Genomic DNA, 114,248 nt, shown 5'->3' with positions numbered 1-114,248 from the left:
AGGCGTGTGTGTGCACACGTTTACCCACCCCGTGTACCCATTTCCTCAGTGCAAGTGTCTTGAAAACCAGCTGGCAGCTTGGGTTTGTGCCTGCAAGGCGCTGTGCCAGGCTGCCATTGCACACTTAGTGTGTGTGCGTGCAAATACACGCTGCTTTTCTTCCCTACCAGCTGAGTGCCCAGGGACCTGCAGGGCATATGATGTCCGGACAGCAGCTCTGTGCTCATGGATGCTGTGAATGATACAGGCGAGCTGTGGCAGTTCTCAGCAGCTCAGGAGAAGGCCCTTAACTCGCACGGACAGACGGTGCTGGGGGCAGCTGGCAAGGGGCTGGAAGCCAATGCGCTGTGACAGCTGCTCTGCCAGAGGTGGTTGAGGGCTTCTCTCTTCTTATCTTCCCCACAAACTGGTTACCTAGCATGAGGCTAATAGGGCCGCTGCTAAATCCAACAGCAATGGGATCTAAGGGGATAAGCACAGAGTGCATGAGTAGAAGAGCATCAGGGAAGCAAAGCACTCAAGAAGTGCACGCTTTCTGGTTCATGCCCTACTGATACAAAATACTCTTCTCTCATGCTGGCTTCTTTTCCCAGGACCCTTCTTCCCTTCCATTACTTCTATTCTTCCTCCCCACCTCCATCACATCCCTCTTGCCTTTTCCCAAGCCCCATGGCCCCACTGAGCACCCACTCAGGATGCTGTCAAAGCGAGAGCCTCTGGCGCGGCTTGGAGTGCTCCTTGGGTTGCCATTTGGCTGAGAAATCTGAGAGGGGACTGCAGCGATTCCCCTGCTGTTGCTGCACTTTGTTCAGCACCCCTGGCCTTAGCCACTCTGGGAGCCCCTGAGCTGGGCAGTTTGCCAGTTATCACACACAAAAAAAAATAAAGTAAAAAATAAAAAAAATCTTGGTCTCTGCTTCCCAATAGGCTCCTGACAGCACTGGTGAGCCTCATATTATGAATAAAGGAGACAATAATAGATCTGAGCCTACTGAAGATATCCAAAGGGGCTACAATACCTCAGCGTAAAGCCCATTCTTGTGGATGGGTAGAGGTAACAGGGAAAGCAGAGCAAGCAGAGAAATCCTAATGCTCTGGATTTCTCCTGAAAACCATCCTAAGTCTGCTTCATGTCTTTCTGTCCCCCTTATGTCCCATACTGATCATTTTTCATGCAGGATCTTTCTTTTCCTTCAGTCCAGCGCAGGAATGCTGGTCTTTTCTCCTGTCTCCTCCAGCTGGAGGAGCTGGTGAGGCCCCAGCTTGCCAGCTCCACAAAGGCTGGGAAAGAAAGACAGGAAAAGAGCACAACGCGTGACTTGGCAGGGAGAGCAGCTTTGTTGCACATCACCCCATAAATCTCATGCCTGTCAGAGTTTCTAGTGCTGGAGTCACTTAAAACCACAGCACATTATTGGGTTAAATTGATGAATGGCACCAAAAATGGGGACAGCCTAAAGCACTGGCTGGGGACTCTGCCAATGGCAGGCTCCCTCTCTCGTTCACATTCTGCTCCCTCTCTCCACTAATGGAGCCTCATCTCTTTAATCAGAAAGTAACTGCTCTCCGGGTTACTGCCTGCAACATTCAGAGATGCTCCTCGGGGAGACCTGGAAGCAGCAACGCTCGGCTTGGAAACTCTTCAAGCAGGGGAGGACAAGAGAAGGGAAAGGACCACCCAGTGCTGGAGGTTGCATTGCTGGGAGCAGGCTAAGCCTTTCTCAGAAGCTTTCTTTGAATCCCTGTGTTCATCCCTTCTCAGTCTTGTTCACTGATCTAAGGGAGAAGAGTTGCTGGAGGTATCTTGCCTGGCTTGGTGGTGTTTCCTCCCCCAACGCGATCTAAATGCAAAATGATGGCAGAACATCCCACAATACCATGAAAATCCTTTTTTTTTTAACTTCCATTCTGGGATCAGACACTTTGGCATGCGGACTCTGCTCTGTCACCTGTGCCTGCACAGCACCAAGTGTGAGGCCTTGGAGTTGCCTCACTTGTGTTGTTATTTTGGCCCTTTCTCTTCCACTCTTACCCCTTGCCTCCTCCTCTGCTCCTTTCACTCCCAGAACCCCATCCCTTGCTGTGCCACTGCTCCTCAGTGTCTGCCTTCCTCTTTACCTACATTTTCACCCCTTTCAGATCCCTCTGCTACATTTTTCCCAGTTTGCTCCCACTGCACTTCTTCTCTTGATGTTCCTCAAGGAAACCCCTTCTGTTCTTTGCATCGCTGTTCCTGCAGGTGCAGGACTCATTAATTACCAAGAGCATTAAGGATGCCTCCTCCATGGTGGTTAGGGATACAGGCTTTTGGGGGCACCCAAAGGGTCCCAGCCCAGACAGGCAGCAAGAACACAGGGATTGCAACCAGAGCAAGCTTTAATTGAGGACTGAGCTGGAGAAATCCCACCCACTCATGGGGGCCATGAGGGTGTCTTAATGTGGGGTGGAGAGGGAGGGAAGCGCTGAATTATTATCCTGCAGGTGCTTCAAGGGAGATCTGGGAGAATAGCAGCAACGGGGGACTTGTAAGGCTCCTCGAGAGCTCTCAGCAGGAAGGCTGAATAGAGCAAGGAGCTGTGCTAGATGTGAATGGCAGAGGGAGGAGGGCTGGAGCAGGGAAGAAGGAGGAAGGAGTGCGCGGGGAGGATGGCTGCTTGGCTCCTCTGCTTGGCTGCTGGCAGGCACAGTGACATCAGCCCTCCCGCGGAGGGACCCGAGGACAGGATAATTTCAGCTGTGGCATTTTCTAAATGCTGGCTGTGCGGATGAGCAGGGCTGTCGTGCTGAGCCTGGCCGTGGGAGAGGGAGGGAGCACCATGCTTTGGGACAGGAGGAAGAGAGGGTGACTTAAAAATCTCCTATCTCCTCTGTTTCAGGTGGCTGCTTTGGAGGATGGGATGGCAGGTGAAGGCAGAGCCAGAAAGGAGATGCTGATACACATGGTTCCTGCACGTTGTCCTAAGGTTTTGGGCCCCAGTGTCCTCCCTTTTGCTCTGTTGTCACTCTCCCTTACGCCAGCAAGAGCCCCATCTGTTCTGCAGGCAGCGAGGGACTCCTGCAGCCTCCTGATGCATCATCTGCCTTGCCCAGGGGCTCCTCAGATGGTTCCTCGCTCCTGCAGTGCAGAGAGGGGTGGGAGCAGCGCCTCGGTGTGAGAAGGGACAGGGCAGGGCAGGGCTGCTGGCTCTCTGTGTGCTATGTCAGAGGTGCCTTCCCTTGCTCCCCGTGTGCCTGTTCCGTTCACTGCTCTGATCCCAATGAAGAGAGAGGCAGGATGGGAGGATCCCAGCCCTTTCCAGAACCAGGATCGTTTTCCCTGACAGCAGCAAGAACATTTGGCTCCCATCTCCCTGCTCCTTTCATCTTCTCCTCCCTCTCTCTCTGCACTATATTTTCTTTTCCAACGAGGGCAGCACCTGCTTCCCAGCCTCATTTGAATCCCTGAGCAACATTCCCCAGTCGCAACAGGAGCTCACTGATGGAGTGGAAGGACAGACAGACACCACTGGAGGATGGTTTTGGGTGCGGAGGGTGAGCCACTGCAACAGGAGGTTGCACGAGCTGCTGTTCCTGCAAGAGGCTTGCAAAACTCAAAGGCCCCCAGCGCCAGCGGCCCCGCTAAACCTGGCAGCCCTGCTAATTGGGAGCAGAGGGAGAGGGGCCGAGCCACGTCAGGGGAAGATGGAGTGGCTGAGCGAGCAGACGGCAGACGGCGGCATGCAGAGACAGTCGGGGGAGAAGGGGAGGACTGTGTGAGAGGCAAGGCAGGGGCTGAGGAGGAGGAGGAGGAGGGGAAGGAGGGGCTGAGCAAAGCAGAGCGGGCGAGCAGGCGTCAGAGCTGCAGGGGCTTGGGGACGGTGTCGCAGGCAAGGCTGAAATATAAATGGGAATTCTCACCGAGACAGATTGATGCCATATTGGTGAGTGAAAAAGGGAGGCTGGAGGAGCGAAAGAAGGCAATACAGCCAGGGCAGCCCATCTGGCACCTTCCTGGGCACCCTCAGTAGCTTTGTCCCACTCGAGCTGGGGACTAGGCAGCCAGTGGGGTGGGTAGGGAGAGGGGGCACCAAGTCATTAGTTTGTTTCTAACAAAGCAATAAAGAGAATGAACAAAGACACACAGCCAGTTTTGCAGTTTCTCGCTCACCTTTTACCCTCTCCCACTCTCTCTTCCTCACTGGTCACTGTCTGGACATCTCTGGTACACACAGCAATCAGACAGCCCTCCTTTGCCCAACAACCCCTACCCCAGCCTCTGCCTCCTACAGGATCTGGTTTGTTTATTGGCATTTCTCCCTTGGGCTCCATTGAGGAGGAACCCATCGAACACGGAGCTGTTACAGCCCCAGGTGCTAACGCACACATGCATCCCTTAATAACACAGTTGCTCCTTCCACCCATCTGGTCCGAGAGGGCTGGAGATGCCTGGTCAAGCAGCTGTAGCCAAGAAGGTTAAGGTGAGATGAAATGGGAGGATTCAAGGGCATGAGCTCTTAAGTCAAAGGTGCTGTAGTGTCCCTTGCAGGTCTCTAACTCCCCTAACTTTTGCCGTTGTGCCTTGCTCATGTCCATGTAAATTGTTTAATTCTGTTCTCTGCTTGCCCAAGTGCCCTGGCCAGACACAGCTCCACACACCCACCAGCCCACATCCCACAGTCACCTCATTTCCCTATGTCCCAGGAAGAAAGTGCTGAGGCTCCCTGTGGCATACCATCAAGCCACATACCATCAAGCCTGGATCCTCTGTCTGACACCAGTTGTCCTCTGCTCACTTGGGCCAAAGCTGCCAAGGAAGAGATTTCCTATTTGCCCCAAATCTCTTCGGCATCCTTGACCCCCACCTCCCATCCTGAGAACCGAAATATCTTCCCACCCTGCCCAGCACCCTCCCACCCCTTGCCCTCTCCCACCTCTCCACTCATGCACATCACAGCCAGTTTCTGTGCCAATGGAGCTGTTTGTTTCTCCCTTGATTTTTCATAAGTGATTATCCAAGTCAGAATTTGTCACCCACACAATGAAAGGAAAATGAACCTTCAATCACAGATGCAGATCTACCTGCTGAGAGAGAGAGAGAGAGAGAGAGAGGCAAGAGAAGGGAAAAGCAAGGAGAAGAGGGACATATGAAACAGAGAGAAGAGATCGTGAACAAAGCAGCCAAGAATGAAGACAAGATACGCAGGGAAGGGTGGGTAGCAGGACAAAGAGACTGGTATTTGGAGACTAAATGAGGCAGAGCAACTAAACCCAAAAGAGTAAAAGACAACATGAAAAACAGAGGGGCAGAGTGACAAAGGAGAGCACTGTAGCTGGAGACAGAACAAAGAGATTTCTTCATCCTCCTTTCCATCCCATCTCCCACCTTACCCAACCTCTCTTTCCCCCCCTCCCCTCCCATCTCCTCTGTTTCCCAGCAGGACTGGTCTCTCCTTTCATGCTGTGGGGTGATTTTGCTTTTCTGGAGCCTGCACAGGGGCAAAGTAGCTGGTACAATCTCTCTCTTAAGCAATGCCCTGTCCTTATCACTGTCCTTAAGCATGCGCATGCACACACACACATACACACACACTTGCACATGATTATTCACGTCTCTCAGTTGGGAAGGATGGTTATCACACATCCTCTTAGTCATCACTTAGTAGAGCTAAACATATTTAGTGTTTAATCTTCCCTCATCAATCAGGCCTTCCTTTGCCCCTCTATCTGCTGCTCTGTCCTGAATATTCCCTATTTTCTCTCCATTTCAGTTAATAAGCTGCCCAGCCAAGCAGAGCCCTCCCGAGAGGGGCCAGCAGCCCTCAGCTTCAAGGATAACCATTTCCTTCTGCCTCCTCTCTCCTGCTCTGCTCCCCCTCTCCAAACAGCAGCTATGGATGTTGTTTTGTAATCTTTACCCTTCCCTTCTGCATGGCTTGTGCCAAGCTTTCTACTTTGCTTTCAGGTCTCTCAATGGCTGCTCTCCTTTAAAGAACCAATTCCTTGTGTCAGATGAAGAGGGAACAATGCTGAGCTCTTGAGAAGTATATTTAAAAGTGTATGTGCTTCTCTACAACAAAAAAAAAGGAAAACTGGCTGTGAAAAGTTTGGCAATAAGAAGCCTGTATACAAACAAAGGTGCATCCCTACTGGAAAGGCAGGGTGGAATCCAGGACAGGGCTGTGCACGCCTGCCAGGGATGAATAAAAATGATGCTGCAGGTATAAGGATTGCTAAGGAGCCTGCATTTGCTTATGGATAAAGATGGATGATCTGACTGGATTTTGAATAAGTTCTGCTACGATCTGATCGAACGTCCTTTAATCATGTGGATTTAGATGCTGTCGTTGTTTCAGGTAGCTCCGGGATGCTATTAACCTCCTCTGTGAGGCAATGGTGGCCATCACCTACACACAGGCATACATCACTGCCCAAAACAAAGATGTATGTGAAAGGAGAGTATGAGAAAGTATTCAAACAGTGGAAATTGCAGCCTGATAAAAAGAAGAAAAGAAAGACATCAAGTGAAAAGGCACTAAGAACAGCCTGAAGAAATTTTGGGGGGGCATCAGAGTGGCTAGCATCAATTTGGAGTTCTAAGCAAAGAAATTGCCTCCTAAATTTTGGCTCATCAAAGGAACAGTTTCTACTTCCTTGGGAAGCAGAGGCTGTCCCCAGAGAACTTTCTAGATCCATAATTAATTTGTCTCCTTAGCGGAAAACAACACACAGGAGCTTGAACTTCAGCCAACAACTTAACTGAAAAAGAGGCAGCACAGTCTCTGGGCGTAAGTCTAGAGCAGGGACCCTATAATGTACATCTGCTCACCTTACCACACACCTCCCAGCAGTGGGATTGCAGATTGTGCTGGGTCTGTCTGGGATGGAGTCATCTTCCCCTGCAGCAGCCCACACAGATACATCCAAAAAGTGTGCGTTCAACGAGGAACTGGGAGCTGCTGGTGCCAGTGATGATTTATCAATATTTATCTTGACCACCTGTACATCTCGGGTCATCCAGATTTCCCCATATTTGTGTAACAACAAATACTAATAATAACAGACCAAGATTTCAGCTGAATCCAGCAAGGAATTGTTTACCAAACAAAAATCTGTGCTGCTGGCAGGGTCTGAGAAATATCAAAGTGTGAGCTCTGCCCAAGGGTTTCTAAAGACAGGGAACTGACTCCTCCTTCCTGGAGCATAAAGGCAGCATCTTGGTACTTGTGTCTGTCCTCCACCTGCCCTTGTCCTCCTTCGGCACTCCTTCCCATTCTGTTTGTCTATCCCCTACTTTCATCTCTCCTCTGCTCTTAGCTAGCCCCAGGTCAGTGGCCGGGAGGAGCCCTGCTCTTTCTCTCTCTCCCCCGCAGCACAACAGGTCAGCAGCAGCCAGGGAGCAGACACAGAGCTGCCTACGTATCCATCCCTGTATTTTGGATGAGCAAAGAGAAAAAAAAGGAGATGACTGTAATATTTGGAAGGGATGGGAAGATCAGACAGACCCTTGCCATTTCTCTGTGCACCGGCTTTCCTATCTGCCACCTCCTGCTCCACTGGAGCCAGAGGGATGTTTTCCCTGTTGACTTCAGTGGCAGCGGGAGCCAGCCACTAATTAGGAGCCAGTATGACAAAGCACGGAGTAGCCTGACACCGCTAGACCACAGGTACCTAGAGGCAGAGGAGACAGCGCCTGCCCAAGGATCAGTTTCATTAAGACGAAGAACATCAAACAGCTCTCCCCGAACTGACATCCATCTGTCAGAGGAGCCAGCAAAGAAAGGCAGAGCTGACAGGGGCCGCAAGGAGAATCTCATTAGGGCGGTTTGAGAGGGGCCTCTTGATGAGAGAGTGGTGGGAACTATCTTCTCTCTCCCATCAGGGCTGGCTCGTGCCTGTCAGCTTGTTGTCTCTGTGCTCAGAGGCTGATGGGGATGGACAGGTAATAGCGACGGAGGGCACGGGCACGGGAATGTGACCAGGGAGCAGGCACCGGGCAGAGGGAGAAGTAGTGGAGGAGGGCACCAGAGAGTGAGTGCACGGTGGGAACACTCAAGACCACAACTCAGGTTTTGGCTCCAAGGAGAGGAGATGCTGTAAAGGGCAAGCTACTGCAGCAAGCACCCCAGGGAGAGCGTGGGGGCTGTGAGAGGAGCACCTTACCTCTCCGTGCTCACATGCATGCTATGCGGAGCTGAATACGGATAGCTTGCCTGATTTATTTTTTTTTTGTTTGGGTACAGCTTTTGCTCCAGGGACACTTCTGCATATCCCTACAAGTTCATCAAAATCTCAGCCCAGCTGAATTAACCCACGGCCCAGCCTGACAGGTAATGATGCTGTTCCTCTCTTGTGGCAGTGGTGATGAGGAAAGACTCCTTCACCCCATGGACAGCAGCAACATGTGTGTTTGGATGGAAGAGGTGTAACCCAGGGACATCTGGCTCTCCGGGTGCGAGGTACAGAGACGTAGATCTTACATAAATCAATGATTTCTGGAAGGCATAGAATCAGGCATTTATCTAGGACCACATCTCTCTCCCGAGGCACTCCTGCTGGTAGCTGCATTCAGACACTTGCCCTGCAGTACAGCGAGAAGGCAGGAGCGCGAATTCCCCAGCTAGCTCTGATTCAGTAATCATAACAAGTGTTCATTAGTGCCATCATCGTTATTCAGAGTGGTCAGCTGGGCATTGCGCTGCGCTCAAGTGGATCACCAGTCTTTGGTCTCTAGCTCTGACCTTGCAATTGACTGCAAGCCGGTGACATCATGCAGCGTCTCTGGAGGCTTGCATGGGTGATGTGGCTGCCTTTTATTAAAAGTTGCTTCTTGGAATCTCATACTGCAGATTGAAGGTATGATGTTGTCTTTCTTTTACTTAGAAAGCTCACACTGATGGTCTGTCTTTCAGCCACCCTTTTGGGCTGACACACATGACCTCTCTCTTTTTTTTTTTTTTTTTTTTTTTTCTAAAGCCCATAGGCTGGGTATGGCCTGCTCATGTGCCTAAGACATATCACAGAAATGTGGCAACACAGGAGACACTCCTTGCTCAAATCAGAGACTTTGCATGTGTTGTCACGGTCTCAAATCAAAGATACAGCTCACAAACCATGTTCCCAACCAGACCCAAAAGCCACACGATGTTTTCACCTTGTGCTACTGCTGCACAAAGATAAGACACACGTGAATTTGTGACCAGCTAAAAAAGTGTTGGAAAGACCTGTTCTGTCCCCAGGAAAGAACGGGCTCGTCAGCCCTGCACCAGGACTTTGCAGTGATGACATCAGCCAGGCTCTGAAGAGCTTTTTGGGATGATGTCACATGGTGCCTCTGCAAATCTGCAGTGCTGATGCTGGCCCTGGTTTAAAGGGTTAGCAGAAATGATGTCAGTCAAGGAGTGAGTCAGAGGCCCCCAAACTGGTGTTCGGTGCAAGGTCACCTACCTGGCTTCGGTTTCTCCTCCAGAATATCTCCCACTTGTCTTGCGTGGCATTTGCCAGTCCTGAGCAAATGTTTCAGATAACGCAGGGCACTAAAAATGGACCTGGGAGCTAGAATCTCACCCTTCAGATCCCTGGGGCTTGCAGCAAAGGTGCTGTCTGCCATCTACAGAACCTTGCTGGGATGCCTTTCCTTCATTTTTAATTCTCTTCTGAGGACAACCATTCAAATGTGGAGGGTTGTTCCCACCACCTGGCTCGTGCTGCTGTTCCTCCAGCTGGCACTGAGCTGAGCTGCATTTCCCAGTGCATGAGCACTGCAGAAACCATTGTTTTGTCACCACGCTTAAGTTTCCCTTGCCCTTGCAGGGTTTGGGAGGGATCTGTTGCTGAGCCCTGACCAAAATGAACGAGTCCCTGAGCACCAGACTTGAATCCTTAAACCTCCATGAGCTGTCAGCACTGGCAGAGAAAGAAGGACCAGAGCCGTGCCCTGAGTGTGACCTCTGTCCATCATCTTCCCTCTCTCTATCACCTCTGAGTCCTTGAGAACTTCTATCTTTGCATCATATACGCTGGGGAAGCACTGGGCTGGGAAGGTGAACACAGCTGCCAACACACCACTAACTCGCTCCACGGGCTGCATCAAATGCCTGCCATTTGTCTCCAGCTTCTCCCCAAAAAGGTTTTCTCCCTCCACATCAGTGGGTGGTCCAAGGCAGACAGTTGGTATGCTCAGAGGCTTGAGGGGCAATGCTTCCTTCCTTTCATCTCCCCCTTCTACCCTGCTTTCTGCCTGCTCTGCTCCCATAGGGTCTGGGATGCCTCATGCAAAAGAGGATCATTTTTCAAGGTGGGACAGATTTCTGAGCTTAGCACTGAAAGACTGGCCCTCAACATCTTGAATACCATGTGCAATAATTCCTAACCCCATCCTTATCAGCAGTGCAATCTGACTGGGGAAAAGAACAGACCCAAAAGGATGGCAGGCAATCATCTCTGCAGGGGCAACAGGAGCAGGACAGATGATGTGCTCCAGCCCAGCAGGTGCTGGGAAGGAACATGATGCTCCCATCTCCCAAACACCAGGAGTTTGTGGTGAAACAAGGCTGGATCTGCCAGCGGCAGGACCTGGCTGTGCTGTGCTGGCCATTTGGCCCTGCAGAGGAGGCTCCTGCAAGCAGCACTTCAGCTCACCTCCCTCCTTCTGTCTGCCTCTCATGCTCCCCCTCACATGCATGCTGTAGCTGTCTTGGGCTCTCTCACACAGTCTGTCTGTCACGCACGCAGCTCTAACACAAACACAAAAGATATAGGATATGTGTCTCTCACACATTGTATAGGATCCTGCTCCTTCACAGTGTCTCACACACGCTGTCTCTCTCCCTCACACCCATGCTTGCATGAACCTCTTTTTCTACTGCCTCATCTTCTTTCTGGCATTGGTGGGAGTTTGAAGGAACAAGGCTGTGTCTTATTCCCTCTGTTCACAGCATCTCACTCCCTGTTAGTCTGTACCATTTGTTTTGATGTATTACTACTAGTTCCTTTGTTTAGGGCTAAGTTCCCTCCCCTTACAAACTCTTATGGCTTAGCAAGAAACATGTCTCAGTTCCTAGGATTCACCAGACATGCCCTCATTTGCAGGTGCGTGAGGGTTTTGCTGTAGAGTCGGGTCTGTTTGGCTGTGTTACCTACCAGAAAGCGATGCTCACAGCATGTGCCAGGTTCATATGCATCAGCCTGAATGCCAGATTGACCTAAAGAGCAGCTCTGAAAGACCGTGTCAAACTGCAACTCAACTACCTGATAGAAGAGATAACCCTCTTCCTCCTTATTTCAGGTGTGGATTATCACAATGGGTACCCATATGCAAATGGATCATCAATCTGCTTCCTTTTCCTTCCAGCTCATCAGTCAGTGTAGGGTATGTTATTGTTTTTACAGCCAGGTCTCTGCAAAAATAAGCATTTATATTTTAACAGTAGAGCTGCTCTAAGTGACAGAACCTCCTATGTTCTGGTTTGCACCCATTGCCCCTTGCCCTGGCACTGGACACCACCGAGAAGAGCTTGGCTCCATCCTCTTTCTTAGTTCCCTTCAATTTAAACACACTGATGAGATCTCCCTCAAGCTTCTCTTCTCCAGGCTGAACAGTCCCAGCTCTCTCAGCCTCTCTTCATAGGAAAGAAGCTCCTGTCTCTTCATCTTAGTGGCACTTCTTGTCCCTCATGTGCCTGAAAATGCTTCCTGGGATTAGCTGCTCCATCATCATCCCAGAGACTGGGGGCAGGCTGACTGACCTGTAGTTCCCTGGGTCCTCCTTTTTGCCTTACTTGAGGATAGGAGTAATGTTTGCTTTCTTCCAGTCCCTAGGCACTTCTCTCAGTCGCTGTGATTGTTTAAAGGTTATCAGGAGTGACTTCAAAATTACATCAGCCAGCTCCTTTTGCTCTCCTGTGTGCATCCCATTGGGGCCCATGGACTTATAAGCGTTCAGTTTGCTTAAATATTCTCTAACCTGATCCTCTTACACTAGAGTTATGTCTTCCTTGCTCCATATTGTCCCCCTGGTCTCCAGGGTCTGGCATTTCTGAAGGCCAGTCTTGCTAGTAAAGGCTAAGGTGAAAAAGGCATTCAGTATCTCAGCCTTTTCCACATCCAGTATCACCAAAGCACATTCCACATTCAGCTCACATTTTCCCAAGCATTCCTTTTGCCACTTATATACTTCTGCATATTTTTGTCAGCTTTAAGGTTTTGGGCAGCCATGAGAACACACCTGGAGGCTTACTCAGATATTCAGCACTGTGTCCCATAGGCAAGTAGTACAGAGCACACCTACCATCTGCTCAAGAAAGGATGAGAAGCTGACTGCAAAGTCGTTAGCACATCTATCATAGATCTTCATCTCCCAGGATCAATCCCACAGGAACTTTCCTGGCTTCAGACCAATCTTGGTTCAGAAGGGGTCATGGATATATGTTTCCTCTTCTTGTTCTATTTTCACCAACAAATTCCTGATTTCTTTACCTTTCCACTCCACCCACACACTCCAGTGTCTTTCATTGTCAGCAGTCACTGACATCAGCTTTCTATCACAAGGCAAATTTTGCTGCTAGGAAGATTCCCAGTGCCATGGCTCTCCCCCTCTCACATGATCTGGCATACCTGGCCTCGGTCACAACACCTGGCAAGGTGCTGGTGAAGGTAATTGTGAAGCCTCTGGTGCCCAATGTCTCCAGGACTGTCCTGATTTATATGGCTTTATTGACAAGAAGCTGAAGCTTCATGCAGCTCACTTTCCCATTCATTTGATTGCTGTCACGTGCATTTAAGTTTTTGTTTGTTTGTTTGTTTGTTTGTTTGTTTTCTATCTGAGCATCCCACTTGCCCTTTCAGTCCATGCCAAGTGGTTGCAAGGCCAGAGTTTTATTCAAGCACTTGCTGTGTCCTGGGAGAACTGTCAACAGCAGCTGCAGAAGCCCTGTTCTGAAACCATGAGTCTCACTGCTGCAATGCTGGGAAGCTTCAGATGCAGCTGTTTTTCCATCAGGTCTGTCAGATGATCTTAGCATCAGGCTAAGAGTTATCTAGCATTTCAGACTGCTGCAGCAGCCTCGCTGGATAGACCTTGATACAAGGCTGCCAGATGTTGAACAAGATGTGTAGAAATGTAGAAAAATGAATGTATTGGATCAGCATGAAGGTATATTTGTCACAGTGTTCTGTCTCTGATGAACAGGGCATGAGCCTTCCCTGTTTTATTTTCCCTGATTCTGGTTATCATCAGTTTAAAGACTTCCAGACATCTGGTTTAAAATTCCAATTGAATAAATTCATGGGAAAAAGGAAAAAAGAGAGAAAGAGAGAGAGAAGGAGATAAAGAAAGAGAATGAAAAGGAGAGAAAGAGAGAGAAAGAGAGAAAGAGAGAGAGAAAGAGAGAGAAAAAGAGAGAGAGAATGAGAGAGAGAGAGAGAAAGAGAGAAAAAGAAAGAGAGAAAGAGAGAAAGAGAGAAAGAAAGAGAGAAAGAGAGAAAGAAAGAGAGAAAGAAGGAAGGAAAGAAGGAAAGAAAGAAGGAAGGAAAGAAGGAAAGAAGGAAAGAAGGAAAGAAGGAAAGAAGGAAAGAAGGAAGGAAAGAAAGAAGGAAAGAAAGAAGGAGAGAAAGAAGGAAAGAAGGAAAGAAGGAAGGAAGGAAGGAAGGAAGGAAGGAAGGAAGGAAGGAAGGAAGGAAGGAAGGAAGGAAGGAAGGAAGGAAGGAAGGAAGGAAGGAAGGAAGGAAGGAAGGAAGGAAGGAAAAAGAAAGAAAGAAAGAAAGAAAGAAAGAAAGAAAGAAAGAAAGAAAGAAAGAAAGAAAGAAAGAAAGAAAGAAAGAAAGAAAGAAAGAAAGAAAGAAAGAAAGAAAAAGAAAGAAAGAAAAAAAGAAAGAAAGAAAGAAAGAAAGAAAGAAAGAAAGAAAGAAAGAAAGAAAGAAAGAAAGAAAGAAAGAAAGAAAGAAAGAAAGAAAGAAAGAAAGAAAGAAAGAAAGAAAGAAAGAAAGAAAGAAAAAGAAAGACAGACTACACTTTCAAATACATCTCTCTGATTTGGGTATAATTCAATGGACAGCCTATTATTTGCCCTGTTCTAATATTCTAATACCCTTAGCCTCTGCCTTTGTGCAAGACAAGATACTGGACTAGTTACACTTTTGTGCTGTTAATTCAGCTGTTATAATAGTACATTAGGTTGCATTCATGCCATCTTACTTAGTGGTCACCACTGGAATCTTTGGAGCCTGGCTTCAGGGCTCCTGCAAGTGAAGCAAGAAAAAGTCCTGGTTAACCTATCCATGAACAAGCTGCTAAAAATACCAGAATCACGTGGGATTAAGCTCGATGCAGAGACGCGTTTGTTTGTTTAATAGATCACTGCAACACAAGAGTCTGAGGGAGTCATTGAGATTTTCTTTCTCTGCCCACCAAAGCTACTCTCCAACTGAGCTATTACGCATGGAGTCAAATCCTTCTCTGTCCTTCACTATAGACTATAGGTGCTGAGTGACCCCTGCTTGTAAGAATTACTTCCTCTGCTTCAGCTGTTTCTGAGGTGATGCCTTTACTCAAGTCTGTTGACTTCCTCCACGTTGTGCCCTTTGTATAGAAATTCCAGCCTGTGGGTCTTGCAGGGGGAAGTGCCTAATCCCTCATGGAAGTATTTTCCAGGGAAGCTTCCTGGTTCTGATGGGATGGCACTAGGATAGAAGTGGCCTGCCCCTGCCTCCCCTACTGTGCAATCAAGGCCATTACTAGTAGTGTCACAACTGGGGTAATTTGGGCAGCAATGTAGTGACCTTGAGATTTACACTCTTCTGTAGGAAGATTCACCAATATGCTGGACTGATCACTCCAAAGGCTGCTAGCAACAAGACCAATTCCATATTTCTCCAAGAGGGTGCAGAAAGGCCAAGCTGGCAAAGGTGACCTCTTCAGAGGGCCCCTACATGCCAACAATTGCAAGTTGAAGAGCTTTCCTTTACAGACAGGCACAATAGGGCTGGGTAAAGAAGTACTTTTCCACCATACCCACAGCCCCAGGTAGCCTGCTCTTCTCAGAGGGGCAGGAAAGACCCCGACCCCTTCTTACAGAGGTGGGATCTGCATGACAGAGCAGAGCTGCCACCAGCAGCAGTGGGTGACCAGGTGCATTTCAGGGCCTAGTGAAGGTCACTCAGGCCTCTGTTTATATGTGCCCTGTGTCCAGCCTTGCTTCTCACCCTTCTGAGCAGCTTGCTCTACCACAGCACCTCCAATGCCACTAAGAAGCAGGACTGCCCTTTTCTTATCCTCAGTGCAAATGCCTTTGGCAGCTCCTCACTTCTCCCCTCTGCCCCGATGGCACCATTCCATGTATCGGCCCTGAAAGGATTGCGCCATTCTCATGGAGTATGGTAACAAAGCCCTGTAAAGCCTCTAATTAACCCTAATTATCTAATTCACCACTTCATCCTGGCAGCTCCTGCCACAAAGTGCTCAACAGACAGTGTCAAAAATACCAATTATCTCCCTGGCTGCCACTTGAGAAGCAGAGAGAAGGAGAAATGGGTGTCACAGGCAGGAAGCCTGGTGGATTACAGTGTCAGAAGACAGACAGAGAAAATGTATTGCAGGGAAACCGAGGCAATAGATCTTTTCCCAGCTTACAAGGAGGGGATGAGAAGCTGGCATCTCATGCATCTTCTGGACCACTGCCCAATCTGAGCAAAGCCCTGCATGAAGCCTGTTTTCCTCCAGATAGTATGAGAATAAGCAGCCATTTTCCTTCGACTGAAGCCCTTCAAATACATGTACAGCCTTTTCAGCCTGTATAGCTTCAGCCTGCTGGGCTTAGCACCTCCTTGTCCTGACGAATTCACCTTATGACATAGCTGGGCCATTTTTGTTGGGTAGCTGCATCACTGTCCTGCAGCTCAAGACCTTGGTTGGACAGCTTGTGGGCCATTTCCAGCTGTTAGGAATCCCCAGTCACACCCTTACACCAACCTCTGGATAAACACCAGCCATTTGAGTAGGGAAGAAGAAAGCCTATGGAAATCCCCCTGCCTGTGTGAGCAGATGACAGCCAGCAGCTGCGGCTGGCTCATGCCTGTTTGCTCACAGGTCTGTGGGCAACCCTGGCTCTTCCTCATTCTTCCTGCCTAGCTGTGCTTCTCCCTCCTTCAGCCACTTCACACCAGAGGTCCTCAGTTCCCCCAGCCCTTTCTTCAAGCTCCATCTTGTTATTCAGGTCCCATTTGTCCCTCGGTACTCATGGCAGTGCCTCCACTGTCTTTGGAGCTGGAGCAAGACAAGCGGGACAAAGCATTGGGCCGGAAAATTGGGTGCAGAAGTTGCAATGAATTCTTAATGATGCCCTTTCTGGCGACATATACAGCGAGATGGAGCTGAATGCTTTTCTTTTTTAAGTGTTTCTTATTTAAAAAATGATGAGGCTTTTGATCCATTTTCCACAGTAATGTTGGCTGGGCCCCTGCTTACTTCTGCCTTGCTCAGCAAGAGTCACCGGGACAGGTCCTCGGACTCACTTTCAGTGATGTTCCTTCCTCCTTTGAAGATGTGTACTATCAGTCCCTGACTAGTCTGGCAATTCCACTATAAGAGGCATCATATAACCATGTTGTGAGAGACAGACCCTGTCCCAGGGAGCTCGATGAGGGAAGGGAGGACACAGCCCCTCGTTTGATGCTTGGGAAGCCAAGGAATGGAGCATCATTGTAAGTACGCATGTGAACCTTGGGTATTCAAGTGATCCTTCCATCCCCCTTATCCCTTCACTCCTAAATCTTTCACTCATACTGTTCATGTTCGCCTTCTCTCTCTTTGTGCTTCTTCCATGGATGAGGAAGGAGATGTACAGGTTGTTCAGTGGTACCCTCTGTTCCCCTGATAAAGGGTGAGCATAGCCTGTGCAATTATTCTCCCAAATCCCTTTGGGTTCTATACAGGTCTCACTCTATCCTCCAGCTCTACAAGACCCATGGCTTTGTGTGTTAATTAAGAGCACACCCAAGACCTGGGGAGAGATGTGGGCCTGACTGTTCCACAGATTGCAATACTCTCTTCACTCTGAGGAGACAATGCATCAGCAGTGGGACAAATATCAGCAGTGTGACCCTCATACCCTCATGTATTTTTACTCATTGCCCTTCAGAGATGTTAGTTACTGGTTTCACTGAAGCTGACCTTGTTTGGAGAGGGCAGGTTCCTCATCATGTTCCCTTAGACCTCACCTGACCCCGAGGTGTCATGATTGCTCAGGGTGCCCAGGCACTGGTGCTCCAGAGAACAGAGTTAGTCCCCAGCCTGACCTGGCTATAACAGCCTGCAGGATGTGGATAGAAAATCAAGGTTCAGAGAGGACATTACCCTTGCAGGGAAACAGAATTCATCTGTCAAGCTGCAGTTCCACCAGTGGTGCTCTTCCAGTCCGGACAGTCAGTCCAGGAGAGGGCAATATTGCCCACATGCCTGTACATTTCACAACACATACTCACATGTGCGCACACACAAAGAGATCCCAGCAGTCCCATATGATTTCCAGCAAAAGGCTCTGTGGCTTCCTGTGTTGCAGCAAATGATTGCTTGGATAAGTCACTGAACTTCATGGGGATGATACAGAACTGAGATAGCATGAAGCAAGCACATGACAGCAAGACAGCAGGAACCAAGCACAAGATGTCACAATATGGGTTTCCTGAGTCTGCAGCCAGCCTAGAACATGGGTTTATAAAGCTGCAGTGTTTTTCTCAGTGAGCTCACACTGGCCACCCAGCTGACCATCCCTCACACTGTCTCCTGCAGCCACTTCACTGCTCCCAAAGGCACTTGGGCCTTTCTCCCACTCCTTGATGCAGCTGTCGTGGTGCACCAAGTGGGCTCAGGAGGCAGAGGTCAACGTGGTTTGCTGCAGGGACTGCATCAGATAGACACAGTCATATTCAGAGGCACTTGAGAGAACAACACAGACTCTCAGAAGCCGCTGACACCTTGTCCCTTCCCCAGAGGCACACAGTCTGACACAGCGCTGTGCAGAGCAGAGGAATCCCAGGGTCTCTGGAGTCAGCCAAAGGCTGTTTAAATACCAGCACTGCTTAACTCTTTCCTTTTGACCCAGAGGGCTGACTACTGTCCTTCAATGTTCCCCCAACACAGAGATTCAACAATCTCTGCCTGGCTTCAGGACATTCATGACTTCTCCAGCCCTGACAGTATTTCCTTCCCAAAGCTTTCTGCTCCCCCTACATGGCAGCTGCAAATACATCTTGTCCTTTCTCATCCCTGTGGCAGAGCAACCAGATGAAATGCAGGGACTGTGGAGACAAAATTGAATTTAGCAACAAAATAAACAGCATGGGGGCACTCTACTGATTAGATTACACCAGTTTAAAAGTTGTTCCTCTCAAGGTTTGAGATTCCCTGTCTCTGACAGCCCAGATCCCTGCACTGCAGAGGTGCAGGTGTCAGGAATTCCTCTTTGACCCAAAAATCCAACTTTCCACCAAGCACTTGAAATTCTGATTAACCTTAGCAGAGCTCCACTTTGTTACGCACTATTGTCCATCCCCGAGAGATGCAGAGCCCAGCACCATCCCTTCCTACACTCAGACATCCTTCCCAGGACCAAGGAAGAACACATTAGACTGTGAAGCATCTGCCTGTAGTAGGCAGCTGCCCCCAAGGCTGCTCTAAAATCAATTCAAGCATTAATAAGTGTTGCCAGCTTCTGCGGCATATATATCCAGGAGCTGAAAGTCACTGTTGTGTCCATATTCACATTCACCTCCCCACCCCCGACTGCTTATTTCTGCCCTTTTCTACTCCAGGAACAGAGGCTGCAAACAGCTAGTCCCAGCAGCTGCCTCCAAGAAGGAAGCTCAGAAGCCACAGTTAGACGTGTTTGATCAAAGCTGGACATGCACGGTCAAAAGACATAAATCTCTGAGCCAAGCAGCACTAACACTCTTGGAGAGACTGGAAATGAGAAAAAATCAGGAGCTGGAGAAGAGAGAAGACATTTAAGAGAATAGCTGCTATGTCACCATGAACAAATTGGCCTAATTATGTGTATAAATGCACCAATACACACAGATTTGCTAGCTGTATCCTTGCCTTGAAATATTGATGCTTAGGAAGAGCTGAGATCAGGATATCTGCTGGTGGATTAGGTTACAGATTGCTTAGTCACTACCCATGGCCAAATCACCTGGCTTGGAGTGTGTTTCTCTGGACAGCTCTGGAGCTTGGCAGAGGATGCCTCTTACCACCGGCTGAGGATTTGTGGTGTAGTTGGTAGGTGAGGAAGCTCTGCCCTACACCCAGGCAGTGCTGTATGCATGCCTTGGACAGGATGTGAGCTGGGTGCTGAGCAGTAGAGGACCAGTATCATGGCAGAACTGAGGACTCAGCAAAAACGAGGATGCATCCACACAGTGCTCCACAATGAGATAACCTCCAAGTGCAGAGAAAAGTGTTTTAGTGGGACGCAGATATCCAGAATCCTTCCCCCACACCCTCACCCAGCTTTCTCAGTTTCCCCCTTATCCCGTTCCCTCCATCCCATCCCACCTCCTGTGCAAGACAAGGCTGGGAAAAACGGACTCAGAAGCAGCTTTTCATATTTTTTGTTTGTTGTTTTTTTGGATTTTTTGTCGCTTTTTTTTAAATAAGAAATTTATTGCAAATATAGAAATTGATTTTCTCCATACAGGAATCTCCGAGTTGAGGAAAAACGATTTCGTGCCATTCAGTTTTAAAACAGGAAAAGAAAGAAGAAAAAGAAAAGAGAGAGAGAGAAAGAAAAGGAAGAGAAAGAAAGAGAAATCCAAAAGAAGGAAAGAAAAACAAAAATAAAAGAACAGAGAAAAGAACATAACTCCAACTCAAATGTGTCCATACACAACCGGGGGGGGTCACAGGGTTGTTGCGGAAAGAGGAACACCAAAGAGGCCACAAGGAGCCAGTCCCAGCAGCTGCCTCCGAGGCCCTTCTTTACATTCAAGGGGAGCCCCCCCTTGGCTCTTTGCCCCCGCAGCTGCCCACCCCTTCCCACCCCCTCGCCCCAGGTGCTGTGCTTGTGGATGGACCAGCGGTACCAGCCCCGGTGGACCTCGCCTGACCCAGCCGGCTCCTTCTTCCCCCCAAGGAGAGGGGGAGAGCAGGCGGTGGGAGCAGGCCACCGAAGAGCAAGGCCTCACAGTGGCGGTGGTGGTGACGGGGAGGCGAAGGCCAAGCCAAACGCGCGAGGATGGGGCGGACAGAGGGGGACCCGTGAGAGGGGGAGAGAGGAGAAGGGTTGAAGGGGGGTGGGTTAGAGCTGCCATGGCAGGGCTGCATGGGGAGAGGTATAGGGAGAGCTTCCCACAGCAGGGAAGAAACGGGGAGGCAGATCAAGACAGCCCCTCACAGCGCAAGAGCAAAGTGGCTGGAGGGACAGGGTGCGTGTGTGTGTATGGGGGAGGCAACAGACACCCCCCTCTGCCCCTTGGTTGGGGAAAGACCCCAAAACACCTGCCTCAGCCAGGGTAGGGAGGGGGCAGCTGAGGTGGGGTAGGCTCCTCCAGCCCTACGAGAGACCCTCGTAGCCCGGTGGAGGGTGGCGCTCAGTGTCCTTCCCACACCGAGTCACCCCGAAGATGCTCCCTCCTGCTCGGGGGGTGGGACATCAGCAGCAGGCTGGCTCCCGCAAGAGGACGTGGCTCCATGAGCGCAGCTTGTGCTGAAGGAGGTGGTGGCGGTGGAAGAAGAGCGTTCTCCAGGTTCCCAGAGGCCTTGTGTGCTTCCAGACGCAGCCGAGCTCTCCGGTCAGCAACAAGCATGGCAAATGTGCTTTCGGGGCCGCGGCTCCAGCTCCTGCCCGTGTGGCAGCTGCCCGACCTGTTGCGTTGAGCTCTGCCCTACAGAGAGCGGCCACAGCTCATCATGAAGTCATTCCAGCTTTTCTCTTCAGGCACTGACTTACTCCCCACCTCCTCTCCCCCTGTGCATTCAGTTCTTTCTCTCACTGGTCCTTTCTATCCTATTCTTTCCTCTGCGTCCATCTCTTCCCCTGTTCCTTCCATCCTATCCCTCTTCTCTGCTCCCTCCCTCTCCCTGTTTCCTCCTAGCACCCTCCCCATCCCTTGGTCCTTTCAGTACGGCAGACCCTGCTCATCCCTGCTGTCTCTGCCCCTTCTTTCTCTTCCTTGGCTCCTTTTTTCCCTCCTGCATCTCCCCCTCCTTCCCCCAAGCCTTCCTGGCAGAGCCTCCTCCAGGAAGGCAGGCTGATTAGCATTGCAAACACACAGAGGCCTCCTCAGCCTGACATAAATCTTCATTTGTCAGTCATGAATATTTCACACCTGCCTCGGGAGGGATTTATTCAGCACGGAAGAGTGGGGAGCGGGCGAGGGGAACGTGGCACTGGAGCAGGAGCTGGGGCAGCACCCGCAGGGGTGGGGAAGGGCTCTGCACCACGGGAACAGCACACCTAGGGTCTCATGTTCACCTTTCTGGGTGTGGGAATCCAGTCCAGCTCCCCTGGGCCTGTTCTTGGGAGAAAGGGCAGGTCATCACCCTTCCTCATTCCTCACCCTCTGCTCTTCTCAGGGAGGCGAACTAAACCCTTGATTTTCCCTGTCGGGAGTCACCAACCCAGAAATAAAGTGTGAAGGGGGCTGGTCCTGGTTCTGCCCCATGGATTCACTTTGCCCAGGGGTGAGCCTGCCATAGAGGGCTTAGGGCTTAGGGCTTTTCTTTGGGCCTTTTTCCACCATGGTGGTCTTAGAGTTGTCATCGGGCCCTGCCCTCTGCCAGGGCCACCCACAGGAGAGGAGGAGTAGGACAGACCTAACCCAAAGCCTCCTGCAATCAGTAAGAGGAAGGTAGTGAGAGGTCTTCCAGCGACCGCAACAGGCTCCAAATCAAGCTTTTTCTGTGACAGAGGTTTCTCTTCAGGTGAGGTAGTCCTTGCTCCCCCAAGAATGGCCTTGCTTGTAGATCTGGGGAAGGTGAAACCAGGGCAGATGGATGGTAGTGACCTTTTCTCTTATGAGATCTGTCTCGATGGACCTCACTCCTTTTTCTAAATAATTAGGAGAAATGATGACCACTAGAAAGAACAGGCCTTTGGTATATAACACATCCCCCTTCATACACGCAATCCTGAAAAGCAGCTAAGAGACCACATTTAGGGCAAGGGGAAGGGGCACTGAAAAGAGGAGGGAGAGTTTTTTCTGAGGCTGATTGGGTTGGGATCTCTTGGGGTTGTGTTCCCTCCCAAACTGGTAGGAGTCTCTCATAAAATCACATCGGGGATGAAGGAAAGGAGCACGGAAAACAGGGACAAGGATGGGTGAGACATTGTGGGGGGGGAGGTTAAATTCCAACAAACTGGCACATACACAACAGGTGTTTGCTCAGAAAAATACAGTAAAATCATCATGCAAATATAACGCTAAATCTGCTTTCCTCCAACAGGGCTGGCGTCACTTCGTGAGCCCTCATCCCTGGGGAAGGAGCAGGACAAGGAAGAAGGGAGGAGGAAGGAAGGTGGGACACTTTGTTCCCCTTCCTTGCCCTCTTCCTCCCACAGAACAGTCCATCTTGTGCAAACTTCACCCACTGGTTTGGAGTGGGGGGCTATACTGGGGAGAGAAATGGCTTATCCCCCACACCCAGCCTTACCCCCACCACAGGCAAAAGAAGGGCTTGATGATACTTGTATTCCTGACCATTCTGCCTTGCTGGGGTGATGAGCAGAGGGAGCAGAAACCATTACAGGTCAAGGCTCCCCAAAAAAACCTATATGAGCAGAACTCATTACAAGACCATAAAGCAGAGGAGAAGCACAGGGAGGGAAGAGGCGGGGAGCGGAACAGGATGCCATCCCCCTGTGCCTGACATCCTCCTTTTCCTGTCCAATTCTGTGCCCCAGCCATTAGCCTTTCCTGGAAGAGCTGCCGCTCTGGAAGACCACTGGGCCTGTTCCACATGGCAGCTGGAGAGGTCCCTGCTGTGCCTAACCACCTCTCACAGCATTTGCCTGCCTTGACTTGCTGCATTGTCCCAACGTGGAGGAACACCCGGCAGCAGCGATGTCCTTCATCATTCTGCACACACACACCCCTTCTGCTGCCTTGCACTGACTCTTACAGGGTGGAGTCAGTCCCACAGATACCTCTGGACTCGAGGCAAAATGATGCTCTGGCTGCGGGGGAATGTGGCTGACAGTGAAGGAGGCTGAGGCAATGGGATCCAGAGCTGGTTTAGGATTGTTACTCTCAGCATCCCTACAAAGAAGGGATGCCAAGGATCTTCACAAGGCTTAGACCTTGAGGTGTACCACTCTGATTTTTGCGCACCAGGCTCTGCCTACTGCTGCTCCTCACGTTTAGAAGATGAAGCTATGTTACCTCCAGCACTGAAACCAGCTGTCAGAGCTGGCAACACTATGACCTGACAGATACTGTGCAGGCAGCACATAAACACCTCCCAGAGAAGGTACTTCACACCCATCCTTTTCCCAGGGCCCCCAAACACATTGGAGCCCCAGAGGAGCACCTCAGAAAGGAAATAGCCACTTGGGAAAGGCCAACACAACACAGGCCCTCACTCTCATCCTGGTAGGTGTGAACGATAGTCAAGAACGATTGGGGTGTGCAGCTCATGGAGAGGAGGACCACAATGCTGCATAAAAAGTGCACTATGGATGCACGAAGCAGGCAGCCACCCCTGCCTGACAAGGAAACTGGGAGAGAGGGTGCCAGGATTGTGCTTTGTTGGGCTGCTCAGAAACAGGGTGAAGTGGAGAGGGCAATATGCTCATTCCCAACACCGTGGCAGCTCTTCTATCCAAGGGAGAGAGGCTGGGACCTAGCAAGGAAAACTTGTGTTGTGGTTTTTTTTTTTTTTGACAAGATGTTAAAGAGTCCCTAAGAAAAGTCTGTCACAGCTAACTGTGAGGAGGTGGAGGATTTAGGAGGTGGTAAGTTTGTTCTGACTCTTAAGTATTAAGAGCCTCTTAAGTATTCAGAGGAACACTGTTATCCAGAGGCTAGTATCCTCCTCTACCCCAGCACACCATATGGCTGCACACTCAAAGGCAGCTTCTTTTGGAGCAAACCCTCCTGGGCTGCTCCAGGGCCCACTCTCACATCCCTTTTATTTCCTGTGCTTTTGCCTTCACCCTACACTATCTCCTATTCATGCCAAAGTATCCAAAGCCTATGCAAGTGGAAGACACTCGGTGTCTTTTCTATGAACCCAGTGCTTTCTAAGCAATAGAAATCCTATTTTTGCATTCAGCTCTCCTGAGGAAAGCAAGGAGGATGTCTGATGCTCCTCTACCCCTCTCCCAACATGATGCAAGTCAGTCGGGAAGCTCTACAGAAGCTTTGCGTGCAAGTTGTTCTGCTTAGCTCCTCTCCACATCCCTTTCTCATAATAAGGGAGGCAAACCAGTGTACCAAACCTGCTCCTCAGGTCAGCCTCGGCATGGGTGTGCATAGTGGGAAATGGTAGGACCCAAATGGTGGGAAATGGTAGGACCTATGACACCCATGGAGACATAGGAACCCCTCGCACCTCTGAAAGACTGGACTTTCATGACTCCTCCTCCACCTTTCCTTGAGGACCTCACTTGATGTGCAAAAGAGCACAGACATACCCCCAGATAACTGGCTCTGAGCAGGCCTGTCACTCCGGGATCGCTGGTGTTCAACATCAATAGCATGGTGGGAGAAGGGGAGAGGGGAGAGCAGCAAGGGCACAGAGCCTGTTGTGTGGTAAGTCTACCTCCTGTCCATCACACTCTCCTTCCTCTGAGGATGATGGAGGTTCCTGAAATATCTAGACGAAAAGTGCAAGCCTAGGGAGATGGGTAGGGAAGAGGAAAAGGAAAGGGAGTGAGAGAACTTCTTCCAACAAATCCCACCTAACTTGGAAGGGGACAGAAGAGAGAGTAAAGCCTCAACTGCCAAAGGATATGGGGGGAGGGGGAAACTAATGTGACAGAAAATTTGGAAAAGTAGGTGTATGAAGTGGGCAGAGAAGCTCTCTAAACCAAAGTTCTCCCCTCCCACCGAAAAGAAAAATCATCTCTCAAGCAGCAAGAGGAACAGAAAGAGCAATAGTTCACAGCTGAGTTCCATGCCTGGTGAGTGTCCGTCCCTGCCCATCCCCTGCCACCACTGCCACCCCCTCCCAGTGCCACCCACCCGCACTCCAGCGCTGTTACCACAGTGTCAGAGCAGGACTCTCCTCCCAACCATCTGCAGGCAGAACAATGGTCCCCGTAACACAGTAGAGACAATTCGGCATATGTGTGTGTGTGTGTCTGTGTGTGTGAGAGTTTTTCTGTTGTTGTAAACTTTAAGAAACAATTCTGTCAGTTTTGTATTTGTCGGGAGTATTTTGTTGTTGGTTTATTTTTCACAGTCAAGTGGCATTTTTTTTTTTCTTTCTGGTTGTTGGGGGAGGGGGTCTTGTTTTGTATTGTTTCCTTGGAAAGAATAGGGGAGAGTCACAGCTTCTGCTGAGCAGAGACTCCTTTCCAGTAATCCAGGATGTCATGCAGATCCTCGTCCTTGGCAAACTGCACTTTCTTCCGCAGGGCATGCCCAGCCGCCATGTAAACCTCCTCCCTGTGGTGCTTCTTGTAAGGCCGGAATCGCTCCCAGATCTTGTGGGTGCTCTCCGATGAGTACTCAGGGCTGGAGGAGTAACCCGAGAAGTAGTGTCTGGGGGAGAGCTGGGAATAGGTGGAGTCTCGCTTGGAGCGGGAGAGTGGCTTGAGGAACGACACGCGCTGGCTCAAGGTGTCAGCACTTTCCTCGTAGTACAGGGCCGGGAAGGAGTGTCGGTGCTCGCTGCAGTGGTACGAAGGCTTGACCTCCAAGTGGTGGATGGCGCCCGGGGACACCAAGGGAAGACGATCCAAAGGGCTGTTGAGCGGGCTGCCCTTCTCGATGTATTTGGAGTCAGACTTGCTCAGTGGCGGGTGGTCAGGCACATCCAGGCTGAAGACCTTGGCGCTCTTGATGGAGCCGCTGGAGGAGACGCTGCAGGTCTTTCTGGCCACGGCAGCATCAGCACTGAGCTGGCGCTGCAACGGGTGGTGGGAGCTTTCCTTGTAGGGTGGGGAAAGAAAGCTGGGCCGCTCTAGCCCACCCGAGGAACTGGCAGGTATGGACTGGCACTCAAAGGCCATGTCTGAGTCTACGCCAGTCCCACCACCCAGGAAAGAGGCCGTGTCCAGCTTGAGGGCATCAATACAGTTGTTGATGATCTGGTTGACCTTGTCTACCTCCTTGGCAATAGTAGAGATCTCAGCAGCTGAGCCTTGCCCATTGTCAAGCTCCCTCAGGTCCTCATCCCGCTGGGTCCGTTCCAGACCATCCCCACCACCAGTCCGCACCTCAATGTAGTTGCCTTTAGTGGTGACTTTGGGGGTCTCCATACCAGCCTCCATTGACTTTGGTGGGGGCAACTTCTCCCCAATCATGGAAGGGATGGAGGACATCCGTGAGACGGGGATCACTGGTGGCTCACCCAGTTTCTGGGAAGGATGGACCATGGTACTGGTATCAATATCTGATCCATAACGCATTTCCAGGATGGTCTTTTTGACATTGAGGGACTTCTGTTTCTCTTCCTGCATCCTCCGCTTCCGCAGGCAGTAGTACACCACCCCCAGGACAATGACCATCCCGAAGAGGCAACCCAGGGTGGTCATGATATAGTGTGTGGTGGTGGAAGTACTGGAAATGGGGTCCTCCCTGCCTTTGCTCCGGGTTGCAAAGGTCAGGCAAGTGTGGTTGTAGCGCCTGTTGTTGCGGATGGAGGCCACACAGAAAGTGTAATCAGTGTGGGCCTTCAACTTGTTGACAGTGACGTACTCCTTCTTGCTCTTCAGTGTCGCAATGTCAGACACATAGCTGTTGTTGTACTGGACCAGCACGTACATCTTACTGTAGGGCATGGGGATGGTCACCATCAGGATGGCTGAGGTGATGGTGACATCATGGAGCTTGATGCTGGGGCTGAAGGAGGAGTCGGTGGTGGAGGAGGCTGGAGGCTTGACGGAGAGGAAGTCCCCGGGGCTGATGGCTGAGCCCTCATCCAAGTCTCGCTGGGAGTCAGGGGTGTAAGGGGTGGGGTTGACCCTGGAGAGGGAGGGGATGGTGCCACCTCTGCACATGGACTGGAAGATGGTGATGGCATTGCGGTTGTGGTGAGGCCGAGGTACCAGGAGCGGGTACCCGGCAAACTCCCGCGGCGTCTCACACTGGAGCCGGTCGTAGTTCTTGGTGACGTTGTTGAAGAGCGCCAGCCAGTTAAGAAAGCTGTAGAGGCTACAGTCACAGTTGAAGGGGTTGCCTGCCAGCTCACACACCATCAGATTGCTCAAGCTGGTGAACGTGTTGCCTTCCAGGCGGCTGAGACGGTTCGACGACAGGTCGATGCTAATCAGGCTGGGGCACTCGGAGAAGGCAGTAGGGGTGACCAGCTCTATCAGGTTGTGCTGCACGAATAGGAACTGGAGCCGGGCCATGCCCCTCAACATGCCCTCTGTCAGGTTTGTGAGTTTGTTGTAGCCCAGCTGCAAGACCTGGAGGTTTGTCTGGCCCATGAAAGCCCCATCCTCGATGTAGGAGATCTCGTTCTTGGTCAGGTTCAGGTCGGTCAGGTTGCCGAAGCGGTTGAGGGAGGAGTACAGCACCACTTTGAGCTTATTCTCGTTGAGACGCAAGTCATGCACCGTGCTGTTGATGTGCTGGGGGATGGTCTCGTACGGGGGCTGGTTCTGGCTGCAGATGGCCAGCCACACATAACCTTTGTCCCCCTCGATCAGCCAGCAGTCACCTCGCACAGTGCCGGGGGAAAACAAGCAGAGCAGGGCAGCTGCCCACAACCCCAGGCACATCATGGTCTGCAGTGGTGCCCTCATCAGGCCAAAAAAGAAAAAGGAAAAAAAAGGAGAAAAGAAAAAAAAAAAAAGCAACAAAAAATACAAATTCCAGGACCACAGCAAAAGGAAAATTGGGGGCAGAGGAAAGAGAAAGGGGGTAGTAAATAGGGGTTTAGCAACAGAAGTCCATGAGCACCCCAGTCCTATTGGGTGTCAACGCCATCATTTCTTCTTGCCCTCTGGGTCAAGCCAGGAGCATGGAGCAGGGAGGAGACATGCAGTTTGCTTCCAGCACACCCAAAAGCTGCCACCAAGGATGAGTGGTCTGGAAGGGATCACTTTGTGCTTCTTTTCTAAACAGAAATTCAGACTGAGGACAGAGAATCTTCTTTGATGCTCAAGAGCGACTGTCCCACTTCTTCCACTGTCCTCCCTCCCACCCACCCCCCACCCACACCAAACCCACCCCAAAACGAACCCAAGCCCTCCCCCCTCTAGTCTTCCCCTGCCCCTCCACGGTGTGATTTGGAAGAATAAGGCAGGGCTGCCTCCTCTGTCGCTCACGCTCCCTCCGTTCCTCCTCCTCCTCCTCTTCCTTCTCTCCCGGGTTCCCTCGGAGAAGCTTCAGAGCTTCAGATCAAACATGTCGAAAACAAAAATACAGAGAGGGAAAGAGCGAGCGCACATGAGAGAGATCCATCTGTCACTGGAATCTGGAAAAGAAAGCACACGGGAGACAAGAAGAGGCATCAGTTGGGGGATCTTTGTGATAAGAGTGTAGATGATGAGGTTTGGTGAGGAGGGAGATGGAAAAGAGACAGCACTGGGGGGGTGCAGGCAAAAGGAGGAGTGGGACCAGCTGCCTTGCTGATAAGCCTTTGAGAAGGGAACCCTCAGGACATATAATCTCATACTGGGGGTACGCAGAAGCGTACCCGAGCTGTGTTATGCAATGTAATCACAGCCAGGGGCACGGGGGAAGGCAGCGGAGTGGGGGCAGGAGGGGAAGGGAAGAGAGGCTGGGGAACAAATGGCTGCTGTTGCGCTCAGCTCAGAACTGCTAGTGTAAACACAGGCAAGCCCCAAACACAGCCAAAGCCAAGGATTTTCGGCTGCCTGAAAGCCATGTACACAGAATGCATGAAGCAATGAAAATGCAAACAAGCCTTCTTCCCCAACCCCCTCCCAAACAAAATTAAAAACAAAGCAAAGCACTTTTTAATTTGTTTCCTCCCTTCCCTGATGCAAGAGGGATAAATAATTCAAGCCACGTGTAACCACTTGTGCTCTAAACATTTTTCCTGCCTCTTGGTGCAGGGATAAGGCTGTTGAGGTGAGCCAGCCTGGTCGGAGCAAGCAGGGGAGCAGGACGTAGGCAGCGTATCAAATACCAGCCCCCAGTCTCCCACCCAGCAATCCCAGCAGTACCCAGCTTAAGGACATCGCCCACCTACCCCACCAAAGTGACATTTGCCTTAATGCATCCCTGGGATCTGGGCAAGCTCCTGGTCCTGACCGGGAAGGGCAGCTTGGAGCACCCTTCCCTCTGGCCATGGCTTCAACCCTCATCCCAGTGTCCTGAGACAGGAGCCTGGCAGAAGCGCCCCCAAGCAGCGTGGAGAAAATCATTTCATACAGCAAAGAAAATATGTGGGCACTGGACTTTTTTGTTTTAACTTTCATAGAAAATATATATTTTTAAAGGGATTCTTAGTTGTGAAGAATAAAGATCCCCTCTAGCGCCTTTTTTTTGGGGGGGGAGGGGAGGCTGCTTGCTAAAGATACTGCTGAAGCTTTTGCTGCAAAAGCTGAACCAATTTCTAGCACAGAGACACAAAGGGCAGAAGTAAAATGAAGGAAGATAAATGGAGGAGGAGTGAGTGAACCCTTGAGGAACAAGGCTTACGTCTGTGGAGAAATCTGAGCTGATTTGGGTCTGTGGAATTACCAGGCCAGCTGGATTAAGGGATCAGAGATAGTGTCACAGAGAAACACTTAAATATTCAATAATCCAAAAAGGAAAGCCAAGACAGAGAAGGGGAGGGGAAGAAGAGCTAGACCAATGGAAAAGATAAAGTCTCTGTTCCCCACAGCTTGTTGTCCGAGGCCGCCAAACTCAGGCCGTTTGTGATTGTCATATGGTGTCCTCCAGCTGCTGCCTCGTGCTCAGCTTTGCATCAGCCAGCACTGAAGCAGAAGGCAGAGGTTTTTAGTCCCTTGCTTTGTTTCTCAGCCCTATAATCCAATGAGAAATAATTTCCTGACACTGCCTCCCCAGATGCATCAGACAGGAGGCACAGCTGGCTCTCCACAGGTGGGCACCCACAGAGCTCTGGCATTCCCCAGGGTCAGTCCCCTGCCTCGTCCCACCTTTTCCCCAACCATCTCTGCCCCTTTGCCTTCCTCTAATGTTCCTTCACCTTGCCCAGTCTTCTCTGCAGAATAAACGAGCAGCAGACACATCTTTTGGCACGTTGGTACCCAAAGTATGTCCACCCCAGGAGAGGCCAGGGGCAACCCCTGAGCAAGTAGTGAAAAATTTAGCCTGGGTTTCTCTTGCTAGCATCCTTCTCTGAGCATTACCCTTTCGCTTTATCCTCACCAACCCCCCAAAACAATATCAAGCGACATACAGAAAGGTCCCAGTCCGTTTGCTTTGACTCCTTCTGGCAGCACAGGCTGTTCTAAATGCTGTTCTGAAGTTGTTATTGCCTGCTGTGGCTTGTTCGTGGTGCACAGGGAGCAATGCTGAGGCCATGACCACATTCCTCTGCAGCAGCCCCAGCAATCTCTGAAACCCATCCCCACAGAGAGGGCTTGGAAGGAGAAATGTTCTAGAAGCCTGGAAAGAGGTGGCTGGGTTCGGGGGTGGAAGGAAATGAAGGTGGTGTTTATCCTTGCTATGTGCCAAAAACACAGGGATCATGCAGAGAAGTCCTGCTTCCCATCCACCTCCCACCTCTGCAACCTTGCCGCTGCTGCAGGCCAAAGAAAGGGCCGAAATGTTCCTTAAGTCAGATTCATCGGTCCTTTTAGGCCCTCACAGACACTGTCATAGAACAAATATGCAAGCCCTTACCATTCCCCCAGCAGCTCCTATCTCCCCTTTATCATACAGGCTTTAAGAACCCTGACACCAACCTAAACTGGGGCCTCCCTGGTGGCTCCCGTGGGCCAGGACCCCATTTCAGCTCAGCCTGGGGCCTGAAGTCCCTGCAATTTTCAGAGATCCTAGTGGCACAGTACAGACACTAGTTGGATGGCCAGCTATGAGGTTGGGTTAAAATACAAAGACTGAAAGCGTGAACGGGGATGGTGTGGGGAATGAGGACAACTTGGGGGCTGGGGAGGGGTGCAGGGGTTGGGTGGGCCACGACTGAGGGAGGATACAAGGTCTAGGATATGAGGATATGAGGCTATGAGGCCTAGGATATGAGGTCTAGAGGGCACGGTGTGAAAAGGCAACCAGAAAAGCCATGCACAGCAGCAGTTTGGGCCTGCAATCCTGACCTTGCCAACCTTGTCCTCCTGGGGCCCAGTGCTCCGAAAAAGCCAGCACTTAATTCTACCATTGCTTAAACGGTGCTAAGAGCCTCACATTAGAAATGCATGCATTAAAAACCTGCCAAACACTCTTGGCTCCTCTGGGGACACCCCGAAACCAGGCCAAGGCTCCCGCTGCTTTCTTCCACTTTGTGCTGAAGCTGGGAATCAGCCCTCCCAGCTCAGCATGCTGCCTGCAGCCTGGAGGCCTCGGGGTGCAAATGCCACCTTTAAAATGCTCTCCCGTGTTGGCTTCAGAGCCCTTCTGAGATTTCTCTAACTGCTTTCCAGAAAAGGGGAGCTGCCTTTCCCAGTGTGTTTGGGTTTTTTTTTTTTTCATTCACTTAAAGGAATTCTCCACGGCTGCCAGATAATTCCTGTAATAGCTCCTGTAATACCGGAGGCACCCCAGAAGCCCCGAGAAGGTTGGAACTAGGAGAAGTGGGAACAGGAAGCCTGGTGGCCTGTGGATTTGTGACAAATCCAAATGGAAGACATTTGTGAGAGAGAGGGAGAGAAGAAGTATCTTCCACTGCAGCTTCTCTGATGTCCACCAAGGGTTGAGCTCACACAGCACTCTTTTTTTTATTACCTTATATTTTTTTAAAGAGGCTCTGTGAAAGTTTCTTACTCACTTTATAAAATCACAGAATTACTTGGGTTGGAAGGGACCTTAAAGATCATTTAGTTCCTGCCCTGCTGCCATGGGCAGGGACACCTTCCACTAGATCAGGTTGCTCAAAGCCTCATTCAACCTGGCCTATGAAGAGAAAAGAAGATAGACTTTCCCTCTTATCTATTCTATCCTGCTATTTTCACAAAACACAAGTTCTCAGCATCTCTGAGATCCATACCACCATCACATTTGTTGGAAATTGGCCCTATAGGTTCAAAAAGTCTAGAGGACAGACGAGCCGATTTAGGCAAAAGCATAAAAAGAAAAAAAGGCTACAGAGCCACCATGGAAACTTGTGCATTAAAAGGCATTTTCATGTCACTGAGCAAAGCCATCACCTCTTACAGGGTCTGGACTTGTATCAATGGGTCCTGCTGAATGGTGGCCGCTCAGTGCTAGAGTCTCTGCGAGTTTTGGCAGAGTGCAAGAGAAATATTGTGGTTCACCCTCAGGCTGGTTCATCTCACCGTACAAACCCACAGTCCCTGCTGGGGAAAAATGATCCCTCTGAAAGCTGGGTTGGAGGAAGGGAAGCTCCCAGACTCCAGTTGTCCCCATGACACGAGGAAGCCTGAAGCACTGGGACCCCAGCAGGACACCGAGGTAGGGAAGCCCACAAAACCACACACCATCTCAGCTGCATGAAGGGCAGGGGATTGCCAAGGACATGCTGCTCATCCCTCCTGTCCTTTGACCAGTTTGGGGTACAGGAAGAATGCGGGCAACCCAAAGCAACGTCCACCATATGCACGCACCCAGGCTCAAACAAATCCACACACTGATCCCAAACCTTTGCTAGGCCAAACAGATTAAAGGCTAACCATGAACACATCAGCACGATGCTGGAGAGGGACCACCCGCGCTCCCATCGCGCCCTCCCAGCGGCGATTAGATGCCTAATTTGTTAGGCAGCAAGAAAGAGAGAATAGGAAAGCTCAGGGGAGGAAAATGAAGCAGCTCAGAAGCATGAAAGAAAAGAGAGAGCTTTAGAAGGATAAATCTTATTTTAGAGCGATAAACACTGGCAGAAAGGTCTTTCATATGCCATTGCTTCCCTGGCAGGCCAGAGAGACACCTTTGTTTTCCAAAGGGAGATGGTTACCTTTTATATTAATATGATTATTGAAGATTAAGTGGGATTTGCATGAAGCCAGCACCACCCAGACAGCCTACAGCAGCAACCCGTGCGAGCACATGCATGGGGTTAGGCTCAGGGAACAGCCTTCTCCAGGCAGAAGAGGACATCAGGAGATCACAAACTCCATAAAAATATTAACAGCCATAAAGCCACCCTCACTGCTTGTGATCCAGGGGAGAGGGGACATGGGAAACATCGCTCCCCTTGGTGCCATCCAGCGAGCCCAGACACCAGGCGGTGGACGGGCGTAGGAATCATTCCTGCTGGCAATGGGCAGGGAGCGTGGGCTCCGTGTGTCTGTCCGCACGGATCTGTCACGTGCAGGACATGTTTGTGTGTGTGTGTGTGTGTGTGCTAGTGCATCCGTGTGAATGTGAGTCACTGCGTGAGACGGCGGCGGTGTCGGCTGCGGGGTGCGAGGTGGATGGGGGCTGCACGTGGAGGAGTGGCCGTAGGTGCCCCAGTGGGTGTGTAGGTGGGCTAATTGCTATATGAAGCCGAGAGCGAGTGCTGGCTGCTGGGGGGAGGCTTTGCCATGGGGAAGCAGGCAAAGCGCTGCTTGGGAGGGTCTGTGCATGAAGCAGGGGTGGGAGGGCTGGCTGTGCGTAAAGCGCCGCGAGGAGCGGGGTGGGAGCGCGGGGCGCGCGTGGGTGTGCGTGGAGCACGGGGGCCGAGCATTGCTGGGTGAGCGAGTACATGGCAGAAACGCTGCAGGAAGAGGGAGGGAAGCACAGGCTCTGGATGTGTGTCCTGATGTGAATCCCTGCAGGGGATGGCACCGTGCACATGTGTGTGGGCGGGAGCTGCTGTAGGGAGCAGGCTGGGAGCGCTGGCTCTGTTGGTGTGCAGGGCATGGCTAGAGGGGAGGGCAGCATGTCCTATACGAAGCTGTGAGAAATTCACAGCTGTATGGGATGCCCCTGAGAAGGTCCCCATCCCCTTAGGGTCACCTTGGCTCCTCTGCTGTCCTGCAGTGGCTTTGCTGCCCTGTATCATACAACTGCAGCTCCCGGTTTTCACTGAGCTGGCTGTGAATGGCAGGTCCATGAGTAATTTGAGAGATGCCCTCATTCAAGTCAAACATCCCTCCGGTGTTTCTGGATGCTAAATGTGTCTCCAGCCACCCTGATGCCAGATTGGAGTGCCCCCAAACACGCTACCCTGCAGGTGGGGCAGGGAAGGGCAGAGCTCACACTGGAGCTCACCACTGTCTTTTGCTGGAAGGCATTCAGAGCATAAGGAATGACAAAAGTCCTGGGCTGGCCGAGGACTGAAATCACTTCGCAAGGTGCACGGGCAGCCAGTCACCCTGTGGAGAATACCTTCGCACCAGCAGCCTCTCGCTGGGCATTGGCATTCCAGCATCCTTCAAAATGCTCTCGGCATCCAGCCAGCCTTCCCCTGAGCGAGTATCAGCGAGGCTCCCTCGCTGGCAGTGACACCTTCTCCAAGTAGGACAAGCAGCCACCCCGGTACGACTCCAGCAGGAAAAGTCCAGAGGCTGAGCCACTGCTCCAGCAAGGACAGGCATGGGGTGGCACGGAGAAGCTCCTGATGACCCAAGAGTGAAATGCTGTGGCAGCACAGTGGGGACACCGCAGCCCCTCTGAGCTCTTCCTCTGCTCATACCCAGCTGCAGTAGCACCACGCTGGACAGGACGTTACGTTTCCACTCGGCTGCTTCCACCTCCCCTCCTTCCTCCACCCCCAGGCAATGGCACAGCTCAGCCCCACGGGGAGGGACCCTTCTCCCCGGCCAGCTCGCCCACCTATACTTCAAGCTAACAAGTGACATGCATTTTGACACAGCCGTGCCTCCCCTCTCTTTTCGCCACTACCTTGCCTTGTTTAGAGCCTGTTTTTTTCTTCCATTGCCAAAACACAATGACTGTTATAATTAACAGATTATCTCAGTGCGACAGCTGCAGTCCTTTGAAAATTAGGTTGAATAACAGGATCCTGCCGTATGGTAATTTCTTTTCATCTCTCAAATATTTTCTCTCTCTCACTCTCGTTTCCACCTCATTTCTTTTTTTCCTTTCTTTCTTTCCTCTCTCCCTCCTCCCACCTTTCACCATTTCCCTGCCTGCATGAGTGTTTTTTTTGGGGGGTGAGGCAGGCTGAAGGGCTCTCTCTACCTCCATCAGCTGTTTTCATTCTTCCTCTTTCACCACCACTCCTTGCAGAGAGGCACCATTTGCAAGCAGGATGGCAAGCACACCAGGAAAAAAAAATGCGCTTTTGTCCCACCAAAGGCCATCTCCACAGCCGCTGTGGCTTGGAGAGGCAGCTGCAGGAACTGCATGGGAAGGGGACAAAGAGGGATGCAGCAGCCTGGATTGTGGGGAGATGAAGTTGGCATGGCCAAGCAGCGTGTGCCGAGTCGGACAGGGTGCTCTACCTACCCGCCGCCTTCTTGCTGACTCAGTACCTGCCCCTGACTCACCACTTGCTCACTGAATGGGGACTGGCAGTACTTACACGGCATCCTTCCCTCTCGCGAAGGCAATAGTTCTGCCACTCACCACCCCCTCTCCCCATTATCCACCTACATCTGTCTCTCTACAGACTTAATCAACCCAAGCCAGCCAAAAAAGCAGATCACTGGAAACTGGGGGGGGTTTGCAACCAAAATATGGACTGGTGCTGCTCCCAGCTGGACCCAAACCACTTAAGACCTCCTCCTCCAGGAGTGGAGTTCCCCCAGCCCCTGCTGCAAACTTCTTGGCAAAGCATCTCAGGCTGCTGGGTTGTCCTACAGGACTGGTCCCTTGGTGTGGTGCCCTGTATTTGGCGACCAAAAGGTTTTGAGTTAAACGTGTTCTGGGCTCTAGAAACCCACAACTTTGCCGGTGAATACACCAGGGGCATTAGTCAATTATCCTCAACGCCTGGCTTGAATTCACACAAAATGCCTCAGTCCCGCGCTGCTCATTTCAACAATGTCCGTAATCTATACAACGCTGGCTGTTATAATTAAAGGCTGCCTCTGCCTCTGGAAAAGCTGGCTGTGTGCACGGGGAGGTGTTCCTCCACACCTTTCATCCCACCCAGCCTCCTGACCTCACCCACCTCTGCAGAGGCCAGCTCCAGCTGAGTCCTGGGCCTCCTCCTGCCTCCTCAGCACAGTCATTTCCTCTCCCCCCATCAAGTTCCGCCTCATTTATTTCCTTAATCCCGGCTCAGTAGAACAGAAACGTTTTGTCACCATTATTCTGCCAAAAGCCAAGTTGAGTCTTTTCACGAACCCTCATCCATCCCATTGTATCTCAGCAGACTCCAGCAACGTTACTCCTCGTCTTCCACCATCACTCCCTTTTCATCCTTCGCCACCCTCACCCTCCCTTTGCTTTTGCTCCAGTCCCTGTGTTGGCTCGTGGCACATCTCCTCATTCATTCTCTGTCACTTATCCAAATGCTACCTATACTTATTAATACTTTTTTTTTTCTAGTAGCATCCCTCCCCTTAGTGCTTTGTACAGTCCTACTTACGTATCCAATAATAGTATTTTCCCAATGAGTGAGTCATATACCCCCTTGCTGACATTTAGAATTCTCCTTGTTCTTTGAAACACGTTTATTCATTCCCCCTCTCTACAATTATATACGTCGACTCGTGGCACTGCATTTCCTACAGCAGCCGTGCAGCAAACAGATGATCCCTGCAAACCCCCCATAATGCCTGTCTTTGCTGCTACCTTGTCATCCTCCATTTTAGTTATGTAGGCCAGAGCTAAATCAAGCTATGAAGCAATCAAAAATAGGGAACGATCTGATTTTAAAAAGACCCCACCTTTTTCTTTGTTCTCACTCAGTTCAGTTTTCAATCCTTTTTTTTTTTTTTCCCTTATTCCCTGCTCTGCCTCTTCTGATACTGTTAATAGCAGGGTGCACAGAGGCTGCAACTGGTATTGGGCCTCTGGTTTGCTAGGTGCTGTCAACACGTTCAGTGAGAAATGAACTTTGCTCCAGACTGTTTCCAAGCTGAAAGGACAGGGGAAAAAAAAAAAAAAAGAAAAAAAAAAAAGTAATATCACTGAGCTACCAGGGGCACGAGGGTGTCTTCCCCACTAACCCTGGTAGGGCAAGCTCTGTGACCAGGACTTGAAGTCTTATCCCCCTAAATCTCTCTCCAGAGGCTTCATCAGACAGCCCTAGTCAGCAATTCATCTGGAGCCGCTCCTTGTTCCTTCCCATAGCCCTTATTCCTTCCCCCACGCTGTTCTTTGCTTCTCTTCCAGCCCTTAGTCACCCTTGCATATGCCATGTTTTATTTATTCCTTACTACTCCTCTTAATCTGCATAGGCCGAGCCCTAAAATCTGTAGTCACCCTGACTCATTTCCTACCCAGGAAAAGCAGTGATTTCTGTCAGTGGGAAAGCCTGTGATGTCACTGGGGACAGAGACTGATGCTGCACGGGGACTCCCGCACAGTTATTTCTTGCTCCCTTTTCCTGCATCCAGGTCTCTCCGTAGTGATGTGCTTAAGCCTGCACCCAACTGTAAGCCTCGGCGAGTCCCATTCAGCTTCTCAATCACTTTCTCCTGCAACATCTGTGTTGATGGTTCCCACATCTTCCAAACATAACAGATTCTCCTTCTGTGCTTCCTCTTCCTAGCCTCTTTGTTACCCACCCACCAACATCCTTTCTCTCACTTTGAGAAATTGAGACTTTTCCTTTTTTTTTTTTTTTTTTCCCCTTTTGCTTGTTTGGATTTTCTCGTTTTCACTGCTGCCCAGGGACTCCAGCTTGTAATTTCACCTCCCTTTTCCCAAGACTGCTGTGTTGAATAAAAGGCTGACTTCCCCGTCTGCTCTCCAGTATTCTGAAATGCCGAATGGGCCGTTGAGGAGAAAAGCAATTGGCCAGGGCTGCTGTCTGTGATACTGAAACAGAGCTGGCAGTAATATTCACAGGCTACTTTGAAAGCTCCAGGGATGGCTTGTTGCCAAAAATGATGATATCCACCCCCTCTTTTTCTTTTTTTTTTTTTTTTAATGATGTCTTCCTATGACTCAGTCTGGTCCATAAGTCAAAATGAGATTTTTTTTAACCACTCTCCCTTCAAGCAATGAGAACAAGAGCCTAAGAACAGAGCGCTGTAGCATCACAGGCAGGATGAGTTACGTCACGGGTAATGCAACTTGGGGTGTCCTTGGTGGTTTTAAAAGAAGCAGAACAAAAGGCACACGTCCTCCTTCCGGGGAAATGAGCTTTGGCAGAGCTAAACAGACAATCTCCTGAGTTTTTGAAACTTGGTTTTATCCGTAAGCAAAGCGGAGACACCATGACCTCGGGGGCTCGTGACTCCCCGGGCTCAGCAAGGAGCGGCCGTGCCCTTTGTTATCCACTACCGCACGGAGGCAGAGGCTGGAAAAAAAGGGGATGGTGCAGGGGGAATGGTGGCAGGACCACAGTGTACCGACATGGCCTGCCCACGCACCCTCGCCTATGTCCCTAACTATCCAGCCTGCAGCAGCAACCAGTCACTTGTTCAGGTGGCTGATAAACGAGCAGTTCAGCTGGGGACCGCTTAATTTGCTCCTTGCCTTCTTTTGTCTGACGATGGTGGCAGGGAATAATGCATGTTTGGAAATTGGTGGTGCCACGTGTAGCATTACCAGGCTGGAGTTATACCGACTGCTAAGGAAAAAAATATAGGAGAAAAGGGACGAGAAGTAGGGGAGAAGGGTGGGGTGGGAGCTAGGGAAGAAGAAAGGAGGAGAAATGAGAGGGTATTGTATCCAAGGCTAGATACGATGATGATGGGGACATTAAGGATATGATAGATAGGCACGAAAGGAAGGCAAACAGACAGAGGCAGACACTGAGAAAGAGACAGAGACGAAGGAGGGAGGGAGGCGGGGAGGGAAAGGAGAAGGAAGAGAGAGAGCCAGAATTAATTTAGGAGGAATATACTGAAAACATAATCTTCTCAACGGGGGGAAGAAAAAAAAAAAAGAAAAAAAAAAAGAAAAAAATTAAACAAACAGCGACAGGAAACTGGGAAAGAATAACTTTTTTTTTATGAGCTTGTTAACATTTGTGAAGTTAAGTAACCCTAAATTTATGCCATTAATTTGCATGTATTACATTTTTTTCTCTGCTGCCAGTTTATAGTCTCTGTGAAACCTTTAAAAAGTGGTTCTTTTTCCTCCTTTTCCCTTCGCTTGTGTTAATTAAAGCTTGTGATATATGTATATTTTTACACTGCTGCTGTGCTCTAGCATTTAATCATCAAATGGCCCTCTTTGCATATTCCATGGGCCACTCCTGCCTCTTCTCCTCCCTTCCACGGAGAGACGAGAAGGACTCTGAGTCCACCCAGCCACATGGATCTGTGAGCATGCCTGGAGCCAGGCTGGGCTCCCACCAGCCATCTCCCTGTGCAAGAAGCGGCTGTCACAACACAGAGAGGTGGGGATGCTCTTTAGCTGCCGAAGAGTAAACAACTCCAATCCACTTGGGCAATCACATCGCCATGTTGAAGCACGCTGTATTTACACATTAGCAGTCGCCGGGGAGCCTTAAAATCGGACTCTTGGGGGAAAATCAGCCAAGGAACACAGAGGTTCCTAATGAAGCTGCTGGAGGCCAGAGCTGAGTGAGGCACAAGTGATGGATCCAGTCTAATTGCCTGCTGGCAGAGAAGGGGATGCAGGTCATCCTCCAGGGCTGTAATAGCACCCAGACCTAGGTTGTCTGGTGTAGAAAATGCATGTTTGGCTTCCCTCTGCTCTCAGAGGGCTGATAGACCTATTCCAAGGGCAGCAGGCCTTCCTTTCCTCCCAGTGCCTCTTCTTTTTGGGCAGACACATCTCCTCTCCTAAGCACATCACCGACTTTAGAAGTGCCCAAGGCCAATGCAAAGCGTAGCTGGTGGAGCCCTTTTGGCAGCTGTCCCAGCGAGCATATTTCTGAGCTCAGCTGGACAGGAGTCCTGGTCCTAAATGTGCTTTGATTGCTTTGCTCCTCTCCAAAGGCTCTGCCTCTCCCAGCTGTAAGCAGAGCTTGCTGAAGCAAGAAGCAGGTTGCTAAGCCTGGTTTGGATGCTGTTTGGTCTCTAGTGGAGCTGACGGGCCTCATCTTGTTAAAAGCCAGCTGAGCTGAGACCGCAAAGGCTGAACATTGATCAGACCTAAACACCCCCCTGTGGGAGACACAGCAACCAGAGCAGGGAATAAGGGTGATTGCTGGTCACAGCGAAGGTGGTGTTCCCTCACTCCCTGTAGAGGAGGCTTGTCATCTCCTTGGGGCTCTGACAGGCATGTGACAGGTCTCCGGAGAGCCTCTGCTGAACTGGGGTTGGGAAGGAGAAGCAAGGGAGGCAGACCAGGCTTTCCGCACTGTCACTATTATTTTGCCATATGGGGGTGTTGAGCACTGGAGAGGATATTTTGATTTACTCCCTGGCTTACCGTTGCTGTGGCAACGGGAGAAATACAGGCCAAACCAGGCTGCATCTGCAGTGTGGTGGTAATAGGGAGTTTGGGTTCCCATGTGTTTGTTTGTTTGTTTGTTCGGCTCTTTGCAGGAGGCACATGGTATAAAAACACCGGCGCGATGAGAAAAGGGAACGGGGCCTGAATTGTACCCAGACAAATGTGCCCTTCCCCTTGAGCAGCACCAAAACATGCCTGCACTCACATTCATGGCACTCGGCCCAAGGAATATGAGCACATAGACATGCACCATGTGCACACAGGGGTCCCCTGGCTGCTCTCCCACCGTCTCAAGAAGCCAGACTTCTTGTTTTGCAGACACAAAGCCCCTGGGCCCCACACACAGGGCTCTGAAGCACAACAAAGGGTCTGGGGCCCATCAGCAAAGCTTTCCTCTGCCTTTTGATCCACACACTCCAGTTAGCTATGATGCTAAGGGGTCACAAGCCCCTGCTGAGAAAATATTCCCCACTGCAGAATGAAACAGCCTTGTCTCGACAGCCATGTCTCCAGCTGGGACAGACGACATCCACTGCCAGCATCACAGCAAGGCCTCAGGTCATATAAATTGGCCGGCTGCAGATGCCACCCTCCAACCTGATGCCACCAACTCGTGGGTCTGGCAGCATAATTCCCGCTCCAGAAAGGAAGCTGCAAAGCTGTTTTAGGCATTGCTTCCTTCTCTCTCTCCCCTCCAGCCTGCTGGGACCTGAGTATTCCCAACTGTAACCGTGGCTTTTGGAGGAAAGCTCAAGGTCCAGCATAGCCCAAGGTCCAGCGTATCCAGAGCACTGGTCCCAGAGGTATCCTTCAGATCAAGTGGAAGGAAGGAGATGATTTTTCTGTTGCCCCTCACCAGCTCTGAGCTGCTGCCTGGAGAACTGGAAGCACAGAATAGCCTTATAGCAAGGACAAGTTGCTCTTCAGTCACATCCTGATCTGTTCTTCCTTATCCCACAGCCCACTCATCATGACAGACTGAGGCTAGCAAGGGCACGGAGGAGAAAAATTTCACAAGGCCTAATGTCAGGGCAGGAACAGGTTTTGGCTGCCCTGGCACACAGGCCTTGGTGTTCCTAGAAGTCAAACACCTGTGTTGCAACTTTTGGAACAGGGAGCCAAAGTCCATGGTAGAAACAGACTTGAATTTCCTCAGCCTGGCAGCGCAAGACCCTCTGAGGTGGGATGCCTCGATGAAGGCATCTTTGAAATAAATTGAGGTTAAAAAAAAAAAAAGAAAAGAAAAAAAGGGTCAAACCAGGAGATCTGTGAGCTCACAGACTGCCTGGGTGCCCAGGGCCCATGTGTGAAGGAGAGGTGAGGTGGGACATTGATCCCCCTCCCTTGAATCCTGCCTGCCTTTTCTCCCATTGTTCCTGAGGCTCCAGCTGGCTCCATGATTTTTTACACACATACATCAAAAAAAAAAAAAAAAAAAAAAAAAAAAAGAGAGAGAGAAAATAAGCACTTAATTTCTAACCTAATCAGCCTTCCTCTCACTAATTAGCACCCTCAGAGCACATCCACAGGCTGCAAGAGACACTCTGGGGTTGATAATGACCCCCAACCTGCACTCACATATGCTGGAGGGTCAGAAGAGCCAAGAGCAAGCCTGGACGAGGCAGGGAGCAGTGACCTTTGCCTTTTATTTTTTCTGTTTGGCTGGTTGTTTTTTCCTGTTTTCTCCCTCAAATCTGAGATGCTGGAAGGAGGGTGGGGGGGGTCTCTTTTTGGCAGGATCCCTTGTGTGTGTGTGCGTTTTTTCGGTGGGAGTGTGTGTGCATGCGTGTGTGCTGAGAAGGGGGGGAAGCTGGAGAGGTTTCGAGGGAGGGGACTGGAACAAAATTCTGGCGCCGAGCCCAAGCCTGAAACACACGCCAATTTGTGCCTCTCGCTGGTGGTAATGAAGGGCTCCGTTCAGGACACGCGGGACACTAATTAAGGGGCTTCAAAGGCAGCTTTCTGCGGCGTGCTCTCAAAAGGGGGGCTGAGGGGAGGAAGGAACACAAGAGGGGGGTGTTCTCCACTCAATGGAAGACTTCTGGCTCCGGGTGCTGCTGGGGAAGGCACTTTCCTTCTCTCCCTGTCTCCCATGGCAACTCCTACCCATGAGAGCCGAGGAGGTGCAAGCATCTGGCAGCTCCAGCAAGCCAGTAGGCCTTGCAGGCCCCGGCGCCATGCGTGTGCTGCCATGGGGAGCACAGAGCACACGGGGGGAACAGGGGAAATTATGTTGGAAAGAGGAGAAGGAGGACATGGGGCAAGGCAAAACAACAGAAGGAGCTGGAAGGCAAGAGGCCGTGGATCAGTGTTGTTAGTCAGCAAAAGTAGTGCCTACAGGAACAGAAGTTGCCCTTGGTCTGCAGCCACACCGTGACTGAGTCATGGCAGCCGTACCCCATGGGGTTATTCCTCATCACAGACTAGATGGTGCAAACGTTTTGAATAGGAAGGGCAGAAAATGTGCCTCCTATCTGTCAGTCCAGGCACATGGCTCCGGGCATAGCCAGGCACCAAAGAGAAATAAGCACCCAAAGAGCTCTAACCCACTTCCAGGAGCTTCACGGGCCTTGTTTTTACAACCTGGAGGTGCTGCAGACTCATAGCTGCCACATTCCTGTGTTGGATGGAGAGAATCAAGCCCTGGGCTGGGTGACGTGACTCAGCCGTGACCACCAGTCTCGTCTCAGCTCCCCTGCTCCCTGCACACACCTGCCCACCCTCCCTCCACGCGAGTAAGCATGAAACAGCAGCTCTGGTGGAAAACAGGCCTGTGCTAAGATTGATTAAACGGGGACAGAGTGTGGGAGGAAAGAGAAGAATAAATTGGCAGAGAGAGCAACAGAGAGTTAGTGAGAGACGGGAAGAAAGAATGAGTGAGAAAAGCGATGAGGAAGGGAAAGGAGAGCGGAGGGTTATGCATGGATTCTATTCACTGGGCCGTGCATCGAGCACAGGAAGAAACGAGGTGATATGAGCACAGGAGGAAGAATAAGCAGTGAGAAGAGACTCACAGACAGCAGCAGAAGCAGCCAGATTGAGAGAGGAGCAGCGTTTCACATGCTCCTACCACCGTTCAACCCTCTAGAGAGTGGTCCACATGCTGCCACTGCCCCACAGCTCAGAAGGAGCTGCATTCTCCACACCAGGCTCTCGGCACCATGCATGGCTCACCTGGCCATGGCTGTTTGGGAGTCAGGACCAGTCTTGTCCCAGCGAGCCATGGTTACATGATATTTAACCGAGGTGAAGCAAAAGGCTAGCTGAACTCCGTAAATCCTCCAGCGATCCTCCACAATTGTCCAGACCTGTAGTTTTTCTGACCTTTCTGCCCTCTCCTGTTCTCTGCTCTCCCATGTACCAACCAACACTTAACTGCTTATTCCAAATGACTTGCTTCATGTCTCTGGTGTTCAGTGTCACCTGGCCAAAAGCACGGCCGCCAGCAGCCCAGAGCAGAACGGCAGAGCTGTGCCAGCCCCTGGAGACAAGGAGGAAGGAGGCTCTGGAGGAGCACCTGGGGTGAGACAAGCAGAGGTTTACTCAGGCCAGTGAAATGCCCAGGGCAAGGAAACCAGTGCAGGATGGTCCTTAACATCAGCTCTTGGGCAAGAGACTTCACAAGCACATCCAGCATTTACCTGTCTACCTGCCTAGTACAGCCCAGCTATGTCTTCCTGCCCAGTCCAAGTGATTTCTGAGATGTGTTCAGGTTTCTAAGAAGACAGAGTCAAAAGGGTTTGGATGCAGAAACACATTATGGTGTTGGAATCAACCCCAGAACGGGTCTTGCAGCTGCCTAGGCTGGGGAACATCCTGGGGTCTGCTAGGATCTGCTGAGAACAGATCTGCCTCCAGGAGGTACAGACACAGTCACAGCCTTGGAAATGCTTAGCCCCATCACTGCCTTGTCTCATGTGAATGCAGAAAACATGGCACAGTCCAGACAGGTCCAGGGAACTCACGTGTCCTGTGTCCTTCCATCCCACAGACCACCAAACACTCTCATCAGATGCCAACTGATGCTGAACCTTTAGTAAGAAAGCTACAAAAGGTCTAAATCGAATGGGAGAACAGGGCTGATCAACAGCCTCTTCTGACAATGGGTTGAAATAACAGCTGGGATTTTCAGGTTCACAGAAAGATAGATAGTTTCTATGGAGAGAGGAATCAGGGACACCTTCCAGGCTCCCTTTTCCTCTCCCATTTCTCCCTTCTCCCCCCATTTCTCCTCCCCTGTGATATCCAAATTGGATGCCATGCTGAGGAAAGATAAACAGGCAACTAGTGAATCACTCTTATTAAGTTTGAACTGATTATTATTAAAAAAAAAAAAATCGAAAGAGAGGGAGAGAGAATCAAAGCTGGGATTACAGGCTTAGCAAGCATGAGTGCATATTCAGCCTACACTGTTCTCTTTGTGGCTCTGTCACACCGGTAGACTGCTAAGAGAGTTATACTATTACTAACATGACAGCATTGTCCTACCCAGCCTGGATTAGAAATCCCAGTGGCTGCATGGAGGAGAAAAGTCCCTTGGCAGTGGCAAGCACTTGGCCTCATGATGCCTTCCACTCGCAGCATGCCGGCCAGGCAGGGAGAGGTATTCAATTATCAGCCAGGCTCTGCCTTTTCCTAGGCCAGCTTTCTCCTATTGTCTGACAGCTTTCTCCCTGGCCAGTGATGCCTGATAAGTCTGTCACGCAAGAGGAACTCAAGATGGTCCGGGCAATTCCTGAATCAGGCAGGCTTCTCGCGGCTGCCCCCCTCCTCCTCCTCCTCAGCAGTACACGGACTTCTCCAAGTACCGACAGGATGCTCAGTCAGCAGGTGGTGAGTATCTCCTTCACGAACACAGGATCTCTAACAACTGCCTGGAAAACTGGATATCCCCTTTCCCTGCTGGGCTGGCAGCATCGGCCAGTCGTGATTCTTTCATGCCTCTCTGCTCTGAAATCATCCTGCAGCCCGAGACTGATTGCCCTCGTTGCTTTCACTTCTTTAGCAGGACCCCACCGGTTTTTGCACGCATTAAAGATGCATGTGTTACTCTAATGCAGTTCCCAAACATCTTTGTTTCAAGTAACTCCTCTTGTAAGCACCACTCAAAACATCACAGCAATCATGTCGCCAGCCACACGCTCATCCACGACTCATACCCCACATGATGTCCCTGCGGACTGTGATCCTTCATCGGCCCGGTGCTGTTAGGGTGTTTCTGTGAGCTAGGATGGACAAACAACAAAAGGCAGGTCACAACAATAAACGCATCACCCCTGCCAGGATGCAGAAAGAGGAAGGGTTATTGAGGAACACGTTCTCTCATCGCCCTGGCAGCAGCCAGCATCTCTGCTGACGTGGCCACCAAGGGCTTGGGGGACAAGTTTTGGTAGCACTCAGAGAAAATGAAATGCGTGCTGTGCAAATTGACTGTGTCAGTCCCCAGATCTCCAGAGAGGGAAGGAGGAGAAGGAATCGGAGTGGGAAAGGCAGTGAGCTGAGAGGAGGAGAGAATTGGGTGTACAGTGCCTGGAGGGTGAGGGTCAGGACCAAGAGCAGCAGAAGGAGCTGCCTGGGACAGCTGCTCACCCAGATGGTCCCCAGTCTGCAGCCTTCAGATCTTGCCTCAGCTCCAGCCCTGTGGCTGGTGCTTGTGGCCTCATCTCCCCACAGCCCTGCTCTGCAGCCAGTAAAGGCACTGGTGGGGCTGGCTCTGGACCACTGCATGAACTGGGGCAGGGACTCTTCCCCATTCATGGTACCCCAGCACTGTTTTATCCATCCCAAGCCAGAGAGTCAAGAGAATTAACATATTTTACCTTTCCAGAGCTGTCCCAGGGCTAGGCTATACCATTTTATGGCCCAGTTCTTAGCCCATTTGCATTTTGTATTTTTATTTCAACTGCTGTTTGTTTCCAGGCATTTGGGATGCCTAATGATTTTCAAAGCACTGTTTATTTTAATCCCTCTAATTTATTAATACATCGGTTGGCCTCAAAGTGCTTGGGAAAGGAGAGTAAGGAAGTTGTACCCAGTGCTTTGAATAAAGCATCAAACTGTCAGATGATCACATCAAAGCAACAACAGGCAGCTCACTTTGTTGGCTACATCATGATACAGCCTCACAGGTCCTCCAGCTCAGTGTCAGGTTTCCTCATCCATGTCACCCCGCAACACAACCGGGCTCACCAACTCCAAAAATGAAGCAAAATTAGCAGTGCCCAAAGGTGGTTCCCCATGAAAAGTCTGCCCCTGCTCATCCTCTCACATGTTGTGAGAATGTAACGTGCCACCACGGTGCAGATAATACAAACCACCCACATGGATTTGCAGGCAATATCATAATCCTACAATCAGTTTCATGCACTGGGCAGTCCCTGGAAAAATGGTAAGCGTGAACACTGCTAATTATGCAAGCGAGGGGACTTTGAATCTATGTTAGTCACTCCCAACAGGGGGATGTCAGATTTCCTCAGCACCAGAAAGCAACTGACAGGTCCTAAAAATCCTATGGGCTGCCCTCACATAACTTTTCCCACCTCTACAACAGAGGTGAGCGCACCCCATCGCTCATGACAGCTTCGTGGTGTCCTTACAGCTGCCAAGCCCGTGTGCTCTCAGCGGTCCCACTGAGCTGAAGAACTCCTTTCTCCCCTCTCACACCCCTCAGCACAGCTCATGATTGTTAAGATTATTGGACCAGCACTTGCCGGGGACACATCCGTCCCCAAAAAGCAGAAACCTTTCTCTTCTGTGGTGGCAGGGCTTCCTGTACGTGTGTGCGCGTCTTGTGCTAAAGGGCTGGGGTGATTCCACAAACAGCTCTGTGAAAGCAGCCCGGAGTTGCTGCTGGTTGTCACGACGCGTTAGCTGTGCTAGATGTCCTCCAGAAGCGGTGTTCTGCCTGGGAATGCACATCGCCTGCTGTTTACAGGGGGGAACACGTCCCGCCTGAATGAGCTTATTACGGCGGCCAGCGCGGCCGTCTTGCAGGAGTGGGGGCACCTGCGTCGGTATTCTCCACGTGGACAGACAGATGGAAAGCAAGGTGCCTCGAGAAGGACAGCGGTGGCATGGAAACACTTTTATCTGGGTGCAGGAAGGATGAAAAGGCTGCAAACCCCTTTCTGGAGAGGCTCCCCTTGCTGAGATGCGCCGCTTCTGCCTGTGCTGATGCAGACCGCGCAGCGGCGTGCCCCAAGCTTGCTGTGTACCTATCCGAAGGCAGGCGCCTGCGTGCCCAGCAGCTCAGATGTGTTTGCAGGACAAACATATCCTCAGCAGTGCCAGGTCAGACACCTTTCCCTCACCCCAGCAGATTTCCTCACGTCCCCGCTGCAGAGTAGACCTGGACCTCCAGGGACAGCTCCAGTTCCTGCCCAGACGTCACCGCTGATCACTCGCTGCTCACTGCTATGTCCCCACTCACCACATTAACATTTTTGCTTCTAAATCCTGTGCTTTATTTCAAAGACGCCTTTTTCTTTCCATTCTCAGCTGATGAAGGGGAGCCTCCGTGCCCGGGGAAAAGGGCTGTCTGCCACAATGCCCACTGCCTCCCTGCTGCTTCACGGGGTGCCAGCCTGCAGCAGAGCATCCCACCTCCCTGCCCTCCCTCTCCGGCTCCTGCTGACACACAACAGGGCCCCCCGGGGAGGCACTGAGACTGCTCACCCCTTCTTCTGTCCCTCCTTCCTCTCTCCTGCCTCTTCCTCCCCCTCTGAGGACCTCCTGAGGGCATCTACCCACGCACTGGGAGGGACACCAGAGGCATCCAGCCTGCCCTGTCCCTGGCACACAATACCTGACACCGTGTTTCGAGGCCACTGTCACCCACTCTATGAGCCCTTCCCTCCCTCCCACCCCCCTGAAGCCATCAGGCAGCCACCCGTGGTGTGTAGGAAGAAGAGGGGTGGGATGAAGCCCAGCTCTGTGCTGTGGAGAGGACATTATCATCACCCAAAATCCAGGGTAAGCCTGCCCTCGGCATGATAGAAGTGGTGCTTGTGAGCACTTGGCTGATGAAGTCCACCACAGACAAGGCATCCTGCCACCAGGGATGTAACTGTCGGGGGGCATCTCACTGCCAGAAGCCCAAATCCTTCCTTTCCCTCCCTGCGTGTCCCCATTCTCTCTCCCACCCATCCCCACCAGGGCAGGGAGCTCTCTGTTTTAGCAGATCCGCATCTCCCAGCTCTCCTAGGCTGCGAGGGGAGAAAGATGCTTGAAGCGGGATCTGAATTGACTCCTCAGCTTGATGATGTCCCACTTAAGGAGAAAACCAGGGTGAATTAACCCTCATCTCTGCTCTCAACAAAACGCGCCAGCAAGTGGTGAGGACTTTGGAGAGAAATAAGAAGAGGGACAGCACACAAATCGGCTCTCAGAGCTGCCCTGAGAGGAGCACAGCCAGCTGATGTACTTAAGGCCCAAACCCTTCTCACTCTCCCTGCTGGTCTCTTCATGTCTTTTCTGCTATTGACTCTGTCATCTCCCAGCAAAGAGCGCCACAGCCCCAGCAGAGAAGCCCAAGAAAGAAAGATCCCTCAAGGATCACACCTTTCTTACCTAAGAGCACAGACGAGGGCCGTATGGCCCCAGGATGCTCCGTGCCACTGACGTCTTGGAAAAAAAGAGCAGAACCTGGCAATGATCAGTGGAGCCTTCCATCTGAACCAGCTGACAGCTGCTCTCCTGAGTTTCCTGGACACCAATAATGTTTTCCCTTTTCTAATCTCCCTGATGTAAATCCATTCACGACGAGCGCCTAGAGACTTTTAATTCCATCGGCATTAAACGCACTAAAACCTCTATTACCAAAAGCTTTTAGGATTTTCCCCAGAATCTACGAGTCAGGTTTGTAACATGACAGAACTCCACCTCTCTAGGGCGTGTGAGAAATTAATTTGTTCTTTCTAAATGCCGGTATCGCTGACCAGACACTCGGTGTATTCCCTTTCCTGTCAGTAAGCTCCAGTTGCTGATATGACATGGCCATTCCCAGGTGCTGAACTGGCTCCTGAAGCATCCCTAACAGTGTGAGAAGAGTCCTCGCCCTGTAAAATGCAAGAGGAGATCGTCTGCTGTTGCAGAGCAGTGCCAGGGGTTCACAGATGCTGAGATGCTTACTGCAGTGGTCCCTTGCTGCTCTCGCAGAACAAAAGGGTAGCACATGCGTCACCGCGCCGACGTTCCCCCGTGCAAGGAGGTATCGGGGTCTCATCCCGGTGCTGCAGGCAGGCAGGGACTGCAAAAGTGCCGGGGATTATCCAGCTACACCTCAGCTTTGACGGTGGCTGGGTGCCAAAGACAAGTTGAAGGTGGTGGAGGGAAAGGGGGGGGGGGGCAGGCAGCTGTGAGTCAGCGAGCGAGGTTTCTGAGTGCCGTAACGCTCCGGAGAGGGTGCCATTTATCCCTTGGCCCTGGAGGTTCATCGGCTGCTGTAACGGAGCAGAGAGATGCAATCATCTCCCGATCCCAGAGGTCTTTTTAGGTGCCGTAATGGAGTGGCGGTGATCAAGCCGTCTCTCGAGCCGTGGGGTTGCTGGCACGCCGCAGGGGTGACGTCAGTTGTCTCGCAGCCCCCGCAGCTCCTGGGATGCAGGAGAGGTGCTGGAGATGTCGCTTCAGCCCCAGAGAAAGGCTGCCAGAGCTCCCCCCGGCAGTGCAGGAGGCTTTGTCCCCGTGGAAAGGTGTGACAGTGACCCCAGGTTCCTCGGCACCAGGATGAGCCCGGCTGCCCCCACTCTATCCGTATCAGAGGCAGTGGGTGTAGCTCTGAGCCACCTCCCCCCCAAAAAAAATCACAGCTCTAAGAATACAAGAGATCGCAGAGATCCAGCCAAGAGTGGCACACGGAGCTGCTCCTCGGTGTTTGTTTTCCTGGCTTAAAAACGTTTCCCAGCACAAGGAGTCACTCCACTCACACCTCGTGGGCTGCCCAGGAAGGAGACATACTAAAGAGGAGCCTGAGGTTTGTGTGTGCTGCACACAAAGAGCTAAAAACCAAACTCTGTGTGTGAATAGGCGCAGTTAGCCAAGCTGTGAGTGACTTCAGCATCCTAAACCCAGTGTTCAGTAACAAACCTCTACAACTGGGACCATGCTCCTGGGCAGAGAGCTCTGTAGGACAGGGAGAAGGTGCTTACAGACAGCTCTTTGCACTGAAGTGGAGAGGAAATAATCAGGTAAGGTTTCAGAGCTCCTATACACTCAGAGATTTCTCTCCTCCCCTCACCCTCAGCAGAATTTGACTGCTGGGCCTGGCAAATGGCAAGTCTGCAAGTTCCTCTCTGAGCCTGGGGATGCTCCCAAACACAAGTGATGCTAGGAAGAGTCAGGCCATAAGAAGCTCTCTACTCACATCCCAGCCAGTATTATCAAGGTAAGGTGTACCCCAGGGAACAACCTTTTCAGAGATACCCACACTGAGTCTGATGGAAGTCATCACCATTTTTTTTAGGTGGAAAAAATCAAGGCAGACAATTGAAGGACAACGTGCTCCTATTTTCATTTTCCCATCGGCCGCTAGGAATTACAGGTTAATGTAGGCTCTGAAGATTGAACCTGCAGGTTCAGGCTGGGCTTGTCCTTTATTAAAATTCATTTGTGTATCCCTGCTCTCTACAAAAATATACAAGCCCACTATGGACCTTGTTAAATTCATCGTCCTGGCAATATTTCATGACACAGAGCTCCATAGACCAACTACGTGAACCTCAATGCCATGCACTTTGATTTCACTCTGCGTTGCCTTGCTCAGGTGTGATGCGAGTACTCATAAATCTCACTTTGATTCATACAACAGCCACTCCCAGCCCACTGTCTAACCCCGTTTTCCCCCATCTCTTCACTCAGGGGTGTCCACAGGCTTTCCATCTCACCAAGCACTCTCTACACACCACCTCTGCCGCCAACAGCTACTTCACCTGCTCAAGGGCAGGAGAACGTGGGGCAGCGAGCTCCCTGACATATGCCCACGTATGTACACACTTGATTCGGGACCTTTCGGGGTGCCTGAAGGGGCAGAGAGTCTGCCCTGCACCATCCATGACTTTTGAAGGTATCATCCCTGCGTTTTGTTCGCCAGAGAGCAGCGCATCCATTTAACGAAGCTCTCTCCCTGCCGTTCCCCACAACCCTTCCTGGCCGCAGCTGACTTAATAACTCGGTCTCATGTGCAGATTCTCACACAGCGTCTCTCTCCTCCCACCTTTCCAAGTCATTAAACAATGCACTAAATCACATGGGATTTGGAAGGGAACCTGGAGGCCACATTAACCTCTTGCCACGGTGAAACTTGGCTGTTTAATCCCCTCATTCTTTCAGTCTCCTACTCAGTTTTTTGATCTATGTCAATATTTTGTCTCTCACTGACTGCTTAGCTTCTTCAGTAGCTCTTGTGTAGGATCTTTCAAAAGCCTTTTGGAAGTCTAAACACATTATATCAATCGGTCCTCCTTTATCCATTGCTTTATCGACACATTCAAAGAGTTGTAGGAGATTAGCAAGACGCCGTTTGCCTCTGCTGAACCCGCGCTGGTTAGGCCCTATCAGACCACAATCTTCCAGATGTCTTCTGTGTTGTTTTTTAATTATCGTCCCCACCAGTTTACCAGATACAGATGCAGAGCTTACAGATCTATAATTCCCCAGATCATCACTGGAGCCTTTTTTTAAATATAGGTACAACATTTGGTCTTCTGCAATTCCCCGAATCAGTAGCTTTTTTTTTTTTTTTTTTTTTTTTTCCACAAGAGATTGCATATTTTTGTTAGCAGCTCAATCACTTAAGCTCCTTCCAAACTCTCAGATTTAACCATCTGGACTTGATAACTTATTGTTCAGGGAAGCGGGGGAGGTTTTGTGGGAGGGTTTTTTGTTGTTATTTTTTTTTTTTTTTATGATTGGCTTTGTCCCAGCACCCTTTATTCTACCAGCATGGTTTCCAACAGTTCCTTATCTAAGCAGATATGGGAAAAGAATCTCACAAACACTGTTGGTAGGAACGACTGATATAAGAGAAATCATAAGAGAATTCGGCTCCCCAGCAACATCCTAAAATTGGAGATACTGAGTCACTTTAAACACAGGAGGTGACTGGAATTGATCAGTGTGAGTTTTCTTGGATAACTTCCACCCTGTTCCGACCGACCAGGCTAGTTTTGCTCATTTGTTTGGGTCTCTTGCTGAATAGTGATTTCCACCTTGACCCCAGAAGATTCAGGGCAAGAGCAGAGCTAGCTTGATTATACACAGCCCAAGGTGCGATAAAAAGAAAGCGACCTCAGTGCTGGGGGATGCGTGAACCTGGGAGGAGATGAAACCCAGCGAGGATGAAAGGAAGTAAATCAGAAGGTGAGCAGAACAATGCTGGGCTGTTAGCTCCATTGATTGCCTTTCAACTGTGAATAAGCCCCAAGACATGAAACGCGATGGGAAATGCTGGGGAACTCAAATAAGTAGCCCCATTATATGAGTGTTTCTCTCTTTGTGCCGGGCTGGTTCTCGATAGCTCTCCGCATGCGGGCTGGCTTTAAAAGGCACGGCAGTTCAGATCAGGGCACAGCCCGATGGCCCTGACACCGCTGACTTCAGACCCATGGGTCCTACAGCACAGGGACAAGGAAAAGGCTCAAAACAGGCCACCAGCACCTACACGTCCGTGTCCCAGATCCACCACGATGAGCACGTGCCCAGCTGGGGGCACACATTCACGCATTTCACCTGCAAGCCAAGACGGGCGGCGCAGCTTCTGGAAGCCTTCTGCAGACTGCCACGCTGCCACCAGAAATCACTTTTGGGTTATTTGTAAGAAATCTGCCCACGCTCCGTGTTAGAGCTGGCATACACGCCCTACCTGATGCACGTCTACTCAGGTATACTCTGCAAAGGGGGAGAAGAAACTTCCCTAAACCTCCTCTTCTTCCCTTGCTGCTATTCCAAAGTTAAGAGAGATGCTGGTGGGGCACCTGAGGAGCAAGCTCAGCCTCCTGCAGCTGGTGAATTCACTTCTTGTGGACACTGCCTGCGTGAGGTAATTCGGCCATAAATATTTCTCAGAGGCAGTCTGAAGACACGTATCCCGGACAGGCCACCTTCCACCACCCAACACATGGCCGGGCAGGGCCACCCGCCTGTCACAGCCCGTGCCAGGGTCCCCTTGGCTCCTGTGACACCCAGGCCGACGCACGGCGTGGCTGCTCGGGGGGGCCCGGCCCAGGAGCCTGCTGAATCCCCACTCTGTTTCCACAGTGACGAGCCACAAGCTCCCTTTCTCCTCCCAGACAAACGGAGGCTTGAGCGCATCACCGCCTCGGCCCTGGCACACGGCACCCCAGGCATTACGGATTCTCCTCCAGCATCCAGCCCCCCGCGAAGGCCACAGGCTGCATCTCCCTTTCCCCACAGCGTCCTTCCCTGCAGCCTGAAGCGGTTTCCCCACTTAATGTCAGGGGAAACTGAGGCACAAGGATTTTAGGAGCCCCCTGGTAGCTCATCCTGCTGGACTGTAGAGGAAAGCATGCCGCAAAATCTGGTCGGTAAATACTCCTTGTCAGCAGGTTGAACACGTCCACGCACAAGCACCAGGTGAACCACTCATCCCCTACAAAAAAATCGACCCCTCAGCAACCAAGGCAGGACTGGAAAGAGCCCCTGCAACACAACAGCAAAGGTTTGTGCCCACCTGTCCCCAACAGGGCTGTCCTGCCCGCGGTGTGCCCCACTTCTCTGCCACCGTGCTCCCAAGGAACGATGCTGCCACTCCAACCCCACACACGGGCCATGGTGGGGTGCTGAGGAGCTGGGTGGTCGGGGTGGGATGGGGTTTGCTCGCTGCTAATGCTGCAGTTCAGCCCCTTTTCCAGACACCTCTCCCAGCAGGAGGGGCTGGAGCGGGCTGGCTGCCGCGTGCCATTGCATCTGTCAAATCCTCCAGTGCACACACACTGTCTGCAGCGCGTGCCAGGTGTGGAAGGACAAACAGCACCGGAGCCAGCATCAAGCCCGAGCAGTGCAGGCGTGTAACGCCCAACGCAAGGCAAAGCTTGCCAGCATGCAGTTAAGCCAACTTTGTTTTCTAAACAAATATGAACCGGCGGCGGAGGGAGTTCACGTTGGATCAGCGTTTTCCACCACGTAGCCGCAGCACTTTTGACCTGATACCGAGCTCCCTAGAGCTGGATTTATTGTCTCGTCCGCCCCAAGTCCATGCCAAAGCCGTGCCCTGAGAGGGCTGAGGGATTTAACCAGCGCCAAAAAGGCTCCATCCGGGAGGAGCCTGCTTTCTGCAAACCCCCCAGTAACAACGCCGAGCGCAACCGCGTGGTCACGAGGGAGGAAGAGGAGTGGAGAGGGAGGGAAGAAGGGGTGCTGCTGAAGGACGGACAGGCAGCACAGAGGCGCCCCAAAAAAAAGGAAGAGGAACAGCCAGCGCCACCGGATAGGAGTGGAGAGGGAGGTGACGGGGTGGCCAGAGAGGGGACACCATCACCAGACATCTGTGGGGGGCTAGTGGCCCCTTCCCCAAGGAGAAACGGTGCAGCCCCAAAATCTGACTCAGAAAAATGAGGAGCATCTGCGCAGAGCCTGACACCACAGCCTGCCAGGTGTGAGCCCCCAAACCTCCCCTCAAAAAGCCCCTCCTGGGCCTTTCCAGGCAAGGTGGAGAATCAGCTGCTCCTTGCTGCCTTCCCTTCCTCATGCCACAGCACAAAAACACGGCGTGGAAATAGCACAGCTGATCACCCTGCCTTCCCCCATGGTAAGGGGCACCACGGGGCTGTCCTGGTGGTGGTGGGGCTGCTCAGGTGCCCCCCCCCGAGCTTTGCACCCCAAACTGGGTCAGGCTGGGCACAGGGCCCCTTTGCTGCCTGTGCAGGGCAGGTGGCGTTGCCGGCTTATGAAACACGCAGGCTCCAGCACGAAAACATCCCTCGCAGCCAGGCAGGAGCACCGGGGGACAGCAGATAAGCAGGGACAAAGAGCATCCGAAAGCAGTGCCAGGCTGGGCCGGGTACCAGAGGAGGTACCGGGCAGGGAAATGGAGGCCAGCTCCCTCCGTGGGGAGTGGGGATGCCCAAAATACCCTGAGCAGAGGAGGGAGGGGGCCCCCTGCCTGCCCCACAGCCGGCAGCGTGATGCCCTGTGCGTGCAGGATGTGTCCCCAGGAGGGAACCAGGCCCTGCTGGCAGAGCCCGGCCGTTCTGGGTCGGAGCATCCTCCTCCTCTACCACCTCTCTGCAGCATCAGCCCGGCTGCCCGTTCTCCCCAAAACCCAGGAGGAAAAATCTCGCACGGGGAGAGGAGCAGACAGGTGTGTGCGCAAAGAGGAGGGCGAGGAAGGAGGGGAAGAGGCTCAGGACCGCGCGCAGCCACCCCACAGCGCTTCCATCGCTAGCCTCCCCGCCCCGCAGAGGCGTGCGGGGGGGAAAAGGGAGCCGGAGGAGCTTCAGCCGTGGTGTGGCAGAATCCCCTGCCTCTCCCCTCCCTCGCACCTCTGGGGAGCAAGCAGGAGGGAGATGGATGCAGGCAGCCGAGCCGGGGCTCGCTTACCTGGCGGTGCTCGTGCTGGGGGGAACGCAGGGAGGTAAATCCACGGCTCTGCTCGCCTCTCCGAGCGCTGGCGAAGGCCTCCGTGCAGTCACATCGAGGAGTGGCCTGCGGATAGGTGCTCCAGCTCACCGCTCGATCGAAGCTGCCGGGGATTCATCGCGAAAGACTTCGCCTTCTGCGAGGAGAGGAGAGGAGAAAAGGGAGGAAAAAAAAAGAAAAAAAAAAAAAAAGAGAGAAAAAAGAAAAAAAAAAACACCAGCTTAAGACTTGGAGGGTAGATTCACTTCTTTCTTAGGTTTCCAATGGCAACTGAATATACCACAGATGAAGATCCAGGGTGTGTGTGTGTGTGTGTGTGCGCGCGAATGTGCGTGTGTGGGAGGGACGGAGAGATGCACAGCTGCTGAGTCCACAGGCAGCGTGGGGTGCGAGCGAGCCGGGGCGGAGGAGACGGTGTGGGAGCAGGCAGCTGGACACGGGCAGACAGACCGACGGAAAGGGGTTTGGAGGATGGAGACGGGGGGGGGCAGGCTGGCAGACACACAGCCTCCCCCCCGAGGTGCCCCCCGCAGGCTGTGCTCACGCTCCAAGTGCTGCCGCTCGTGCCCCCCAGCATCCCACCCCTGCCACGCCACCGTGCACGGATCCCCCACCAACTCAGTCCCCAAAAAGGGCAAGGTGTTGGCTTCTCTCCTTCACGTGTGCCGCACCGACGGGGCTGCACAGCTGCCTGGGCATGCCTCTGACCTTTCAGACAACCACCACGCAGCCACATCAGCTACACGCAGCCCCGTGCCGCCGCTCCGGAGCAGGCAGCAGCAGCATTTCTGCGTGGCGGAGTCAACGCTGGCCCCTGCGTGCTGAATTCCTGAACGGATCTGCCGTCCACAAACCCTGCTCGCTTATCCATAATTTTCACCGCACACGTACACACCGCTTCATAAACCCACCTCTGTAGCAACGAGCAGAAATACTGCCATCTACACGCACGCACACGCATCCATATCGCGGCAAGCGGTGCACCGCTATATCACAAGGCGCCCATCAATAAGAAAACAAAAGCACATAAAACACCCCGGCACATTTAGGAACATAAGTCAAGCAAGCACCGCTGGCTGCATATCACATACTACGCTTACAAATTGCCTGCAGCACACGAGCTGATAGCAGCAGGCACTGTTACCTACCTACCTCAGCCCACACAGTGGCAAAGCGTCCTTCTGGATCCTAAACGCTAGCCCCAGCATCATCAAACACCAGCCATATTCTGTCACATGGAAAACACAAATACTCATCAACATCCAGCGCAGGCAGGCAAACACAAGCGACGCATGAGACGCAGACAGCCGGCATCGCTCACCAAAAAAATAACAACATCCTTGGAAGTTGGGAGGCTGGAACCCACTTTGGAGACAGCTGCATCGTGCTGTGCACCTGCACGCGTGCACACACGCACACCTACCGCTTCCATCCCCCAAATCTTCCTTTTTTTTTGCACTTTCTCTAGTTCTTCCTGCTCCACCACCTCTCAAAGCCCACGTTGCTGTCCCCTGACATGGGTTGCAGCTCCTTCGGGTAAAGTTGGTGGAGCAAAGAGCTTGAAAAAAGCATCCATGCTCATCCCTTCTCCCTTCCTCTTTTTTTCTGATGTGCGTAATTGGTGTGCAAAGAAGAGTGTGAGGTCCCACCAGCCCTGAGTGCTCTGAAACTGGCTGATGGTGGCATCAGGTGACACAAGTGCAAAAGCTAAGCACGGTGAAGGAGGACGTACGTGCACAGAATAAACCCCTGTGGGATGGAGAGACCTGGGAAGGAAGGAACCGGCTTCCCCCAGGTCCATGGAGAGGCAAGGAGGTGCGTGAGGTGGGCGAGGAGGAGCAGAGATGGGGCTGGCACTAAGGTGGGCTTAGCCACACAGCACCGTGAGCAGTTGGAAGAGTGAAATTGGGGCTAGATATTGGGGTCAGCGTGTGTCTGGGGGACAGGGAAGCACCGTTTGTGCAGGGAGAGGCTGGGAAGAGGAATGGGAGAACGATGGGAGAGCATGGGCTGGTTTTGGGGGAAAAGCAGCCGGGTGCGGGTAGTTCCCAGGAGCTACCTACCCTCATACACACACTCACCGGCTTCCATGTCTCTTCACAAAGCATCCCCCAGCCTCCTCACCACCCTCCCCAGCGTTACTCAGCCACGCAGGCTGCCCAGAGTCACCTACTTCACACCTCCCCGGGCGCGTTCCCACCTTCCCACGCACGCCCTGCACACACCGCTCACACCTGCGAAGGAGCCAGGAGAAAAAAAAAAAAAAAAAAGCTCTGGGAAGCCCCCAGCACTGCCTCGACCCCTCCAGCATGCCCCTCTTCCACCGCCACCATCTACCTTTGAGAAGTGCCTGCAAAAGGGCGAGTATTTCCTCTCCCTCTTCTCGACTTGGCCCACGCAGCCGGGGCAATGTCTGCCTGCTAGGGCTGGCATTCCCTCTCCGTTGTGCTCTGCTGTACCTGCTCGGCTCTGCCCACAAACATCAATTGTGCATTACAGGAGATGAATAATGCAGGCTGAAAGGGGACAAGCGAGAGCCTTTTGGGCCTCAGCAAGGCACGTGTGCAGAGCAGAGCGGAGAAGGAGCTGCCTCATTTTGTCAGAGCTAACATGCGCTGCTGAACCTGGAAAAGCCACCGCGGCCTTAAGTGCCTCTCGGGTTAAAGCGCTGTCAGGAGGGTGATTTAAAGAGGGCTTCGGCCTCGGGGTTTCTAATAGGAGCTGGGAGGTGACACGGAGGTGCCGCGTGTGGGTAGGCAAGGAGGATCTTCATCGCTGAGGTACTTAGCAGCTGAAGAGAGCTGTTGGTGGAAAAGGGAACCATCGTCCTAAACTGGCCTCCAAACCATCTGCTCCTGCGCTTCAGGGGCATGAAAGCAGCACCACGATGGGCTGAACAAGCAGCGAGGGAAAGAGGGAGGAGGGTGAACAGGAGCAAGGGGGATGTGCACGAGCGTTTGCACATGCACATCTGCATGGTGTTCGTCTTGTTCAGCTCTAAAGGATTTATTTTGCCTCATCCTCGCTTGCCTGCTTTGTGCTGGCGAGCAAGGAGACCTGGAAGGTGCAAAACTGTGCATCCATCAGTGTTTCCATGAGCGTGAGCCAATGCTGGAAGGGGACAAGAGGGACAACGTGGCGCCACGTGTGCACGTGGGCGTGCAGGGATCGGGCGGAGTGGTGTGACCGTGTTTGTGCACATGTGTGTGAGCATTTCCTCCAGGCAGCACCTCTATACTAACAGTATTAGTGTACCTCTGCAGCTTGAGCATCCTACGAGCGTGCACAGAACTGTGCCATGTGCCCCCTCAGATGCGCTCACGTCCGCAGAGGAGGGATCCCACCTCTCCGGGTAGAAGTCTGTCTGGCTCCTGCGCTGCCTCTCCTCCGGGTCTCTGCCTCTCCTTTCTCGCCTTCCCTCGGCTCCCCTCGCTCGCTGGCAGCAGCGTGCTCTGCCCCGGGAACCGACTCCCACACAGCAACACACAACAAGGGAACTCCCTGCCTCGCAGTTCCCTGCGATCTTCCCATACCAGGAGCCAGAAAAGGGAGGAAAACCTCGCCGGGCAGCCTGAGCTGAACCCATTCCCTTGCCACATCCTTGGCCCCCAAGGAACTGCATCACAAACCTTCACCCGAACCCCAAACTTCCACCACAAAGCAGACTCGAGGTTCACATCCAGTCCTTGGGCCATCTAAAGCTGAGACAGCTCAGGTAAGACAGCCCAAGGTGCAGTTAGGATCTCCCCGGGTGCTTTTTGTTGTAGTTTTTGGTTTTCTCAGAGAGGATCCCTGCATGCTGAGGCAGTTTGGGTGACCTTTTCACTGCTGGCAATCACAACCAGGAAAAACAGCACTTTGTGTTAAAATTTAACACAACCAGTGCGGGCCAGCCCCAGCAGCCACTTGGGGCTTCCCAAGTGCATCAACACCATCATTTCTGCTCCTCTCTCAGCCTGGAGCTCCTCCACCATTTGCCTCAGCTCTTCCCTCACCCCAAGGTCTTTTCCCCCAGCCCTGCACCCCTTTTTTCCCTCCTCATCCTCCCCCCTTTCCCCGTGAGCAGCTCCTGCCCATGCCTTTCCCCATCCTCCAGCTGCAGGTCCCCGCTGAGCAGGCAGAGCAAGCCCCTGATTACCATTCAAGCTGGATCCTCATTAGGCAGAAATGCCCCTCCAGGAGATCCATTAACAGTCCATAAGGTTAACTTAATCCAGCCAGCCTTGTGTGGTCTCTGCCCAAATTCCCTGCTACATTAACAATCTCGAGTCTTAATTAGCATGTGAGGCAGAGGTGGCATTATTAATGGAGATAATGCAGAGCGTTAAGAATAAACAGGCCCGGACGGCTCTCCCCCACCATGCATGCAAATCCTTTTCTGTGCAGGAGCTGCGGGAGCATCCCCCATGGGCAGCACGCACGGGTTGGGGTGCTCTCTGCTGACAAAAAGCCCCAGGACACGAGGCCAGGCTGGCGCAGGAGGGCCGTGGAGAGGAAACGAGGGAGAAGAAGCCAAGCCAAGGAAGACGGCTCTAATGACAGGCTGTTTTCCGTGCCCCCAGCCTGCTAATTCACACCTCCAGCAGTGCCGGGCAGGCTGGGGACGGAGTGGGAAGACCAAGGCCCTGAGCAGAGCCCGGCCTTCCCATTTCCCAGCACAGCCAGCTCCCGCTCCCTCGGGCCCACCAGCCAGCCCCTGCCAAATCCATTTGTCCAATCTTGCGCTTTCTACTAATCCTGTTGAGCCATCCTTTAAGTTGCTCTCAGGCAGAGATAGAAAATGCGGCTGATGCCTTAAGATGCTTCCCCCGACCTTGCTCAATTCGAGATAAAGGGCTTTGATTTAAAAAATTACAGTGGGGGTCTGTCACTGATCCATCCCGTGGATTAAAGGCAAGCAAACAGAGGCACGGGGTGCAGCCGGTGTTAAGTGAGCAGGCAGGAAAGGAAAGAAAGGTTACAACAGCATGGGGTATCAGGCAGAAGAAAGTGAAGTTAAGAAGGGAAATGCCTTCTCCCTCGCCATCCCCGCTCTTGGCTACTGGGATGAGAGCCTTACACATACCTGGTGAGGTGCAGCGTGTCTCTGCACTTTCCCTGGTCTGTGAGGAAGAGGAAGAGGAAGGCTGCACTGCCCCGTGGGGCTGATGGAGCCGGAGACGAGCTCCCTGCCCCACAAGAGGTGCCCCACAAGGAGCAGAGACCGAAATCTCAGGACATCAGTGGCTGCTACAGAGATCTGCTTTGCTCTGTCCCCAGCCCCTCACTGCTGTCTCTCCTCCTGATGCTGCTCAGACCTCCTTGCATTCATCTCTTGCCCGCATCAAACCTCTCCCCTCATCCCCAGCTTTCCTGGCGTTACCATCCCTCGGTCTCCCCACTGCCTTCCCCGGCCTCGTTCCCATCAGAGCAGGCTTCCCACCACTCACCTCAGTCCCCCACAGCCCTGAATTCAAAGCTCACTCAGAACAGCTTTCCTTGGCAGATGTCCTAAGGGCTACAGAAGATACCTTCTTCTTTCCCTGAACCCTCCAGTCCCAGAAGGTTGTTTCGCCCTCTCCCAGACCCTTTTTCATCCCAGCATGAGCCCATTTCCTCCCTCCGAGCCTATTTTCTTTGAAGAATGACCACAAGATGGCTGGTGTTCCATTTTCATTTGTCTTTTCTCCATCAGCTGGCTGAGGGTCTTGGCTAACCAAGAAATAAGAGAAAATCTTAATTTCAGTGAGGGTTTTGTCACTGGATCTCTCAGTCTGCTTTACAAAACCCTAGTGCTGACCTGGGAGATGACTCTTGGGCATCTCTTTCAAATGGGTCAAGGCCTCCCTGTGCTGTGCTTACGTTTGAGAGCTTTCTCAGATCTGGTCCACGTCCTCTTACCCTCTCCTCCCACTCTCCTTCACTGAGCATCACACCAGCACCACGTCCAACCTGTATTTTCCCAAGACATTTGTGTCTGCAGGCTGACCCACCATCGGCCATCCCTTTCCTCTCTAATCTCTGATCTGAACAGCACCTAGTCATGCTCAGATCAGAGCCCTAACCAGATCTCCATCACCCCTGGCCTGTCCATTCCCTCACCTGCTCCACCCTGGCCAGTCCTAGCTCCTGTCTGTGCTGAACTTCACAGCCCCTGCCCATAGAAGCCGTCCTGAGGTCCACTTCAACACTTTCCTTCCTATTTTTTCCAAGCCTCCTAGAGCCCTGCCCAGTCCAGTCTTTATGGTCTGGGGCACCCTTAGCTGGTTCAGAGCCCTTGCCCAGCTTCTTCCCCTCCTCTACATCGTGCCCTGCAGCTGACATGAAAACATTCACCTCTGTGGGACCTGGAAAAGAGATGATAAGAGACTGCAACATGAGAGAAATCTATAAAACCCGCACGGGAAGGTTAGAGGGGACAGGTATTGACTGTCTCTTCCCACCCAAGAATGAAGGGTTGGGAAATCAAACAAGAATGTAACAGGTTCAAGACAAGCAGAAGCAGTTTCATTGCACTCTGCATTTTTAAGTTGTGGAACTTCCTGCTCTAAGTTTCTGTGGATGTTAAAGCTTGAATTGACTTCAAAAAGTGGTGGAACAAAGTCATGGAAGAAAAAAATCCATAGAGACCTAAGAAGTGTACAACAGACCTTCCAGCACAAGATTTCAGCCACACATCACTAGAGGCTAAAAGGGAGGTCAGAGGAAGTGTTCCTACACGGTTGTCCTGTCCATATGGTCTTCCCTCTGGTCATCCTGTGTTAGCCACTGTTGGAGATACAGGGCTAGAAGGACCTCCAACCTGGATCAGAAGATCCTTCCTACATTCCCATGGCTTTCCCCAGCCAGACTGACCAAGAAGTCAAGGACAAGTAGGAGCTGTGAGCACTGATATCGTGTTGGTGCATGAGGTCTTCCTGGAGATGGATGGACAACAGAACAAGCAGCAGACCCCCTTCCAAGAAGGGCCTTTTCCCCCTGCCCTAAAGCTGGAAGGAGGCCTGAGGTCATTTCAACCACTCATCCTAGTACAGATCCTTGCTGGGGGTAACATCTGTGCCTAGTCCCTTCAATGCGTTGTTCCAAACTTTGTGAGACCAAATCCCCTTTCCCTGCTGATAAACACAGAGCCCTTTCAGCAGACCATCTGTAACGGGGCCAGCCCCCCTTGAACTCCCTTCCATTTTCCTGACCTGTCTATCACACTATTCACGGCAGCCTCTCCACACTAATCCTTTTATTATGATCTGACTCAATTTTCCTGGCCTGTGAGTGCAACGGGGGAAAAAAAAAAAAAAAAAAAGGAAGGGTGTTAATCCTCCTGACCTTGTTGTCCCAATTCTGGGCCATCTGTGACTAGGGAGTCAGAGGAGAGAAGCCTGATCCTCCTGACCCCACTGTCCCCACGCCAAACCATCTTTGCCTGGTAAGAGGGAACCATTAATTTTGGAAAGCTTAGCCTGTACTTTTCTAGAAAGCTGGTGTGGCAAAGCCTGTTTTTACCCAGGGCAATTCCCACAGGACTGCTTCCTAGACTACCTCTCCAGGCAGAAAGCATGGGGAGAAGGAGGAAATAATTTCCTCCTCTTCCATCAAACTCTATTTACGCCTTCCTTCCGTACTACCTCTGTTCTCCCTCAACAACGGTCTCTGCACATTCTCCAAAGCTTCTTCTCCTTGCTCAGCCTCATCTCATCCTTTGCCCCCCAAAATAATCTCTTCCTTTCCTCGGTGTTTACAGTCCTCAAATACATGTGAACCACTGTCGTGTCATCATCTAGCCAAGCTCTACATATTTAGTCCTTTTAATCTCTCCTCGTAAGTCCCTCCAGCCCTTTCATCATGTTTTGTTTCTCTTCTCTGAATTCCCTCCAATTTATCACCCTCCTTCGGCTAGAATAGCACCCAGGTTTGCATGCCAGGTTTTCCAGACTGGTCTCGCTACAGCCTTGGAAATAACATGAAGCACCTGCCTCGTGCTTCAAGGCTTGATGTTTCTGGATGTACTCGAGCACACAGATGTCAGAAAAGCTATCTGGCTTCATACATGTGGCACCAGGGAATACAACTCAGGACTATCTCCAAAGGCACAGGACCTCTCCCCGGGGAGCTGAAGAAGAGTTAGGGACAGGGGGAGGAGAAGATACATGGGCAGGGAGGATGGATGGCATCCAGCTGAACATGGCACACAGCTACAAACACATACTCACAAACCTTGAGAAGAGTGATCAAGTCCAAGACGTGAAAAAGGTGCGTTACACACATACTCATATCAGAAATAAATGCACACACATGCAGGTAATACAGATGAAGCCATAAAGAAGGGAATGACTGATGGCCTCATGCAGACTTTGTGCACAAACACACGTAACCTGTGCATGCAAGAAGGTGGGACAGACAAAGCCTAGCAGAAACAGCTGCTTCTCTCCCTGCTCACACATCCATGTTCTCATGCATAGGCTGACATTCCCAGAGAAAGGAGAGCTCACAGAGCCCTCGTAGTAACCTAAAATACACAGGCAGCTCTGACCCATCTGGTCCACAGACTGAGCTCATGAGCCATGGAAAGAATGAAGACAAACATATGACACCTTGCCTTCAGGCAGCTGGTAGCCTGTACATCATCCTGGGACACAGCCTGCACGTCCACAGTGCCTTCAGTGGTGATGAGCTTATCACCAAAACCCATTCAGAAGCCATGTGGGTGCTGAGGAGCACAAAGGGGAAGGGATTTCCCCACAAGCCAGCTGTGGCAGAAAGAGGGATCCTTCTCCATCCCTGTGCTATCCGAACAACTGACACCTACAGGAGTCAAAACCACCCATGGCTTCTTGCAAACTGTACTTCCCCCATGGCATACCCACTCAGGCAGGTGTTAACTTCACGTGTGATGCCACAAAGCACCCCCCGCAACTAAATTATGTGCCAAAGGGCTGGAGACGTGCTCATGGGGTGGCCGCGGGCAGGAAGGCCTGGCCCTGGCACCTCGCTTGGGTCAGTGCAGGAGGGTGGACGGGCCTGACCTTCACAGACCCTTCTGCTCGCTCACCTGGCTCCTAGCAGCTTGTTTCCAGCCCCTCGTAATGCCGGGGAGAGAGTGACAACCGCCCTCCCCTCCTTCTGTACCTCAGCTGGTCGGCTGGAACTGGGCTTCCTCTTGGCTTGTCAGTGCTGAGCAAATGAGGTCATTTCTCCTCAGCAACAGCAAATTATTTGGTCGGTCCTGCTCACGAACAAAGCAGTTCATCTCGGGCAATGGCTGGGGACCTCCGAGCTGCCAGGAGACCCAAAACCTGCTGTGGGGTCTGCCCTATTGAAGAGGAGGCCATGGGTCGACAAGCAAGGCGCAAAGCTGCCACGCTGGGTGGGGAGCACGGGGGCACGGCCGCAGCTCTGCCAACGTGAGGCAAATAAATATATATATATAAAATATACACATTTGGGCTAAGAGGGAGAGCAGCCAGGTCTCTCTGTCTCAGCAAATGTAGTGATATTTTCTGCCACGGCTGCCGACGGCAGGCCCCGAAGTGACCACGAGCCCTGCTCCCAGGTGGGCAGCGCGCTCCGCCAGGCGCCAGCGGGGTCAGGCGAGGCAGCTGCTCCCTGCCCGGAGCTGCAGCTGATTTCGGACACGACCCAGGGAGGAACGACCACCATCACGGCTCTGCCGCCCTCCCTCCTCTCTGCCTGCGGTTTTACCTTTCCGATTTTAACCGCAGGCTGCCCCACAGCCAACACCACACCTCGCAGCATCCCCCCTGCTGCCCCAAACGCCCTCGCTGCCCCGCAAGCGGCTCCTGCTCCACGGCGTGGCTTTGCACCAGATCTGACCACGCACCCCCAGATACCCGCTTCTCCCAGAGCTGGGCAAAAAGAGGGAAAGGCCACACATCCGCGGCTGCCGGCATGGTTTTTGATGGGGAGGGAGAGCAATGAAGGCAGCTCCCCGCATCCCGGCAAACCTGCCCGCTGCTGGGCTCGGTGCCCTGAACAGCGAGCACGTAGCAGGAGGGGGAAATAATGGGGTGAGGATGGTGGCGGGTGGGAAAAGGGCTTGGGGGGGAAGGTTTTTAGGCTGGGGAAATCGGTGGGGTTGGAGTGGTTGCTTCTCACCCCTGGCACCGCGGCAGAAGCCCTCCGGTCCCTGCAGTTCCCTCACCGCTGCTGGTACAGTCTGCACGGAGAGGTTGGGGGGGGTGAGGCGGGAGGGGGGCTGTATTTAAATAAATTAATAATGCATGCTCCATGCAAATGAGCCTTCCTTGGAATATTGCATTAGTGATGCTGCTGGGCTGCGTGTGCCCGGAGCCAGGAGTGGCGGGGTGCGTGGGGACGGGGTGGGGGCAGGAGGGAGGGGGTCACCCCCAATCCCCCCATACCCCAGCACAGCACCAGTCCGCCCCCTCCACCCGGCACCCCCACATCACACACTCCCTCTTCCTCCCACCTCCCCGTGCATGACAAATACCTTGGCTCGCAGCAGGCAATGCAGGCTGCCTGGTCCCCCAGGCCCCCTCCAGGGATGCGGGCCCCCCCCCCTACACATCCACACACGCTCCCTTCCCCTGCACATCACCATCGCCCTCCTCCTCCTCCTCCAACATCAGCAGCGCTCTCCCCGTCCCTGCTTCAAGATAGCTCTCTACCTCCAAGGTGGGCAGAAGGCTTGTGCTCTCCAGCCTTTAGGAAGGGGTAAAAAAAGGAGAGGAAGCAGCTCCTGAGCCTGGCCTTGCACATGTGCACCCACTTGGTGTGTACGCACCGGCCCCCGGCAGCAGCAGGCGCCTGCGTGAGGGTGCAAACGGAGCACGGCTGCAAGATGCCTGCGCCCGCAGCGCCCGAGCGGTGCTCTGCTCCCCACCACCTCCTTCTCCAGATGCTCACCAGGATGTTTGCAGGCATGTTTTTGCCCGTGCACAGCCTGCTTCCCGCGTACACAGGCGCACACACGTGTGCTGGCATGCATGCCTGCGGACAGGGGTAGGGGGGGAGCGACGGCAGCACACGCACAAGAGGGCATTACGCAGAGCAGCTCCCAGATATGCTGCCTGCTGCAGCATTAGCAGATTTATGCTGCCTTTCCCCAACCAGATCCAAGCTCTGGAATGGGAACAGCAGCAGCTGTGCACTCCTGCCTGTCCTAGGATGAGAATAGGATGCGTCTGTTCGCCTTTCTCCCCCACCCCCACGCCTCCTCCTTCCCCCTCCTCTTGCTCCCATTCATTCATTCAGCTTCTCCTCCCCCCATCCCATGCCCCAAAGCAGGAGGATCCTTATGCATAAAAATGTGGGCACGCTTTCCCCGGCGGAATAACCGGGCAGGCAGACACCCTGCAAGCGATGCACATGCACATACGTATGCACCCGAGGAGCTGTCCTGGGCCCCTACGCAAACAGCCGGCTCCCACCACCACCACCACTGCCACCACCGCCACGCACACGCACTCGCCAGACGCCACGCAATGACTTTTCTGCAGCCAGCCAGCCTCCCAGCAGAGCGGTGTGAGAGCAGAGCAGAGATTTACTCACTCCCCCTGCATCCAAACCAGGCAGACGTTCACGCAGCGCGTGCACACACACACACACACACATACGCATGTAGGAACATCACCAGCTGCAAAGGCTCCCCGACAAAGTTTGCAAGGAGGCAGGGGGCTGTGGGGTGAGGTTGTGTTTTTCTCCCCACCAAAATTGCGAGCGATATCCGTAGGTGTCTGCACATCTATAGCTATATCTATGGGGGATATGCGTGTACCTATGGATTTATTTGTGCATACAGATGTATATACACACACACACACGTACATCCATCACACGCACGCATCCCCTCCTCTTGCAGAGTCTGAACAGAAGCAGAGCACTCAAGCCCAGCTGCAAGCCCTGGACCTATTCAGCATCCCGAGCCCCAGCACTGCACACACACACACACACACACACACACACACACGCAGAGGCACGCACATTGAAGGGGAGCACCTCTCTCCCTTCCCATCTCCCCATGTGGGCTTTTTTTCCCCCCCTGGCCGCTTCTCCTCCCCACCTCCTCACACTCACCCCTCGCCTTCATCCTCGGGTGGGAGGCGTCCACCCCACCTTGGGGCTCGGGTAGGGGGGAGAAAGCCGTCCTCCCCCCTTCTCCCTGCTCCCCCTCCGAGCTCTCGGAGAGAGCGAGAACAGGGGACACGCCAGCCAGCCTCACGCCCCAAATGTGGCACACGCACACGCACACGCACCTACCTGCTCCCGCAGGGGCGAGCGCTCCCGGCTCCCACGCGTGCCATGCCCCACGAGGCGGCAGGAGCCCCAAAGCCCTGCCTCGAAGCCACCTGCAGCCCCTCGGAGGTGGCCCCCCCAGGCCCGTGACCCCCTCCTTCAAGCCGTGTTTTCCCCTGCCCCGCCGCCCCTAGGCAGCGCTCCCAGCCGCGCAGGCACCCGGGCGGCACAGGCGGGGATGGAGCATCCCGGGCAGGGCGCGCACAGCCGGGGGATTTGCTGCTTTCTCCGCAGCCGCATCACTTGGGGGGGTGTGGGGGAAGAAGGAAATTAAAAAAAAAAAAAAGGGGGGGCAAAAAGGGCCGGATCGGCGTTTAAAAGCCGAGCGCTGCCTTCGCTCCGCTCTCCATCGCTCCCCGGCTCAGCCCCGCTCCGGTGCGGGAGGGAAAAGGGGGGGCTGCCCGCGGGGCACGGGCGGGCATGGCACGGCCTCCGGGGGGGCTGCGCGCCCCCGCACAGGCGCGCACACGCGAGGCAGCGGCTGGCCGGGAGCGCGCCCGCAAGCAGCGGCCGTGGGGAATCGTGCGCGCCCCCGGCGCGGTGCAGCTCCTGGGGCGAGCTGCGGGGAGATGCAACAGCTGCGGGGGGGGGCTTTAACTCCGGGGGGGGGTTAAATGCAACAGCTCCGGGAGGCAACGCACAAGCAGCAGCCCCGGGATCCCACGGGTAAATGCAAACTGCATGCACAAGGTGTGCAAAAAAAAATAAGCTGGGTAAAGTGCAGCGCGGTGCGTGCCGCTGCAGCGTTTGCGCATCCCGGACATTTCCACGCACCTCCGAGGGAAACGTGCCCTCGTGTACGCGTGCCAAACGCACGCCTGGCATCATGGATGGAGATCTCACCTCCAGGAGGAAATAAACTTATTTAAACAGGAGCGACACCGGCTTGGAAACCATCTGAGAAATGACCCAAAGCTCTCCCAGTAAGCGTACGGGATGGCTAGAGGTAAATCATCTCTGCCTACAGCCTCCTTCACAGGCACGCAGCCCACGACTGAGGGGAGTGCCCAGTATCCCTCGCACTCACTGTGGCTGTGGAGGGACGGTCTGTCTCACCCAACCACTCCACAGCTGCCAAGAAACTTGGGCACACAGGATGCCAGGTGGGAACTGGCTTCCTGGGATGGAGAATCCAACCTCCTGCTGTTCCAGGCAGCCACATGGCAGGGCCATGCTTAGAAATGTCTCACGGTCCATCCTGGAGGCTGTTCTGGCCCCTGCTTGCTCTGATGATAGAAACCTGCCCTGACACCTACATCTGCTCATGACCGACCCGTGTCCACGCATTCCCATGCCAGACGAGTGTGTCCGTGGCTCAGGCACACGTGGAGGTTGCAACATCAAAGGAAAACGCTCCGAAAGTTTCACGTGCAGCTGAGCAGACACTGCCTGCACCCCTTCGTCACACAAACACAAGCAGCTGGGTGAAGACATTCCCCTGAGCATCAATGCAAACATGCTTGCAGCGGCTCCTGGGAAAGCAGATGCTGGGTTCAGCACAGGCATGCACGCTCATGTAACCTCGGATGGGAAACGAATGGCTTTCCTCGTGCGGTGTGAGGTATAGAGAAATCACTCTGCCACGCACACCTGGCTGCAAGCAGCACTGTTATTAAATACGTGATGTGATTTCCTGCTGCAGCTCAGGAATCGCAGCTGTGGACCCGCTCCTCATCCTCCTAGGTGCTATAGAAATACAGAAGAAACTTAATTACCCTGTCTCACGCTTGCAAACCTTTATGAGGGGTGGGCTCCTTCAAGCCCTTGTACATTTTTATCACTGTTGGGAGAGAAATAACTTCACACAGCTCGAAAGCCAGCAAGGATGGGGCTGCCACCGACCTTCTCACATGCGTATGGTGGCCTCAGGGACTGGACAGCAAAGCCAGCCCCAGGCCTCACACCTAGACAGCACCAAGAAATGCTTTGGTCCCTTAGCTACAAATATACAAGGGCATCAGAGAATGATGGGCAGGAAGCTTGTTGCTTCCTCTTCTCCCAAAAAAATGGAAAGCCAAGTGGGAAAACACACGCACACTCCCCAGAGAGGCAGCAGGGTTTGGAACCAGGTGATGGGATCTTTCCAACCCAAACCATGTCATGGTTCTGTGAGAAACAAGAGCTGGGCAGCTCTGAGGATGCTTCTGGGTGCTCCCTGGACCTTCAGCAGATGTCTCTTCCCAGTGGGTTAAATGTCCAAGCTATTTGCTTGACCTGAGATGAGAGGAGAAGGAAGCTTCTTACGGAAACTACAGACTCTGCTTTCCTTGCCTTGATCATTTTCAGGGGTTATGACTGTGGGTTGCTTTCCTCCAAGCTCATTTAAAGCTAAAAAATGAAGGAACAAGAACTTGCTTCCGTCTTTTTTCTTTAAAAAAAAAAAAATACTTCTCCAAGAAATACTTTCTGATCTTGTAGGGTGTTGAAGCTGGAGAACAGGTCTCCAACTCCAAATCAATGTGGGATGTGCTCCCAGCTGAGGTCCTCCAGGACCATCTCAGAGGCTGTTCGGGATGGGTCTCCCCCAGGCTCTGCTGCTCACCCAGATGCCTTCTGCACTCAGAAGTGCTGGGAGAGGACCCTTGGGATCCACGGGGGTCAAACTGTCCTTGTTTACACTCCCACTGACCCAGGAACAGCTCTTGAATCAGGCAGGACAGAAGAGCACCAAGACACAGACACCAGCACCCAGTGGTGTGGGGCACCTGGGTCCTCCCTCTGATCCAAAGCCGGACCCACAAAGCTTATTCATCCCATGGCAGATGATCAACCAGAAGGTAGGGGAGCTCGCCCCCGTGCTTATTTTGCAGAGGCTCTGTCCTTGTCAGCAGCCCTGAAAAGGCTCTGTTGTTTGTTACTTCACAAGGAAAAAAAAAAAAAAAAAAGAAAGAAAAAAAAAAAAAATCCTTCACCGGGAAAAAAAAAAAAAAAAAAAAAACAAACAAACACTAAAGTACGTCACAGATACTTTAGTGGAAGTCAGCTGCAGAGGTGCTCCGCTCCCTGGCCAGCACTACAGGAGAATATTCACCTCCTAATTCTTCTGTGCCAATGCCACCGAGACCACCACCCTCTGCCCCCTTAACAGGGCTGGAAACAGCCCCAAGAATCGCCCTGGGGGAATTTCTGCCCACGTTTCTGCCCAGCTGCTGCTGTGTTGGGCTGCTACACCCCATAAAACCGGAGCTCCTGTTGGGGTGAACAAGGGAGCTGACCCTGTTAGAGCAATTCCCCGGTGTGATGCCAACATATGCCGGGGAGCTGTAAAATCCCAGAACAGCCCAGAACGTGGGAGTCGGGAAGGTGACGACAAAACTCATGCTTTAACCCCCTGCTGCCAGGCTGGGGGACACCCGAGCTGATGTTCAGCATCCCCCATCTCCGGGCGGTGTGCGTGGGGAAGGATTGTAGGGCCAGCTGATCCTCCCTTCTCCCTCTCTGCCTCTTCCCCTTTCCATCTCTCTGTGCCCCCCCCAGGGGTGCAAGAGGGTCCCTCGGCTGGGGAAAGAGGTCCCCGGGAGGAGGCTGGGCTCTGCCCTCGCTGCAGTCACCATCTCTCCCCCGATCTCTACTGCGGTGAGAAGTGACAGATTGATTTTACAGCTCCGCTTGGAGCCGGCCGCTGGCCCTGGGCTGCGGATGAATCAGCTTTCTCTGGGCCTTGGCTTTTATTTCATTATTTCCCTGCAACTTCCTCGCAGGCAGCGAAAGAAAGAGCGAGAGGGAGAGACACCGAGCTGGCAGATTTCCTTCCCTGCTCGTGGAGCAGGGAGGGGAGGGATGGTTTTGGGGAGACTGACAGCTGTCAGCTACAAAGGCAGGAGTTCCTACAAAGGCACAAGTTTCTCCATCGGTTCCTGTGCCGTCCTGAAGAGCAAGAGTGAGCTCAGCCAAGGCTGGAGCAGCGAATCCCCCTATGGCAGAAAGGCTTTGGGTTTTCCAGGGCTGGTGTGGAGCCACGGTGGGGCAGTTCAAGCCCTCAAAGGCTCCACTGGCAGAAACCAGGCTGGAAAAACCAGTGTCCCAAGGAAGAAACGCAAAGCGCAACAAACACGTTTGTTTCTACATCCCCGGACATCGTGTCACTGGCTGCCCCGGTCCCACACGTATCCTTTCTCTCTCCACCTGCCTCTGAGCAAGGATCAGAGAGCAGCCTTGAAGACGTTCGAAGCGTCAGAAGGCAAGGGCCTTTTCATCTCAAAAGATCAAGAGGTGGGAGGGGAAAGGGGAGGGGAGGGAAGATGGGGAAAGCCGGAGCCAGGTTTCCCAGAGGTCTGCCCCAGCAAAGTCCATCTCATCCACTTTGAGTAATCTTTTAATCTCTTGGGTTTTAATCTCTCACAGCAAGAACGAGACACAACATTACGAGGAGCAGAAATCCCAGTGGGAAGGGAGCTGGGGGTGATGAAGGAGACAAAAAGGTCGCTTGTTTCTAGGTCTTCTACACTGTTCCATTTCTCTCTCCCCCTCTTCCTATTTTTTTTTCCTCTCTGCTTACAGTGATAATCTAAATAGTGACCTGGCCAGCACAGAAAATTGCAGGGAGCCTGGAGAAAGGGCAGTGCCATGGGCTCGTGCAGGGCAGGTCAAACCCTCCCGTGGTGACCGCCTGCAGGGCATGGAGGCACGAGGCTCAGCACCCCACAGAAAGCTCTTTTAGAGCCAGAGGTGAACGCTACCAGCTAGGTCTGTCCTTGACACAGCCGGGGTGCCCCAAAGACGCCAGCTCACCCCTCGCTGGGAGAGGAGGGATGGCTTACAGGAGGACCAGGGGGGAACCGGTGGCACCGCTCGCCTTGTCCTTGTCTCAGCTTCCCCATCTGTCCAATCCCGTGGATAATAATCCCCACCTCGGAGGGTGATGGTGCGAGGTTAATGAATTAGTGTTCGCCAAGGCTTCAGATAAAAGGCGAAGGATTATTCCTGTTGTTCTGCATGGAAACTGCTCCTAACGAGCACTTCCCACCTCCTCCCTCCCGCGAGCCTGGGGGATCGTCTGACACAGATCCAGCCACACAGGAGCTCCCCTAGAGATGGGATTACAGGGAGAGGAGCAGAGAGGGCTGCCGGAGAGACAGTAAGAAGGGGAGGACAAATCGGGGGCACTCCAGCAGCCAGCAGCCCACGCCGGGCTGTGGGGCCAGGAGCACTCGCTCTCTGACCAGCAGTGACAGCTCCATCCCACTCCCACCGAAATTCATCAGGAAACGGTCTGCTAACTTCTGACCACAGCAAGCCAGCCCCTCCTCCTGACTTTCCACGGCTATTGACTGACCCGAGATACTTGCACAAGACGCATTTGCTTTAAGGGAAGCTCAGTCCCGAAAGGAGACCTCTGTGCTGCTGGCTTGGGGCAAGGGGAGAAAAAGCAACCCAGAAACACACTCCCTCCACAATCAGGGGAAGAGGTCTGGCTGGGAGAAGATTTTGGTGTCTTAAATCTTGTGCACGATGTTTTCCAGGCTGGAGACGGGAACTAAATCTGAGCAGGAGTCTTAACTTTATTGTGTATCTCTGCCTTATACACAAGCATAACCTCAAGAGAGCAAAGCCCTCCCTAACTCGCCTGCTATAAATACACTGAACCACTTAAAATGGCTACATTAAAAGAGAGCTGGTAATTTGATAGTGGTCTCCACTTAATTAGATTAGGCTCTTCTTGAACTCGAGGGCTGCAGGCTGCTGATCTGGCTTTCTTTTTCAGTATTACCCTGTCGTCTGCCATGCTGATGTGGCCATCGATCCTCCCACCGTGCTTGGTCCTCAAGGGATGCTGAAAGGGGGGGACCAAGAGCTGTTGTCAGGCAAGGACCAAGCAGAGCACTTAAATTTGTGTCCCTACCCCTGCATGAAGTGCCACCTTGATGGAGCAGGGCAAAGCTTTGGGGCAGCTGGGATCGGGAAATGCCACTGGGATGAACTTTCCAACAGCTTCTGTTCACTGGTCAAGCAATGTTCTTGGCCTTCCTTGCCACGTGCAAACTCTTTCACCTTCACTTTCCACAATTTGTGTGTCTATAGCTCGAGGAAAAGCTGTGCTATCATGTCTGGGGTAAAAGGCAGCCCCTCCACGCTGCAACGTGTGGGCATTTGCGCCTGAGCTAGGCAAATAGCCAACAACACGGTGAGTCTCCCTAGCAAGGAAGAGCAAGGGACCAGAAGACAACACTACCTTGGTTTGTCCTCAGGAGACTAGAGCAGATGTTAACAAGACACAAACACAGCCAGAAGCTTTTTCAAGGTACCTTGTTTTCACGATTCCTCCCTTGGAGAGAGGTGACCTGTTTGTAGGTTACTGGGGCTAGCTGTCGGAGGCTGTAGCTTGAGCATCGCTGCGAAGAAGTCACCTGGAAGGGAGAGGTGAGCTTGTTGTGGTCCTGGGGCAGGGGATGGACCTGGCGAGCTCTTGAGGGACATGTCAAACCTCCCCAGAAATGCAGGGAGCCAGCCAGTACCTTTAGCAGGAGTCCCGTGCTGCTCTCCCTGGAGCCTGGTCCAGTTCTCACTCGAACCCAGGCTAATTGTGGCACTGCTCTCAAGCTGCCCAGTTGGCTTGACACCTTTCCCACCCAGCTCCTTCGGTCCCTGCTCAGTGACCTTTATTCTGACCCTGTCCTGCACGAGATGCCCCCTCCACCCAGTCTGGAGAACTACAACCCCCAGACCTCGTCCTCTCCACCAACAATGGAGGAAGTTGGCTTTAATGACAGACAATTTGCCATTCAATATGTTTTTAATTAATACTAAAATCTGTGTCAGGTTGTTTTGTTGTTGTTTTTGGTTTACCAAAAAAAAAAAAAAAATCCTCTCTCTCTTTGTTATTTATTCGTTTCGATTTTTTATTTTACCTCGTTAATGTAGTGGTGATTTAGATGCAGTTTCCTCTCTCTGCTGCACTTAATGAGTCGTCAGCTTTATTCACTCTCACCCGCATCCTCATGGGAGCATGCTTTGATTTTCTAGTGGGTGCATGAAAACACAGATTAAAGCAATTAGACAGAAATAATCTTAGGGAAAGGGGAGAGAGATCCAGAGCGCCTAATTATACCATTTTAATCAAGACACAATTATGCAGAGACTTTTATAGATTATAAATTAACCAAACTCCAAAGGCAGAAAAAATATCATTTTAAATATGGTTCATTATGCTTGTTGTTTCTGCCTTGTGATCTCTCCCAAACTGGACTTCAGGGTTCATTTGGAAGAAGTTCTGGACGGAGTTTGGCAGAAATGGAAGAGAAACAGGCACGGGAGACCCTACCTGCTAGGACCGGGATCTGGCAGTGGTGTCTGGGGGAAGGCAGGGAGCCACGTCGGAGTTTCACACTCATGGATCTCACCTGTCTTTTCCCAAAAAAAAGCACATCTGCCCGTGGGCCAGGCTTGGCAGATCTCCAGCTGCCTGTGTGGCCAGGTAAGGGGACCCCATGGAGACGTCTGGGTTTTGTTTTGCCCTGATGGACTGTGCCAAACCGGCGGTGAAGGACTGTGGGTACTGTAGTCTGAGAAGCAATTTCCCGAGCTGCAAACATCCCAATTAAAAACACAGTGAGTGGGCAAACAGAGCACATCAGGCTGGATGTGTTTTCTTTGGAACCCTGGAGGAACTTCAGCCAGCTGCTCCCGATTTATCGCTGCTCCAGATTTATTGCAGCACGGCAGCGAGGCGCTCAGGCTCTCCGAGCACGTAGGAAGGTGCTCGGCTCCTGTCGCCTCTGCAGAGGAGCCAGGAGACCACCCCCCCCACCCTCACCATCCCCCAAAATCTCCAGGGAATCCCGGGTTCCCAAGTAGCTTCTGCCAGGCACCTCGCCTCCCTCGCAAGGATGCTTGGGCTTCACCAGACCCCTCTCTTCATTGCTGTGGCCGCCCCACACCACAAGCAAAAGAGCCACATCGCACCCATGGTCTCCGAGGGAGTGGAAAACCCATGGGGAGCAGGGGGGTCCCTGGGACATGTCCCCTTTGCAGCCTCCTCACCCATTTCCCCTTCCCCTTCCAGTACTGACGGGCACAGGGCTGCAGGCTTGCACGTTGATCCCATTTGCTTCTTACACCCAGAGCAAAGCCGAGGTGGGCTACAGGGCTTTGGGGCTGGCCCCATTCCCCGGCCCAAGGGCTGTGTCCAGCGGGCGAGCGGCAGTATCGGAGTGCCCTCTGCTGGTCCCATTTCTGGACTGGCTGGACTGTCCAAGCCTTCCACATCCCCAACCTCACTTATGTACATCCTCGCCGCTTCAGATGACTTTCCCCGGTGCTGGAGCAAAGCATCCCGGCCATTCGCCCGCTGCAACGTGCACGCCTTCATTCTTCACCCTGAATTCTCCTCCAGAGCTCCCCTGGAGATCTCCCCGTGTTTTGGCGACCCCAATCTGCCGCACAAAACGGGCAGGGGAGGCTGGGCTCGTCCCACAGGACGGCCACGCGCAGACCTGCCTGTGGGGTCCCAGGTTGTGCCAAAAAACCTCCTAGGACTACGCAGGCAGAGCAGGGGTCTGACGTGCCTGTGGGTCTGTGCTGATTTACACCAGCAGAAAACCTGGCACGCTCTCTCTCTGGTCTCCAGAGCTACAGAGGTGACCTTCTATTGCTATCAGCATAGAGGAGAAGGAGGGAGAGATTACAATCCGAGGAGTTCAGGGTCTTCTGTGGAGCTGGTCACTTTGTGCCTTGGTATCGAAGCCATTCAAGCAGGATAACACTGACCTGACAGACGAGACGGGAGCTAATTAGCAGTTCTCTCTCCAAATTCCTTCCCAGCTCCGGCGCTGCAGAAGTGCTGAGTCCCGGGTCTGGTTACCCCCTAGAGAGATGGTTAGCTGGGAACGGGTGGTGGAAACTGGGTTACCTGGGGAGGTGGCGTGGGTTTGAGGCCGGGGTGCCATGCTGAGGTTTTGGGGAACAAAAGAGGGAGAGGTGCAGTGGGGTCCCAGGTGCAGGGAGTGCCAGGGGGTCTGGAGGAGCTGAGGGGATCTCCAGGTGAGTCCTGGAGGAGGGTCCCCGAGAAGAAAATTATTCCCGTGTGTCACGGGTAGGCAGCTGAGCCTGGTGAGGCTACTTGTAAATATTACGAAATAGCAACAACAACAACAAAAACGCACACAAAACAAACAAAAAGAAAAGGGAAAAAAAAAAGTCACACACACGCACATAGGCAGGGGAAGGAATTTGTTTTTAAAAGAGCAAACAAAGGTGTTCTGCAGCCTCAGCAAGTGGAACCATGCTGTGAACTGCCCTGGAAGAAGACACTGAAATTGCTTAGGCATGCAGGCCAACAAAAAAAGCTTCCACATGGGCCTGGCACATGGTGTAGCCACCCTCACTGAGGCTGCTTCTGGTCCTGAAATTCAGCTGTCTGCCAGGAAAGGAGCTAGGAAATAGCGTTCTTCCCTGGCCTTGCTGAGTGTAATGCATGAAAGTAAACTATGATGGCATCAAAGGTGGAGCGAGAACTGGGCTTTCCATCCCCTCAGCTTTTCCCCAGACCCTGCTGAAACCACTGCCCTCTCTCCCCTTCCCCCAGCCATCTAAATATTGAACCCCCAACAGCATTGAGCCATCCTCTGCTCCTATTAACCCAAAATGTTGGAAGAATCACAGGCCAGAAAAGGCTTTGTCTGGTTAAAAACGAAATGTCACTTTACAGAGGACAACTCCAGCCTGACAGAAAGCCCCTTGCCCCTTCCAAACAATTTGTGAGCTCTTCTGGGTGATGTAGTGCAGCTTGGAGAGGGACCAAGGTGGAACACAACTGCTGTTCTTCCAGACCCTTCTACAAAATCCCAACTTGCTGTAGTCCTTTTACCCTGTCCAGTTTTAAAAGGCAACAAAACAAGTGAAAGATGATCAAAAACTCCTTCCTTTCTCCTCCCTACTGGAACCCAGATGCTTATGGTGCTGGCTTGGATCCCATCCTCCATGCTACCCTGGCTAAATCCCAAGCAAAGCAGTGTCAGACTGGGAGTTCCCTGAGATCCTGTAAATTAAAATGGCTTTCTGCAGTTGAAATTGATATCCCTTTATCCCAGACTGGATCACTTCCAAGTATCACAGAAGTCCTCGGCAGGTTTCTTCCCCTTTAGGTACCAGATCCTACCAAAAAACATCAATGCACGTTATTGGTGTCCTGCAGCAAAGTGTTGGGGACCTTCTCTGGGGAGATCTCAGGGACACACCAGCCTGCAGAGCTCCCAGGGAGAAGCCACCCGGACTGGACTCTTAGGACAAGAGCAGAGAGATGGAAATCTGCACTGGGTTAGTGGACTGCATCTGTCTGCAAGCTCCCTCTTCCCTCCAGGCCTTCTGCCCCGTTCCCATGTTGGTGGGCACAGACTGTGATGGAAACGAAGACCAGAGTTCTTCTGAGACATGGGAACTGCTTTTATGAGAGCCCTACGCCATCAGCCAGTGATTCCAGCTGCCCGTGTCTTTAATTCCTTCACTGTGATGGTTGTTTGCCTCCACCACCCTAAAAGTTCCTCCTTACATCAGCTGGAAGGCAAGGGGAAGGCTGTGAACCAGTTACGTGCCCTGCAGAGGATCCCAAGTTTTCCCTCAGCTGTAACGGGGCTCCCCAAAAATAAGCACCAAAAATACACGGGTATTTTGAGCTTAATCTCAACATGCAGAACTCCACGGCACAGCCAGCTCTCTGATACGCTCCCAGCGTTGTGGAAATGAGCACAGAGAAACCAACAGGAGAGGGAGTGGAAAAATAATCACAATAAAAAGAGAGGAAATCAGTTGAATACATACATTCGAGGGCAGCGGAGACATGAAGAGTACTGTGGAGATGCAGAGCAGGGAAAAAGAGAGCAGATGAAATGATATTCACTGAGAGCTGGCTATGGGAAAGGAAAGGGGAGGGAGAAATACAGAGGGAAGGGCACAGATGCAAGGAAAGAGAACACAGGGCAGAAAGAGAAGGGGGAAGTCAGAGAGGGAGAAGGGGAGGGATCTGGAGGGATTGCTTGATGTCAAATCTGATAGAAAAGAGGATTTATCTGCAAAAAATAACCCAGATCTAAGCTACAGTTTCAGAGCAGCTGCACACAGAGCTGTAGCGCTGTGCGCTCGTTCTGAAGTGAGGAGCAAAAAAAAAATAATAAACCAAGGGGGCTGGTGCAGGTTGAGAGCCAAGGCAGAGCCGTGCCACACCAGGAGGCTGCCCGCCAGCCTGGGCCAAAATCAGGAGAAGGAGAGGGAAGGGAAGGCAGGGGAAGGGAAGATGAGGTGAGGTAGGGGAAGACAAGGCAAGGCAGGACCAGGCGAGGTGGAGCAGACCCGACCCTGTCCATGGTGCTGAGCTGGGGGCTGGCTCCGTCCCAGGGGCCACGGAATCCCAGGGAATGAGCCGAGCAGAGGGGAAAGAAACATGTCATCAAGAAAAACATAAAAAGTATTTTTCCTCTTCCTCGCTCTGGCCAATAATTTTGGGTCTGGGCTCGTTAAGGGCAGGGCTGGGTGAGTGGGGGTGAAGCGTAAGGACCAGACATCCTACTGTGCTTTTGGTGAGGAGGTTTCTCTCCGTGGCCTTGAGGCTTACAAAGGGTTTAGCCTGAAAAGTGACTATGAAACCTCTTTATTCCAAAATCAACCCGGTAACAACCTGGTTTTCCAATGCGACACCAATAGTCTGTAGCAGAACAGTGTGGTTTTGGTTGGAAGAACATCCATCAGAAGGGTTTTAAGGTAGCTGGCCCTGCTGCAGCCCCTTGTGTCACCAGACTAATAACAACAAAACCATTTCTTTTCTCGTGGTTTTGGCTGGATAGAGTTAATTTTCTTCGTAGAGACCCGCACAACGCCGTGTTTTGGATTTTTAATGAAAACAGTGCTGATAACACACCAATATTTTTAGTTATTGCGGAGCAGTGATTGCACAGAGCCAAGAGCTCTGCTGCTGCTTCCACTGCCCTGCAAGTGAGGAGGCTGGGGGTGCACCAAGAGCTGGGAGGGGATAGGACCAGGAGAGCTGACCCAACCTGGCCAAAGGGTTATTCCGGACCGTATGGCATCGTGCTCAGCAATAAAAGCTGGGGCAAAGAAGGAGGAATGGGAGGGACGTTGGGAATGATGGTGTTTGTCTTCCCAAAAAAACATTACATGTGCTGAGTCCTGCTTTCCTGGAGGTGGCTGAGCACTGCCCAACACCTGCCTTGTAGTGGGAGGACGTGTTTCTTCCTGCCACAACTCTGTGACAGCAAGCACAGTGCCATAATCCCCCTTCTTCTGCACCGCGGAAGGCAAAATGCTGGGTCCAACTCCTGTCATCAAAGCAGACCAGGGAGCCTCTATCCCACATTTCATAGGGATGTGCAAGCCGTCCCCATTCGGGGGGATGCTTAAAGCAAGGGAAACGCACCAGGAGGAGTCAGATAATCCCAGCACGGTCCCAGGCCAGCCAGGATGAGCCATGAGCCTCGTGGCATCCCCCCCGGCTCAGGTCTGCTTGGCTGTGCAGTGCCCAGCAGCTGGCTGGCTGAGCAGCCGCCCCTCTCCTGCGGGCCAGCACCGCGTATCTAAGTCAGAACATTATTTTCCAGTTCTAGGAAATTGGATTAAGGGTCAGAGAATCCCGACTGTTATTTACCTTTGATTAAAACCAGCCCTCCTCCTCCCTCCTGGGCTGGAGAGGCCAGCATTGCTGTTATTTACTCTGCTGCCAAACCTGGAGTTCAATCCCTGCCCTGCGGCACTCAATAAAAGCCAAGGCGGAGGCAGGGGGGTGTGCGGCAGGCGGGCAGGGGGGGGCTGTGTGGGTGGAAGGGGAGCGATTATCCAGGCCACTAAGTTCAGGTTGTTTCTTTGGCAGGCAGGCTCTGCCTCAGCAGCACCCAGGGCCAGGGGTGCTGGCGGTGCCTGCCCTGCTTGCCCCCGTGCATCTCTCCTGGTCCTCTCCCCTCGCCGCCCTCCTGCTCTTGCACAGCTCCTCGTTTTCCTTTACCTCCTTCTCTCCCTCATCCTCCACCTTCATTTTCATCTTCCCGCTCCCCAGAGCTCTTCCTCACCTCCCTGCCTCCCTTTTCCTCTCCCCCTTCCCACCCTCTCCCCCCCACCTCCACTTTTCATTCCCCTCCTTTCCCTTTCCCCCCCCCCACCCTCCGAGCCCGCTATTCCAGGACAATAGAGCAGATGGCAGGCTGTTTGTTTTAGATGTCCCTTTGGAAAAGCAGCTCAGCTGTTGAATCTGCCACTTTTTCTAAAAACAGATACCGGCCAACATTAGCTGGATGCTGGGAAAAAAAGAAAAAAAAAAGAAAAGAAAAAAAGGAGGGGGCCCTGCTCCCCCTACCAACCGCTCCGAGACCTTGTCTGCCTGCACCCCACTGCAGGTCTTTGGGATGCTGGTCTCTGAGAGCTCAAGGAGGAGTTTTCTCTGCCCAGCATACAAAGAAAAAACACCACAAATGGAGAGAGTTTGGCCAGCCTCCGCAATCAGCCTCGCTGCAGCCAAAGCTCATTGCAATGTGGGAGAGGTGGGGTGATGACTAAGGGCCAGGGTCTTTTTTTTTTCCTTTTTCTTTCCAGTTTTCCCCATTTTTCATTGAACCCCTAGTTCTCAAGTGCCCAATCTTCAGGCCAGCATTCAACACTTGCCATGGAGAGGGCATAGATTTCCTCCCCGTGTGCTTATCTTCAGCTCCTTCATGGCATTTTTGGATGGAGAGGGACCTTTGTCCTCGATCCCTGCTCCTCCCTATCCCAAACACCATCTCGTCACCCCTGCTCTGCTGTGGCAATACTGTCCCATCGGTCCCCTAAGCCTTCCCCACCACATCTCTGCTTCTACAGGCTTAGGGCAGCCCTGTTTCTCTCTCTGTCCATCACCAAGAACAAGCTGGCCTTGGCTCGTGACCAGGGCTGTTGGATTCTCTGCAAAACAACAGAGATTTTGTGGCATTTTCTCCACGGGATGCACTGCAGCCAAAGGCACCAGCTGCAGGTTCTCCCTTTGCCCCTCTCCTGGGGGTGGCATGGGGAAAGCAAGGTTTCAGCATAACAGCATCCTCTCCCCATCCAATTTCCCTCTGCAGTTCCACTTCTTTTTCTTGTGTTGGAGAAAATCAACACCGTCTTCTCTTCAAGCAGCGGCGGAAGGGTCAGGGCCATCAGATCCACACACAAAGCGCTCTTTTTAATTTGTTCTCCAAGTTCACTGTGAATCAGATGCAGCTACCAGCAAAAAACCAAGGGAGGCTTGACCGAGGAGCAGTCAGACACAACATCTGAAGAGGCTCCTTAGCCTTGCAAAATCCTGGAAGGCAATTTGAACACGAGAGATAGGCAAGCAGCCCGTTCTCGGGGTCTGTAATTAATCACACGCAGTTCAAACCGGGAGACAGATGAGTTCCCGGCTTTCTTGGAGTCCAAGCTGGATCAAAGAAGAGCGACAAAAAGCCCAGGCTGTCAAGGAACAGCCTCCAGGAGGCAACGCCAGCTGAGCCACAGCGGCTCGGCCCTCCTAGTGCAAGCAGCACCCTAGGAAACAGAGATTGTCCCCACCGGGCTCCCTCCTGGAAACTTCAATCTCTGACTCACAGGTATTTTGGGGCAGAGGGATTTTACCAGCTCAGACAGAGCCTACCTCTCCTCACCGCGAGTCTCGGTGCCTCTAAGCAATGCAAAGCAGTGACTGACACCTCGCCCTGCAGCAGCGAGTCCTGGGGTTGAGTTGCACGTGGAGCCCACTGTTCACGGAGGACAATAAAGGAAAGAGTGAGCCATAGAGCACAGACATGGGAGTTTTGTCACTATGGATACAGAAACGGGAGATCAAAGCATTTTTTTTCAGGTTCAGCTGAGAAACGGGACCCAATCGCCTCGCTGTAAACACGAAATTAGGGCCCGGGAGTCAAAAACAGGTGTGCAGAGCCCTGGTGGCCAGCGGTGCAAAAGGACAAGGCAGCCGTCTTGTGGGGTTGTTCGGGGAAAACAAAAGACATAAATGAGTGAAAAATGCTGTTGATCCCACCCCGGGACTGCCTGAAGAGCCTTCATTGTAAGTACGGGCACAGGGAGACTCAAAATTAAAAGGCCAAATCCTCTGCAAGGAATTGAGTATAAATGGCAGATGAAAGCATGTCAGCTTCTCATAAATAAACAAAGAAAAAGAAGAAAGAGAAGAGGTTTGGGGCCAACCAAACCAACTGTGGGGCCAGGTCTCCCTTTTCCCACTCTTGCTGGGCAGCCCCCAGATCACCACTTTCAACGCACAGCTTCCATTCCCATGTCCACCTCCAAGGCTCCTCTTGGTGGCTCCATCCCTTCCAGTCTTTCCCCATGCCCATTTCTCACCTTTTGGCTTTTGTTCAACAAACCGTTAGTCTTTTGGAGGCTGAATCTTCAGCAAAAGAGGCCTGGGGAGAGAGCTGCGGCTGCAGCCTGGGTACAAGCCTGGTACATCTCGGAGAGGCACAGAAATGTGTTTTCCTTCGGCAGCAGAGCTGTTAAGAGGAGTTGGCACCAGCGAGAGAAGCATTGTCTAGCATTGCTATTCTTCTCCCTCTCCCCTTCAAGCCTTTAACAACAACGGCAGTTTCCCACCTATTTCAACTAACTTCTCTTTTTCCCCTGAAGAAAGGAGAGTCATTAGCATTTTTTACACTGTCAAATAGGGGTTCCCTTATAAAAATTATTCACAGCTAAGGGGAAAGCATTAAAAAAAAAGGGCATTGTTAACATGAAAGCCTCACTTAATACTTTACATTTCAAATACTGTAACTAGCTTTTTTTTTTCCCCTCCTTCCCCTTTCTCTGAATCTTCCGTACACAGCTTAAACATCATTAATAGCATTCGTTGCTATGGTGTTGGGCAGGCTGAGGTCTCTCTACTTGAAATCCTGAACTACACTTAATGCTGTACAACAGCTGGGTCAAGCCAACACCTTTGACTTTGACCCCTTTTTTTTTTTCCCCAGTAAAATCAAAAGACCACTTCTCCATCCCTGTTAGTTCTTGGGATATATATATATTTTGTACTGCAACGAGAAATGGGAATGTGAGAGAGGGAAAGAAAAAAAAAAAAGGAAAGACAAAAAGAAAAACACAACATTTTAATTGGCTCAATGGAGCCTTTCCAAAAACTTTGACTGTTACATCAGAAAATCATGAAGGAGAATAAAAAAAGACCGTCCCCTGAAAAGTTTCACAGAAGATTGTTTCTCATTTTCCCAAGCAGCTAAACATTTTAATAAACTAGGAAAATGAGACTGTAAAACCACAACATCTGACAGCAAGCCCCAGGGGCAGGAACCATTCCTGAAACTAATTTTAACTCAGGTTTTAACGTTGATCAGATTTCAAGAGGAGAATGTCCCCTTAAGCTGTCTCTCTGTTCTTAGAGAAACCCTGGGTGGGTTGTGCTTTTTTTTTCGCCAACTCTGAGAAACAATTTTCTTTGCAGCACGTTGTCGTCACAGGCATAGCAGGACTTTTCTGTCAGTTGTTTCCCTACAGCCCAAGAGATGTCCTGCCCCAGACAGATTCTCGTCTCTTCTCGGTTTCGTTCTGAGACCTTTCCCGCAGAAGTGGCATGGCTCCAGCAGCAAAGCCTGGTCTTAAACCCATCCCCATGTGGCTGCTCAAGGACCCGACCCGTTTAACATCTGATCTTCAGCCGTGCAGAAGGCACCAGGCCAATTCAGACCAGCTGAGGCCAGGATCAAATGCAAGCTTCCAGTTTCTTCCCAGGGAAGCGAGTGTGCTGGACCAGCTTCTTCTTCCCCAGGCACCCGAATCTCATTGTGTTTTAACCACCATCAGGGCATCTACAGATAGGGCTGGCATTTTAACGCCACAACTCAATTAACAACACAGTTGTGAACTTGAATGGGCAAAAAACAAAACATCCAAGTAGTGTAGGTTTCTCTTGAAGACTCCCATTTCTTCTCATGGAAACATTTTTTGTCTTCTGGATAAGCTCAAACAAAATCATTCGCCCTTTGGGCGGGACTTCTTTGTGCTGCAGCTTCCTTCTAAAACCCGGCTTGTCTCTATTTTGAGCTCCATTTCACGTAGCTGTGTGAGCCCAGTGCTTTGCAGTTTTCCAGGAATGGTCAATGGCATCAAGTAGCCCCTGCCCCTGCTCAGCATGATTCTCCAGTTCAAAGGCACGTTGTGCAGGAGCAGAAAGCAGAGCTCTCTGCTGCTTCACAAGCTGCCTAATGCCCGCAAGAATGACCAGGCTGGAAAACAGCTCCGCAAACGCCTGCTTTCTTCTTCGCCAGTAATTAAAGTGCTCATTTATTTCTAGGTCCCTCCTTGCTGAGGTAGAAGGTATTTCTGATGCCTTACCTTTAAGCTTTGTGCGTGCTGTGTAGGGGATGCTGTTGTTTGGGGGGTGAGGGTGGGATGGGGTGACAGGGTGACCCGTTTTTTGCATGGTAGAGGCACAGCCAGAGTCCCCCTTGGCTCCTCCAGCCCACCAGCAGGCTTAGTCAGATCAGCAGCATCAAAGCCGAGCAGCTCTTTGGAGAAAGGGCATTTGTTCTTTCATCCAGAGATTACAGGAATCTCTCACAGATCCCAGCAGCCTGTTTTGAAACACTCTTTAAAGAGAAATACCTGTTTGTGGTGCCACCTGCCATCTAAAGCAGTCTCTTCGCCCTCCAGCTTTCCTCGCAACGCTCTCCCCCAGACATTTATCCGTGTGTCCAAGGACAAAATGGTGCCAAAGTTCATTCCCCATCGAGCAGAATTGCCCAGCTTTTGTGGCAGAGATGAGGGCTCCCCGTAAATGTGCCAGAGAGCTTGTAACCTATTTGGGCCGGCTCCTTCTCCCTGTTGCGCTCAGCAGGGACAGCAGGAAGGCAGAAAGCAGCTCTTAGCATCTGGAGGAAAGAAATGCAGAGATAAAAAGCTCTTTGCCCTGCTGTTTCCATTCCTTCATGACTTAATTTTTTTTCGGTCGGGGCACAGAGAAGATTATAAAGCTGTAACCTCTAATCCGCTCCTGAGCACTCCTTCTCCATCTCTTCCTTTCTCCTCTCTTTCAGCCAGTTCTAATCCTCTGTGTCTCCTCTCTCACAGGTAGGAATTGGAGTCTAATCTCAGACGACAGGTTGGTAATTAGAGCAAAAGATTATCCTGACCCCATATCAGGAAGGTAAAAAGAGAGGAATAATGCAGGGCCATCCAAGATCAAGCCTTCAATGTTCAGTAGAGGAACCATCCTCATTTCTGCCTGTCCTACTGTCTTCCCCATTCTGCATCCTCTCCCTTGTCCTAGCCAAGGGGGATTCCTGATTTCTTGTATTTCCTGCCCATCTCCCCTCAGCCAGACAGGAACTGTGTTTTTCCAGCACTCATTCAGCACAGAAATGGTCACATTTTCCATTTCTGAAGGGAGGGCAGAGTCAGAGTTTAACTAGGCAGAGACTCGGCCAAGGGGCTGTGGCTGGGAAAAGTGGGAAATGGGGAAAGCACAAGCAGGTACAGAGGAAGGAAGCCTGCTCAGAGAGGCTGGAGCCAACGTATGCTGTCAGCGAACCCCAGCCTGGCACTGGGTACCCTGACCCAGGGCTTTTATAGTCCAGCAAGATGAATCCACAGCAGCCGTGCCCATCTCCACCCAGTCCTTGTTCTGCTTTGGCACTGATCTCTCTTGTCCCGTATCACCGGTACTCAGCAAGGACCCAAGACTGCCACAGCAAAGGAGAAGTTGGGAGCGCTGAGCTTCTTCCATGTCTCACCCCCTACAAGCACAAGGTCGGCAGGACCCACTGTAGCTGGGGCTTGGGCATCACCAGCCAGCAGCCTGCAGGCACCAGGAGGTGTCGGGGTAGAGGTGGCAGTGGAGCGATCGAAACCTGCTGGGGAAAGAGTGAAGGAGGATCAGGAGGCAGTTTTTACTGCAGGGCAAAGCTAGAGAATGGAAGACTTCTCCCTCGTGCCACATCCCACCCACACCAGATTCTGTCCCTGCATTACAGTGCCCCAGGACTGGCTGTTCATCTCACAATGTCTCGTCTTGGCACAGCAGGGCAGCCAAACCTTCCTCCAACACCTCAATCCTGCCCTGGACCTTGTAGCCTAAGCCCATGGATCACCAGCCCCCACTGCATGGTTTTCTGGATGCTCTTTTCATTGCCTGGTGGCTTCCTACCCCTGCTATCTCCAGCCACAAACTTCTTACCCATGCTCTGCAAATAGCAGCTTCAGGTTTATTCACTCAAACCAGAGAAAGTAAATCAAAGAGCGCTTTTGTTTGCGGTCATCCTGAAGTAAACCTTTTTCTTTTCTCCCTTCAATTTCCTCAGCAAAGCAAAGTAAAATAAAGCACAATTTCCTCTCCTGAGTTTAGAGGAACATTTCAGTTCCTGTCCCAGAGGTAAAAGGTTAGCTTGTTCATTCTCAGTGTGAAATAAATGGTAAAACTTTTGGCTCGGTAACTGTCCAAATAAAATGTTATGACGCTTCTTTTCTTTCCATTCACCCGATAGGGTTTTCAAAGTTTGTAAGTGTTCACAAACATCTTAATGCTGGTGTGCTCCTCACCCGATAAGCCATGTGACTGCAAGTTTTCTGCCCCTCACTCTAGACCTCCTGCACCCCATTTAGCTGCCTCCCCTTCCCAGCCTATTGTCCGACATCTCAAACCACGGAGTGGCCCAGATCACTCATGTCCCGTACCTTGAGGGATCTTCCTGCAGTGAGAAGGGACCACTGAGCTCGATAACGTTGAGCTTGTTCTCAAAGACACCATAGCTGAGTGTGACCTGCAAAGAGGGGTGGGGAGAAAGGAGCAGGGAGGGTGAGGAGGTGAGCTCAGGAGCAAGGAACTTGCTTTGGGTAACAAAAGCTCGTGTTCTTTTTCCTTCTCTGCTGGCTTGGCCTCTGCCTTCCACCTCTCCTCTCCTCCTGCCCATAATGGTCCATCACTTGAGTCCTTGGCCCTCTCCAAGCCCCCTACACCCCTTGTTATCTCCCCATGCAAGGAGGATGTGGTGCAAAGCCCCTTTCCCCCCAAATCAGCATTTCTCCACGTCCTTTTGCCATGTTCCCCCAGTCCTCCCATCACTCCCTGTACCCGTGTTCCCCACCACTGACCCCGGGCCACTGTGACTGTCACCTGTGCTGCAGGCAACCTCTGCTCCTCACTGCCTCTCCCCTTCCTCGCACACCTCTCTCTCGTTCCGTTTTCCCTGCTCACCTGCTGCGTGAGGCGGGAGGTGGGGATGAGCTGCAGGTTCTCCAGGTGGGAGTGGAAGAGCGCGTTGGGCAGCAGCTGCCCACCAACTTTGCACTCGATGATGTACCCCATGGTGCAGTCATCCGGCAGGCGGATGAGCTCTGAAGTTTTCAGGAAGTTCCTGCCGCTGGAAGAGAGCAGAGCTGGGTGGGTTAGGAGAAGAAGGTGGGGAGATACAGGCAACCACTTCACAGAAAACCGGAATAAACCTCGGAACAAGGCAAGAAATCCCCCAGTCCCACCTGTAGACGTAGGAGTGTGTTTGCTCTTCAACCACACCCAGCCATGCAGTCCCACCAAGTATTTGATGCTGTCCCTGATATATATCCTCAGCGAGGTGATTCAGAGAGCTGGCAGAGGCTGTGCCGAGTTAGTTCTCCAGCTGTTTGGTGAGCTGCACTGAGTCATTCAGGGGTCAGACAAGCCAGCACAAGAGAAATGGCAGGACTGCATGGCCAGGACTAGGAGGAAGAGGGAACGGGACAATCTTTCAGCTGAAATGAGCCGCTCGTTGGCTTCACCCTATTGCAGCACCACAGACTTGCTTTGATGACAGGGTAAACCTAGCTTCAGGGCTCTTGTAACTGGAAGCAGCCACATGACACAAAGCGCCGTCTACCCTAACACACCCCTCAGCTAGTTCAAATGGGTTTAAAGCCTCTTAACACAGTAGTGGCAGACTTGATGACAGATTAGGTGTTTTCTGTCCATGCCACTTTAATTTTACCCTGGATCACAGACCATTTTCCTGTCTGGGTCTAGCACAGCACATGTATCATGGCCTTCAGCTAAACCAGCAAAAACAGGACCACCTGGTGTACATCAGGTCTGTCTTTCTGGCTATGCAAAGATCTGGTTAAGGCTGGCACAGATGTTTCCTGTTGATACATGCACATACAGCCTGTTACACAACCTAGGGCATCCTGGAAAACATCTTCTTGTAGGCTGGGCTAACACAAGACCCCAGGACCTGTTCTCTGTGCATCAAGATGAGGAAATGACAGTGGCCACTGTAAGAGGGTTTGGGGTGGGGAAACGGAAAATTAGTTCAGGAGGGAGGCAGAGGAGATTGGAAAGAGGAAGAGCGAGGGGAGATACACAGACAGGGAAAGCACTTAGGAAAAGAATCAGAAGAAGCTGAAATAAAAGGGAAGGAGGGTGGGGGAATAACCAAGAGCTGAAAGGAGTTGGGGAGGAGGGAGTGCGTCATCCTATGATCACGTCTGCTGACGTGCCTGCTGTTGTCTCTTTTTAATCAGGTGGGAGACCCACCCACTACATCCTTCCTCCAGTCCCACATGCTTACAGATTTGAAGCGTGTGGCACTCTGCACCCTTGCAAACATCCTTGCAAGCATCACAGACACAAATCCAGATTTGATGCTGCCAGGAATCGCTGTGTGTCTGTGTTCCTAATCCCCAAAGGCTCATATACCCACCAGCTGCACGGCTCACCTGGCCCAAGGCACCATCTTGCTTGCCAGCTTGCGGCTGATGCAGAACCCGGCCCCTCCTGTGGCAAACCAGAAGTGCACGGATTTCTGGAGAGAAACAGCAGAACAAATCAATGGCAGAGGCTCAGAGGAACATCATGCTCCTGGAGATGGGAATGCTGGAAACCCAGCTTTGACACAGAGATAAACAGAGCCTTATTGTCACCCCAAAACTGCTGCCCAGAGGGACTTGTTAGTAGTACAACACCAATTTTGATCTCACATGGCTGGGAAGCCAGGATGAGCAAGGCTGCTCACATGGCACTCTGAGCTCAAAGAGAAAAATGAGCAAGCAGAGGCGGAGAGACCACTGGCCAAATCACATCGTGCATGCTAAGGAAGGCTAGCTGGAAATCCAGGCTGAGTTCTGCCAGCCTGCAGGGCTGATCCATCCCAAGGCAGGCTGATCTCCTTGCAGATGGGTACCCAACGGAGCAGCAGCACCATGAGACATCACTTTCCCTTCCTCTAGGTAGACTGGAGTGAGTCAATGCACGTTACTGCGTTCAGACAGGACCAGCGTGTTCTCAGCTGATGTCTCTTGCTCCTGGGACCTTTCATCAGGGTACAGCTGATGAGCCACAGTATTAAATAAAACATACCGTCTGGTTGTTGGTCAGCGTTTCGGAGGCCCGGATGGGTCGGTTCAGGCTGGGTTTCCCCAGGTAGACATCCCGCGTCGGGGAGTAGGAGGACAGCAGCTGCAGGAGGGCCTGAGGGTTCAGATAGTTGTCGTCATCCAAATGGCAGAACCAGCTGGAGGGAGACGGGAGCGAAGACACAAGAGGATGGCAGTAAGGAGGTGCAGGCAGCCCCGTGGGGTTTCCCTCAGGCAGCAGCCCCAGCTCACCTCCGGCCGCTGGCCAGGAACGCGTCGAACTCTGCGGCCATCTTGCAGGAGAGGGCCGGGTGGCTGTGCTCAGTGGAGCAGTTGGTGAACACCACATGGTCACCTGCGGGGAAAAAAAAAGGCTGGGGCTCAGGGCTGGCCCACATGGCCACGGAGAGGACCTCTGGGCAGGAGGGAAGAGGTTTGCTCATGCCCAGCTTCCTCTCACCCCCCCAATCCAAGCCTGCCATGGTGTGGGCATCTCCCACCTGCTCGCCTCTTCCCCCATCAACCCCAAGTTCACTCCACACAACCCTTCTCTGAGCTCTAACCCAAACCATTTTGTGATTCTTATAGCTAGACTCCACCCCACAAATGGTACAGTAAGGACAAGAGCTTAGTCATCAGCTCAGCACTCTACTTTCCCCTTGCCACCACTGCACCTCACAGAGAGCAGCTCCCTTATCACCACCTCACTGTGGCCCACAGCCACAGAAGTCCCATCCTTCCCCCGACCTAGGAAAAGAAGCCAGGAGAAAGCAAAGCATCTTGCCCAAGGCTAGGTCCCCTGCTAGCTGTACTTCCACCCTGCCCATGACCAGACAAGGTACAGGGTAAGGTTTTCTCCCTGGGTGCTTGTCCTGCATGCCTAGAGCCAGCCGTCTTGCCAGCCAAAGGCCATGCAAGCTTAGAAACTGAAGGCAAGAAGAGTGAGGTGGTGATGTGGGAAAGGTGGTTACCCATTCTCCTCTTCAGGGCATCATCTTCTTCATCGGTGAAGACGTACGTCTGGGGAGATGAGAAAAGGAGGTTAGTGCCAGGCCTGGAGCTGGTGCTGCTCCTGGCCACCCACCCCAAGGCAGGCCTCGCTGCCATGTTCCCATGCCAGGCACCAGGCAGCAGAGGAACAGAGGGACAGGAGCTGCCCCACTGCTCCCCCTTCCCAATTAAAGCTCTCCAAACCCTCACAGGAGGTGCACACAGACCCCAACACTGCCCGTCGTGCCCTGCTGTTGCTTCATGCTGCTTCCTCCCCATGCACAGGATGGGCTTTGCAGGGGCTGCTCACTGCCCTGAGCAGGATCAGTGCTTCCTTTGCCACCCAACATCCCCCCGCCAGCACCATCCCTGCTCGTGTTGCTTTATTTTTCCCCCTGAAGCCTTGGGAAGAGGGACGAGAGGACCTGCGACACCAAGCAAGGGGTTGAGGGAGGCCTGGCTTTGGTGTCAGTTGCAGAAAAAATGCATGCATTGTGGTTGAACGATGCTCGAGTTGAAAGGAGAACATCTGTTTGTGTGATAAGTGTGCACAGCCCCCTGCTGCTTGCCTGCCTCCTCCTCCTCTTCCTCCACCCCCAGGCTCTCTAATCCCCCTCTCTGCCATTATGTGGCGTGTCTCCCCCTCCTCAGGGCCAGCCAGGGATCAGGGCTCGGGGAGAAAAGCTTTCCTCAGGCAGAAAATGAGCTTTCATGAAATCAAAAAGGAGGCACAAGCCTTAAACAGTCTCTCCACCAGCTGCCTGCAGGCTGGTTAAACAGCACCTGGGCAGGGACAAAAGGCACAAGGCAGATGGACACCAGCTCGTAGGAGCTGTCATTGCTCTGATGAGCTGAGTTTCTTTCCCTCTACACCTCCCTGCATCCCATGCCCCCACCAGCGAAGTGTGGGAAGAGAAATGATCGAAACATGCAAGGAAGGCAGTGAAGGACCCTCAGAGATCACCCAGCCGAGCAGAGATGGCAGGATGGGCTCACAGTCTCAAATGTCTGAGCTGCAGTGACTCGGTGAATTCCCCTCCCACAGCTGACTGCAATAACTGACCGTGCACACAGTCCTACCTGACCCCAGTGATAGACCCGCTTGGTTTAAGAAATTTCCAAGGTAATCAGAGGACAGGAAGCAATTAGCAAAGTCTCAGTGAAGGAGTTGCACTAGGTCAGGCAACTGTACCCTAAGGTTCAGGCACAGCAGGCATTCACAGTGACACGGGATTTCCCTTACCAGCACATTTAAAGGCAGAAATTTCCACCGTGACAAATAATTCATCTTAAGAAAACAGTTCCGAAACCCTTGAAACTTCCTGATGTTTTCAAAAAACAGAAATATTGTTGCTAGAAATGACTTGCTTACAGGTATAAAACCATCCAGAAATCATGTGCCTAACCAACGTCATGTCTGACTGACTTAAAATGGGGATCTGACCCTTCTTCTAGGTTTTCTATTTGTGAAAACACCCCAAGGCTCCCACTTTCCTCTTGATGTGAGGTAGAGAATGCTGTTTTAGAGACACTTGACATGCTCCTGCAGGAACCCAAGGCTGAAGGAGCATCATCACCATGGGAAATGTCAAACCCTCCAACAGAACTGGAAGAAAGGGGCTACAAGTGTGGATGCTGGGCTGGAGAGAAGCAGCCCCTCTACCATATCCACCCTCCTGTGCTCCACCAGACCATCTATGGGGCCGTGCAGGAGCAGAGAAGATGGCTGGGTGGGAAAGGGTGTCTGATGGACAGAGGTGTTAGCAGTGATAAGGAGCTGCTGGTGCCAAGGGGTTTGGACCGGCAGCTCTCCATGAACATAGGTGCCCACGTCATGGATAAACACTAGATTTTGAGGTTTCCTCAGCCCAAAATTTAGAAACAAACAAATAAAAACTAGAAAAAGGGAATAGACATGTGGAACCTGACAGTCCAGGGTCACATTAATCTCCCAGATTATCCCTTTTCCAGGAAGAAACGGCCTCCAAAATGCAAATGTGTGAACAAGGTTAATGGTGTGTCTGGGCAGAGGAGAGATTCAAAATCTACACTGCGTTCACAACACTGAAAGTGTGAAAAACTTTTGAGGATGGGTCATTCAAAGTTTTCATTTCCATCAGCTGGATGTTTGGCTTGCTGTAAGGAGGGGAGGTTGCTAGAATTCGTTTGTGTTACTGAACGAAATGCCATTTCAGACCAGAAACCGAGACTTATTTTCATCCAAACCACAAGGGCTAAGAGTTCCAGCCACTTCAAGATGCTGTCCAGCCCTAACAGCCATCAAAACTGACACTTCTGCTTAGATGAAGCCTTTTCTCAGTAATGGGCTTGAAATGATTTCTACAGCAAGTTCCAGCGAAAAGTTTGCACTGGATTAGTTCTCAAGAGAGAGATCACGATCTGGCTCCTGGAAGAGCACCCACCCTGTACTTCCCTTTCCCCACCTCCCACCAGCTGAACATCTTCTGCTTAAGCAGTGCAATTTCAAGGGAAATCCTCTCTCTCTCATTATACCCCAACAGAGTCCAACACAGAAGACTTTTAATTTGGCTCCTATGCAATCTCTCCTAATCATAAAAGGCCACAGCTGGTCCTGCCTCCTGACGCAGTCACCTAAGCCTGGCCTTTGAGGGTTACTTCCTTCAGGAGGACACCGTGCAGGTAACCAGCTCTGAAGCCAGGCTTGGCATCAGGAGCACAGCCAGCTGCCAAAATTTCCCCACTGGCTACCTGTGGAGAGGGATGCGCTGAATCAGTCTCCAGCGATGAGTTAGAGCCAGCGAGAGAGCAAGGTGGCAGGTCAGCCCTAGAAGACAGTTCCTGAACATCGGTGCTTCCAAGACCTGGGTTTTAAAGCCTATAAAAATTCATTAGTAGGAGCTCTAGCAACCTGTCCATGGCCACATGGCAATTAAATAACCTGTGCAAACTGAGAGCTCTCTCTCTCTCTTTTTTTTTTTCCTGCTGAGCAAGGGTTTCTATGTTGTCAATTTTTCAGAACTAACCCTTTCCCCTACCTCCAAGTACAACCCAATAGTTTTTTATTTGTTTGTTTGCTTGCTTGCTTTTTAAATAAAGGAAAAAAAAAAAACTTTTAGCTTTCATGTATCTCTCTTTGCCTCTCTCCTCCTCTCCTGCCCGTACGCCCATTTAGTAAAAAAAACAGAAGAAACAAATGGAAAATTTGGGGTGAGGCGGGTAGGGGAAGCAGACAGGAGGGAAGGAAAGCCCTGAGCTTCCAACAGCATCTGATAGCAATGGAAAAGCACTTTAAAAATGACTGACCCTCCCATTCAACGCCTCACTTCCCATTCTCCTGCTCAGCTCTTGGAGCATTTCCTACTGGGCTGGCAGCAGCACAGAAAATTCACCACCTCACCCCAGGCTGGGACTTCATTTGTCTGTCAAAAAGAGACGGCCAGGTGAACATGGGGGAGCTGCTGTCTGATTCCTGCCATCTGCAGGATGGCCAGACGTCTGTCTGTCGATCACACGAGGAGGGCAAGGCCAGGGGCTCCTTGCAAACCTGCTCCAAAAGCCCTTTTGGTGGTGTTTGATGCCGGTGTGGGCACACGGTGTGGTTTGGCTTCTCCAAAGAGCTGTTGGGGCTGAGGAACGGGTGGGTGGGGAGGAGAAGTGCTTCTGGAGGAGGAAGCAGGGTATCTCAGATGCTAAGATGGACGCGCAGACAGGAGAGGAAGTGTGCCCGAAATAGGACACAGCTTCCTGTGACAACCGCAGCAGACCAGACGGTTGCAGCACCAGAAAGTGGAAAACCACCCTTACCCAGAAAACCCTGCCGTGCTTCGAGCACTCTCCTACCCGAAAACCTCCACCCCCGTCTGCCTTCTTTGCTGAGGCCTGAATTCACCTCGTTAAACCAGGGGGAGCCTCAGCGCCAAGCCTCGCAAACCCATGGCACGAGGAGGCAGAAGGCCACCATTTCGGACGGCTCCTGGAAGACCTGCGCTCCCCCTCTGGTGCGGCTGGGGCCGTCTGCGGTGTCAGTGGTTAAAGAAAATGAAAGCAAATCCCCGACACCTCAAGCCAAAAGAGTCAGGATTAGGTTAGGGGATGGCGATGCTTGCTGAGAGAGCCCACACAGGCCCTTCAACCTCTCTGACCACCACAATCTGGCCCCCAGTGGAAGCTCTTCAGCTTCTCTGGCCACCCTCCCCATCAACCAGGTACCAAAGCAACATTTTGCAGGGTAGCACCCACCATTCGGTATGAACAGAGGGGAGAGTTAGGGAAAACGAGGCAAAGGGTGGGACCGCAGTGCCCGATTTCCCCTTCCATTGGCTTTGTCCCTCCCCACGGACACCCCGTCCCCAATCCCACCGCCACGCACCCCCTCTGCAGCCCAAATCCACACGCTCACCTGCTCTCTTGCCCGGGTTATCCACGTGTCCAGGAGCAGCTCCATCCTGCTCTGGTGAAATCTCTTGGTGGTCTTCACTGCTATGAAGACGTCTCCAAGGGTCAGGCTTCCTTGGGTCCTGTATTCCTCCGGAGGCTGGATCTGCAGGTTCTGCCCCCTGCCTCCACCTCTCACGGCATCTTCTGAATTTTTTTGTGTCCATCGCTCCGGGTTCTCCAGCATCCCGTCTCTGAGCCGCGGGGATGTTTCCCCAGATGTTTCCTCAGCCCCACGGTGCCGTACGGAGAGGAGGGCCACGCTGACCAGGAAAACTGCTGCTCCAGACAGACCACGGAGGAGCCGGCGGCCCATGGCTGACGTACCTCCACCAGAACCTGCCCACGCTTCTCTGAGCCTTCTGCAGGGCAGGACGAGCCGAGAGCGAGGAACAAACAGGCTGAGGCCGAGGACTGGGGTGGGTGAAGATCCGAAATCCAAAGCGACAGCAGTCCCTGAGGAGAGAGATGAAGCGAGGGGAATTTCCACAGACCGAGGGGGGCTTGATCACCCCGCAAGGCAGGGACGTGTGGCAGGAAAACACTCCGGGGCGACTGGCGGGTGGCTGGTACAGCTCGCCAGGAGGAAAGCGAGCATCCCTGCTCCTGGTGGAGAAGACGAGGGTCCTGGGCTGGGGGTGGAGAGGGTGCCAGAGGAGATCAGAGCCATCGAGGGGGAGCCCGGACCGAAGACATCAGTTCCCCAGAAGACCCCAGCCTGCGCACCCAAGCCAGGGGCTCTGTGGTGGATGCATGGAGCCGGAGCAGGGCTGTGGGAAGGGGCTGGGTGCCATGCGAGCAGCTGGTCTGTCTGTCCGTCCACCTGCTCCCTCAGTGCAGCTCAGTCTTGCTCCCTGTCAGCCCCGGTCCCGCCTCCGGGCATGGGGCGGAGCGCCAGCCCCGGGGGAGGAAGAGGATGGAGGGTGGAGGATGAAGGGGGGCAGCCCCCAGCCTGATAGCGGGGTTTGCTTCGCCTCACCCGCTGTGCCAAGACCCCAGGCTGGGCCCTCTCGCAGGTGGCGAGCAGCTGATGTGGGGGGACAAACCTGTTGCTGTGAAAGCCCAGCTCCCCGAGGGGCTCCCAGTCCAATTTGGGGGGCCCCAAGCCCTGTTTAATGTCACGGGAGGAGGGAAGTGGGAAGGGGTGTAGGTTCAGGTGAGCTGTTGTTGGGAAGAAACATGTTTTTGCACAAAATCCCCCTGCTCCAGAGCTTTCACCACTCAGAATCCCTGCCTTTTTACCCCACATTGCCTCCCCAAACAGGACTCTGGGTCTCCTGCTACCCCCCATACGCCCTCTCTAAAGAACCCCAGGCAAGTCCTGTAGGAAACTGGCACATCCAGCTCCTTCCCCATCTGTCCCATGGGGCAACCAGGATGGGGGGGGGCTGGTGCCTGCACCCCCACCCCAGCTTCGGAGGCGTGGGGACAGGAGGAGGACAGTGCTCTACATAAGCTGCTGAAATCAGGGCGCCTCCTGAGGGAGCTGCAAGCTGTGGGCATAGCCAAAAAAAAATAAAAATAAAAGGGAATAAGATGAGGGGGGCACGGCTCGCAGGGTGTGCCGTTTGACAAAGCCTCCCCCCAGCCGTGCACATGCCAGATGATGGGATCCTATAAAAGAGGGGCAGGGCAGGGATCGGGGTTCCTCTGTTCCACACTCCCACCATGTGGCGGGGACACAGGGGAGACCTCCCCACCTTACCAAAACCCAGTTTCCTCAGGCCTTGTACATACGCTTCGATCCCAGCCCTGCCCCTGGTTCCAGCCTTTTCTTTTGTAAGGCAGAAATCACCGAATCTGCTTCTATCCTCTCTTCTCATGTGTTTCTCCTATCCTATAAGCCCCCTGGACTTCTCCTGGAGCAAGAACATCTTCAGAGCATCTCCCATGCCCTTTCAGAGGGTCCCTGCAGGCTTTATTTTTAGGCACATTTGACTGCTGAGGCTTTCTTACACCTATTTGGGGCAGGGGGTTGTCATTCACCTTCAGGCTTCAATTTACCACAGGGACATGAAGCTGGCACGACCGAACCACTGCCACCACACCAAATACTGGGGTTGCTCCCATGGCTAGCCACTGCTCCTGAGCCAGAAATGACCCTTTCTGAGGATTTTGGCCACCCAGATGAAGCTCCAGGCAGCTTCCACGGCTCCTAAGCATCCTGCAGCACCTCCCATCCCTATCCCGGGTCTTCTGGGACAGAAAAGGGGGACACAGGTGGAAGAACCCCAAAAGAGCCCTTTGGGGGCTGCAAGGCTGACCCCAAATCAACCTTGGTGGTTTTGGGCAGCAGAGCAGGTCAGACCTGACCACATACAAACCAAAACACTCCTAAAACGAGAGGTGACCCCATGCTGCTGCAGCTCCCTGGGGACAGCGTGGAGAGGGCTGGTGACCTCCCTCGGGGACACACCTGCCACTAGGCCTCTGCCCTCCCCAGAGGGAGAAAATTTGCTCTCGGTGACTTTACAAGGGGGTTGTACAAGGCTCTTACAGCTGGTAATTGATGCCCGGGGCTGCTAATTGCATTCTGCCCGTTTACCTAACCCGTGACTCATTCCTCAGAGCATGCAGCTGCCCCCCCTGGGGACAAAAATGAGGTGGGCTGGGGTGTGCAGGGCAGGGGGGCATAATGTTTGCCTTGGAGCCCTCTGCCCCGTTTCTCACCCGTGTCCAGGACTAGTTGGAGCTGGATTTTGGAAGCCTCGGGGGAGACGAGCCGGATAAAAAGAGGACCTGAGGAAGGCTGGGAGCAGGCAAGGCAGTGCCGCCTAGCGCTTGGAGAGCCAGACCGTGCCGACCTGCCTCCCAACACCACCTTTCTGTGCCTCAGTTTCCCTCTTGGCACCAACCCTGATGGCCCAGCAAGGTGTGTGGAAAGGTCTGGTTTATTTTTTGGGGGGTAGCAGCTACCCAAAGTGCGGGGGGCTTAATCTTAATCCCCTCCCAACCCTTTATGGCCAGGGTCATAAGGCTGGTGGTGGCTCCAGAGCCAGCAGGGGTAGGAGGAGCTGTCAAGATCAGTGCCTCCCGGGGCGTGTTTCCTCTGGGTACTCGAGCACTACTTTTTCCATGCTAAGATGCAGGCTCCAGCCTCCTTCCCCTGCAAACCCATCGCCTGGGTGGAGGGGGGGGCTCGCTTTGGGACCTGCCTTCTCATCAGCTCAACAAGAGCAGCGCTTTGTTTGCCTGCAGGGCACCCACCCTCCCCAGGCAGCTGTGCTGGGATGCTTCCACTCAGGAGCTCTCAGCTGGAGGGAGCTCTGTTACACCCGTCCCCTCCATCGCTGCATTGCTCCAGGGCAGATCTGGGACTTTGCTCTACATTTCAGTGACTGCAGGTTAAAGTCTTTTCTTTTTCCTTTCCTCCCCCCCCTCCTTCCCTCTCGTCCTCGTAAAAGACACAGGCAACTGGTTTAGAGCCTGAAATAACACCTCACAGGGGACCCCTGAAGTTAATCTTTGCTTGGAGCTTCAGAAGTGCATGGCAGTAGCAGTCCCCTAATTGCAGGGGTGAGGAGGACACAGGAGACCTCAGCCTTTGGATACTGGTGGCCCATCTTCTCCCACTGACCTACCCCACTGAGTCTTCCACTGCCACAGCCCCCATTTTCCTTTACATCTTCCAGGAAAGATCATCTATCCCCCCGAAAACTTGTCCCCCGGAAGGACAAGTAGCTGCCTTGTCACTTCGTGGTAACTGGGGTATGGAGGGATATGAAGCTCGAGGAACCTTGGCCAGGACATCAAATGAGCTTTTCCCCATCTTTCCCAGCATGACCTGCCTACCATCAGCACTGCAGAGAAGGAAGGGGCTGAAAAACAGAGGGCAAGTAGAAACGGGAGGGAATTTGATCTGTAGCATGCTCAGCGTGTCCTCTCCCCACACACCTCTTGCTGCCCTGCAGCAGAGGGGCTGGGCAGATGGCCCCCAGCTAAAGGAGGAGAGGAGCACCCCCGTGCATCACCCGACCCTCCCCATTAACACACGAGTCCACAGCCTGCCACCCGTCGCCGTTATGAATGGCATTTAATTCTCCTTTACACGCGGGTTGCCAGTGAAACGGCCCGTTAATAATTTACAAGCCATAAAAAGTACAGCTCCCATAAAACGAGGGTTGGTTGCGTCTTAGTGTCAGTGCGGCCGTGCCTCCTGCTCCGCGGGGCAGGAGGTGAGGTAGAGGAGGACCCGGAGCACACGGTGCCACGGGGCAGGGAAGACGGAGGTGATGGGCAAAGGGTTTCAATGCGTACGTGTGAGAGAGATGCTCCTGCACGGCCTGATCTCACACGGTTCCCCCGTGCTCCCCATCTGACCACGTACCAGAGCCCAGGGCCCAAGGTGATGGGGAACAGCCCAGGAGGCATCCAGAGGAAAGGTGGAAGGAAGACTTCTCTCCAGTAAAACACGGAAAGCTCAGGCTGGTGGGTCAACACGTGTTGTGTCCCCAACTCTTTATGTCCTCAAGGGGCCCCACAAGGCCACCTGGTGCCTTTGCTGCTGGCAGCCCCCTGCAGAAGGTGGACACGCTACCTGGAGGAGCCCGAGGACAGCTCTTGGGGAAGGCTCTGCTACTTCGAGCTCAGTCATCGCCATCTTCGACCCAGAGCGGGCGCGTTTGCTCCTGGAAGATGCAGCCCCGCACCACCTTGGGCAGCTCCTCGGCGTGGCTCCAGGCGTGGGGCTCCACGCGTGCCCAGGAGCAGGGGAGAGCATGGAGAGCCTGCTCAGCACCACGACACATCTTCAGCACCTCCGCGTCCCGCTGGCCCGGCTTCCCCAGCAAGTTCCTGGAAAGACACAGAGACGAACGTCACCTTCACACGGGGAGATGGGGTTGCAAAAACACCAACAAGAGCTCGCTCACACGTGCACAAAGCTGATTTTTTTTTGCCCTTTTTTCCCCCATCCTCAAACACAGCCGCCTCCTCTCCCTCTGAACAAGGCGTTCTCCATCCTCCCGCGATGCCCTCCATCCGTACTGCACGGTCTTGCCTTACCTGAGTCCCCTGACGTTCTTCTCGGTGACCTCGATGTGGATCACAATGGGGTATATCTCACGTTTAATTAGATCCCTCACACTCTGAACTCCCAGCTCGAGCAGGCAGTGTTTATTCTGGAAGGAAATTGAATAGATTTACTGATTTAAATGGAGAAGAAATAGCCCCAGCCCCTGACAGCCGCATTAAATCAAACTCCATACTGTGAAATATCATTGCTTTTCCGATAGTAATTCCATTAAATGCGGGATTTACAAGCAGGGCCAAGAGGAAAGGGGAGAATTAAGGAGCAGGGTCACCCACTCCATCACAGCCAGCCTGACCCAAGAGCAGCCCTGCTCAGCCATCCCATCCTTCCCTCCCACCCGACCAGGGTGCCCCATCCCGGCCACCTCTCCCCAAATCATTCAGCACCTTCTCCATCGCCTCCCGGATCATGCGGATTTGGCCACTCTCCTTCCACTCCTGGGGGCCACTTTTGGACACAGGGGGCTCCTGAGCATGGGCAGTGCTGGGATGCTCTTCTGCCAGCTTCTCTGCAAGCCAAGAGGACCAGGAGGGATGAAGAGGGAGGCATCATCCCCTCATCCCTCTTGCACCTACTTCCCACCTCAGCTCCTGCACGCTTGATACTTGAGTCCAGTGCTTATGGATTCTGGAGAGCGAGTCTAATTACACAACATTACACGTTGGCATGGGCCTCCTGCCACTTTCTGCTCGCAGAAAAAGCAAGATATCGCAGCTGAAGACCTTGCAGGGCAAGAGCAGCTCTTGTGTGGTGTTACAGCAGCAGCCAAAGCCAGCTCCCAGCCTTGATTCCCCCCTTCCCCACTGCTCCAGCCCCTCCTTGATGAAGCACGGCAGAAAACAAATCATTTTATTTCGCCAGGTTAAGTTTCACAAGTTTCTCTTAGGGGCATCAAGATCCTGTGGAAGATTATCTGGCTTGCAAGAGAAGAGCAAGAGAAAATATAGGCAATAAAGAAAAAGAGAAACATCTCAGGGCTCTCAGATCACCTTCTTTCCTCACAGCAGCCAAAACTAGCGGGAGAGAATTGAGTTGTTTTTGGTTTTACGTCCCCTGCTGCAGTAAATGACTTCAAAGCATGTTCCCATGCAATGTGAGGGGGACCCTGCAGAGGGCTCAGTAGGATAGGATATATGGCCAAGTCACTCAGCTAAGAAGCCCAGCGGCCAAAATTGGCAGAGCCATCCTTTTTCTGCAAAACAGATTTTTTCACCACCTCCATCCCCACCCCCAAAAAGCGTAGCGACTCATTTTTCAGTCCCGCAGCTGGCAAAGACTGAACTGTAAACACGGGCAAGGAGAGAGATGGAAAAAGGAGAAGAGGGAGAGGGATTTGTCCTCTGTGAAAATCCCCTCTGGGAAAAAAAAAAAAAAAGCCCCATTCCCCAGCTGCCTACGCAGCGGTGTGTCAGCCTCGCGTTGGTGGTGGAAGGAAGGGGACGGCTGGATGCTGCCATTCCCGGGGAGGAAGGGCAGGTAGGGAGTCAAGCTGCAGCTCCCACCTCAGGCAAGGGCTTCACCCCTGGGAAAAGCCACCCAGAGCTGCAAGACAATGCCACATCGCTCAAGGAATGAATGAGGATCCTCATGTCCCAGAAGACCAGAAGGGAGGGCTGGCTTCCCTCATGGCCAAAGGGACAGGGTACAGTTAGGAACGGGAGGGAACACCTTGCGCTTTGCCCAAAAAAACGTGGACCCCTCGTTGCTGCCTACCTGCTGGGCACACGTGGAAGTCCAGGCGGGAGGTGGGCAGGTCCAGCAGGTTCCTGATCAGGCGCGGGGCGATGCAGTTGGGGGACAGCACCACGGGGCGCGGGGTCTGCACCACCACCGGGCGCACCAGGCTGTAAGGCTTCAGGCTCCTGTCCGGGTCTGGAAGGTGGAAATGGAGAAGAGAAAGCCAAAAAGGTGAAAATATGACAAGGTCCCCAAGGGTGATGGGGCAGGTGTGGAGGGAACAGCTCACCTGAGCAAGGGTCCAGCCACAGCTGCTGAGGGGGCTGGCCTGAGCTCTTCTGTGGTTTGGATTTCACCAGGCGCAGTTGGTCCAAGGCCCGTTTCTTTAGCTGAAGAGGAAGGGAAGGCAACAGAGCTGAGAGCACAGCCCAACAAAAATGTGTTAAAAAAAAAAAAAAAGCTCTCCCTGCTGGCTTCTCCAGCTTACGTTATTTCTGTGGCTCTTCTGCTGCCCAGGCAGGTTGCTCTTCTCCTGGATCTTCAGCAGCTGGTGGGCCCTGAAAAGACAAAGAGATGGCCCTCAAGCAACTCTGGAGACCTCAGGGACCACAGCCAGCTGTAACCCTCTTCCCCAAAGCCCACAGAGCCTCTCCTGAAGCACAGGCGTATCAAAGCCTTCACTCAACCTCCCAGTCTCTCAAGAACACCAAAACCCTACAGCTCTGGTTCCCAACACCAGGCTTGGGCATCTTACGCTATCAAGAGGCCAATCCACGTACCCCAAGGACTCCTTGGGGATGCTCACCACGGAGAAAAGGGACAGAAAAGGGGCAGAAAAGGGACTCTGCTTTCCTCCTGCCCCCCGTTACCTGCTGTAGTTGGGCACCGTCCCCTTGTCCAGGTCCCGCATGGTCAGGGGGTCGACGCGGGAGCAGTACCACTCCAGCCGCCCTTTGTGCATGGTGTCCGTGACGTGCAGGATCTCCCGGCACTTGACGCAGAGGGCGTAGGGGTCTGATGACTCCAGGAGGGGCAGGTTGGTGCGGACATAGAATGAGTCTCCGGAAAACTTCTTCCCTTCCTCCAGGGCTTCCCGCAGAGGCTGGTATCCTGGAGGAAGAGACGCGGGTCACCGCGGGTGGGGGCACGGTAGACCAGCGTCACCAACGCGATCGCCAAGTTGCCAGCACAGCTTTTGAGGTGATGGGGTGGGGTTTGGGGGTGCAGAGGAGGCAGCCAGACAGAAGGTCTGTACCTCCATCCCGTAACTCAGAGGGTGTCACACCGGACAGGGCAAGTAACCGGAGCTACGGCCAACCCCGGTGTCACACCTCGTGGCCTAGGACCAAACGGGAGAAGAGAGAGAGAAGAGCTGAGAGGTCAGGAAGGGAAGCAGAGAGAGCTGAGGCTGGAAGGAGAGCCCGGCTGCCGGGGCCTCACCCTGCAGGTCCAGCTGAAAGACCAGGCTCGAGGGCTCATCCCAGTGCAGCAGGCTCAGGTAGGCGACCTCCCGCGTGCAGTTCTCCAGCGACAGCACCTCCTCCTTCAGCGACGGGACCCTCAGCTGGCAAGGAGCAGAGACCATTAGACACAGGGGCTGGAAGAGGAGGCTCCCCCCAGCTCCTTACCCACCGGGGCTCACCAGGAGATGGCACAGCCCCAGGGCAAGCCCTGCAGCATCCTCACCAGCCTCCGATTCCCTCCTCTGCCTCTGATTTAGCTGCTGCCAGCCACCCCCCACCCTCTGGTTTGGATGCTGGGCTGCCTTGAAAGCAAATTCGTGTGCACAAACAAAAAAAAGGCAGGGAGGCTGCTTTCTTTCCAGTTACAGGTGGGCTATCAATGCAAGTGCCGTGGCAGTATTTCAAGAGGTGTCGTTCCTGCCAAAACAAATGCCCTTCCCTCCTTCCAGGAGCTTTCCTCCGAGCAATTATTCTCTGAGAGGGTCACGGAGGCCTGCGAGATCTCGCTCCAGAATTGATTGCTTTGCAACAGGCATGCGCAGGATGCGAGAAGCGAGCTGCTCTGCAATACCACAAGGTGACAGGCAGCTCCGGGGACACACAGCCATATTGCTGTCTTAATCCTCGTGACTCCTTTTTGTTTTTTCTCCTCCCACGGCTGAAGGAAGCCTTTTGGAGAGTCTTGGCACCTTTGCGTGCACAGGTAGGTCTGAGTGAAGACCTGCGTGGCTGCTTGTGCTGCTCGGAGCTCAAGGCAAGGAGCAGGATTGGGAAACGAGAGAGATGGAGGTGGACGTGAAGCTGGCCAGAAGCCAGATTGTACCGGGGCTCGCTCCACACTCCTTGCGTCCCACCTGCACCACAAATCCCCAGCGTGAGCCCGTTCCCAGACCCACCTCAATGAGCCGGCAGCCTTCCTTGAGCCCTGCTTTCTCAACCTGTGAGCCTGGCTTGACCCACTGGACGAAAATCCCTGTCCTGTTCCCTCCGAGGATGGAGATGTCTGCTCCCAGACTCTTCTCCTGGGGCGACAGGTTGCTGGTGGGACCCATGCTGCTGAGCTGCACCACCAGGGACCTGGCAAGGAGAAACACCTCCAAGTGATGCTTGCTGCTTTTTCTAAGGACCACGTCCCCATGCCTTGTGCCCAGCTCCAGCATTTTGATTGTATTGAACTTTACATCCTGCAGGGCTTGTGGTCCATCCCCAGGGCACCTGCATGGAGCTTGTGAACCCCCCCACCCCGCCAGCCCCACAGAAGCTAAGCTGGGCTCCACCAGTCCTGTCCCAGAGTACAGAGATTCGTGCCCAGCTCAGAGAGCAGCAGTCACCTCCTGGTGACCTCCTGGCGGCTGGGGAGCGTGGACAAGCAGATCTCCGACTTCACCCTGGCGTAGGTGCTGCTGGAAGAGGAGGAGAAGGCCCCAAGCGAGATGCTAGCGAAACCACTGCCTAGGAGAGAGAGCAGGAGAGAGAAGGGGCACGTCGCCTCTTGGAGCACTGCGGGGACACCGTGTCTGCAGGATGGCGTGGGGATCAGCCACCAGCATCCACCACAGGCCACGCCAGCACCAGGAGGTCCACAGCCCATCACCCAGAACTGATAAAACCCCAGGACGAAGGCATTGCTCTCTTCCATTTCCTACTCCCCAGCTCCAAAAGGAGTTGTCTACCAGCAAAGCTCTCCGTAAATCAAACAGAGCGGATGGAAGCTCTGCAGGGGGACAAGCTGCACCAAGTGAAGGTGTGAGGGAGGGTCAGCTCTCCCACCCCTCTCCCTCCAGACACCACTTCATCCTAGATAAGCCCTTTGCGGAAAATCCCCACCCTGGTACCTGTTGCATCTTCCATGCTGCTGAAGGAGCCACAGGACAAGCTGCAGAGGAGACACAAAGGCGAGATGAGAGGAAGCAGCTTCTCCACAGCCTGTTTTCACCCCATTTTCACCCCCATCCCCTCAGCTTTCCCACACAGAAGTTCCCACCCTCAGCCCCACTCCAGGCTCCCAGAGCCATCCTGCTCGCCCCACCCCAGAGGAGACCCAGGCTCCAGCAGCCCCCAGCAGTCACCTTTTGTAGGGCATGCACCTCTCCTCCCGCTGCCGCCGGAGGATGGAGCCGATGCAGGGAGGGAAGGGGAAGGTGGAGAGGCGGTTGATGTCCTTCTCGCTGTCGGGGGTCACCTCCTTGGGCACAGAGAGAGAGAAACTCCTTGAGAGAGAAACTTTAGGGGGCTCAGGGGATGAGGGTTTGAAGATTTGAAGGATCAGAGGGAAATGGGCAAGAACCTGACCCCATTAAAAACAGTAGGATATTTGCTATGGGGTATGAAATAGGATTGCTTCCCCAGGGTATGATTGCAGAGCTTAATGGAGAGGATAACACCTTACGCGGGGCTGCTGATTTTTAGGGTGCCCCACGGTGGCCCTGCTCCAACACCTCTGTGCCCTTGCAGGGCTTTGGGTTCCCATTACTCCCAGTGGGAACAGCTTCCCACTGCTCCCAACGGGCCAAGCTCTCACCATGCTCTGAATGGCAGAGTCCCCCAGCGCGTCCACGAGCCCACTCGCGAAGCCAGCGGGGTTGTCGGCGAGGCTCCAGGTGCTGCTGAGGTTGGAGCAGAGGGAGTAGGAAGAGCTGCACATCTGGGAGAGAAGCGAGCCGTCATCCCCTTGCGTCCCCTCCAAAAATTTAGCCCTGCCTTCCTCGCTGTGCTTTCCCATCCCACCGCCCTCACCTTGCCCAGGCTGCGGTTGCCCCTGCAGCGCTGCAGCTGCGCCTCCAGCGTGCTGTTCAGCCCCTCCGCCTGGCTCAGCTTGCTCAGGAGCTCGTCCCTCTCCTCCTCCAGGGTTCGCACGCGCTTGCGGTACTGGTCCTTCTCGATCAGGCTCTGGGAGTACTGCAGCTGCACCCCGTCCCGGCTCTGGATCGCCTGCAAGGAGCCAGGCTGAGAGTTGAGACGAGGAGGCGTGCGACAAACCCCCCTCTCCCGCCCTGGCACTGCTGGAGGAGACCCACGGGGGAAGGAGAGGGTACCCCGAGCGGACACGAGAGCCCTGCTCCTGCCGGCGGGTGGAGAGCACTTCACCTGGTCGCGCTCCTTCTCGATCTCCTCCAGCTGCAGCAGCACGGTGTTCATGCGATGCTTGTAGAGGTCGCAGTCCTTCTGCAGGGTCCGGTACTTCAGCTGCAGGTCTTCCACCTCCTGCAGGTACTGGCAGCAGCAAGCAGCGAGCGTTAAACACTCTGAGAAGCGACTGCACAGCGGGAAGGGGTTGGTGATGGATGCTTTACCTTATCCCTCAGCTCCTCGGCCCACTGCAGCTCGCTCTGCAGGGAGTTGAGCTTCTGGCAGAGGTCCTGCCGGTCGTCTTGGGCTTCCTTCCAGTCGTGCTCCAGGATGTCCAGCAGGATCTGCTCAGAGCCCGGCACCGGGACCTCGCCTGGAGCCTGGGAGGGGAGGAGGCAGCGTCACCACACTGCAGGCACCGAGGGACCTCCGGACCAGGGCTTGGTGGCTCGGTGGTGGTAGCATGACTGCCCTCATCGTTTCTCTGTGAACCTTCTGTGCCCTCAAAGGCACGGAGCGATGCTTGTGAGCACACCCAAGGGTCACAGAGCTGGGAAGAGTGACCCATCGCTGCCCAGCCCTTCCCAGAGAGCCCTCCCAGCCTCGAGCTGTGTGACTCCGAGGCAGCTCTGCCCTGGGGGGTACCTGCAAGGTGCCCTGCAGCTCCTGCAGCGATGCCATCAGCCGCTGGTTCTCAGCCCACAGCTCGGACACGGTGTCGGGGTGGCCCCGCTCCTCCGCCTCCCGCTGGGGCACCACGGCTGCCTGCTTCCTCAGCAGGCTACACTCCTCCTCCAGGCTGGTGACTTTGCATTTCAGCTGGTCCACCTGAGGAACACAGGGGAACAAACATAGGCTGGCACACCACGTGCCCTGGCACCTCTGCCTCAGTGGGAGAGTGGAAACTGGGCAGAAAAACGCCCTGGAGGCCAGGAAAACAAGGGCTGGCAACCACGTGAAGGAGCATCCTTGAGCAGGGGCAAGGTTTGCACAGCTGTGCCCAAAAGCATTTCCCTGCAGGACAGAGGAGGAGGATGCACGTGAATCAAATTTTTGCATAAACACTTTCAGTCTCCAGCTCCTCTCTTTGCACGACTACTTTCTGGCTGCCTCAGGGCATCCGCAGCGCAGCTGGCCTTAACCCTGGGGGCCTCTTGCGTAGTGCCAGGGCCAGCAGCTGAGAGTCCCCTCAAAGGCTTCCCAGCTCCTGGAGCAGCTGAGAAACTAATTCATGGCAGAAAAACCCACTGAAGGCAACATAGGGCAGGTGGGTAAGCTCAAGGGAAAGTGGGCTGGCACCTCGTGGTCCACCCGGCTCCTAGAGGGTTTTCTCCACCCCACAGTCACCCGCAAGCAATCAATTCACCTCTCTGCTCTGAGAGGGTCTGGGAGAGCTGGCACAGGCAGGCACGCCAGATAGAAAGCAGGGGAGGATCCCGGCACGGGCAGAGCGGGATGAGGATCGAGAGGCACCCACGGGGCTGCACGAGGAGCGCAGAGCAGCAGGGAAATGCCAGGAGGCACCGAAGTAGCTGGGTTATTAATAGGTTCAAGGCACTTTGGTCCTTGCCCAGACAGGAAACAGGCGCGTGTTTGCTGGAGGTGAGAGCTTGGCAGCCGGAGTGCGGAGTCACGAATCCCTTCAGGTATGCAGCGTGAGTCTCGGGAACGTCAGCGGAGGATGAGGAGGCGGCAGGGAGTGTCGGAGGGGGGGGAAAAATGGGCTGACTCTCGGCCAAAGTGCCAAGGCATGCCAAGAAGCTCCACGCCGTACGTGCCCAGGGCAGAAACCACGTGCAAGGGCATCTCAAGGTGCCGACAGCCGAGCTGAGCAAGGCACCACCCCACGCACGGACATCCACGTGCGCCCCTCTGAGCCGTGCCACCCCGCTCAGCCCCCCAGAGGCTGTAGGAACCGTCACCCACCCTGCTAAAAAGCCACCTCCTGGCCCCCTACCGCCAGCTGCAGGTCCCGGCTGCGCAGCACAGCCATGTTCTTCTCCTCGCAGAGTTGGGCGTAGCGCATGGCCATCATGTAGTTCTCGTCCTTCAGCCTCAGCAGCTCCACACTGTTGGAGTCCCACTCCTCCCGCAGCCGCTGGCACCGCTCCTGCACCTTCAGCAGCTCCTGCAGCCGCTGCTCCAGCCGGGCTTGCTCCTGCTCCATGGCTTGGTTTTTCGCCTGGAGCTGGTGCTCCTTCAGCAGGTGCTCTTTCCTCTGAGCCCTCATCTTCTTCACCTCCACCAGCAGGAACTGAGTGAGCCCCTCAGGACCTTCTTCATCTGGAGGAGACAAAAGGGAATCAGGTCCTGATTTCCAAGACATGGGTAGCCCCCAAAAAAGCAGCCTGAAAATTTGTAGTGCACCAAGGCCCATCACACGCTATTTGGTCCCCTCGGCCTGTTACACACCCATTTGGTTCCCTTCCTGCCAGATCTTTAGCAGAGCTGTCAGGGTTCACTGCTCGCAGGTAGCGTGAACCTGGGTTTTACGCATGCACGCACCCATGCCCACACTGCTGGCCCTTCCCACGCCGCCGAAGGGAGGACGGAGAGCCTGCCCCTACCCAGGATCATGGAGCAGCGCTGGGCTGGCTCCCTCCCTGTGAGCCGGGTGTAATGCTCAGGGTAATAAAACTCCAAGGACTCCAGGAAGGCTTCGTAGCCTCGCTTCCCGCGCCGCCGAAGGATGTCCATCAGGTAACCTGGGTAAGGGATAAGGAGTTAGCATGACAGAGAAAAAAAAAGGCATAGCCCAGCTTCATGACACAAAATAGCCTCTCCAATTCTACTTCCACCACAGAGGAGGAGAGGGAAATCTGGCTGCAGAGCATCTTGTGGACCAAAAAAAGCCAGGGCAGCGCTGCCGTGTGAGGGACTAGGAGGTCATAACACCCCAAGCCTGGGAGCATCCGCTGTGTGTCACGTACAGGTGTCCCCCCACAAACCAGACCCGTCTGTGTTTTCTCCCACCTGTCTGGTTGCTCTTGCAAGGGAACCGGCACGAATTCAGCACCTCCTCTTCATCCTGCTCGTCTATCACGCGGCACTGGCGCAGGTAGGGGGTGAGCTTGGCCGGGTTCAGGGAGCGGGTCAGCTGGTGCCGTGCGCTCTCGATCTTCTCCCAGATGGCATCTTCTTCCTCCTCCTGCTCCGAGAGGCTGCAGGCTTGGAGAGAGGCATTCTCCAGGGCTGGCGGGATAAAAGGAGGGAAAGTCTGAGTGATGGAGGAGCACGGGGTGAAAGGTACGGGGGAATGAGTCAAGGTATGATCCCGCAAATGATTCAGTCTTGCGCCCAGGACTCAGGTACTTCAGAAGTCATCTCACAGACAAATGGGTCCAGTGGGGCCTTGATGTGCTCCCCTACCACCTTAGGCATGTAGGAGGCAGAAGGCAGCGGTGCATGAGGTAATTAAGGGTGCATTTTAGTGGGAAGCCTAGGGAAGATGTCACCTTCGGCCCCGCAGCATGGAGCAGCTTGGCTGCAGGTAGCGGAGCCAAACGGGAATGTCAAAAATGTGTTTTCCGTGAGTCTCCCACACATGGGTGTGGAAGCGGAAACATTCGGCAACACGGGAAGCTTACTCTCAGCCAAAGCAAGATGCATCCCCTCCACTTAATGGCCCCAAAGCCCTTACAGCAGCAGTGAGCCTGCCCCATTAAGCCCTGCAGGCTGTGATGGAGCAAGGAGCTCTCTTCCCACCTGGGCATCAGCTCAACCAGCCCATCCATCTTCATTTGCCAAAGAAATCCCGTTTCCCCAGCCAGCACAGATCCCTTTAGCTGGCAAGACAAAGCCAACTCCTCGCCAGCGTGCGCCATCACCTCCCCTCCGGTGCTGGCACCACGTCCACCTTCCTACCCCAGCCACACAAACCAAACGTCCCCAGCGGCGGTGCAAAGGTTCACGCTGCGTGAAAGCAGAGGGAAGAAAATCTCCCGCTCTTTTTTTTTTCTTTTTTTTTTTTTTTCCCCTGTGGTGAGGCTGATATCACGCTATTTCAGCTGGCCAACTCGCACGGCAAGGAGGACGGCCCGGAGAGCCGCGCTGAAGTCAATCCTCCCAGCAGAATTACGGGGTACTTGGGGTCTGCTGGGTGCAGGGTAACAGGGGGAGAGGACTGTCGGACACACTAAAGGCACTCAAGTGTCTGATTTCAGGCACCAAAAGGCTTAGGAGCCTAAATACCGACACAGATCTGGATCGCTCCAGTTCCATTCAACGGGAGCTGAATAGGGAAAACGATCCGCGTTTTTTAGAGTAGGTGGGGAGATCGAGAGCAGGTAACAGCAGCCGTGCTGTTTCGAGCCCTGCCGCCTCTCAGACCTTCAGACCAAAGCAGGGGGCTCCGGGGGGGGGGGTCCCGAGAGCTGGGGGCGCAGGGGGGTCCTCTTACCTTCCATCCCGGCTCCGCGCCGCTCCTGCAGGTGTGCCTGGAGCGCTCTCCCCACCCCGCTGCACCTTTCCTCCTCCTCCTCCTCTTCCTCCTCCTTCCCTCCCTCCCTCCGTTCTCCGCCCGGCTGGGAGGGCAGGCAGCCGGCTCCCCTCCCCTTTTCCCTTTCCCCAAGCAGCCTCTCCCCCCGGCTCCGAGCCCCTGGGGCTGCTCCTCACCTGGGCGAGGAGGGGACGGGTTCTCCTGTGCGTGCGCTCCCGTCTCCTCTCCGCCGACAGCCCCGGGGCTGGAGCCGCTCTCCGGAAGGATGTGGCTCGCCAGCAACTTCTCTTCCGAAACGCAGCCGGCTTCAGCTCCCCGCAGCCTGCCGGGGAAAGGAAAAGAAAGGAAAGGAAAGGGGGTGCCCGGCTCGGCGTCCCCTGGCCGGGGAGGAGAGCTCCAGATCAGCGCCGGGGCGCTCCCGTGGTTGGGGCGCTCCCAGGAATTACAGCCCGGCCACCCCTTGTGCAAGGAGGGTGCTGGATGGAGAGGGTTAGGAGCAAGGGGAGAAAATCGGAGCGGCTGGAAAAAAGCTCGATCCAGGCCGAGGAGAGGTGCCCCAGCCTAAATTTTGGCCCCCGAGCAGCGGGTGTGGGTGGAGCTGGGCGTGGAGGCACCCCCGGGGCAGGGTGACTGAGCCCTACCCGCGGCGTGCGGGGGCCTGCACCGCCAGCCTGACCCTGCACGGGGCTGTCCGGGGGGGGGAAGATGCCAGGAGCCTTCCTCATTCCCTCTCCGAGCTGCCACAGCCGTCCTGGAGCGGGGCTGGAGCATCCCAGCAGGCGCACGAGGCTTAGCCCCTGCCACCGACCCCGCTGCCCAAACCCGTGCCGTGCCACTGGGACCAGGAGGGGTCTGGCTAAGGTGGAAACCACAGAAGCCAAAGTGTGAAACAAGCTTCAATGAGGAGCCAGACCACCCGTCCTAAAGGAGCTGTGGGGTTCCCACTGGACCCCAAATGAGTATCTCGCATCATTGCCCCTCCAGGGGCTGATGCGTCCCCTCCGGACCCCACGGGGATCCTGCAAAGCGGTCGTGGGGGGAAGGAGGCTGTCGCAAGCCCACTTCCCCATGCTGCCATGCTCTTCGCAAGCACAACCACCGCCTGAGACCAGCTTTTGAGACTCGCTCCCCAAATTTTCCTCCGCGCACCGCACGGCTTCGCGGCCCTCGTGTGCAAACACCGTGCACTCACAGTCGGTTTTGGCAAACGCCCCCTCTGCTTGCACGGCCCCCGTCCCACCCGCTGCCACCCCGAGCGTATGAATTCGCTGCTGACTCATCCTCCCTGCCAGGCATCCCAGCAGCTGCCTTCCTCCCCCACTTTGCCCAGCTCTCCCCCAAAAAACGAGACGCAAAGACCACCACGGGCTCTCCGGGCAGGACGCGGCTCCGTCTCCAGCCCTTACCTGCAGCTGTCAGTGGGCTGCAAACAAGCAGGAGCGAGGCTGCCCGCAGGGAACGACTTCTGACTCAAGCCATGTCAGTGTCTTCCTGCTTGTTATTCTCTTGCAAACAGCCCAGGTCTAGCGAAAAAGATTTCCTGAGCAGGATACCACACGCTGATGGAAGGCGAGATTTTCGCCGTCACGATAAAAGCCCCAAACGGGATTGGTTTCTCTCATTCACCCAGACAGGGACAAACTCAAGGCTGGTGTCAAGGAAACCTCTTCCTCCACCCTCCCTGACCTCACGGGCAGTAGCTGTGCTGCTTCGTGACTCAGAGCAAACCCAAAGCAGACACAGCACTTCCCACATCAAGCCTTAGCTGCCGCTTTTGCTCCTGTAGGGGCTCGGAGATGGGCAGGTGCCCCAGGACCACAAGACCACCCCTAAAAGACAGCAGATCAGGCAGACAGCTCCTGAAAGGAAGATGTCCTATCCCATTTTATTTATATTTTTTTGCCCAGGGAACGTGGGCACAGCGGTGAAGAGCTCTCCTTTTGGGGGAGAACCGTCGTGGTACCAGACACCCCCGGTTTGTCACAGTGCCACCACGGCCAGGTCTCACGTTTCCGAATTACCCCAACTTCTGTGCTGCTACAGCCGAGTTCCCACCAGGAATGTCATCGTGGGGTGCTCGGGTGGGTAGGTGGCTTTTTGTTGTTGGCTTTTTTGTAGTGTTTTTGTTATTTTTTTTTCAACTCCCGACCAAAATAGCCGCACTGGTAAGACTTTCCAAACAACACTGGCTCGCACAGGAAACCTATGACAGGCCAGCGAGCGGTGAGCCATGCGATGTTTCCACCGAGGGAGGAAGGGCTTAGCACATGGAGCCCACAAAGCCATGGGTTTTTGGTGGCGGCTCGCGGTGTGGGGCTGACTGGTGGGCACCCTTGGAGGTAGACGAGCTCCTGAAACCACCTTAGAGAGGACTGAAGCGGTGAAGGGA

The 114,248-nt window shown here is 53.2% G+C and overlaps 3 protein-coding genes, 1 long non-coding RNA gene and 1 other non-coding gene across 12 annotated transcripts; all 5 read right to left on the bottom strand.

The window, feature by feature from the left end:
- Positions 1 to 19,560: 19,560 nt before the first annotated feature.
- Positions 19,561 to 28,299, bottom strand: ELFN2 (extracellular leucine rich repeat and fibronectin type III domain containing 2). Its single transcript, XM_038172979.2, has one exon. It carries the CDS (start codon positions 27,882 to 27,884, stop codon positions 25,458 to 25,460), a length of 2,427 nt encoding a protein of 808 aa, XP_038028907.1. The 5' UTR covers positions 27,885 to 28,299; the 3' UTR covers positions 19,561 to 25,457.
- Positions 28,300 to 28,330: 31 nt separating this feature from the next.
- On the bottom strand, positions 28,331 to 68,790 carry LOC101790409 (uncharacterized). 3 transcript variants are annotated; one of them, XR_005262594.2, is made up of 3 exons: positions 68,458 to 68,790; positions 56,203 to 56,377; positions 28,331 to 28,558 (listed from the first exon to the last, which is right to left on the bottom strand). It is a non-coding gene; the product is annotated as an uncharacterized protein (transcript). The 3 variants fall into 3 exon arrangements; XR_011809265.1 differs by lacking the exon at positions 68,458 to 68,790 and adding an exon at positions 68,275 to 68,428; XR_011809266.1 differs by lacking the exon at positions 68,458 to 68,790 and adding an exon at positions 57,394 to 57,488.
- Positions 68,791 to 74,020: 5,230 nt separating this feature from the next.
- On the bottom strand, positions 74,021 to 75,795 carry LOC110352045 (uncharacterized). Its single transcript, XR_002400376.4, has 3 exons — positions 75,342 to 75,795; positions 74,739 to 74,840; positions 74,021 to 74,266 (listed from the first exon to the last, which is right to left on the bottom strand). It is a non-coding gene; the product is annotated as an uncharacterized lncRNA (long non-coding RNA).
- An 8,737-nt stretch (positions 75,796 to 84,532) lies between these two features.
- MFNG (MFNG O-fucosylpeptide 3-beta-N-acetylglucosaminyltransferase) lies at positions 84,533 to 97,064 on the bottom strand. Of its 4 annotated transcripts, none has more exons than XM_038171690.2 (8): positions 96,146 to 97,064; positions 91,746 to 91,794; positions 91,027 to 91,129; positions 90,779 to 90,932; positions 90,139 to 90,224; positions 88,646 to 88,811; positions 88,126 to 88,211; positions 84,533 to 87,305 (listed from the first exon to the last, which is right to left on the bottom strand). In XM_038171690.2, exons 1-8 carry the CDS (start codon positions 96,494 to 96,496, stop codon positions 87,236 to 87,238), a joined length of 1,065 nt encoding a protein of 354 aa, XP_038027618.2. In that variant the 5' UTR covers positions 96,497 to 97,064; the 3' UTR covers positions 84,533 to 87,235. The 4 variants fall into 4 exon arrangements, with proteins under 4 accessions (XP_038027618.2, XP_038027623.2, XP_038027630.2 ...); XM_038171695.2 differs by having other exon boundaries at positions 84,533 to 87,302; XM_038171702.2 differs by lacking the exon at positions 88,126 to 88,211.
- A 3,130-nt stretch (positions 97,065 to 100,194) lies between these two features.
- On the bottom strand, positions 100,195 to 113,531 carry CARD10 (caspase recruitment domain family member 10). Of its 3 annotated transcripts, XM_072037785.1 has the most exons (22): positions 113,266 to 113,531; positions 112,036 to 112,181; positions 110,395 to 110,613; positions 109,989 to 110,126; positions 109,379 to 109,704; positions 108,067 to 108,249; positions 107,646 to 107,801; positions 107,440 to 107,565; positions 107,089 to 107,283; positions 106,874 to 106,996; positions 106,422 to 106,537; positions 106,188 to 106,228; positions 105,684 to 105,804; positions 105,249 to 105,429; positions 104,330 to 104,453; positions 103,759 to 103,999; positions 103,377 to 103,446; positions 103,179 to 103,278; positions 102,926 to 103,084; positions 101,599 to 101,720; positions 101,185 to 101,300; positions 100,195 to 100,974 (listed from the first exon to the last, which is right to left on the bottom strand). In XM_072037785.1, exons 4-22 carry the CDS (start codon positions 110,116 to 110,118, stop codon positions 100,767 to 100,769), a joined length of 2,838 nt encoding a protein of 945 aa, XP_071893886.1. In that variant the 5' UTR covers positions 110,119 to 110,126; positions 110,395 to 110,613; positions 112,036 to 112,181; positions 113,266 to 113,531; the 3' UTR covers positions 100,195 to 100,766. The 3 variants fall into 3 exon arrangements, with proteins under 3 accessions (XP_071893886.1, XP_071893892.1, XP_027306098.2); XM_072037791.1 differs by lacking the exon at positions 113,266 to 113,531 and having other exon boundaries at positions 112,036 to 112,439; XM_027450297.3 differs by lacking the exons at positions 112,036 to 112,181; positions 113,266 to 113,531 and adding an exon at positions 111,821 to 111,949.
- Positions 113,532 to 114,248: the final 717 nt, after the last annotated feature.

The sequence above is a fragment of the Anas platyrhynchos genome, chromosome 1 (assembly GCF_047663525.1).
Source record: "Anas platyrhynchos isolate ZD024472 breed Pekin duck chromosome 1, IASCAAS_PekinDuck_T2T, whole genome shotgun sequence".
Taxonomy (NCBI): Eukaryota; Metazoa; Chordata; class Aves; order Anseriformes; family Anatidae; genus Anas; species Anas platyrhynchos.
The sequence above is the reverse complement of the archived record's forward strand: the minus strand, read 5'-3'. Positions and strand labels throughout refer to the sequence as shown.

Excerpts from the sequence above, each read along its gene's own strand:
- ELFN2 (XM_038172979.2), bottom strand. The coding sequence starts at position 27,884 with ATGAGGGCACCACTGCAGACCATGATGTGCCTGGGGTTGTGGGCAGCT.
- MFNG (XM_038171690.2), bottom strand. The coding sequence starts at position 96,496 with ATGGGCCGCCGGCTCCTCCGTGGTCTGTCTGGAGCAGCAGTTTTCCTG. Across the intron at positions 90,933-91,026 it reads TTCCTGGCCAGCGGCCGGAG|CTGGTTCTGCCATTTGGATG; the intron begins GTGAGCTGGGGC and ends GTCTCCCTCCAG. Across the intron at positions 90,225-90,778 it reads CGCTGACCAACAACCAGACG|AAATCCGTGCACTTCTGGTT; the intron begins GTATGTTTTATT and ends GTTTCTCTCCAG.
- CARD10 (XM_027450297.3), bottom strand. Across the intron at positions 103,447-103,758 it reads ACGGTGCCCAACTACAGCAG|GGCCCACCAGCTGCTGAAGA; the intron begins GTAACGGGGGGC and ends TTGTCTTTTCAG. Across the intron at positions 103,085-103,178 it reads GTGGCTGGACCCTTGCTCAG|ACCCGGACAGGAGCCTGAAG; the intron begins GTGAGCTGTTCC and ends TCCACCTTCCAG.